The following is a 139,016-nucleotide window of genomic DNA, read 5'->3' as shown; positions in this document are numbered from 1 at the left end:
AAACTACAATTTCAATTTCTTTGACAGATATGGGGCCATGAGGCATATCTGTCTCCTTCAGCAAGCTTTGGTGGTTGGTTCATTTCATCTTAGTGGCTGAACATATTGGCATAAAGTTGTTTATTGTTCCCTTGTAAGCAGATAGGGTAGGGGGTCCCCAAAGGAAAAGAACTAGATAGAGCTTTTTGACATAAGAGAAGCCACTTTTGGCCTAAGCCTGGCCACAATGCTTGCCCCTGAACAGGTCTCAGTAATACATAATGGTCTTAAGGGAACAAAAGAGCAAACTGTAATCAGAGAATAGAAGTAGCAGTAGGAAAGATAGTGTACCAGTTGTAAAGACTCCCCATTCTGTTTCAATGGTGACGATTAGCCTGAAGCCGCAACCACCAGACCTACCGGAATCTAAGGGGTGAAGATGAGTGACCTTTTCTGACCCTCCTGACTTCAATCAAATAAACCCTGGACTCTGCGGGGAGACACTGCTTTGGAGAAGATCCCCGGTGTTCCCCTTACTTGCAGCAAGTAATAAATCCTTCCTTCTCCGGATTTTTGGCTTGGCTGTGTCTTTTGGCTCAACACTCACCAACAGGAAAACCCAGTTTTTCAGGTAATATCCTTATTATTATTTTCATTTTTGGAGGATCTCTTGTAATCACTGCTCATTCCTGATATTCCTGATAATTTGTATCTTCTCTCCTTTTCTGGATCAATCTTCCTAGATAGGATTTTATCCATTTTTTAAAAATCTTCTAAAAATATCAGCTTGGGTTTCATTGATTTTCTGTTTCGTATTTCATAGATTTCTGCTCTTTTTTTTTGTTCTTCTTTTCTTCTGCTTACTTTAAATTTAACATGTTTTTCTTTTTCTATGATTTTTAAAAATTGAAGTGTAGTTAATTTACAATGTTGTGTTAGTTTCAAGTGTACAGCAAAGTGATTCAGTTTTATATGTGTGTGTACATCTCTATTCTTTTTCAGGTTCTTTTCCATTATAGATTATTACAAGATATTGAGTATAGTTCTCTGTGCTATACAGTAGGTCCTTGTTGTTTATCTATTTTATACACAGTAGTGTGTATATGTTAATCCTCTTTTCCTCTTTCTTAAGGTGGTAAATGACTTGAGAAATGTCTTCTTTTCTAACACAATTTAAGCTAAATCCAACACATTTTTATATGTTGTATTTTCATTGTCATTCAGCTGAAAATGCTTTCTAATCCCCCTTTTGAGCTCTTTGACTCACATGTTATTTAATATGTGCTATTTAATTTCCTCGCTGTTCTGGTTTTGTTACAGCTGTACTACAACGTAGGGCTCAAAGCTCCACTCACACGTCATCACAGAGTTCTGCAGGTCAGGATCCCACACGGCAAGGAGCCAGTCCCCTGCCATCTCACCTGGGGCTGGGCCTCCTCCTCCAAGCTCATTGCTGTTGTGGCAGAGCTGGGTTCCTTCAGCTGTAGGCCTCAAGTCCACGTCTCCAGCTGGCTGCTGGCCTGGGGTCACCCTCAACTCCGCCACCTCTCTCCTGCCCCTCTGTGCCAGCAGGAGAAAACCCTCTGCTTTGAAATCACTCAGGTGATTAGCTTGGACCCATCCAGGTAATCTCCTTATCTTAGTAGCAAAATCCCTCAGTCCATGTAACATAACAGGCACCAGAGGGCAAAGGTTCTGGAACCCTGCTGGCCACATGCCTCTATTTGGAGGTTTTCCACATACTGTTCTCTATATAACTGACAATTTAATTCCACTGTGGCCTGACTTTGTATGATCTGAATCCTTTTAAATTTCAGGAGAAATTTAAGGCCCCCAAAATGGTCTACCTTGGTAAATACTTCATGTGTATTTGAAAAGAATGTGAATTCTGCTGTTTGTGGGTGGAGTGTTCTATACATGTCATTACGTTGATTTGATTGATAGTGGTGATCAAGTCTCTTATAGCCTTCCTGATTTCTGCTTACTCATTCTCCCAATCATTGATAGAGTTGTTGAAATCTCCTAATATATTTGTGGATTTGTCTATTTCTCCTTTCAGAGCTATTAATTTTTGCTTTACACATTTTAAAGCACTGGTATTAAGTGCATTAATATTTAACATTGTTATGTTCTCTTGATAAATTGACCCTCTTGTCATTATGAAATGACCCTTTTTATGCCTGGTAATATTGCTCAAAATGTACTTTGTACCAAGATAATATAAGCAGTTCTGTTTTCTTTTTTAAAAAATATTTATTTATTTATTTATTTGGCTGCATCTGGTCTTAGTTGCGGCATGTGGGATCTTTGTTGCGGCATGTGGGATCTTTCGTTGTGGCACGTGGGCTCTTTCTTCATTGCGGCGCATGGGGCTTCTCTCTAGTTGTGGCAGGTGGGTTCCAGAGCACATGGGCTTAGTTGCCCTGCGGCATGTGGGATCTTAGTTCCCCGACCAGGGATCAAACCTGCGTCCCCTGCACTGGAAGGTGGATTCTTAACCACTGGACCACCAGGGAAATCCCAGCTCTGTTTTCTTTTCTTTTCTTTTGTTTTAAAATTTAATTTAATTTATTTTTTTAAACAGCAGGGTCTTATTAGTTATCTACTTTATACATATTAGTGTAATATGTCAATCCCAATCTCCCAATTCGTCATGCCACCACCACCCCCCCACCATTTCTGTTTTCTTCTGATAACTGTTAACATGGTGTATACTTTCCCAGTCATTTACTTTTAAACTACTAGTGTCTTTATGTTTTAAACAAGTTTCTTATATGTAGTATATAATTGAGTCTTGCTTTTCTTTTTTTAATCCAATCTGACAATGTCTACCTTTTAATTAAGATTTTTAGGTCATTTACATTTAATGTGATTATTGATATGGTTGAATTTAAGTCTATCATCTTGTTATTGGTTTCCTATTTGTCCCATATGTTCTTTGTTCTTTTTTTGTCTTTTTTTTTTTTTTAAGTTGATTCCATTTTATTTCCTTCAATGATTTCTTAGTTATAACTCTTTGTTTTGTTATTTTGCTGGTGAATTCAGGACTTATAGTGCATATCTTTAACTTTTCTCTGTATACCTCCAAGTAATATTATGCTACTTCATGTAGAGTATAAGAGCTTCACAATAGTATACTTCTCCTTGCCCCTCCCAGGTTTAGTGCTACTGTTACACATTTTACTTAGATCACATTATAGACCTTACAATATATTGTTCCAGCTTTTGCTTTGAACAACCAATTCTCTTTTAAAGATAGTTTTCAATAGAATTTTTTCTTTTTTCTTTATCTCCATGTATATCATTTCTGGTACACGTCATTGCTTTGTGTAGATCCAGATTTCCATCTGGTGTTATATTCTTCCTGCCTGAAGGATGTCCTTTAAGAATTTCTTAATGTGCAGGTCTCTGCTTAGTAATCCTTTCAGCTCTTTGATGTCTGAAAATAATGTCTTTCCTTTGCCTTCATTTTAAAATAAATTCTTGCTGAATATAGAAATTCAGGTTTACAGCTTCTTTCAGAACTTGCTGTCGTGTTCTAAATTGAATTGTCTCTGATAATGTCTACTGTCATTCTTATTTTATTCCTCTATATGCAACATGTCATTTTTTTTTTTTAACAGATGCTTTAAAAAATTTCCCTCTATTACTGATTGCTGGCTTTAAGCAATTTAAGTATGATGTATCTTGGTGCAGTTTGTTTGTGTTTATTTTGCTTGGGGTTCATTAAAATGTTTGAATCTGTGGATTTATGAAATTTGGAAAAATTCCAGTCAGTATTTCTTCAAATAATCTTTTTGTCCTCTCTCCTTTGTGGATTCTGATTCTGTGCATGTTGTCCTGCTCAGAGTTTTCTCACAGCTCAGTGATGCTGTGTTCTTTTTTTATTTTTCAGTCTTTTCTCTCTCTGACTTTCATTTGTATATTTAGTTCACTGATCTGCCATTGATCCTATTCAGTGTGATTTTTGTCTTGGACACTGTAGCTTCATCTCTAGACATCTTTGGACCTTTTCCACATCTTCCCCATCTCTCTTTAATTTGTTTGTGCTTTCCTTTACCTTCTTGAACGTATGGAATACGATTATAATAGCTGTTTTACTCTCCTACCTACAAATTCTTCCATTTTGTCATTTACGAGTCTGTTTCTATGGATTGATTTTTCTCCTCACTATGGACAATAGTTTCCTGCTTATTTGCATTCTGGTCATTTCTGATTGGATGCCAGGCATTGTGACTCTTACCTTGTTGAGCGACGGATACTTTGTATTCCTACAAGTATTTTTGAGCTTTGTTCTGGGAACCGGGTGTGTTTGATTCTCTTGGGTCTTAGTGGAAAGCCTTGTTAGGCAGAGCCAAAGCAGCATTTAGTCTAGAGCTAATTTTGCCCACTACTGAAGTAAGACCTCTCTGGGCACTACTTAATTCCCTTAATTCTTAATTCTTAATTCTGGGTACTACTGTGAATTATGAGGTGTTTCCACTCTGGCTGGGGTGAACACCAACTCTGCCTGGTATTGTGTGAGCTCTGAGGTTTGTTCCATTTCCTTTGGGTTGGTTCTTTCCCCATTTTAGGGTGGTTTCCCCAAATGCATGCACCGATCATAGCTAAAAACTTGAGAGAGATCCTTGCAGGCCTCTGGGGCTCTCCGCACGCTGCTCTCTCCTCTCTGGTACTTTGCTGTATGAACTTCAGCTGTTCTGACTCCCCTGACTCCACACGCATCTCCTCAGTGAGGTTGCCAGGCTCCACCCAGGTCCCACCACCACTGCAGCCTGGAAACTCTCTGCAGACGTTTGCCTGTTGCAACTCTTAGATCATCTGTCCGCCCCCATCAAGGACCCCAGCCCTGCACTGACAGATGTCCAACATCTGAAAAACTTTTGTTTCATATTTTTTTTCTATTTTTGTTCGTTTCAGATTGGAGGGTAATCTGGTGCCTGCTACTAATCGTGGCAGGAAGCAGTAGTCTCCCAGATGGGGGATTGTTCTGTTTCTCTTCCCATTCTTTTTATTTCCTTAGAAAGTTTTGAAGTTCAGGCCAGAACTGTTTCCAGAGCAGGGAAGCCAGTTTTTGCTTCGTTTTGTCTTGAGATCTAATTGAGATGAGAAATGGAATATTGCCTGCCATATCAGTAAACAAAGGATGTCACAGCCATCAGTGATTGCAGCCCTCCAACGTGAGCTGGTGAGCTCTGAGGAAACTCAGGATGTGAAAACACAGGATACTGGCCCCAGGTAGCTGAGGTACATATCAAAGGAATGATTTCAGTGGACCCAGACTCTTGCACCTTCCCGTACATAGAAAAGCTCTAAATTCCTTAACTTGGGATATCTGGTTTTCTTTAATTAACAATAACCTTTTGATGTTCAGACTACCTGCCCCTCATTGCAAAACTTCTATATAACCTACCCTCACCCCCACCCCATCACCTCCTTGGACCAGTTCTTTCAGGGTCACCTTGTTTTTTTTTTTTTTGGCCGCACTGCACGGCATGCAGGATCTTAGTTCCCCCACCAGGGATCAAACCTGTGCCCCCTGCAGTGGAAGTGCAGAGTCTTAACCACTGGACCGCTAAGTTAGTCCCTTTTCAGGGTTCCTTGAGATGCTGCCTCCTGGGCTTGAAGTCCTAAAAATTCTCGCTGAATAAAACATAACTCTCAACTTTTAGGTTGTGAATTATTTTTTAGTTGACAGAGATTTATAGCAAAACAACACAGAGAGATGAATTTTTATAGATTAAATAGAAGGAAAATGGTTCCAACAGATGGACATTGTGTTTCTGAGAAACAAGAGGAAGTTTGCCCGTGGCTTTCCTTGTGTTTGGAGAGGATTTCAACCTGGCAGTGCGCAGCCCCAGATGTAAATGCTGCCTCCTCAGGACCTCAGCTCACCTGACTTGTCCTGCATGGGTCTTCCCCCCCACACACACGCCAGGACACCCCTGAGCCTAGGGGAAGATGACAGTGGGGGAGTCACACCCTGCCTTTGAGCACTAGATCTGAACTAGTTTGAAAGCCCCAGAACCAGAGCAGGATTTCCAGGGCCCCTGGTACCTGCAGCAGCTTGGCTGGGCTGGGGCATCTGCTTCCAAGCCAGGTGGCCCGGAGATGTAGGCAACCTCACCTGGGTCAAAGGCCCAACCCCCCCACCCCCTGGCTGTGTCTGGAACATCGTTAAGTATGGACATAGGCTGAATGGAAAAATAGAGCAAGGGCATCAAACTCACCTGGCCTGCAGGTGCTGAGGACCCGCATTCCTCCCAGATCTCATAGGGATCTGGGGGAAGTGATGGAACAAACAGCCCCTGGCGGGAGCGGTCAGACTCTGGATCTATTTTGTGTGTTTTGAGTGAGATCTGCTGATGGGCTAGGAGTGGGTCTGAGGGGAGGAAGGGTCAAGGTATGGTGGCCTGCACACCTGAAATAGCGGGGCTTCCATTTGCTGAGCTGGGAGATCTGGGGGTAGAGGGAGGAAAGGTTTGGTGGTTGGGGGCACATTGGGCTTGGACGGGGACATCCGAGGGGAGGTGTTGAGCAGAGAACTGGATCCGTGGGCCCAGTTCAGGAAAGAGGTCTGAGCTGGACTTCAAAATTTGGGAGCTGGTGTATTCGTGGAATTTGAATTAGCTCCCTGCGGACTGAGGGTTGTTGACTTAAAAAATATGCACAACCTAAAAGTTGAGAGTTATATTTTATTAGGCAGGAATTTTTAGGACTTCAAGTCCGGGAGGCAGCATCTCAAGTAACCCTGAGAGAACTGCTCCCAGGAAGTGAGGGGGGGCGGAGCTAGGTTATACAGAAGTTTTGCAACTAAGGGCAGGTAGTTGGAATGTCAAAAGATTACTGTTTATTAAAGAAAACCAGATATCCGAAGTTAAGGAATGTAGGGCTTCTCTATGTATGGGAAGATACAAGAGTCTGGGCTCACTGATATCATTCCTTTGATCTGCACCTCAGCTCCCTGGGGCCAGTGTCCTGGGCTTTCTCATCCTGAGTCCCCTCAGGGTGCCCCGTGGGGAGCGGCTGCAGTCTGATGGCTGCTAGATGGCAGGTATTCTTTCTGTCCTGAGTTCCCTCAGGGCTCACTGGCTCAGACATCCTTTGTTTACTGATATGGCAGGAAATATTCCATGTCTCAGGGTGCCCAGAGCAAAGGTGGAGGCTGAGTTAAGGTGGAACTTCAAAGCAGGGGAGATGGAGTGTTGGACGGTACCATTATTTCACAGTTTGCGGGGGCCGGGGGCAGGAATGAGGGTGTATCTCACCCCCCCCAAATTAAATTCCAGACGGATCCATGATTTAACAATAAAAAGTGGAAATGTTACCAAGTCCAAGCTCGCTTTGCTCGCCACATGACAGGCCAATCAATCAGGAAACGAGGTGCTGAGGCAAGGAGTACGACATTATTTAGAAAGCTGGCAGACCGAGATGATGGCAGACTAATGTCCTAGAGACCATCTTACCGGGGTCTGGTTGCTAGTTTCTTTTATAGAACAGAGAGGAGGTGGAGGTGAGGAAGTAAAGTAAAAAGGCCATCAGTCTTGCAAAACATCTGGTTTGGCCAGCATCGGGGAGGGGATGCATTGCTTTCTTCCTTCTTGCAGCCATCCACAAGTGGGCAGGGTCAGGGTGTTTCCCTGTGAGCTGAACAAAGGCACTTTAGTTTAACATTCAGGCAGAGGGGCAGGGTTCCCTGAGGCAGGCCATTATGGATGATTATAGCTATAGACAGCTACTAACAAAGGCAAAGGAGAAAGAAGGCTAAAGTCAAAGAAACAGTTCCAACATGGGGTCAGCTTGTGTTCTTCCCTGTTACAGAACTATAGAAGCATACAGCAGATGATGGGTGACAGCGGAACAGAGTGGATGAGAGGCTCTGAAGCCAAACGGTCCAGGTGCCCATCCTGGCTCACACAGGTGTGACCTCTGTGACCTTGTGAAGGTCACTTAGCCTCCGGCCCTCCCGTTCCTCATCTATAAGGTGGAATAATGGCAGAGCCACCTTGTAGAATAAATGAGCTAATAGGTGTTAAGCCCTTACAATGGCCCAGCACTTATGACTCACTAGATGGGAGTGAGCTGTCATTATTATCATTATTGTCTTTTGTTATTGTTGTTTTAGCATCTTAGAGTGGGGAAGGCCTTTCTAAGCATGACACTAAACCCAGAGGCCAAAACCCTGAAAGACGGATGAATTTGGTTACCTACATTAAAAAAAAAAATTTTTTTTAATTAGTTAAAAAAATTTTTAATTAGTTAAAAAATTTTTGGAATGTTTAATTAGGTAAAACGCTAATAGGCAAAGTCAAAAGTCCTCTGACAAACTCTGAATAAGTAACAATCACAGAGAAAGACTCATTTCTTTAATGTATGAGGAGCTCCTGTAAATAATTAAAAAAAAGAACACAATAGAAGCACAGGCAACTGAGAGAAGGAGAAATTCAGAGGAAAGGAAGTACAGTTGACCCTTGAACAATGAGGGGGTTGGGGTGCTGACCCCCGTGCAGTGGAAAATCCATGCATCATATTTTATTCCCCTAATTAGTAGAATTAACTACTAATAGCCTACTGTTGACTGGAAGCCTTACTGATAACATGGTCAGTCCCATACGGCAGGGATGGGATAAAGAGTTTTCACTGTGTGCCCTTTTTAATTTACACCCATGTGAACATATTACTTAGTCAAAAACAATAAATTAAAATCTAAGTAAGTTTCAAGAAACTCCATGAACAGCTACTACGGAAAACAGTATGGAGATTTCTCAAAAAATTAAAAATAGAGCTACTGTATAATCCAGCAATTCCACTCCTGGGTATTTATCTGAAGAAAATGAAAACACTCATTTGAAAAGGCTTATGCACCCCTAAGTTCACTGCAGCATTATTTAGAATAACTAAAATATGGAAGCAACCTAAGTGTCCATTGATAGATGAATGGATGAAGATGTGGCATGCATATATATATACACACACATACGCATACACAATAGAATACTATTCAGCCATACAAAGAATGAAATCTTGCCGTTTTCAACAACATGGATGGACCTGGAGGGCATTATGCTAAGTTAAATAAGTCAGACAGAAAAAGACAAATACTGTATGATTGCACTTATATGTGTGTTACCAAGTCCAAGCTCCCTCTGCTTGCCCCACGACAGGGCAATGAATCGGGAGACGAGGTGTTGAGACAAGGAATACGCCTTTATTCGGAAATCCGGCAGACCGAGAAGACAGTGGACTAAAGTCTCCAAATAACCATCTTATCGGGGTCTGGATGCCAGTTTCTTTTACAGAACAGAGAGGGGGAGGAGGTGAGGAAGTAAAGTAAAAAGGCCATTAGGGGGCTTCCCTGGTGGCGCAGTGGTTGAGAATCTGCCTGCCAATGCAGGGGACACGGGTTCAAGCCCTGGTCTGGGAAGATCCCACATGCCGCGGAGCAGCTGGGCCCGTGAGCCACAACTACCGAGCCTGCGCGTCTGGAGCCTGTGCTCCGCAACAAGAGAGGCCACGACAGTGAGAAGCCCGCGCACCGCGATGAAGGGTGGCCCCCGCTCGCCGCAACTGGAGAAAGCCCTCGCACAGAAACGAAGACCCAACACAGCCAAAAATTTAAAAATAAATAAATAAATAAATAAATTAGGGGGGAAAAAACAGCACGTAGGGAGGAATATTAATTCAATAACTCAGTTGACAAGGCTGTGGACCATAGGTTAAAAAGCAGTAGCACTGGCCTACGTCTAAACATTGACACATTTCTGACCTTTCTTCGTTCACCAAGGATGCAGATGAATAAATATATACAGCTTTAAAAAAAAAAAAAAAGGCCATTAGTTTTGCAAAATATCTCCTGGTTTGGCCCCCACTGGGGAGGGGATGCGTTAATATCTTCTTTCTTGCAGCCATCCGCAGGTGGGCAGGGTCAGATTGTCTCCCTGTGAGCTGAACAGAGGCAGTTTAGTTTAACATTCAGGCAGAGGGGCAGGGTTCCCCGAGGCAGGCCATTACGGATGATTGTAATAATAAAAGCAACGAAAAGCAAAGGTTAAAGTAAAAGGAAGAGATCCAACAAGAAGTCAGATTTTGCTCTTCCCTGTTACATGTGGGATCTAAAAAACAAGACAAACGAACAAACATAAAACAGAAACAGAGTCATAGATACAGAGAACAAACAGGTGGTTGCCAGAGGGGGGTGGGGCGGGGGCAGGAGAGAAATAGGTGGGAGATTGAAAGGCACGAAATTTCATTTACAAAATAGGTGAGTCACGGGGAGGGCTTTGTCCCACCAGACAGCAAATTTACCCTGAAACTGGAAAGGTAGATACCATGTAACAGGTATCTTTTATTTTTATTCAAAGCACACACCATGCACAGCTGGTTATCTTAATACCTGCTGGTTCTATTTGCTGTCTCCCCGACTAGAATGGAGACAGCATTTTGTTTGGGTTTATTCACTGCTGAATCCCAGAGCCTCAGGAGGTCACCTAGAAGATGCTACCACGTATCACCTTGAATGAAGCATCCTCCCAAACTCCATCTCATATATGACCTTACTTTTTAATAGCGCTTCTAATACGTCATCCTTACACTCTTGGTTTAAACCTGAGTTGGTCAGGAAATCTTGTCACATGTTTTAGGATGTGATTTGCTAACATGTTTAGTTAGGATTTTTGCATTCAAATAGGATTGGCCTGTAATTTCTTTTTCTCGACTGTCATCTGATTTTGGTATTGAAGTTACACTAGTCTCATAAAATAAACTTTAAAACCAACTTACTTTCATAGTCACATGTGTGCAAGGTTGGAACAGTTTGGTCTTTTATTCCCCACCTCTCACCTCCTTAGGGTTACGTTGTAACTTCTGATTTAACTGCTTCAGTGCTGTCAAGACAGGTTTTCTTTTTCTTCTTGAGTCAGATTTGAGGCAGGAGATAGAAGGGCCCCAGGCTGGGCAGCTGGAATCTGTCCCCTGTGGACAGATAATGCAAGATGAAAAGGAGGAGGAGCTGAGTCCTGCCCAGAGAGGAGATAAAAGACCACATATTCCTCATTCTCAAGGTCAAGGAGAACTTCCCGACTACACATGCGCAGAGAGGTCAAAAAGAGAGTGATGTCAACCTACCCACAGGCCTCTGCGCTAGAATCCGTCTTGGCTAAGAGATGTGCCCGGACCCCTGGGAGGACCCTGAGATAAACCAAATACGGACTCAGAACCAGACAAAGCAAGATGATTGGCCAGAGGAAACCCGGAAGAAATGGCCCATAAGCGTGATTCAAACCACCACAAGGGTGCGACTGTCTCTCTCTGAGCCCGCCCTTGTGTCTACCCACATGCAATCTTTCTTTCTTTCTTTCTTTCTTTCTTTATTTATGGCTGTGTTGGGTCCTCGTTTCTGTGCGAGGGCTTTCTCTAGTTGTGGCAAGCGGGGGCCACTCTGCATCGCGGTGCGCGGGCCTCTCACTATCGCGGCTTCACTTGTTGCGGACCACAGGCTCCAGACGCGCAGGCTCAGTAGTTGTGGCTCACGGGCCCAGTTGCTCCGTGGCATGTGGGATACTCCCAGACCAGGGCTCGAACCCGTGTCCCCTGCATTGGCAGGCAGACTCTCAACCACTGTGCCACCAGGGAAGCCCACATGCACTCTTTTTAATCCTAATAAACACTTTACTTGTTTCGCAACTTTCCGTCTCTCTGTGGAAATTCATTTCTACACAGCTGATGGGCCAGGGCTTGTCACTGGCCACTGGTCCCTGGTGGTCTAGTGGCCAGGATTCAGCAGTCTCACTGCCGTGGCCTGACTTCAGTCTCTGGCCGGGAAACTGAAACCCTGCTTCAAGCCGCTGCACGCTGAGGCCGCCAGAGATCAGTTTGACATGATCTTTTCCTATGAATTTGATCATTTCAAATACAGTTTCAAATGACTTGGCATGCAGTTGTTCATAGCATTCTCATATTATTTCTAAAAACTTTGGATGCATTTGTATTTGGTATTGTAGATTTCACTACTGGTATTGTAGATTTATTCTCCCTCTCTTTCTGTCTTCCTCTCTCTGATCTTGTGAGCACTTCTAACACATCTTTGTTTTCAATTTCATTAATTTCTACGGTATTTTTAAAATTTCTTTTCCTTCAAATTTAGGGGAGGGTCACCATGCTCTTCTTCCTAACTTCATAAATTAGATGATGACCTCCCTGATTTCAGTCTCGGTTCCTTTCCAATTTAGAGCTTTTGGTTTTCTTACAAGCACTGCTTTAGCAGCAATGACATCCTCAAACCCTGGCCTATAGTGTTTTCTGTTTTCATCATTGTTTAGTTCCAAATTCTATCTAATTTCCATTATGACTTATTCTCAGGCCTCCAGGTATTTTAGAATGTCTTTTATCTTTTAGGCTTAAAAATGCATGTTAGGTTATCTTGCTGTTGTGGTTTTTAACTTACTTGCAGTATGGTCAGAGAGCGGGGTCAGTATGACACACATTCATCCTTTATGGACTTAAACGCAGTCAGTTGTCACAGACGTGAGCCTGAGGAAAAGGGTGAGTCTCTAAATATCAGATACAGGGAACTACATCATTCTGTTACATCAGACTTCCTAACCTGTCATTAAATCATCTATAGTTTGGGTTTCAGAAATTGCACGTAGCTCTCTGCAGAAAGCAATGATAATTCTGGGCAAAATATTTTAAAAAACTCTGTGGAGGGACTTGGGAACAGTCGCAAGCAGGCAGAAGCGTGGTGGGGTTCAAGGTATGGGCAGACACAGCAGCGGGGGGCTTGGTCCTGCGGATCCTCCAGTCAGTGCCGAGCAGGGAAGCTGGGGTGCAAGGAGAAAGTGCAAATCCTGGTGGATTCAGGTGTCAGAGGCTGGTTTGGGGGTGAAGGGGGAGACCCCAGACAGGAGGGAGCCCCAGAGGGGGACCCCAAAATTCACACAAAACTCACCCCAAACTCACCCCGACCCCTAAACCAATCATGTGCAGGAGAAAATCCAGGTGACTGGTTGAAGCTGGAAGGTGAGAGTTGAGCAGAGCTTTCAAAGGTTGATCCCAAAGAGACGGCGGAGCTTAGACTTTGAATCTCACTGCAGGAGAGAAGCTTGGATACCCCGTGGGGCTTCCATCAAAACCCCAGAAGGACCATGGCTTCAGAGCAGACTGTGTCCCCAGAATAGGGATTTGCCCTAAGATTGAGGCTCGGGATGAAATGAACAGTTCTAACAGTGTGAGGTGAGCCTCTGCAAGTTCAAGGTGACCACCTAGCAATGAAAGGCCTTGCTAGTAGGAAAGTCAATGCTGGGTACGAAGAACACCTTTACACCATAAATCTGACAAATTGAAAGAAGTGGACCAGGGCTTCCCTGGTGGTGCATTGGTTAAGAATCCTCCTGCCAATGCAGGGGACACGGGTTCGAGCCCTGGTCTGGGAAGATCCCACGTGCCACGGAGCAACTAAGCCCGTGAGCCACAACTACTGAGCCTGCGCTCTAGAGCTCGCGTGCCACAACTACTAAGCCCACGTGCCACAGCTACTGAAGCCCTCGCGCCTAGAGCCTGTGCTCCGCAACAAGAGAAGCCACCGCAACGAGAAGCCCGCGCACCGCAACAAAGAGTAGCCCCTGCTCGCCGCAACTAGAGAAAGCCCGCGTGCAGCAACGAAGACCCAACACAGCCAAAAATAAAAATAAATAAATAAATACATTTATTAAAAAATAAAAACAAAACGGAAAGAAGTGGACCAGCGCCTAAAAGCTAACTCAAACTCAACTGAGATGACACAGATCATCTGAAAACCCCCGTAACTATTAAAGAAAATGAATTTGCAATTTAAAAGCTCCCAACAAAGAAACCTCCATGCCAAAAGGATTAGCCTCAATTTTACATAATCTCTTCCACAATATTGAAGAGGGCGGGACAGTTCCCACTCATTTTGTGAAGCCAGCCCGTCCCGATATAAAAACCAAGGACAGTGCAAGTAAGTCCCCAAACGCTCCAAAGATTTGTCTCACAGAGTATATCATCTGAACCCAAGGGAAATTAGAAATCAACTTTTAAAAGATATCCAGAGAAGCCCCCAAAATATTTGGCAAAAAAAAAAAAAAAGAAAGAAAAGAAAAGAAACCACAAGGGAAATTTGAAAACATTTGATCTGAATAAAGATGAAAACTCAGCACACCAAAAATCTGTGGAAGGCAGTAAATGCTGTGCTCAGAAGGAGATGTGCAGCTTCAAATGATTATATTAATAAAGAAGAGCGACTTCCCTGGTGGTCCAGTGGTTAGGACTCCGTGCTTTCGCTGCCGAGGGCCCAGGTTCGATCCCTAGTCGGGGAACTAAGATCCCGCAAGCTGCACGGCCAAAACGAAAAAAAAGAAAAAAAAAAAAAGAGAAAGATTTAATATTAGGTATTTAGGTTTCCACCTAACGAAGTTGAAAAAAAGAACCAATGAAGCTAACTTTAGTAGAAGAACTAAAACTAAGAGGGGAAATTGATAAAATAAAAGGCAGAAAAATAAGAGGGAGTAATTAAGAAATGGATAAAACTCCTAGCTAAATTAATCAAGAAAAGAAAGAGAGAGTACACGTTACCAAGAGCTGGGATCTGGGATGGGGTGTTGAGAGACCACCCTACATGGGTCTTCCCTCCTTTTTTTTTTTTTTTTCCTTTTTCTTCTTCTTATTTTTTGGCTGTACCGTGAGAGCATGGAGTCCTGACCACTGGACCACCAGGGAATTCCCACAGGCCCTCCCTCCTTGGCACACTTGGTTCCAGACCGTCTTTCTAAGAGCATTTGTAAAGCGAACAGCCTTGGAAGACAGTGCCTCCCTGTGGGGCAGAAGGCAGGTGGTCCAGAATGACACAGATAATGTCTCCCTGGCCACAGCGGGGTGGGCTTGCTAGCAGCCCCGTATAAAACACTGGGGTTTCCTAAGCTTAGGGGCCTCAGCTGGGACACAGACCCCCTGGGTGTATGAAACAGTGGCAGGCAGGAAGGTGAAATCTGCTGAAGGAAATTAAAAATCTAAATAAGTGGAGACAGAGAGACCATCCATCATGTTCAGTAACTAAAAGTGTTGGTGTTGTTCAGATGTCAGTTCTCTTCAGGTTCATCTACAGATTTAAGACAACTCCAATAAAAATATCAACAGGATTCCAAAACATGTGGAGAAAAACAGGAGCTAGAAGAGCCAAAATCATTTTGGAAAAGATCAGAGTCGGAGTCGTCTTACCACCCGGCACCCAGACTCGCTCTGGGGCCCCAGTGATTGAGGCCACATGGAGTTAGTTGGTGGACACACCGGCTCCAAGGTCAGTGGGTGGGGAGGGCACGTCCAGAACAGACCTGCTCGGAGATGGTCGATTGAGTTCTGACAAAGACACAGTAAAGTCAGTGGAGAAAGGATCGTCTTTTCAACCAATGGTGCTGGAAACACCAGACATCACCTTCTTATTTTTTGGCCACATGGCTTTCGGGATCTTAGTTCCCTGACCAGGGAACAAACCCGGGCCCCCTGAAGTGAAAGCGTGGAGTCCTAACCACTGGACCACCAGGGACGTCCGTCCCCAGACATCACCTTCAATCAAAGCAAATCAACAGCCTGGAGCTGTACCTCAACTTACACAACAATTAACTCAAAGTGATCATGGACCGAAATGTAAAACATGGCAAATGAAACTTTTCAAAGACAGCACAGGATGGAGACCCGCGTGAACTGGAGTTAGGCAGAGCTCTTAGATCTGAGAGTCAAAGCGTACTTTGTAAATGAAAGAATGGTTGTGTTGGACGTCAGTACGATGAAAACTTTGCTCTTCAAAAGACAGGGTTAAGAAAAAGAACCAACCAGCTGTGGACTTGGAGAAACTTTGCAGATCACGTGTCCGACAGTGGATTTGTATCCAGAGTCCCCGAAATCGCTCACGACTTAATAAGAAAAAAACCCTGCTTCACCAAAGATACACGGGCCCGAGGATTCTCAACACCATTCCTGTCCTGAAGACCCAAGTTAAACCCCAGTGAGTTACCCCTGCACACCTGTGAGAGCAGGCGGAATAAAGCAATTAAAAAACAGACAATGCCAAGTGCACTGGGGGCTCTCACACGTTGCCAACAAGCCTGGACACTCTGAGGCATCTGGAGTGAGACGAAAGCTCAGGTTCACACAACGACCTGGACGGGAATGTTTACAGCAGCATTTGTCATGTCATTGCCACAAAATACTGTAAACCACCCAGATGTCCTTCAACATGTGAACGGATACTGAGATAAGCCCACAATGGGACCATCCACGGCTATACATGGAACCAGCTAGCGATCCGTGGATGAACCTCGGATGCATCGGGCTGGGTGAGCAAAGCCAGATGCAAAAGCCTACATGTGCCGCGCGATTCCATTAATAGAACATTCTGGAAGTGACAAACTCAGTGGTTGCCAGGGGTTAGGGGTGGAGGGTTGATGACACACAGGGCGCTGGCAAGAGAATTGTTCTGTCTCTTGATTTTGGTGGTGGTTATATAACTCTTGGCAAAACTCACAGAACTGTACACAAAAAAGTGCAATTGGCTGTCTGTAAAATTTAAAATGCATTAAAATATAATATGTGTTCTTTACAATGTTTCCTGTTTGTTAGTCAATCTCTCAACAGCCTTAAACCCCAATCTCTCTCTCCTACATGATGTGTTATCATCAGCAAATATTCTATTTGTACTTTATTCATTTATCCCTACAGATTAGTTATTTATTATTTTGAGATTTGCTTAGTTTTACCCCAATGTTTACCAGTTAATTCACTCACCGTTTCTTCTTGCATTTCCTCATTCCCGTGGAACACATTTCCTGTGTATTTTCCTTACATTTCCTTAGCCCGTGTGTCTCCACTGTGATGTCCTCATCACTGCGTCCATCTCACGTGGACATCTGTCTCATTCCTGATCTGGGACTGTTATGAACACTGCCTCGACAGCGATTCACGAACTCAGGTGGCGTGATGCATGTTTACGTGAGTCACCCAGGCCCTTGTACTCAGGAGTGGAATTGCTAGATGGCCACAAGAAACATATAAGTTCACTTTTCCCAGATAACGTCGAACTGGTTCTCAGGTGTCATACTAGTTTCCATGGGAACAGCACAGCAGGAGGGCTCTGATCTGCACCCCCGACAAAGCTCGGTTCAGTCAGGCATCTAAATGCTTGCCTCTCTGGGATGCTGTAAGGGCAAGTCAGTGTGATTTTCTAACACAACTTTATCGAGGTATAATCCACATACCATACAATGTGCACTTCAGTGGTGCTTAATATATTGACAGAGTTGGGTGACTGTCACGGCTAGGTACGTCCGGAATGTTGTCATCCCCCAAATCCCTTAGCTGTGACCCCCGTACCCCATCCTGCAGTCCCTGCCAACCACTAATTTTGGACGCTATACATTGACCTATTCTGGACATTTCACATGAATGGAATCACACAAGACAAAGTCCTTGGTGACTGGTTCCTTTCACTGAGCGTGATGTTTCCAAGGTACATCCACGTTGTTGTGTGTGGCAGTACTTAGTTATTTTGGTTACCATTGTCGGGATACGACACATCTTGTTTATACATTCATCAGTTGGTGGACACTTAGGTTGTTTTCACCCTGTGGTTATTATGAGTTACACCTGCTATGAACACTCGTGTGCACTTTTTGTGTGTGGACGCACATTTTCATGTTTTGGGAATAGACCTAGGAGTAGAGTTACTGGGTCATAAGGTCATTCTATGCTTAACCTTTTGAGGAATATTCCCACCAGCAGCCCACGAAGATCCCAATTTCTTCACAGCCTCGCTAACACTTGTTATTGTTTGACTTTTTGATTCTAGGCATCCCGTAGGTGTGATGTCATATCTCCCTGTGGTTTTGGTTTGTGTTTGCCTGATGGCGATGGGGTTGAGCATCTTTTCATGTGCTTGTTGGCCATGTGTACGTCTTTTCTGGAGAACTGTCTACCCATCCCTTCAGTTTTAACTTGCATTCCTTGGTTATATACCAGGTAGAATATCTTTTTCATGCGTTTACTGGCCATTTGAATGTCCACGCTGGTGAAACGGCTGTTTAAATATTTCGCCAATTTTTCTGTTGCATTGTCTGTTTTATTTTCTCAGTGATTTGCAGGCATGGATCATTTATTCTGTATACAACACCTTTGTATTTTATATGTCTTCCAAACGTATTCTCCCAGTTTGTGACTTTTCTTGAACTTTTTATGGTGTCTTTTGATGAACAGAACTTAGAGAGTTAACTATTGAACACATTTAAATGTAGTCAAATATGTTGATTCTATTTTCCTTTCAGATATGGTTTAAGACGTCTTTTCCTACCTTAGGTCATGAGAATATTCTCCTAGTGTTTCTTCTAAATGTCTTAGGATTGGTCCACATAACTAACGTTGTGTGTTTCTTTTCATCCACACGGGTGCCCTGTTGCTCCAGCATCGAATTCTAAGGGACTGTCCTTTGGTGCCAGCATTGCCACGTGCCAGTGGTCCAGACCCATCCGGATTGCTCCCTGGGGTTTGCATTCCATTCTATTCTTATTAGTTATCACTTAGCACACGTGTGAATACCATCCTCTCTCAATTGTTACAGTTCTGTGCTGCCCTGATCGCTGGTTGGGGAGCTCTCCTGACTTCTTATTCTTCCAGAGTGTCTTACTCTTCTTGGCCCTTTGCATTTTTGTCACAAATGTTAGTGTCAGTTTATCAATTTCCACAAAACACCAGTGAGAATTTTGATCAAGATTGCATTTAATCTATAGACCATTTGGGGGATGATGGATATCTTTAGAATATTAAGGATGTAAAACAAATAGATGTACCTTCATTCAATCATTCATTTATTATTGTGAAATATGCAGAAGAATGCATAAAGCACACATGTACAGTTTAATAAATTACTGTAAAGCAAACATCCACGTAACCCCTATGCAGGTCAAGAAACAGAATATTATTCCCTCTCCAGAGAGCTCTCACGTGTCCCTACTCAATCATAATCTCTCCTGCTCACCTAGGAACCACTAGCTATTGATGTGTATCAGTTTTGATGTCATTCCAACACTGTATTTGCCAAAATCTTGGTAAACATCCAAGTATCCCTCAATAGTAAAATGGATAAATAAATGTGGATATTCGTACGATGAATACAACATGGCAATGAAAATGAATGGATTACAGATGCAGACAGCATTATGGAGGATGTAAACAGGCATACGTGGGCGCAGGGTGTGTGATTTGTGTAGATGATATATGTACATGCACACACGTATGCATATGTGCACACATGACATGTGCACGTGCATGCACATGGTTATCTATTCATTGTAACATGGATCCAGATGTTCATGTGCACATATAGGCATTCATGTATTTTGTACGCATGCATGTGCATGTACACACGGGTATATGTGTGTATACCTGTGCACGCAGAGGTACATGTGTCTTGTGTGCCTCCACGCACATGTATGAATGTGTGCACGTACACATGTGCATCCATGTGTGTACATGTGTGTATGGATATGTGTGTATGTGTGCATGTGCACTGCATTGTGTGTGTATCTCGATCGATAGACACGTATGTTTGTGTGAATGTACATGCATGTATACATGTATGTATGCATTTGTGTGCCTAATGTATGTCTATGCATGCATAGTGTATAGTGTATGCATGTGTGTATGTGTAGTATACATGTATGTACACACACATAAATGCACGTATATATGAAATAATCAATATTTGACAAAATCTGATGTACACAGATGGTAATTTTTAAAAAAAAATTATTTGCCCTCAGCCTCCACCTTCTGTGATTCCAATTACACATATTTTTAAAAAAAATATTTATTTATTTATTTTGGCTGCGCCGGCTCTTAGTTTTGGCATGTGGGATCTAGTTCCCCGACCAGGGATCGAAGTCGGGCCCCCTGCATTGGGAGCGTGGAGTCTTACCCAATGGACCGCCAGGGAAGTCCCCCCACAGATGGTAATTTAACAATGCCACCCAGCTTTCCCAAGTGGATGCACAAATTAACACACTTCCAGCCACGTGTGAGCATTTCTGAGGTTCCACATCCTTCCCAACACGTGGCATTTTCAGACTTAAGTGATTGCCAATCTGATGAGTGTGTAATAATTTATTATTGTAGTTGACATTTGCGTTTCCCCCACTGTCAATGAGCACCTTTTCATGTGTTTTTTGGGAATCTGGGTGTGCTATTTTGTGAAGTACCTGTCCCGGATTTATGCCAATTTCCAGTAGAATTATCTGTCACTTCCTCGTTGATTTTCAACAGTCTTTTTCAGTTACACGTGTGGAAAATATCTTCTCCAGCTCCATGCATTCTTTTTTCACTGTTTATGGGAGATTATTGTATCAACTTTATTGAGATAGAATTAAAGACAATAAAATGAGCACATTTTAAGTGTACAGTACAATTAGTTTTAGAAATGTATACACTCGTTGAACTCTGACTGCATCAGGACATAAAACATGCCCATTTCTCTGTAAAATTCTTTATCTGTTCATCTGTTGATGGACACCAAGGTTGCTTCTACGTCTTGGCTATTGTGCTTAATGCTGCTGTCAACATGGGGTGCAGACGGCTTTTTTTTTTTTTTTTTAATTTTATAGCTACTTTTATTTTTATTTATTTATTTATTTTTGGCTGTGCTGGGTCTTCGGTTCGTGCGAGGGCTTTCTCTAGTTGCGGCAAGTGGGGGCCACTCTTCGTCGCGGTGCGGGGACCGCTCTTCATCGCGGTGCGGGGACCGCTCTTCATCGCGGTGCGCGGGCCTTTCACTATCGCGGCCCCTCCCGTTGCGGGGCACAGGCTCCAGACGCGCAGGCTCAGTAGTTGTGGCTCACGGGCCCAGCCGCTCCGTGGCATGTGGGATCCTCCCAGACCAGGGCTCGAACCCGCGTCCCCTGCATTAGCAGGCAGACCCTCAACCACTGCGCCACCAGGGAAGCCCAAGACGGCTTTTTGATATCCCATTTTCATTTCCTTTGGATATATACTCAGAAGCGGACTTGCTGGGTCATATGGCAGTTTTATTTTTAGTTTTTGGAGGAACATCCATACTGTTTTTCCTAGTGGCTGCATCAAATTACATTCCCATATAAATTGGGAATGTATAAAGCTCTTATGTTCCTTTCTTTTAAATATTTTATCTTCCATTTTACTAATTCTCTTTTAAGCTGTGCCTAATGTATATCGCGTCCATCTAACTACCACTGAGGTCTTTGTATTTCTAATTCTAGAATTTCCGTTCCATGCTTTTTTGCAATTTTTCTGCCAAATTCCTCTATCTGGTTGTTTAATTTCTTAAAAATCATAATCAAGTTTCTATTAAAGAGATGCCTGACAATTCCAGCATCTGAATCTTCTGTTGGTCTGTCCCTCTTGTTTATTTTTCCCCCTGTTTTGGTTCTCATGTTTTTCTATGCTTGCTTGTTTCTGATTTAGGACCAGACCTGTTATATAAAAATCCCAGGAGATGATCAGAAGCTCTGGACGATGTTATCACCCTCCAGAGAGGGTTTCCTTCATAATCTATCAGGTGATGGGGGTAAGAGGATGGTTGTAATTCACTCTAGAATAGAGTTGACCTAAAGTGGGTTTCAGTCTTTACGAGGCAGGTGGCTTTCGGCTCCCCTTTCCCCATGGGTGTGGCGCTCCGGGGTCCCAGCTCGGACCCTCGTGGTGCACTCAATCCCTCCAGCCCTGGGAGACACAAAACTCCCCTCAGTTCCTCCAACTTTCAGCTGCTGAAATTGCTTTAGGAACGTGCAATCTCCCGAAGATTCTGCTCCCAGCACTCTTATCTTCTCTCTGAATCTTAGACAAATAAATCCCGGCAGCCCTGTTAAACCCCCATTGTCTTCAAAAACTCTTTTTTGTTCTTTTGATGTTTTCTCTGGTTGTTCTGATCAGGAGAGGTCAAACAGTTTAATCCGTCATTCCCAGAAGCCGGATTCCTCCTCCCTTTTTTATTATCTGGGAACTACCATTATTTTCTAGAAAGCTCAGCACACTGTTTTAAAGGCTCATTGTTGAGCACGTCTGGCTGCTTTTATGGGGGAGATAGTGAAGCTTTCTATTCTCCATGTTGCTGTAAATTAGGTCGCCGCTTACTTTCTTAATTGCTTCCTGGAAGAATGTAGAAAAGATGTTTACACAGTGCCAGATCCTTTCAGGAAAAGAGCAATCACGGAGACGTGCTGTCTTGAGGGGTGTGGGTCTGTCTCGGGGAAGGACGGCATGTGTGCCAGGTGCCCCTGGGGCCACTAAAATTCTCCCTTTTCACGTTGACCAGACTGAGTCTGAACACAGCCCCGCCCTCTGCATTGGGTCTCCGAGGACTCGTGTCCCCCACCTGGGGACCTTCTCCAGCCTGGAAACTGGGGGACACGAGCCCGCCGGCTGTGAGTGGCACCGGAGTAGGAGGGGCAGGGGTGCCGCTTGCGGAGCGAGGAGTCCTCACAGCTGAGCCCAGGGTCCTGCAGACCCTGTGATGCTGAAGGGTCAGCTAAGTGCAAACACACGACGTGGAGCTCGTGGGAAGCATCAGCGGGGACTCACAAGGCAGGTTCCCGGGACCGAGGAGCGAGGCCGTGCTGTGCTGCCTGCAGCCCAGAGCCACGTGCCTTCGGAGCAACAGCTCCTGCACGTCCCTGGGCCCCGCCCGCCATTCCTGCCCACGACGAGCTCAGTTCTGTGCATAGTAACTTGGAGATGGTACTCCGAGACCAAGCCCAAGCAGGACCAAGGTGCACACATACGGTACGTGACCAGCTAGTCCGGAACCCCGAGTCCCCGGCCACAGCGGGGGACTGTGGCTGGGGACTCCCCCAGCCACGCCTATGGCCACAGGAGGATCCCTTGGGACCAGGTGAGGGGAAGGAAGAAGCCTGTGCTTAGTGTCCCGACAGGCTGCCCCACACGCAGGTGCGAGTCAAGAAGGACGGTGGCTGTATTGCGCCCAGTCTCAGGTGGCCTTGAAAGACGTTGGAGAAGGAAAGTCACCCCGATGGGTGGGGCTGAGAGCCACGCACCTGAGTGCCCACCTGTGTGGAAGGGGAAGTGGCCCAAGCTGAGAAAATACCGACTTCCGGGCAGGGGCCGGTGGCGGGGCTCTCTGGTCAGGGGCCTGAGGGAAAAGCACTGAAGGTGGGAGGTGGGGAGTGTCATGTGGCAGAGCATCCAGCCGGGGGACCCCGGGGAGGATGCGGGGCAGGGCCCGTGAGCACGGGGTCCACTGGCCGTGTCACACACCACGCCGCGTGCAGCATGAGGATGGTCCTCTAGCGGCATCACGGGAGCACCACTTGGAGACAACGTGACGGAGGAAAGGGGGGACATCCTTCGGCATTAATTACGTGCCCCCAGTCCATCTCTACACTGCTCCCCCCGAAGAAGGACGCTTGGGTCCAGGAGAAAGGGTGGGAGTGTGGCTTAGTCAGGGGCCTCTAGAGAAACAGAGTCAATCGGCTATAGGGAGACCCGAGGAGATTTATTATAGGCATCGACTCAGGCCACCGTGGTGCCCCACGTGCAGGCTGGGGAGCTGGGGGAGCTGGTGCTGTCGTTCGGTCCACGTCCGAAGGCCTGAGAAGGAGGGGGGCCAGTGTCCCAGGGCAGAAGAAGACGGATGCTCCCACTTAAGCAAGGAGCACGTTCCCTTGTCCTATTCAGGCTCTCCGTGGGTTGGATGATGCCCTCCTGCATCGAGAAGGGCGTGTACTTTCCTGAGGCCCCCCGTCAAACGCTAATCCCTTCCGGGAACACCCTCACAGACACCCGGAAACTGTGTGTCACCAGCCATCTGGGCCTCCCTTGGCCAGTCGAGCTGACATGTGAAGTTGACCGTCACCGAGCAGGGGTAGCCACTGGCCATCGCTCCCCAGGACACCCTGGGGGACCGGGTGCTTCCTGGCCCCACTGCCCTGGGTCAGCACAGATGGAGGTTCTGGTCCCCAAAGGAGGCACACTCTTTCCCGGGCACATCATTTGACCTTGGTGTATGACCTTCCCGTGATGCCTGCCACGCCCAGCCCCGCCTCCCACCCTCTGCAGCTGATGCGGTAAGGTGACTGAGTTCTGGCCAGTGGTTGCAAGCCCGTGTCCAGCAGCTTCCGGAACCTTCCCTGAGAGACAGCAGTTGTTTGGCTTTTGCCCTCTTCTTCATTCCTCCATTCACCTGATGCTCCCTTCATCTGGAGCATGGCAACGGGCATCCTTGCCCACGATGTGAGGGCCACGGGCTGGGCACGATGGAGTGGTGAGCTGGGCGGATGCTGCCGTGTCTTAAGGAGAAACTCGCTCCTAGTGCCAGCGGAGAGCTGCCCACCCGCACCTGACCCTAACCTGTACCTGTGCCCTGGACTCAGATGGGTGCCAAAGCCTGCCAGAGGCCCAGTGACAGCAGCCAGTGGAGCCCGTATCCTGCCTAAATGCTTTCACGCGTGCGTCAGTGAACTCAGGTGGCCAGAACAAAGTCCCACAGCCTGAAGCTTTAACCACATTCATTGTCACCCAGTCCTGGAGCAAAACTTCCTCTTCTTACAAGGACCCCAGTCACACTAGGTTAGGACCCCACCCTAGTGACCTCATTTTACCTTAATAACCTCTTTAAAGGCCCGGCTCCAAATAGTCACATTCTGGGATGCTGGGGGTCAGGACCGCAGCGTATGACTCTGGGGGACACAGACCAGCCCATCACGTGGCTGCACAGCACCTATGCAGGGGCTGCAGAGGTGAGGGATTCCGGCGTCCTCTACGGCCCAGGGCACATGCGGAAGGACGCAGTGGGAAAGCTCGGCCAGGCCGGCCTACCGGAGGGCTGCAGGCGGCAGGAGGACGTCAGGGAGTGGTCTGGGTCTAAGCCTCGGGGCAGACCCCCCCGCCCCTGTCCACCCCCCGGCACCGGCCCGGCTGCAGGAAGAGGAGACCACAAAGCAAAAAGGTGCTGGTGTTGAGTGCTGAGTGGAACCAGGGAGGCGTGGAGGTGGCCCCCAGGTGGCAACCATGCGACGTGGCCGGGGGAGCCTCTGGGCGCCTGCACTAGCCCCCCGCCCCAGCTTCTGGGGACAGAGACCTCCTTTCCCTGCAAGAAACAACCCCTCCTCCTCCGCTGGAGCCATCTCGGTGGGCCTGCGAAGCTCCCCCTACACGGGTCTTGAAGGAAGGATGGCAGGAAGGCCCCGGAGGGAGCGTCCACTTGTCCCCCAGCCAGGAATCTGGGTCCCCCGTCCAGCCTGGGCCTGGTCCTTTGGCTCCTTCTTGGGTTCTGCCCGCTGCCCCTCCTCCTCCCCTGAAGACTCCTTTCCTTTTTTTCGGCTCGCGGTGGCCGGGGACCGTCTGTTATTTGTTACTGGAGAGCCTCACCCGATGCCCGGGTCCTGCGATGATTACGCTGGAATTTCCTGAGGGCAGTGGGGCAGACAGGCGCTGACGCCTGGGACTGCGGGCCAGTGGCCAGGCTGGGAGGCGTGGGCGCAGGTGGCCTGGGCCTCAGCGAGCCCTGTCACCTCCTGGCCGGCCAGCGCTTGGGGCAGCCCAGGACAGCCTTACCTCGTCGTGGGCGGTGCGGTGCCGGGTCCCAGGAGAGAGGTCCAAACCCCACCGCGTGCGCTGCCTTCGCCGGGAAGGGCCCTGCAGTCCGCAGCAGGGTCTCCATCCGCGAGCGGATCCGGAGTGTGTGCCATCCGGGCGCACTGAGGACCCGGGGCCTTCCAGAGGATACGCCATCATCTGAAACGGCTGAGCTGCCGGAGCCGTGAGCGCGTTACTCCGTTATCCCTGACCTTTGTGTCACGCGGGCTTCGTCCCCCTGGGTGGGGACCGGCCGCTGATCTCCGGGTCCGGGCACCGAAAGGGAGCAGCCGCAGAGCCGCGTGGGTGCTTCCAGGACAGAGCCGCCCAGACGGGAGCTTCAGGCGGCAGCGGAGGACACCCCCAAACTGCCCGGACACGTACAAGGTGGCGTGTGTTAGCCCACGCTCGACGCACTCCCCGTGGGAGCAGGAAACTGGAGGTGCCCCACGGGTCCCCAAGTGGGGTCTGGTGGGACAAACCTTGGGGTGGCCGCTGGATGGTACGGGGTCCTGCGCAGGGGAGGAGGGGGCCCACAGGGCGAGGCTGGTCTCCAGGGCCGGAGTCGGGGGAAATGCGGGGGCAGACGGGGTGAGGACCGGGGGTCGATTTTTTCAGAAAGGGTCTGGACGTGAGTAAAGACATTTTAAACAGGTGGGAGAGTAAATCAAAGCTAACAAAAAAGGTAACCCAAGGGCACAGAGGAGACCGTCCTGCAGAGCCTCCCGTGCGCTACAGCTGGGACTTCAAAATCCCAGAAATGAGCAATGGAGTGTGAAACCCAATGGGGTCAAAATGAAGAAACCAGCCCCAAAGGGGAGAAGATGAAAACAGAGAACTGGCTGCACACGGAGTCGGTGACTTAACCACTCGGAAGGACTTTATTTCAATCCACTTTAAAGCACAGTAATTTGAAGACAACTGTCAGATGTGGTGGATTGTGTGTGTGTGTGTTTACATTTATATGCTGTGTGTGTGTGTGTGTGTATGTGTGTTATTGTGTAAAATGCCATTAGGAAACAAATTTTCAAGTTGGCAGATATAAATATACAATTGAAGGAGTCAAGAAAAAGACTTGAAATTCTGCACTGGAATTGGAAATATCGGTCAGGATATTCTTTATTTTTTAAAATTCCTATTTCCTAAGTCAGACACAGAAGGACAAATCCTGCACAATTTCACTTGAATAAGGTTCCTGGTGTAGTTCAATCCATAGAGACAGACAGTAACAGACAGTAGGATGGTGGGGCCTGGAGCTGGGGAGGGGGATGGGGGTGAGTGTTTAATGGGGGACAGAGTGTCAGTTTGGGAAATGGAAAGTTCTGGAAGTGGATGGTGTGATGGTTGCACAACAGTGGGAATGCACTTAATGCCACTGAACTGCATACTTAAGGATGGCTAAGACTCTGAATTTTCTATGTATTTTATTACAATAAAAATAATTGAAAAAATATGAATGTCCTAATTCTGTCCACTGAAAAGGCCTGGAGGCAATGACCACACCAGCCGCAATGAGCACCCCAGAACCCAAAGTGGGTCCCTGAATACCCACTAAAGTCCCTCCAGGAAGGAGCCCAGGGTTCCTGGAGGAAAGGCTGGCACGGGGGCTTATATAAGGTGAATGGAGAACCTCGGGTCCTGCCTGAATGCATGGAAACTATCAAATCCTGCCACATCGTTGCAAAATGACACACTGGCGAACTTGGTCCAAGACTTGACCCCTTGGTCACTGGTCGGGATGATTAAATACGATGAGGTGAAATGCATCTCAGCCCCCCCACCTGGTGTGACCCCCATGAGTCCCGCCGTGACACAACCAACTCCCTCCCCTCCATGTGGGTGGGGGTCTGTGACTAGCTTCTGACCTGCAGGCGAGGGCAAAGGTGCAGGGTTTTCAGAGGTGAAGGTCCTTTGAGTTAGTCAAGGGACGCTCCTCCTGGTGGGCCTGACCTGATCAGGAAGGCCCTTTCTAAGAAGGTTGGGGCCTTCCCTGGAGTTAGAGGCTCAAGGACGCAGACGTGGGAGTGAACCCTGCCACGACCTGAGAGGGGCCTTCTCCAGCCTAGCCTCTGGATGAGAGCACCGCCCAGCATGCACCTTGGCCCGGTGAGGCCCCGGGCAGAGGACCTGGCCCAGTCACGAGTTACGCCAGGACTGCTGACCCACCGAAATGCGAGATCATGACGGCGTGTGATTTTAAACCTTTAAGCTTGTGGTGATCGTCACTTAGCAATAAAAACTGCTACATGCATGAAATACATTTAAATATGTTCAAATTCATGAGTTCGTAAGATATATATGCATGTATGTATATATATATATATATGTGTATGTATATATATAATAATCAGTATCTCTGGACCTTTTCTGCCTTCCTTGTTTCAAATATGTGATGTGGGGAAATGTATCTTTATAGAAGATTTCTTACAAATAAATGCTGAAGAAACGCTAGGTTTAGAAAACTGCCATTTCGCAGCCCCTGATGAAATAATGGATCCAGGCCTTCGATACTCAGGCTGGGGTGATTTTATCCCTCAGAGCACAGTTGGCAGTGCCTGGAGACATTTTTGATCGAGATGGAGGGGGTACCACTGGCATTTGGGGGGGCGGGGGTACTGACGGACGTCAAGGGAACGGCAATGATGTGTCGGTGGTGGGCTGACCCTTCCTGCCCCTGCCCCCTGTTGTTCACGCCTTCATGCAACCCCACCGCCTCACCTGAAGGGGACCCGCGCCTCCTTCTTACAGAGAGTGGCTAAGGGGCGGGGTGTTACTCCTGGGACCGGGCCTCACCACTGGAGATGCTGGGGTCACTCCCTCCTGCTGGCCTTGCAGAAGCACCATGTGGGAACAGCCTGTGGGGGGGCCCATGTGACGGACACCCTGGGTGCCCAGAGGAGGTGAGGACCTCCTTCTGTAACCACGGAGACGTGAACTCTGCTCGCCTGAGCGAGCTTGGAAGTGGACCCTCCCCAGTCGAATCTTCAGATGAGAGTGTGGAACCCACAGCCAGGTCGAGCTGAACCACAGCACCCGTGAGAGAATAACAACTGTGTGTTCTTTTAAGTCTGTGGTGATTTGTTTCGGCACAGAAGATGCACACACTGGCCCCAGATGCCAACATTGCCAAGGCTGAGTGACTGATCTCAGGCAATTATTTTTTTCTGTAAAGGGCCAGGTAGTCAATATTTTTGGCTTTTCTATCATCACACAACAAATGACTACGGACTTAGCAGCCGAAACAATACCCATCGACCAGCTCGCGGTTCTGAAGGACTGAGGTCCCGTTGGGTTCTGCCAGGTTCTCTGCTTAGGGCCTCATAGGCTGAGATCAAGGAGGGCTCCTTCCTGCGGGCTGTGGGGGCGAATCCACCTCAGGGCCCATCCCAGTGGTTGGCAGAGTTGTTCCTTGTGGCTGCAGGACTGAGGTCCCGTTTTCTGACCGAGTGTCAGCCAGGGGCCCTTTCATCTCCTTCCACGGGACCCCCGCTGTCTCAGCCGTGGAGAAACCTCCTTCCTGTCAACCTCTCGCTTTGACTTTCTCCCAATTCCCCTCTGATACCAGCTGACACACACGGGATTAAATTAGGCCCACCTGGGTCATCTCTCTATTTTAAAGTCAAATGATAAGCACCCTTAATTACATCCTCAAAAATCCTTTTTGCTAGTAACATGACACAAGCACAAGAGGGATCCCTTATGTTATTCACAGTTCCGGGAATTAGGGCAGAAAATCTGACCAGGAGTGGGATTTCTTAGAATCTAGCCCACCATAGCCAACGTAACGTGAAAGAAGCCATGGGTAGTCTGTGAACAAAGGGTCGCGGCTGTGTTTCAGTAAAACTTTATTTACAAAAACAGATGGCAGATTGGATTTCACCTGTGGCTACTGTTGTTTGCCAACCCTAGTCTAGCAAAGGTCACCAGTGGCTGCTAAGACCATGGGAACAGCTGATGGGGAGCTTGACGGAGCTCTGGCTGACCACACGTCGCCCACCGATCAGTTTCACAGAGGAAACACGCCGGCCACCGCACGCCTCCAGCCCTGGTGCAACAGGATGTGCCATTTCTACCTTCGAAGTGGCCTTGCCCAAAGATTTGACCTCAAACGGATCAGGGTTAACAAGAAATACAGAGCGTGGAAAAACACTACGGTGTGATCCATGAAATCCAGAATATTAGAAATTCCCTAAACAAATGGCCTTGCTCCTTCACAAATAACTGCCAGAATTAAGGAGGGGATACTTTTGGATAAAAGGGGGGCTTTGGAGACATGGCAATAATGCCTGTGTGAGTTCTGTGTGGATCTTGACTTGAAGAAATCACCTGTAAAATCCATTTATGAGACTATTGGGAAAATTTGGACTTGTCCACAGATTTGATGATATGAAAGAGTTATTGATGTATTTTTAAGTGTGATGACGGTATGGGGCCTTTTTTAAAAAAGAGTTCTTACCTTTCAGAGACATGAGAAGGGATAGGGGCCCACAGACATTGAAGAATGAAGTGTTTATGGATGAAATAATATGGTGTCTGAGGTTTGCTTAAAAGTGTCTGGAGAGTGAGGTAGGTGGGCGTCAAAGACACAGGACTGGCCCTTGGTGGTCATTGTCAGACCCGGGTAAGAGTTATAATGTTCTCTGTGCTTTCGTACGTGTGTGGAATTCTCCCAACAAAGGCTTCTGATTGCAGCACAAGGTTTCCTGAAGGACAGGCTGGTGGGTGGTGGGGAGCTCCTCGGAGCTGTGGGGGAGCCGGGACCCCTCTTGTCAAGGGACCCCAGGGGAAGGGTCCTTGCTGCGGGGGTCAAGGGACCCCAAGGACTTGCTGCAGGAGCCAGGAGCCAGGCGGCGGCCAGAGCTCCCCAGACACTTGCGGTGCGGCTGAGTGTTTATGAGTGTTTATGAGCATGTGTCTCGGGACCATCGGTAGCCATGAGATCCTTCCCCTCCGTGTGACCCCAAGGGGCACTGTCCATGTTCCCAGAGGCCCAGTGGGCCCTGAAGCTTGCCAGTTACCCCGGGACACGGGGGCTCAGAGCAGGGGTGAGAGCGAGACCCATGCCTACACCAGGGGCAGCTCGAGGGAATAAGAGCAGACCGGGCAAGCCAGGACAAGAATTGGTGACCAGTGCTTACCATGCGGGACTGTGGTCAGTGTCTACCTCCCTCACTGGCCTCCACCCGAGTGCCATGTAGCAGGAGCTGCCTCTGCTTCCTGGTGGGGTCAGAGGCGGGGTCGCCCACCGACCACATCCCGGGTTGCAGGTGGCTCCGGCATCCTCTGCTCTCCCAGGGGCTTGCCCGGACACTCAAGAGATCTTGTCACCTCCCAGCTGGGTCCCCTTTGGTGCAGAGCCCTCGCCCAGCTCAGGTTGAGAGCCTGGACTGTGGGCAGAGCTGCCGTGGCCCGTAGATGCCAAGCCCCACGTCCCCTGTCTCATGCTGTCCCCTCCAGGGACGGGGGCTTGGTATTTCCTCTACCTTGTCCCTTGCTGAGCAGGCCAGGGTCTCAGGCTGGTCAGTCGTGCTCCCAAACCTCCTGGCTGGACCCACATCCTGCATTCCCAGCCCTCCACACTCTCTGGAGGCTCTGCCTGCTCCAGCCTCAGTCCTCTAGAGGGTCTTGCTGAGTCCTGCAGCTGGCTAGGCTGACCTCCATGTGTCCCCAGTGTTGGACACCTTCAGCTGATGAGGCCCAGATATCTTTACCCAACAAAGTTGTGAGGGATCTGGGGCTTGAGGGGCCCCATTCCAGGTGTTGGAAGGCTTCTGGGAGAATTGCTTGTCAATGGTTACTTACATGTGGACACCCCCGCCCCAGACCATCAGAATCCTTGTGCACAAGCTCCCATGCCCCACCCCCAAGATGGACTCAGCAAGAAGGAAGGAGGGAGGGAAGGAGGAAAGGAGGAAAGTGAAGAATGGCAAAATGGATGGATGGATGGATGGATGGAGGATGGATGGATGGAGGATGGATGGAGGATGGATGGATGTGTGGATGATGGATGGATGGAGGAATGGGTGAATGCATGGATGGATGGGTGAATGGCGGGATGGGTCGGTGGATGGATGAATAGATGGGAAGGTGGTGGGTAGGTGTGTGGGTGGGCGGGTGGTTGGATGATGGATGGAGGGATAGATACACACATGCATACAGAGAGTGTGGGGTGGGTGACTGATGGTTAAGGGCCCACAGAGGATGGAGGAGATGACAGACATGAATGCATAAGCAGACACAGCCCAGGGGTGTGGTGAATACGCACCGATAGGAAGAGCCACTAAAGCTCCCACCACCATTCTCAGTTCTTCCCACGTGGTGACTTGTTTAATTCCCAGCAGCCCTCGTGGGGGGGGGGCACTGCTATTCTTCCCAGTTACAGAGGAGGAAAGCGGGATGTGGAATGGCTACCCAGCTAGCTCAGGGTCACAGGCTACGGGGTGAGGAACCCGTACCAAGTGTTTCCAGGCACCGAGCTGAGACCCACAGAAGCACAGGGGTTACGCAGGCCCCCAGAGGTCAGATGGAGCCACAGACACGGGGATGAGGTCAGCCTGGGAGAGACCCACAGTACACAGAAGTAGCCCAACACACATGGGAGCAGTGCGGGAGCCCAGGAGCCTGGCAGACCCACAGAGGGGCCCTCAAAGTCAGGGCCCCCGGTGGGGGGCCCACATATGCAGACCATAGACCCCAGGTAGGTCTGTTCCCAGGATCCCAGGGCAGTGACTGAGCGGGTCTGCAGAGGTGCTCAGTGGGGAACCTTTCCGGCCCCACGCCCCTTGCCGTCTAGCTCTGCCCACACCTAGGCCAGTGGGAGGTGGCCGAGAATGACCAGGGCTTCCGGCCCCCAAGAGCCGACTGAGCTGACCAGCATCAGGTAACAAGTCTCACCTGAAGAAACCTCTGAAGCTAGCAGCCCCCAGCCCCCACTCCCACCCTCCCAGGTCTGGGAGCCACAGCCCTGGGCCCCTGCAGGGCAGGCGGGGTCTGAGGTCGGCTCCAACCCCTCTCCAAGGGCCGGGCCTGAGCCCTCGGGGCGGGGTGGGGCTGGTGGGGGGTGGGGGGGGTGCGCCTGTGTTCCTGTATTTAGAGACCCTGTTTCCCAAACCTGCAGCCTCACCAGGAAGCATCCCTGCTTTAGCTAATGCTACACCACTCCGTCCTGGGGCCACAGCCCTGCTGGATTTGCACTTCCTGCCTCTGTGCTGAGCCTGTGAGGGTCCTTCTGCCTGGAATGCACACCCCCCTCCCTAGGATGCCCACCGACTCCACCCCCAACTCCTCTCCCCCTGGCACAGGGTAGGCCTTTCCTCCCTCCCGTGGGCAGTCGGCACCCCCAGCCCAGCGCCCCTGACCCCACCTCTATCTGCACCCCCAGGAGAGGACAGGCTGCCCTGTGGGGTGGGCCTGCTTAGATCCTGGGAGGCCCTTTCCCCAAGGTCAGGGTCAGTGTGGAGGCCCTTTTCCCTGTCTGGGTCCAGCCCAGGAGAGGGCAGGGAGGAGGGAGAGGCCCAAGGGGTGGGCATGGAAGGCTGCCCTGGAGGGGGCAGCACCCCTCCCCAGGCGGGGGGCGCTCCAGGCCCTCAGCCTTCAGTGCAGTGGGCACAGGCCCTGTGGTCAGAGGCAGAGAGCTGAGCCGCTGGGCCGGGTGGGGCTGGGCAGAGGGTGCCTGGAGGAACGTGCCCAGCCTCTCCCCCGGGCGGCTGGACAAGGCTGGCTCCAGACCACGTGCTGGCCGCGTCGGACCCCGTGTGCTGTGCTTGGGGCCAGGGCCGTGGCCCAGTGGTCGGTTAAGAGCAGAGAGGGAGGCAGCCAGCCCCCAGCCCCCAGCCTGAGCCCTGCAGGAAAATGCTGGGCAGCCCGGCCAGCGTCCACTCCACTCGTGCCCAGGGCCGGGGCAGCGCCTGCAGAGGACCCTGTGTGTGACTGCCCAGCAGGGCAGCGAGCGTGCTTGGGAGCTGGCGGCCACCGTGGAACCAAGGCTCCCTCCTCCCCTGGCAGGCGTGGCTGAGGCAGTGCGGGGGCAGAGGGACACGCTGCCCCAGGAGTGCGGGGCCCCCGGGGGTGCTGACGTGGCCTCCTGAGAGTCAGCTCCCGCCGAGAGGGAGCACGCGTGTGTGTGCATGCGTGTGTCACGTGCGTGCGCGTGTACGTGTGTACACGCATGTGTGTGTGCGCCGGCGCGTGCGCTCGCCCACGCCCGCAGGTGCGGGGAGTCACCCGCACAGCCTGGGAGGAAGCCGCAGGCTCCGAGGCCCCCGGTCGGGTGCGCCGCAGCAGCTTCGTGACCGGGGGAAGGGGGGCCGTCCGCCCCCTCCAGGCCCGGTCCACAGGCGGCCCAAGGCCCGCGCTCCCCTCCCAGCCGGCCCCCCAGTTGCCCACGCACCCACCTCTCTGCCTTCGCCCCCACCCTGCACCTTTGTCCTCGCAGCTCCTCCAGCCCCACCCATTGCTCCAGCTCGGCCCCAGCCCCGCGTCCCCAGGGCTGTGGGCTGACGGCCTTTGTACCCTGTTGGATGGTCCTGGCTGGTCCCCAGCCTGTCCTGGGGTCCAGGTGCCGGGGCATGTCCCTGTGCATCCCCGGGTCCCTTCTCCTCTGTCCCAGCCACACAGTGACTCCACTGGTGGCCTTTGATGCCTTGATGTGACCCTCTGAGTGAGCGTCTGGGGGACGATCTGAGATCAGGGAGCTAAAGCTCTTTCCCAGGTGATTGTGGGTCTCCCGGGGTCCCGGCAAGCCCTGGCCAGAGCTTGTCTGGGGAGGCGGGTGTCCCAGGGTGGAGGGCTGCTCACAACGGGCCTCAGTTCGGGGGCTTCTGCGCAGACCAGGACCCCAGGGTGGGGGGCCTTTTATCCAGGAAGAGGGTCGCATCCCGGCGATTCTGTGGGGAGGGGCCCAGGATGGAGAGCCTTGAACAGTCGGGGTCCCAGGGCTGGCCTCTGGGAGAAGGGGGGTCAGACCTTGGGCCGCGCGTGGAGGGGGCCCAACACGAGGCCTGTGTACGGAAGGGGGCGCCCAAACGCCTGTCAGGGTGGCTGGCAAGGGGCTGGGCAGGAGGGAGGCGGGTGGAGCCAGGCCGGCCGGCGGGAGGGAGCCCGGGGTCGGTGGGAGCAGGAGGTCAGGCCTCCTCCAGGAGCGGCCAGCGGACAGCAGGGGGAGCTTGGAACCCGGCTGATCTTGGCTCTGCCCGGACCACCCGGCCACCTCGGCCCGGGCCTGCCACTCTGGCCTCCCAGGCAAAGTCGCTGATGGGCTGTTCGGTCCTCTCGGGCCACTCGTGGCCCTGGGGGTGACCGCCTAGATGGCCGAGAAAGGCCCACGAGAGGGCACCTGCAGGAACGGATCAAAGATGGTCCAGTGCTTAACCCAGTCACCTGTAGACAGAGCAGGGGGCCTGGTCAGGGCCCTGCAGAGACCAGCTGCCCTCGGGAAGAGAGGCCAGGGACCTCACAGCAGCCTCACGGGCCCCGCAAACCCAAGTGGGGACGGGAGGGGCGTGCGGCAGGCTTCCGGGTGGCCGCGAGCCCCCAGACCCGGATCGGATGCCCTCTCTGGAGCTGCGGGGGGACTGGGATGGGAGCAGGGGACCGGTGGGCGGCCCAGCTGTGCCCTAATTCTCTGTTGTGAGTCATCATGACATAGTGGGGTCCCCACAAACAGAGAGATGTCCAGTCACCGCAGGCTCGGGGTCCCCTAGCCGCTGTGCCCATGTGGCAGGTGTCTCCCAGCAGCCCAGGGACCTGAGAGGTGACCAAGAAGAGGGCCACCGGCTACAGAGCTGTCCCTGGAAGTGACGCACCCGCACACCCTCCTGGGCCCCATCTGCACTCACAGACCACGGCCCGGGCCCTGGTGTCCGGGCCTGTGGTGCCCACCAGGCCGGGTTCAGTGTGGCCCACCCGGCAGCCAACATGCAGGGAAGCCTCGGATGCCCCCACCAACCCCCCAGGCCTTCCTTGCATCTTGCCAGGAAGCCCGGCGGGCCCCCGGCAGCCCTGGGGAGCCTGGGAAGGGGCGGGGCTGGAGGGCCGGCAGCCAGTCCCTGAGCTGCGACTGAGGAGCCCCACGGAGAGCAGGACTGGCCTGGACGGCAGTGGTCGGGGCAGCCAGGGGCCCTTCGACCCGGGGGGGCAGCCGGACCTCTGGATCCTGAGAGAGGGGACCCTGCCCGGCAGGCCCGCCCAGAGACTACACCAGCCCCCCACCCGGAGAGCCCGGACAGCCCCCCTCACAGGCGGAGAGCCTGCACAGCCCTCCATCCCACCCTCGAGAGCCTGCACTGGGCCCCTCGCACGGGGCCCTAGAGGGTGAGGCTCGGGTCCTGGCACCCACAGGGACTTCTGGGAAGCTGGGACGCTCCCTGACCCCCAGGAACCCCCTGGGCAAGAAGTGGTCACATTCGCACACCCTCACATCCTGATACGAGGTGGGGGACGGTGGAGCCAGCCCCAAGCAGAGTCTGATGGGGAAGGGGTGCCGGAGCCGGGGGCCCTTCTCCCGGGGGCTTCCATGGAACCGAGATGGGGAGGTAGCCAGCCAGCCCCTGGCCAGGGTCACGGCAGGGGGACAGGGGTCTGCAGCCACCAGAGGTGGCATCCCCTCCGCCAGCCTCTGCTCCCCACTCTGGCCTGGGGCCCTGGGGCCCTGGGGCCCTGCCCCGAGCCGATGTGGACTGTCTCGCAGCCAGGATGCCCCCAGCCTTCCTGGCCAGGCGGCCGGCGGGTGGGCTTCAGGGCAGCCTGGGCAGGATCCGTCAGGCGCAGCGGAGGGGGGTCTGGAACGCGCGCTCAGCCGCCGGCAGCCCGTCCAGGACACGCACCATGCAGGGAAGGCTTTGATCGCCTGCTCCCAAACCGAGGGTCCCCAGGCTCCCCTCTGCATCTGCGACCCCGCCCCGGGTCACCCCCCGGCCCTGCCCCCACTCGCCGCTAGTGCCAGCAACCCCGGGGTTTGCGTTGGCTTTCAGCCAGACCCCGGAATGTGCCTGCTGGCTGCACGGCAGCTGCTCCTGGAACTGGGGTGACAAAGCACAGACTGTCTTGGAGACGTGGGCCGACAGGGTTCAGGCTGCCCAGAGCCACGCATGAAGAGGGCACAGAGACGCCGGGCCAAGGATGAATGGGCTCACAGAGGCCCAGACACCCGTGAATGGGCACCCGGCGTCCAAAGACGCAGTGGAACTTGGAACTGGCCACGGGGGGCGCGAGACCTGGGACGTGGGCCTATGTGAGGTGTGGGATGTAAACCACTAAGGGTCCCTACCGCTAAAATCCCTAATGAATGGAGAACAGAGTACCCCAAAACTCAGACTCAAGGGCACACGTGACTCAGGCACTCAGGAGTGGGGTGCAGGCTGCAGGGCCCAGAAAACCAGGTGAGCACTGGACACTCACAGTCAAAGGGCATCCCGGGGACTTGGAAGCGGGGGGGTAGGCGGCATCGGCTATTCATCGTCACAGGGTGTGCAAGGACCCAGAGCCTTCCATGAACGGGGTTCACACCCCTCAGATGCTCCATGGATCGTGGAGACTTCAGACCCCCAAGGAAGGGGTACAGGACCCTTGGACGCTTGGATGGCAAGGAGCAGCCTGCCTGGAGTCACACGTGAGCCCAGTGGAGACGCCGGGGCGAGGATGGATAGACTCACAGAGGCCCAGACACCCATGAATGGGCACCGGGCGTCCAAAGATGCAGTGGAACTTGGAATCAGCCACCAGGGGCCCGAGACCTGGGATGTGGGCCTGCGTGAGAGGCAGGCGGTGGGGTTTAGGCTGCTCAAGACCCTGATGAATGGGATTCAGGCAACTAGAGAAGAGAAGGCGGGAACTGGAGGGTGCCCATTGCCCAACGCTCTGAAGGGTGGGGTACGCCGACGCCTGGAGGATGGGGGGTGGACCGCACAGAGGCCCTGGAAACTGGGGGTCAGGGTACCCGTCAGGTTCACAGCTGGAGTCCTTGTTACCGTGGTGATCAGAGGAGTGGGGTACAGGCTGCCCAGATACTCAGAAAACCGTGGGCCAGGACCTTACAATGGAGCCATGGGTTCCTGGGGCCTGAGGTTTCACGGGGAAAGGGTACAGACTGCAGCTAGACCCAGAGGGTGGGGGGCGAGCGGCCTGGACTCAGAACAGAGGAAAGCGGGGAATCCAGAACTGAGGGTGATGGGTGCCTGGCCCCATCTATTCAGATGAATGAGGTTAGATTCGTCGGCCTCAGGTGAGCTGGGTGCAGAGACAGGGAGTTACCAGACCCCCTGAGGATTTGCATACACAGAATTGGGGGGGTGGGGTGTGAGCGGCACCAGCTGAGATTCTGAGACTGGGCACCCAGCCCCTCAGATGGAGGAGTGGGAGTCAGCTCGTCTCACGGGGCTGGGCTGTCTCGGCCAGAGTTCCGGTGCCTGGGACCCCTGGCACCCAGAAACTCAGATGCTGTGTCCACGTTGCCCTGATGCCCGGACAAGTGGGGGGCCAGGTCCCCAGTTTCTCAGTCAGATGGGCATAGATCATCAGGGTGACAGAAGGCAGAGAAGACTGGATGATGAGGAAGCCACCCTCATTCTCCAGGGAATGGGGTACACGCCCCAGGGCCCCACGAACAGAGCCTGCAAGGACTCAGTCACTGAGGTGCCCCTAGGCATCTTAATGGGATGTGGACTGGGCAGTTCAACTCCCGAGCAGAGTGGGGTACGGGGCCTCAGACACTCCACTAGTGGGTTAGAGGACCCAGACGCTCCAAATATTGGGGTCCAGGATCCAGACATTCACACTAATGGGTACAGAACCCAGACACTCCGACTATTGGGGTACAGGATCCAGACACTCCAACTGTTGGGGTACTGGACCCAGGCACTTAGACTAATGGGGGTACAGGACACAGACAGTCCAATTATTGGGGTACAGGACCCAGACACTCAAACTACTGGGGTATAGGACCCAGACACTCCACTAGTGGAGTACAGGACCCACACACCCAGACTCATGGGGTAGGACCCAGACATGTCTTGGGTGGGGGTCCAGCTCTTGGGAAGCATAGGTACAGCCCCAGACACCTGGCCGTAGGGCAGGCAGGCACCCAGCTTAGGAATGAATAGCACATAGAGCCAGAGACAAGGATGAATGGGACACACAACGGGGGGCGGGGGGGCTGGGGGGCAGGGAGGGGTGGATGGGGCACAGGACATCCAAAACCACAGGAGCGAGGCCGCGGGCCCTGACCTGGCACTCAGGCCTATGTGAGACGTGTCAGGGGGCATTCAGCACCCAGGGGCCCCACAAATGGGTACAGACTTTCCAGGAACCAGGTGACCACAGAACAGAGTCCTGGTGTCCAGACTAGTGGGGAGCATGCCCCCGGCACCTTGGGTACGAGGCGAGAGGCTGCCGGAAGTTCAGATGGTCAGGTGTGCCTCCAGGCATCCGCAGGAGTGGGGAAAAGATGCTCTGACAGCAGGGGTGCCCCGATGAACAGATACCCCAAGAGAAGGTGAATGGGGCCCCAAAGATGCAGAGGAACCAGGTCCCGGCCAGTGGGGTCCCAGAGGCCCTTGGGAGATGCAGTCAGTGCGGGGAGGGTGCAAGCGGCCCCAGGAGGGAGGGACCCTGATGCCTGGGTCACGGAGAACCCCAGGTCTCTGACGTGAGTGCTGGTGAGTGGATTACACACTACACGTGCAGTCAGACGATGGGGTATTGTTCCCTCAATCTCCAGGCGAATGGGGTATAATTCACGCAGATACTCCAAGAAGCGGGATTTGCATCCCATGGAGATCCAGACTCACAGCCACCAGGCAGACCTTCGGAAGATGGAGAGAAGCTCAAGGAGCCAGCAGCACGATGCCGACACTCGGGGGGGGGGGGGTGCTCGCTCGGGTGACAGGGCGCAGGCCCCTCAGAAGCTCACATGACGTGTACAGGTCCCCTAACACTCCAGTGGCGGGGCGCAGGCACTCGGACGAAGAGGGCGCGGTTAGCCTGAATCAAGGATGGCTGGGGCACACACAGGCTGGGACCCAGTGAATGGGCGTGGGGGACCCCAATCCTCGGAGACTGTGGCGAGCCGAGCGCCCGCTCCCATCCTCAGCCCGGGCCCCGCTACGTAGGGCGCCCCAGCTGAGCGGGATGTGGCGGCCGGGTCAGCGCGGGCAGGGTGCATGCGTGTCGTCCCAGCACGTCTCACGGTGCCTTGCCAGCAGCTCCCGGCTCCCCCAAGCCGGCGACTGCCATGAGTTCCAACCTCAAACATTCCCCAAGCAACCTCAAAGGAAGCATCCCCGTCCAGGAGCCCCGCCAGGGTCTCCATGTGGCTCTTGGCTGCCAAGCCGCCGTCTCGGGGGCCGCAGGGCTGGCCTGGGGCTGCCAGCTCTGTTTGGTTTTCCCCTTCCTGCCCTGGAACCTCAGACGCCCGTCTCGCCACGGAGGCGCCCAGATCCGGGGAAAGGCACAAAGGCCCTACACAGTCAGGCTGGGGAGAGTCGCATGCAGGGCAAATGCGCTGCGGGCTGGATCCCGCCGCCCGTGCGCCCCCATCACGCCCACCCACGCACCTCGCTCCCGCAGCGCGGGAGCCTGCATGCCCGCTGCCCTGCAACAGGCCTCCTCTGCGCCCCAGAACTGTTTAGCTGCCTCTTCTAAACCCCCATCTCTGGGTGGGATGAGCAGAGGGGCCCAGGCCTTTTTTAGGGGAACACGTGCCCAAAGAGACACGCACGCCCCCACATGCCACGTGCCCCTAGAGCCACGCGTGACCAGCAGGGGCACCCATGTGTGCATGCATGCGCACACGTCCCACCTGTCATGTCCCCAGAGCAGCCTCAGCCTGGGCTGAGTCTCCCGGAAGTCCTGCCCGGAGAGTCCTGCGGGCTGGCTCAGCACTAACCCGCTCCACGTCTGGCCGCCCGTTGATCACGGGTTTGGAGAGACACCCTGACCCGGGTGGGCCACTCAGAGCGGGGCCCAGGGGAGAGACCAGACCTGGAGTGACTGGACCAGATAAACTGGCCAGAGCAGAACAGAGCTCAGATTACAGGCCCTGCTGGACCTGCTGAAGCAAGACGTGCCGAGGGTGGGCCAGAGCAGGACTTCCACCCACTGGCTCCACCAGCGGGGCAAAGACGTGGACAGAATGACGTCCAGAAGGCTCTGTGGGCTCCAGAAGTCTGCGGCAGCAGGGCCACGCAGGCCTGGGGAGCTGCCCAGCGAGAGCGAGCGCCCAGCCCCGCACGCCACAGCTCTCCCTCCCGAGGGCCAGTCCTCCTTGGGCTTGGCTCCAGTGGCCCCAGAAAGCTGCTCCCCTCCAAACCCAGACGTCCCTGTGGCTCGGAACACCCCCCTCGGGGTGTAGAACCTTCACTAACCGAGTCCAGCCCGACCTCCCTCCCGCTGCTTCACCCAAAGCTCAGCTCAGATGGGCCAGCACCTCCTCTGCTAAGGCCTCTAGGAGGGCTCGAGGTGCCCCAGTCCCAGGGGACCCCTGCAGGGGGGGCCCCGGGCCGAGATGCCGGGTGCCTCAGTCTCGGGAGGGGCCCTCCTCCCAAGGGAGTTCCCCGACTCCTGAGGGCCAGCAGTTCCGGCCCTGGGGTGGGGCTCCCCGAAGCCCTGCCCCCCCCCCCACCAAGGAGAGTTTCCCTGGTCACTAGAGGCCAAGCAAAGCCACAGGCTCCTAGCATGGGATCCAGTGCCCAGGGTCCGAGAGGAAGTCCTGGACGCCGGGGCGGGGGCACAGGAATTGCAGGCATCAGGTGAGAGTGTGTGACACCTGCAGCAGGGGCTGCCACCCCAACACTTGAGGGAATCTTGCTCTTTCAGAGGGAGGCCTGCAGAAACTTGGTCCCATCAAAGCATAAAAAATTCCAGTTAGACCAAAGGGGGAAGGGGTCAGTCAGCACAGCTTTGATAGGTGCCCAGCTGACAGGGAAGGCCCTCCCCCTGGGAGAGCTGGCATTCCTGACTCGGGGAGGGTGCAGGGTGGAATCCAGCATAACTCCGGCAGGTCCGAGGGCCAGGGCCGGGAGTGACCAGGGAGGGCTTCCTGGAGAGGTGGAGCTCACTCAGGTCTCCAAGGCCAAGTAGGATGGGCAGGGGGAGGGGGTGGGCAGGTCCTGGAGCAGCCGGAGCAAAGCCTGGCAGCTGGGGTGGGAGTTGGGTGAGGAGGAGGCCGCCCTGCCCGGAAGCAGAGAGCAGAGCAGCTGGGAGGGAGCCCCGGCGGAGGTGGCTGGGGGCTGGGACTCCATTTAGGAAGGATGCTTGTCCCCCCTTTCCTGGGAAAAACAGCCCTAGCACCTGGAGGTTTTCCCCCAGCTGGGCCACAGAAAGCAGACCCCAGGAGGGACTTCCTGCCTTCTGAGGGGTGGGCACGGGAGGTCCCGCCCAGGGGTGGCCCAGGCCAGGAGGGCTTCCAGAGGCATGGCACGGGGACAGGGAGAACCGGGCCGCGCTCACAGGACCTGGAGGGCTTCCTCTGGGGCTCCTGCCTGCCGGAGGTGGGGCTCCTGCAAGTTTCCCCCAGGAGCCGGGGCCTGGAGGCTGGACGGTGGCGTAGCTGGGGCCAGTGGAGCAGACGGCGCCACCTGGTGGCTGTGCGCCAGCCGGAACCCTCACCACCACGGGGACCGGGCAGTCCTGAGGGACCCCCTACCTCCCCAGGCTACAGGGCCCCCCATTGCTTGTGGCTGGTGTGCCCGGGGATCCAGGGTCCTCTCGGGTCAGCTCCCAGGCACCCCCTGTGTTTCTGGGACTCAACCTTCACCCGGCTGGCCTGAGAATCCTGCCAAGGCAGCAGCACCAAATTCCTGTGACTCCATGCCCACCGCACCCCAGCCAAGCCAAGAACAGGACACTAACCGAGCAGGGGTGCGGGGAGAGGCACACACATGCCCACACACGTATACACACACACACACACGCAGAGGCATGCACACGCAGCCACACACAGGTACAGGTGTGCACACGTGCATGCACGCACAGATGGAAATTCTGTGATGACAAATGACAACTGACCCCCACATTCTCAACCGTAAGGATCTCGATTGAAGCTATTTTAATTCCAGAGCACACCTTGACTCTGACATTTCAACAAATGAAGATGGGCTTTAAATCCCACAAGGGCAGCCGGGCCTCTCTGCCTTGACCACTGGGCTGCTCCAGGGACCCCTGCGGACCGTCGGCTCTCAGGCCAGCCCACGCCACCAGCCGCCACCAGGGGCGCTCTACCAGCTGACCTGGGAGTGTCCTTGGGAGGAGGGCGGGCAGTGGCCAGAGGGGCGCCGAGACCTGTGAGTCCCCGAGTGCACCCCACTGCGCCACAGGGGCCTCGCCCGGGGGCCCCCCAGCCACAACCCGCTCCATAATTTGTGGGGCCCAGGCAGGAAACGTACAGCCTCTAGTTCCAAAGGGTTAGAACTTTAAGTCGGCTGCAGCAGGCAGTAAAGCAAGCCGGGCCCTCCTTCTGAGCCGGGGCCGGTACACAGGCCGCCTCGACGTCCCTTCCTTGCGTGTGTGGACCACCCCCGGCCTGGCCTCTGCCCTGCTGCGAGCCTCAGATGGCTTATCCTCCAAAGACCTCACGGGGACAAGACACGCGCGTTTGCGGGGGAAGGGGAGGCCGAGCTGGGGCCTGGGCACCCCGCTTTGAGCTGTGGCCCCTCCTGCAAACAGGTTGGCTTGGTGCTGGCAGTGGGGCATTTATGCCGTGTGCGTGGGGGGTTGGGGGGGTCTCTGAGATCACGGTGGGGCTGCTTCGGTCCCTCCCCAGGCTGGCACGCGGCTGGGCAGGGAGCGCGGAGGGGCAGGGATCCGGCTCCGATGCCTGGTTATTCCTGGAGTGGGGCCTGGGCTTGGTCCTTGGGACTTGGCTGCCACTGGCCCTGGGAGGAAGGGCAGCCGGGAGAGGCTGAGCCAGAGAGACTAGCCGTGGGCCTGGGGTCCCAGCGTGCGGGCTGAGCCGGTCCTTGCCAGGCGCGCTCCTCCTCGGGCCCCAGGCGCCCAACCGAGCCGGGCCCACCCTCCTTCCCACCCCCGAGCAAGCAGGCGGAGCTCTGAAGGGCGGCAGGGCAGGTAGTAGTCAGGAATGTTCTAGCTGCTCGCAGCTACACTCGCCCCTGCCTGCCCCCACCTCACCCTCCTCCCCAGGCGCCAGGAATGCACCTTCAGCCCAGACTTGCTCACACGGAGCTCCCGCAGGCAGCCGACCCCCACTCCTCGCCCCTCCCGTCCCCCATGACCCTAGCAGAGCCCCTACCCCTCAGGGCCTCCATCCCCAGGCTCCCAGTTGCTCCAGGGCCGGGGACCCACACGTAAACGCGCTCCACCTATGTCAGTGGCAAACCATGGTGGGCCCGAGGTCGGGGTGCGGGGGCCAGGATGGGACCCCAGCAGCGACCTCCAGGAGGGCCCAGGGCCCAGGGAGAGAGGTCAGGTGGGAGGGGGCTTCCTGGAGGGAGAGGCCCTGTGGTGAGGAGAGGGAGGGCTCCTCGGCGAGGACCAGTGAGGCCAGGGCCCGGGCTGCGCAGGCCTGGCCCGCTTGGCTGGGCTGGGGGCTGGGGGAGGTGGTAGGAGGCCAGGCCTGTGGCAGCTAAGCCCACACCTCGGCCAAGGCCCAGCGCCCCGCTCCCGTCGGTGCCATTCGGAACCCTCGCCCCGGCCGCCCCGGGCTGCCTCCTTGCCCAGGCAGACTGAGCTGGCTGCTGCTGGGCAGATGGGACGGGAGGCAGGGCCCCAGGGGGCCACCGTCACAAGTGACCTGGCTGCCCCGGCCGTTTGCTCCAGGCCAGCAGGGTGAGGAGACGGGGCGCCCCCAGGCCCCCACAGCGCCCGGGCCCCGGCGGGCTCCACGGCTGTACCCGGGCTCATTCCGGACCTGGTCGCCCAGATCCCCTGTGAGTTTCGGGACCTCTGGGAGGGGCGTGGGGATGGCCCGGCCGGGCGGGTGGCAGCCGCTGTCCGTGGATACCTCTCAGGCCCATCTCTGTGCTCCCCCCGCCCCGCCCCCAGGGCTCCGCTGGGCGCTCACAGCCACTGCGGTCGTGGCTGGGTCGTGGCTGGCGTCCTCGTTGTTTCCTGCCTGCTCTGTGCCATCGGCTGCTGCCGCGGCCGCCACAGGAAAAAGCCCAGAGACGAGGAGGCCGTGGGCCTGGGCAGCGCCTGCAGCACCATCAACACCCACCTGGTGAGAAGCGGGCACCCAGCTGGGTCAGTGCCGGGAGGCAGCTCAAGGTCCAGGCTCGGGGACGAGCTCAGCCCCCAGCATGGTCTGGTCTGCCCAGAGCAGAGGCACGGGGGGCCGCCTGGCCGGCGAGGCGATGAACAAGGTGAGCGAGGGCGTGGGCTGCAGGAGCCACAGCAGTTCTGGAGGAGGGCAGTGGCTGAGAGGTGGACTTGGGGCAGTTACGGCCGGTCCCGCGGAGCTGAGCTGGGGTGTGAGCCCTTTTGGTGGCCTGGCCTGGAGGTTTGACCCATCATGGACCCGCTGCCTGGAACGCCGGGGCTCTGATGGGGGCACGGTCCCAGCAGCACCTGTCGCCAGCCCCTGTGATACCACCCAGGTGCAGCCAGATGTGGATAACGTGGAGCCTGGCCCTGGGGGGCCCCAGCAGTGGGAGCGCCTGCAGCCGTCCGTGGAGTACGACGTTGGAAGCCAGGCGGTGCGGGGCCCCGGGGACGTGCGGGATTTTGGAGGGGCGATGGGGGAAGGGTGGGCACTGGGTGCTGGGTGGTGAAGGGCTGACCAGGAAGGGGGCCCTGGCTGAAACACCCCCTGGCTCCTAGATCAAGGTGGGCCTCAAGCAGGCTGCACGGCGGACCCCTACGCCCGCGTCAGCCTCTCCCCTGAGGCCAGGTGCAGGCACGAGACGAAGGTGCACCGTGGTACCCTCTGCCCCACGTTTGAGGAGACCCGCTCCTTCCACGTGAGTCGGGGCTGGATGGCCAGGGGCCTGGGCCGGGCGGCGGGGGACGCTCACACCCCTCCCCACAGGTCCCCCCCGTGGAGCTGCCCCGGACCACCCCGCGGGTGCAGGTGCCCCTCCCAGCACGAGCCTCTGGGCGTGCTCAGCCTGCCGCTGGGCACCGTGGATCTGCAGCCCACGAGCCCTGGAGCTCTGGCACCCTCTGGGCCCGCCCAGCGCTGCCGAGGTGTGCCTGCTGACCACTGGGCTCCAGTCCCGCCCTGCCCGGTGTGCCCGGCGGGGAAGCTGAGGCCCTTCTTGCTGCCCGCAGCCCGAGCAGTTGGGGGAGGTGTGCTTCTCGCTCTAGTACGTGCCCTGCTCGGGCCGGCTGACCGTGGTCGTGCTGGAGGCCCGAGGCCTGAGCCCGGTTCTGGCAGGTGAGAGCAGGACCTGCCCCTCCACGTGGACGGAGGGAGCCCTGTGCTCAGCCCTCAGACCTGGGACGCCCTATGATCCCTTTCACTTGCCCAGAGCCCTACGTGAAGGTCCAGCTTGTGCTGAACCAGAGGAAGTGGAAGAAGAGGAAGACATCTGCCAGGAAGGGCACGGCCACCCCTTACTTCAACGAGGCCTTCACCTTCCTTGTGCCTTTCAGCCAGATCCAGGTGGGCTGCCTGGAGGAGGGGGCTGATGCAACCTCGCTCAGGGCCAAACTGACAGCTGTCTTTCTCCCCCTTCCACCGCACCTCGGCCTGCCTCTACCCAGAGTGTGGCTCTGGTGCTGGCCGTCTGGGCCCGGGGTCCACAGTTCCGGGCCAAGCCCGTGAGCAAGGTTCTGCTGGGCGCCCGGGCCTCTGGTCAACCCCTACAGCACTGGGCAGACATGCTGGCCCATGCCCGGCGGCCCATCGCCCAGTGGCACCGCCTGCAGCCGGCCAGGGAGGTGGACAGGGCCCTGGCCTTGCAGCCCCACCTGCGCCTGCCCTTGCCTGGCTCCTGAAAGCAGCCCCGGCCCTCGGTCTCCCTGGGCTGGGCCACGGGCCCCGTGCAGGCTGGCCTGGGGACCCACCATAATAAACGCCTTCTCCCCCATGGCTGTGCGTCCTTCCTGAGCCCCATGGACACAGCAGGGCCAGGGGCTCCACCGACATCGCCACGGCCCCCTCCCAAGGACAAGGAGAGGGTCTCCTCTCCGGGCTCAGCCAGCCCTGAGGGCTCTGACCCATGCCTGACCCCTGAGTGAGGATGAAGGGGCCCTTCCAGGCCCAAGGGGGATGATACTGGGAGATGGGAAGCCCTCCCCGTCGGTAGCAGCTGGAGAGTCAGGGCCCCTGGGGACACAGTGGGCAAGTGGGAGATATTTGGGGGATGGTGACAGTGGACAGAGGGGAACCCAATCCCAGGGACCGCCCCAGCCCCCGAGGGGCCCCCAAACCCTCCGGATGGTGACTGCGGGGCGTCCCCTTCACGAGCAGCAGGGGGCAGTAGATGCCTTCGGAAGCCGCCCCGGGCCTTTGGGGGCTCAGCCTGGCCCGGAAAGCAGCTCTAATCCCCGCACATCTGGACGGCTTTAGCTCTCCCTGACCCTCCCCATGGCCCGAGAAGCCGGCAGGGCTGGGGCCATGCACCCCCACCTCAGAGGGTGCCAAGTCATGGTTATCCGGATGCCTCTGCTGGGTGGGGGCCCGGGCGGGGGGCGCAGGCCTGGACCGGGGTGAGAAGGGCAGTGCCGGGCCTGCCCGGGGCAGCCAGGCGGGCCCCAGGCCCCCTCGGGTCAGGGAGAGGTTCCCAGGTGGGTGGCTCCGAAATCCTGGGTTTGAAGGATGTGTTCCGAGCTGTGCAGGGAGCCGGCCCGTGGGCAGGGCGGTCCAGGCAAGGCTGCACGTCCGTCCAGGCGCCCCCCCATCCTGCTCCTGGGTGGGAAGCTGGGATCACGCCCGTGGAGGGCAGCCCTGCCCCAGAGACCCTGGCTACTGCCGCAGGCCCCAGAGGCCGTGTTTGGGGGTCCGGCCTTGCCCCAGGCCAGCTTGGGGATGGGAGGACGTGGCCAGCTCATGCCCGAGACGCCCGCTGGGTTGGAGGGGGCAATAAGAAGCAGAGTGCGAGGCAGCTGCTGTTCCCCAGGGGGCCCGGAGCCCTGGGGAAGCCGAGGAAAGCAGTGTGGACCCTGACTCAGAACAAGTGGGGTCGGGTCGGAGTGACCCCTTGGCTGACCCCTAAGCTGTGCGCCACGGCTGCTGAGGCCGTCGTCCTGTCCTCAGGCTCCTTGTAAGATACAAGGGAGGCATCTTAAGTCGTCACTGAGCCCTAAATAGACCAACCCAACCTCAGCACCACTCCCCCCCACCCCCCACAACCAAGACTTCTTGGCCTGGATGGCAGCACGAGGCTGGGCCGGGCCAGGCAGCCTGGGCAGGTGGGGAGGTCCCTGTGCCCCCATTGGTCTGAGGAGGGCTCCATGCCCTTTCTGAGCAGGGGCCCAGCCTGGGGGAGGCCATTTATACCCCTCCCCCTGGGCCCACCAGCCCAACTCGCCGCTGCCGGCCTGACCCCGCTTCCCAGCGCTGCTGCCCAGACGTGAGGTGAGGCCGGCCCGGAGGCCGGGACAGGCCCTGCTCGAGCTCGCTTGCAGGAAGACTTCCCGGGGCGGGGGCCTGGGGGCCAGGGCCGCCGCCAGCAGCCTCTCTGGGGGTCTTCCACGGAGCAGGGGGCGAGAGGGAGATGCATCCGGAGGCAGGCTGGGGTGGCGAAGGGGCCCCGAGCAGCACCCCGACGGCCAGGCCTCACCACTGGGACACAGGAAGGGGGTTTTACGGATTGAGGGACCCCAGGCCCAACTGGCGGGCCGTTTCTTATATGCACTTGGGGCAGAAGCTCAAAGAGCAGAGCTAAAAATAACTGGTCGCTCCGGCGGCACCTGCGATGGCCGGACCCCCCCCCTCCCTCGGGGACAGCTGCAGCGACTCCAGACCCGCCTGGGACATTTTGGGAACACTTTCTCCTCTTACTCCTCCCCTCCCCCGGGGAATTCCAAGAAGTGTCCCCCAAGGAGGTGGGGGGTTGGGCGGGGCTGCGGAAGGTTAGTGTGTGAGGTGAGGTGCTGCACCCCCAGAGCTGGGGTCCTGGGCCGTGGCCCTAACACCCCTCCCCTTTCCCTCCTACAGGCTCTAAGCCCAGGACTTCAAGATGGGCGAGTAAGTGTAGCCCCGCAAGCCCGGTGTCCCTACTGCCCACCCCACTCCCCACTGGGCGAGGGTCTCCCCATCTCCCCGCCAGGCCACCTCCCGCCCGCCCCAGCACACAGCCCCGTGGCAGGGCCCTAACCTCTCTTCTCTCTCCCCAACCCCCCCCCCCGCCGCCACCTGCCCCCCTGGGACAGTAAGGAGGTGAGTACCTGCTTGGGGGTGAAACACGGAGGGGGTGGGACCCCCAACTCAGGAGAGGTCAGAGGTCGGAGTCCCAAGGCCCAGGGAGGCCGCCCAGCCCTCCCCCCTCTGTGAAAATGCCTCACCCGCACCCCCCCCCCCCCACGGAGACACTGACAAACAGAGGAAGTGGCTGCCCGGTGCCCCCGCGCTCCCGGAGCAGGGGAAGTGCGGCTGTGGCCTGCTCACTGGGGACTCGCTTCTTCTTTCTGACGGCTGCATGCCCCCCCCCCGCCTCCTGGGCCCCGCCAGCATCCCCCTGCCTCAGAAGCACAGCCTCTTCCCCCGACCCCAGTCCTCCCAACCCGAAGGGCCACCCGGGCAGAGGGTCACCGTGCAGTGCCGTGTCCTGGGCCCAGCCTCCCCCACCAGGCCCAGGCCCAGCCGCCCCTCGGGCAGGACCCCCTGGCTGGGCGGGCGAGCCCCGCCGACCCTGACTCTCCCTCCTGCACCTTCTCCCTGCCCTGCAGAAGCACGACAGGGCCATCACGGCCCGCAGACAGCACCTGAAGGTAGGTGCGGGCCTGGGGAGGGCCGCCCGGCGTCTGCAGGCCGGCGTGCTGCAGCCCCTCACCACCGCCCACCCCCCGCCCCCCCCAACCCCCCAGAGCATCATGCTTCAGATCGCAGCCACGGAGCTGCAGAAGGAGGAGAGCCGCCGGGAGACGGAGAAGGAGAGCTACCTGGCCGAGCACTGCCCGCCGCTGCACATTCCCAGCTCCATGGCCGAGGTGCAGGTACCCAGGCCCGCCCGCCCGCCCACGCAGCCCCTGCCCACCGCCCCGTCTCCCCCTCGGTCCAGAGGGCAAGCAGGGTGGTCAGGGCGGGTGGAGGCCGAGTGTGGGGATGGCCGCCCACCCACGGCCCCCGCCCCCAGGAGCTCTGCCATCAGCTGCACACCAAGATCAACGCGGCCGAGGAGGAGAAGTACGACATGGAGGTGAAGGTCCAGAAGAGCTCCAAGGAGGTGAGGGGAGGGGGAGGGGGAGGGGGACACGGTGGGGGGGGGGCGTCCCGACTGTGAGGCCCTGGCCCCCGCCACCTCCTGCCCAGCCTTGCTGCCCACCCCGCAGCTGGAGGACCTGAGCCAGAAGCTGTTCGACCTGAGAGGCAAGTTCAAGAGGCCCCCACTGAGAAGGGTGCGCATGTCGGCCGATGCCATGCTCAAGGCGCTGCTGGGCTCCAAGCACAAGGTGTGCATGGACCTGAGGAGCAACCTCAAGCAGGTCAAGAAGGAGGACACCGAGAAGGTAGGGTCCCCACCTCTCGCACCCCTCCTGCCGGGCCGGCTCAGACGCCGGACGGGTCAGCCGGGATGGGATTTGGAGGGGAAGCGAGGCTGGAGGTGGTGGGCCTGAGCCCTCTCCCGGCCCGCCCGCAGGAGCGGGACCTGCGCGACGTGGGTGACTGGAGGAAGAACATCGAGGAGAAGTCGGGCATGGAGGGCCGCAAGAAGATGTTCGAGTCCGAGTCCTAGGCCGCCCGCCGCCCGTTCCCGCCCGAGGCCCTCCGAGTCCTGCTCAGCTCCCGTCAATAAAGGATTCCAATCCCCATGACTGCTCTGCTCTGCTCTGGTCCGGCCCTGCCCCAGCCTCTCTGCCCACAGGCCGCCGTGAGAAGGCCTCTGAGACCGGGGACCCCGGGCTGGGGGTGGAGGAGCCACACAGGGGCTTCGGGGGACTTCGGCTGGGCTGGGACCCCACCCACCCGCCTGCCGCCTGGGGCTGCTTGGTGATGTTGGTGTCAGACCCTGTAGGCTTGGACACAGGTGCCCGGGCCATGTCAGAGCCACTTCCCTAGATGACCATTGGTCCATTGTCACTGTCACCATGAAGGTCCCCACAGGGCCCAGAGACCTTGTCCCTGTGGCACAAGTCCAGGCAGGGGCCTCGTGGGCCTGTGTCCCGTGCCCTGTGGGCAGCCCCTTCCTCCCAGGCTGCTCCTCCCCACACCACCCCCCACCCCCCGCCACCAGGGGGCCCGCGGGGCAGTCCTGGATCAGCTGGCCCTCCGGGGAGTCTTTAGCGCGTGGGGCAGGGGCACGCCGGGCTGGGGTCCGTGCTCCCACTGGAGGCTGATGACAGGCCCAGCTGGCCTGACACCGGGCCCGGTGAGAGGGCTAGCTTCTCCTTTCTGCACAGCCCCCGGCCCTGGCCCACGCCACACATCAAGGGACGATGTCCCCGACGGGCCCCGACACAAATGTCACGGCAAGGCCGCTGCCAGCCTCCTCTGTGAGGGGTGACGCCGCGGTCCGCCAAGGTCCTGCGCTCAGATCTTTGGTGCGGAGCCCGGGGAGGCCAGGCTGCGGCCCCTGGTGCCCTGATGGAGCGGCTGCCCGCCCTGCCCTTGCCCTCCGGAGGCCCCTGCGATTGATGTGCCGGGGCCGGAGCCTTGAGCCTCAAGGGACAGACGTCAGCCTGCCCCGCCGGCCTTGGCCAGTACTGCTCCCCGCCCCCGCGGCAGCCCAGGGATCAGCTCCCTCCTGCGAGCAGCTCCCCACAGGCCCTGGCTGGTCTCGTCAGGCCCTCCGGCCCAGGCCCGGGCCTGGTGCCTGGGCTGCCTTTCCTGCTCACGGATGCAGGGTAGAGGGGACCCCTCGACGTCCCTGTCTGAGGCTCAGCCCGTGCGGAGTCCAGAGCAGGCAGGGCAGGCAGTGAATTCAAGGAGTGAGTGGGTTTTGGCAGTGAGAGCTGCCAGTGATAGAGGCAGTATCTGCCTCGGACCCTGCAAAGTGAACCGGGCAGCTGTGCAGGGGCCGTGCCCGCCGGCAAAGGGAGCGCGAATCTATGCCCAGGGCCACGGCGGGTGCAGGGACCCCAAGGATGTGGTTCCCATAGGCAGGACCCAACTCCGTCAGATGTGGAAAATGGTCTTCTTTTCAAAAGGCAAGGAAATGTCAAACACAGAATTCCAGACAGTGATTCCCCGGGGCGGGGGGCCAAGCCGGGGACAGGTGGGGTGGAAACACGGAAGCAGAAGCAGGTTTGGGGGATGATGACGTAATTCTTGGGCAGATCAGTGGATTTATGGGTGCTTGTTACATTTTCCAATGAATGAGTGAATTGAAAGAGAACCACGCAAACCAAACCAAGCCAGCAAACATCTGGCCAGCGCCACTCGGCCTGGCTCCATGCCCCTCTGTGACCCTCTGCCACTGCCCTTGCTGGGTGACCTCAGTGTCCCTGCAGCCCTGTGGACGTGGGGCTGAATGGGGCAATTCTGGGGAAGTGCATAGTCCAGCACCTTCGAGAAAGATCTCTGCAGGGTGGAGAACGGTGGAGGCTGGAGGTGGGAGAGGGGAGAGGGGCCACTGTCATCTCCTGGGGTGGAGGGCGGTGGTGGATGGAGAGAGATTCAAGAGGCGGGGCCCCCACGACTTGGTGGACGAGGGAGAAGGGGCACCCAGGCCTGTGCTGAGAGGGAGAGGGCGGAGGGGTGTTCTCCAGGGCAGGAGCCTGGGGCAGGTGAGGGGCTGGCTTTGGGCTGAGATTTGGGGGGCTGGGGAACGTGGCAGTTCCCAGGCACAGACAGCTGGGTGCAGGGGTCCGGGCTGGAGATGGGGTCTGGGCGTCCTCAGACGTGAGTACTGGGCGATGTCCCTGACAACGGACGGAGCGAGACAGCAACCCCTGGAGGGCCCGAGCTGGACGCAGGGCAGCAGGAGGAGGGCGGCAAAGGTGCAGGGGACATGGCCCCTCCGTGGGTGATGCTGGAGGTCAGGGAGGGAACGCAGCCGCAGGAAGCCCCGGGGGACGCGGCTCGGCTGGACCGCGGTGGCAGGCGAGGCTGGCGGGCATGCTCCTGCGCGGTGCAGGGCGTATGCGGGATTGTGCCCGCAGCTCTCTCCCCAGCCTGCCCCTGCGAGTGCGCCCGGGCCCCCGGGCCTTGGTCCCTACACTGTCCTCCAGGAAGGGACCAGGGCTCCGGGAGGAATGGCTGACCACAGGGACAGCCAGCACACAGAGAGCCTGGACCCTCTCGGTGAGCCAGAAAGGAAGTGGGTAGAACAAACAAAAAACAAAGTCACCGAGGGGAGCCGGTCACAAGGACACAGACTGGCCGGTGAGATGACCGTGGTGTTTCACGTCCGCTAGACTGAGGTTGGTGTCTGCACTGTGGTCAGGGGAGAGGGCGGCTCCAGTTTTAGGAAACAGGCCATGAGGGCCTTAGGAGTAGAGGAAGGGAGAGACAGAGAGGCAACGACAGCAGGTGACGGAGTTAAAGATGCTCTTTGTGTTAATCTTGAAACTTTTCTGTCAGTTTGAAATCATTTACCCCAATTAAACTTTCCTTTAAATGTCAAAACAAGAACACTCTTTTTTTTTTTTAAAATTAATTAATTAATTAATTAAATTTTGGCTGCATTGGGTCTTCATTGCTGCGCACGGGCTTTCTCCAGTTGTGGCGAGCGGGGGCTACTCTTCGTTGCGGTGCGCGGGCTTCTCATTGTGGTGGCTTCTCGTGTTGCAGAGCACGGGCTCTAGGCGCACGGGCTTCAGTGGTTGTGGCACACGGGCTCAGTAGTTGTGGCTCGCGGGCTCTAGAGCGCAGGCTCAGTAGTTGTGGCACACGGGCTTAGTTGCTCTGTGGCACGTGGGATCTTCCTAGACCAGGGCTCGAACCCATGTCCCCTGCATTGGCAGGCAGATTCTTAACCACTGCACCACCAGGGAAGCCCCTAAACAAGAACACTCTTAAGCAACCACAAAATAGATGAAGCAAAATCAACAAAGATGAATCGCCCAGACTTCTGAAGATGGAGATGTGGGCAGAAGAGCCCAGAGAGCTCGGGAGACAGGGCGGGAGACGGGGCGGGGCCAGCGGGCTGTTGACAGGGCGGGGGGCTTGATGGAGGTGGGGGACTCAGACAGGGGTCTCGGGAGGGCTCCAGATGCGCCCTTCTTCAGCGGGTTGGGTGAGTGCAGTGGGCCAGAGAGACGGGGCAGGGCGGGCGGTGCCAGCCTCGGGGGATGGGGCGGAGCCGGGGGTCCACTTGGAAGTGGGCGGAGGCGTGAGGACTAGTATGGGTTGCGGTCCCCCTGGGTTCCCTGCACCTGTGGGACAGGCCTCCCTTCCCCCTCCACCTGTACCCCCACCTGGCCAGGGGGAAGCCAGCGTGGCCCGGAGGACACAGAGCTTCTCCGTGAGCCTCCACCTGCAGGGCTTCACGGTGCCTCACCCTCTCTCCAGCTTCGCCCATGACCACCTGCCCACACCTGTCCCCTCTGGTCCCCAAGCACCAGCTCCATCCAGGCCCAGACCTGCTCCCCCTGCCCCTTAACCAACAAGCCACAGGCCTCCCTGTCACCCTCCTCCTCACAGTGGCTGGACCTCGGTTTACCCGACTACAAAATGGGTGTGCAGGTGAGTATACCCGGCTCACAGGATGGACAGGTGAGGAGGGAGCTCTGGCCCCTTCTGGGAGTCCTCCAGCTCCCCCCAACCTCTCTTCCATGCCACACTCACCTCAGCGCCAGGTCTGGAAGCGTCCCCTGGGCTCTCCCTTGGCTGCCCCCTCCCCACCTCCTCAAAGAAGCCTTCTGTGAGCCCTCAGCCCCGAGAGCCTGGCACATGGTCCAGGCCATGGTAACCCTGTGTAGAGGGCAGGAGTTTGCGTGCCCACTGTCCATGTTGGGCCCCCAGGGCTCCTCTCACATCTGACCCCACCTCCTGACCACCCCAATCACCAAAGTCCTTGCTGGACTTCCAGCTTTCATCTTCTGTCGTCCTTTGGGGGAGGGTGCCCGTAGGAAGACCCTCTGGACAGCTTCTCCCTGCTGTGCCCACGGGGGTCATCATGGACCCTCCACCTGGGCCCCCTCCTCATGGCTTCTGCTGCTTCCGGAGCCCACTCCCTGACTCCCTGGGGAATTTCTGGCAATTCCAGGCTCACTACAGCTGCCCCCTTCCAGGGAGACCTGGCCCATGTGGAGGGTGTCAGCCGCACCCCTCTGCCTGACCCCCAGACCCCATCAGGGGACACGTGTGTGCACAGACACCCTTATCTGCTCCCCTGTCCCTTCCGCTGTCCCCTGTCCCCCGGTGGCTCCTGTGAGCCACCTGCTGCCCCGGACTCTCACCTTACCTCGTCTCTCAGTGAATCTGCTCAGCATGGCCACGCCCTGTCTGCCTGTCATCGCCCTCCCTGGCCTCCCTCCGACCTGTCTGTCCCCCGCCCACCCCGCAGACTCCCTGCCCTGCCCCTGTCTGTCCCCAGGCACCTCCGGCTCCAGGACCCAGCTTGCCTGATGGGGAGCGTGGAGGGAGCTACACCAGCAAACCCTGCAGTTCCCCCCAGGGCAAAGCTGGACGGCATGTGTGCACACCCGCACTGGCGGAGTGATCGGCCTGGGAGGCCTGAGCTCAGGAATGAGGCTCAAGCCCCAGCGGGAGACCCTGGGCACCCCTCCAGCCTGCTGACCCGCTGACCATCTGCCTCCCCGCGTCTCTGCTCTCTGCTCACATCCACACGAACAGCCCTGGCCGCCTCTGCTTGGGTTTCCAGAGCACCTCAGCCCCGGGCGTCCACATCCAGATCCTCTCGTGCCCCTGACCTTCTTCTGCTTCGTACCTGTGCTTGCTGATGGCACCCCTGGACCCCTAGCACATCTGGGCGCCCCATCTTCTCGCTCCCTGGCCTCTGTACCTCGTGGTGGCAGGAGCTGGCTGGCTGCCCACCACACTGCCCACCTTTTCCTACTGGGCACACACCTTGAGGACAGGTGAGGCCATAGACCCACCCCCCCAGCCTCCCCCATGGTCTCCCCGCCCCTCCCCTGCCAGCTGGGACTCTGAGGTCCTCGGAGGGAGGAGCCTGGGGTCCCAGAACGAATGTGGACCCCCTTCCCGCCCACCGTGGCCTGGACTGGGCTGAGAATGAAGCTTTCTTGGTGCTAAAGCCCCCGAGGTGTAGGGTTGTTTGTTATAGCAGCTTCTTCCTTCCCTGACTAGTACATCCCTGTATCAGTGCCCGGGGCACCCATGAAAAAGCACCACAGCCGGGGCGGCTCAAACAGCAGCATTTACTGTCTCCAGTCCTGGAGGCTGGAATCCTAGATCCAGGTGTGGGCAGGGCTGTTTCCTCCTGAGGCCTCTCTCCTCGGCCTGTAGACGGCCGTCTTCTCCCTGTGTCCTCACGGGGTCGTCCCTCTGTGTGTGTCTTGTGTCCTGACCTCCTCTTCTTATAAGGACCCCAGTCCTATGGGATTAGGGCCCCACCCTGGTGACCTCATGTAACCTGATCATCTGCAAAGACCTTATTTTGTAATAAGCTCACAGGTCCTGGGGGTCAGGACCGGAACGTGTGAAATTTTAGGGGCCACAATTCAGCTCATAGACCTCCCAGGCCCCCCTCTCTCTCCAGCCGCACCCCCACCCCCAACCCCGTTGCCTTCAGAGCCTCAACCTTTCTCTCCTGGATCAAGACGCCCTCCTCCTCACCCATCCTGCTTCTCCCACTGTCCTCCCTCTAACCCACGGAGCCCCCAGTAGGCTCCTAAATTGCGCTCCTGTGCCCTCTGCCACCCCTCGGCCCTGGAAGGCCGCTTTCCCACCCTCGGCGACCTGCCCTCCCCCCACTGGCAGCCGGCCTCAGACCCGTGCTGGTCGACTCGTGCCCTCAGCGCTCCAGATAGACCAGACAGGCATCACTCTCTTCTGCCTTGACCTGCCCCTGTGCTGACCACTTCCCCGTTCTTGACCCCTCCTCCTTGCTCACTCCGCCCACTCTCTCCCCTCCCCTCCCCAGCATCTAGTCACCCGGTGTCGCTTTGTCACTTGAGCTTGTGGTCCTGACAGTGGTCTCCCTGGGGACTCGTCCCACCTGGGCCTTGGAGGCCACCTGGTCCATGGGCCCAGCCGCCCCTGGACGTTCCTCCTCGATGCCCCACAGGCAGGGCGGAGTCAGTGCGTCGCGTGTCTCTCTGCCCCCGTCTGCCTCGCCCAGACCTCCTCGGGGCCTGCACCCTTGGCTCTGCGTCTCCGGGGCCAGAAGCCTGCCTGGCGCCCACCCCGCCCTCCTGCAGAGTCTGTTGCATCCGGGCTTCGGACTGGCTCGTTGTTTGCCTCGGTCACTCACTGTGTCGCTGGACACTGCACCGGGTTTGGGAGTAAGAGGGGGGACGAGAAGTGGTCTCTGCCCTCCCAACAGCCCCTCTAGTTTGAGTGAACGATGCCAGTTGAACAGATGATGGCGTGTCTGCTTCTTGGGTGGACTCTTAGTTCTTCCGAGGAAGTCTGGCTCTGCTTAACCTGCCAGCAGGGCACAAAGGCCCTCAAACCTGGACACTGGGTCCCCAGGGATGCCTTTCACTGGCCTTGGAAGGAGGTGTGAGAAGGGCGGGTCCAGGGCGCTTTTGTTTGAAGATGTGAGAGCTTCTAGCACACACACCCACAGATGGGATCAGTGGGGGAGTAGAGGCTGGAGGGATGGGAGGGGGCCCTGGCATCTGGGGACAAGCTGAGTGCTGGGGAGGGCAGGGTCGCAGAGCAGGAGCTGGAGCTGGAGAGGGGAGGGGGACGGGGGCCAGATGGCAAGATAGGAGATGAGGACCCGGAGGGGAGGCCTGGGATGACCATGGAGGGCGCTGCATCTGGGCCCACAGCACCCTGTGGGCCCCCAGATCCCCGGAGCATTCCCGGGCACGGCCGCCATGCGCTCCCACCTCCCACGCGTGGAGAACGGGGCGTCTCCCGCTCTTCGGCCCCAGGAAGTGTCAGATGGGGCGGTTCCAACGTCTCCCAGTCTTGGAGGCCAGAAGTCCGAGGCCCAGGTATCACGGGGGCTCCTCCTGGGCTCTGAGGAAGAACCTGTTCTGGGCCCCTCCCCCAGCCTCTGGTGGTTTCCTGGGGACCTTTGGTTTGTAGACGCACCACCCCCATCTCGCTTTCGTCTTCACATGGCGTCTCCTGGCGGGCAAGTCTGCCTCCAAATTTCCCCTTTTTATAAGGACGCCAGTCATGCTGGATGAGGACCCACCCTAATGATCTCATCTTAACTGATTATATCTGCAATGACCCTATTTCCAAATAAAGTCCCATTCTGAGGTTCTGGCCATTAGGACTCCAACCTATGAATTTGGGGAACACAGTTCAGCCCTTAACAGGAGGGATCAGTCGTTTCCGGGCCTTTGAGGGTGGGGATGGGCAGAGGGGAGAGAGGGCATGCTTTGGAGGGCCCCGGGGTCTGGTGAACGCTTGGCGGGTGAGGGCCAGTTCCGAGCCCCCTGAGCACAGGAGGTGGCAGAGTCCAGGGGCAGCAGAGAGACTGGGGACCCCAATAGTTCAGGAAAGTAAAGAAAACTGTAAGGGAAGACGTGGGGCCTGCAGACAGGGCAGCTCGTGCCGGGCCCCAGAAATCGCCTGGAGAGCACAGACCAGTGAGGGGTGAGCCAGGCGATGGCCCGAGGCTCGGGGATTAGAGCGTCCGAGCTCTGGGCACGCATCCAGAACATCTCCCTCCAGAGAGGTCACCGTGCTTAACGTGGAGGCTCAGGGACCAGGACGGCGCCCTGTGCTCGGGGACACCAGCCACGCACAGGTGGGCTTCGAGGCCAGGGCTGCAGGGGCCCCAGGGGGAGCATGGGGGGCTCACGGGTGCCCCAGCCCCTGCACCCACCTCTGCCTCCACACGGTCCCTCTCTGCCCTCCAGGCCCCTGCAACTTGCTTAACGTTTCCTGATGGCTGTTTTTTTTTTTTTCTCTCTCCTCTTGCAGCAACAGATTAAAAAACAACACCCCAACCCAAGCCCCGATATGTTCCAAACCTCAACCTGCCTCCGGAAGGGGGAAGTGAAACCCGGCTGGGGGTGAGGGGAGGCTCAGGGCAGCCGCCCCAGGAAGCGCTGAGAGCTGCAGCACACACGCACAGCAGGGACCGGCCCCATGGCGGCAGCTCCCAGCCACCCCGGCTCTGAGGAGCACCAGGAACTGCTGGTGGAAGAAGGCACAGGGTAAGGCCCGGGGCCGGGCCGCGCGAGCGCTGTGGTCCCAAGAAACCTCTGCATTGACACATTGTCGGTGGGGGGGACGCTTAACTTGGAGGTCGGTGGCACCCTTGGGGCTCAGGGGAGGCACACAGCCTGCAGGGCACCTTCCTGGGACCCTGTCTCACCCCGGGCAGGTAGACGCCTCTTCTGTCTGCCTCTGCAGCTGGGCCTCACTGGGAGAGTCCGGGTTCCCCACCAGCTAGTGGGATGCTGACCCAGCACCGGGAAGCCTGGACGCCTGGTACGGGTCCAGGATGCGGCCTGGACACCTGGGGAAGAAGCCAGGCCGTGGGCAGGCAGTGCCGAAGCCGTGAGGGCAGGAGGTGGGGAGGGCCCCAGGCCAGGAAGCCTGGCCAAGAGGGGATGTTCTGCCTCGGGATCCTCAAAGCCTGTGCTTGAGGCCTGGCCGGGCCCCCTCCCCCAGGCCGCCCCCTCCCGGTGCTGATGGAGGCTGAGGTTGCCGCAGCTTCTGAGTGCCAGGCAGGCGCTGTTGGTTGGCGGTGGGATGTGAGGGGGCACAAGCCGAGGCTGTGAGGCTTGCCGGTGAAAAGGACCAGCCGTGTGGCCACAGCCAGAGCTGGGCAGAGAAACTGTGTGACCCAGGCTTCCTCAGGAGGCAGCTGTGCTCCATGGGGCGCTCCCCGCGCTGTCCCCACCCCGGCCTGTGCAGGGGCAGAGGAGGGGGGGGTCCCTGGCTGGGGGAGGGGCTGCCGAGGGCAGGCATCTAAGCTGAGCCACACCGTGGGGGTCCGACTGCCCCAGGGTGCAGGTGCCAGAGAGATGGGAGTGGTCAGGGCTTGGGGAGGGACACGTGTTCTGACAGTCAGGGGTGGGAGCTGTGTGGAGAGAGACCACCAGCCCAGGAGGAAGACAGCAGGGGTTGCCGGCTTCTGCCCAGGCGAGCGGAAGGGAAGGAGCAGGGGCTCCAGACTGGGGGAGGCGAGATGCTTGCAGCCACAGGACTGGGACGGAGCTGCCCAGGGCTGACTCCCACTTGCCCCAGAGCTGCTGCTGGGGGAGGGGGTGAAGGGAGAGGAGAGGAGGGGAAGGGGGCCCACTAGGACCCCCGCTGAGTCCCCGAAGGCAGGGCTCCCCACAGCCTCAGGGTTGACTTGCAAAGTGGATTCCAACCCCAGCTCTTCTGCTGGAGGCTGGTGGCAGCGGTATCTGATTCTGTGATGATGCTTCTATTGATAATGAGAGGAGGACAGAAATGTCTGCAGGGCGTGTGTGCGTGCGTGTGTGCGTGCGTGCGTGGGTGTGTGCGTGCGTGTGTGCATGAGTGTGCGAGTGTGTGCATGCACGCGCGTGTGCGTGTGTGCGTGCGTGTGCGAGTGTGTGGTGTGCGTGCGTGTGCGTGTGCGTGCGTGTGTGCGTGCGTGTGTGTATGTGTGTGAGGGAGGAGGAAGGTCGTCTTCTCCATGCCGTATCCCACGGGGACCTGGTGCGGGGGCTTCGGGGGGCCGAGCCCTCGGGGAGTGGGGAGGCTGGGCAGCTGGGATCTGGCCGGGGGCTGTTGTTGTGGGGGAAGGGCGTGCTGGATGGGACCCGTTGCTCGCTCGCCGCCAAGGAGGGGAGGGGGGCACGGCCCAGGCTCTGTGCCCTGAAGAGACAGCCCCGTCCTTCCAGGGAGGCAGGTCGCTCCACACACAGCAGGTGACTGGGGAACAGCTGTGTCCCCGCTCAGAAAGGGCTCCTCACGTCAGCGCTGTCCGGCCCTGGGCTCCTCCGGCCACCTCATGCCCATAGAAGGGCACGGCTTGAGTGGCCTGGCAGGGCCTGCCCGCTCCTTGGCCCCCTCCTTGACCCCCTTCCCAGCTGTCGTGCATGCCGAGGAGACGGAGGAGGCGGTGGAGGGCACGGCCGCCAGCCCAGGTCCAGGCGGCTCGCTGGTGCCTGTGCCCGGGCCTCGGGCTGCACCTGTGCGGGGTCCGTCGGGGGCTCGGTTGAAGAACCGGCTGGATGCACCCCCGGCCCCTGGAGCCTGGGCGCCCCGGCGACGTCACCCCCACGGGGGGTATGTGACGCTGACGTTTCAGAGTGAAACTGAGACCCAGGGTGGGTGGGGTTCTCGTTTCACAAGGTGACTAAGGGAAGCAGGGATTTTCCTGTCCAGGGTGAGGGAGAAAGTCCCTGACGCCTAGGCAGGGGACTGAGGCTGGGAAGCCCCGCCCAGGGGCCCCCAGGACAGCCAGGGTCTGCTGGGGTCGGAGCCGAGCAGGTGAGACCTGCCCCCCTGCCCCCCTGCCCCCCATGTGCTGCCCATGGGCGCTTTCAGGTCTGTGGATCCAGGGCAGGCCGTGCCCCTCCAACTGGCCAAGTTGGGCCAACCCCTCGGACTGCCCCAGACCCCTCGGAGGCCCCATGTGCACCCCAACCCTCCCCGAGGCCGGACGGAACCACGCTGGGCCCTTCCCCTGTCTGCACCCATGCAGGACTCCTGCTGCCATCTGGAGATAGGCTTGCCGGCCCCCAGCCCAGCCCCTCTCTGGTTGGCCAGGATGACAGGGTGGTCTCCAGACCCCTGCCCCTGCCACGTGCTCTTTCTCTGAAAAGCCATCAGGCCACGTCTTCCCATGCGTGGAAGCATTCACCATGGAGCAGTGAGAATCCGTGCCCCAGGGCGGCCACTGCAGCCTGCCCTGGCCACCCTGACCTCACTTCCCCCCGCCATCTGGCCTTCCCAGCTCTTCCCAGTTCTGGAAGGTGCCGGAATCATTGCAGACTTTGCACAGGCCCTTCCTCAACCTACCTGGCCGCCCCACCCCCTCTGCAGGCTTCCCTCCCCTCCCCCGGGGTGGTCGCTACCCCAGGCTCCCTTCGCATCTGCCACTGCCCCTGGTGGGGGCCGGCATGGAGCATGGTCTGTCCTCTCCAGCACCCGCCCCGGGTGGACTGGGCTGCTCTGGCCCTGGATGACCCTGACTGGGGTGGGGGAATGGGGTGAGCAGGTGTCTCCCTGCCCCCCCAGGCCTCTGATCACCACCGCCCGCCAGGCAGGCCGCCAGCCAGGGAGGGCGTGGCCCCCGTGCGCAGGGGACGCTGCCTCAATCACTCCTCCGTGTGCTGAGCTAAGGGGGCAGGCAGGGTGGGGACAACTTGCAGGGCCACCCTGGGCAGGATCCCTTTCCCGGCCATCAGTCCCTGCAGACCCTCTCGGCCTTGCCCTCTGGGCTGCAGGGTCTTCAGGAGAGAGGCCGCAGGTCCCCACGGGGCTGCGGGCAGCTGGCAGCTGGAGGGAGGGGCTGAGCCAGCTGGGAGGCCTTGGACGCCTCCGTCCCCCTGAGGGAGCCTGTGGCATGTGAGGGGCGGAAACCCACCGGTGGGAACCGCCCACTCAGCCAGGTACCTGGTGGCCCTCCCACCCGCTTGCCCTCTCAGCAGGACCGGCACCGCCTGGTACAGCCGGGCACACGGCCCTGGAGCAGCGGGCAGTGCCAAAGGCCACTCAGGAGGACAGGTGGAGCCGGGCGGCATGAGATCCCAGCCCCGGCAGCGGGCTGATGGGGTGGAGGGATTGGGGGCCGCACGCTAGGGCTCCTTCCCCAGACCTGCCCGGGGTCCAGACCCAGAGGTAACAGTCAGAGCTGGGTCAGGCCTTGGGACCCCCAGGTGGACCTCGTCTCCTCCTCCCCACGTCAGGGGTCTCGGGCGCCTGGAAATTTCCCAGGGGAGGGGGGAGGTCTAGCTCAGCCCAGATGATGGATGCCTTCCTCCCGTGCCTCCTCCCGCCTCCATCTGGACACTTCCCATTCCCTCCTTGGGTGGGGAAGAGGGAGAGGACCTTGACACACACTTGGGGAAGTCGCTGCACGACCCACCCTGCTGATTTGGGAAGCCGGAAACCCTTCCCTGCATGCCCGCCCCCTTCCTGGTCCCCATTTGTCTCCTCATAAACAACCCTGGAGCCACCGGGGCAGAGCCATGAGGGTCTCCGGGCCAGAACGGGCGGGCCCCCCGGGTGGCACTGTGGGTTTGTGCAGTGCTGCCCTCCCCCCACGACCCCCCCTCCCCCGCCTGCCTCTGCCTCAGCATCCCTCAGAGGGTGCCAGAGCGATGGGCCAGCCCTCAGTGGGGAAGAGGAAGGTCCTGGCAGCAGCAAGAGGCCCCTGGAGCTGGCAGGGGTGGGGCCGTGAGTGTTTCCTTTGCTCTCCTGGGCTCTGAGTTCCAGGTGCAGGGGGGAGGAGGCGGGTGGGCACAGAGCCCCAGGGCACACGGCACCGGCTGCTGCACCTGGCCTAGTACTTTCTGGAGCGACTGAGCCTTGCCCCTGAGGCCTCAGTTTCCCCATGTACACAGTCAGAGTTGTAGGTACTCAGCACTCACTCAGCCACGCCAGCCTCGCCAAGCTCTGCAAGCCAAGGTTCTCACTGAACAGCCAGTGAGGCAGGTGCTAGGGCCTCCCTTTCCAGGGGCAGAAGCTGAGGCTTAAGGGCTGAACCTGCTGCTAGAATGTGTTTCCTAACGCTGCTTCCCTGCAGGGGCTCTTTGGGGAGCCCAGGCCCCTTGCGACCCAGCTAGGACTCAGGGTGACCCAGGGGTGGGATTTGGGGGAAAGATGGGATTTAGGGAAGGGGTGGGATTTGGGGAAGCCCCTCACAGGCGCTCAATAACCCCACCACTGCTGCTCCCGAGGTTTCCATGAAGACGAGGGCCACCCCGAATAGGGCACAGCTCAGAAGACACCCCTAGGGACCTCCTCCAAAGCAGAAATGGGACTTGGCATGGCCATAATGAGCTGGTCCTCTCCAGAGCCACCTGGAAAGGAGCCCTCAGCTTCTCTCTCAGGCCCCAGCCCCCAGCCCTTTGCATCTGGGGATCCTCTTTCTAGGAGGGCCCTGGGCCATAAGACAACCAGTGAGGGGAGTTCCCAAAACTCCCCAAACCCTGAGTGCGGCCGAGGCAGACAGTCAGACCCTCTCTGCCGATGATGAATTGAGACTTAGAGGGGAAAGCACAGGCTGGGGGTGCAGGGCCAGGGGATGCTGGGCCAAATGGGAATCCAGGCCCATGGTTGGGAAGCCAGCCCAGCCCCTGCCCCTTCCCCCATACCCATGAGCCTGAAGGGAGGGGGCTGGGGCCTGTGCGGGTGTGGAGTTTATAGGAGATAAGAGGATTGAGGAAATCAGGCCTCCTAACACTGCCCAGCCAGCACAGCCCTGCAGTGCCAGACACAGACAGATAAGAGGTGTGGGGGGTGGGGGGGTGGTGTCGGTGGCGGGAGAGGAAAGCCCCGGCCCTTTCCTGGGGTCAGGCCAGCCTGTCCAAACTCCATCAGCTAACTGCCTCCAAGCTGGGAAGGTGGGAGTTGGGGGGATCGCGGGGGGAGCATTGTCTGGTCTCACTGGCTGGCAGGGAGGGGCTGTCTGGGAACCTAGGAACTGAGTCCACCTCACCCCGTAGCAGTGGGAGGGCCTCGGGGCTCTGGCCTCAGAGCCTGGAGCAGGGCCAGCTCTGGGGGTGGGCGTTTGCAGAGGTCAGCAGGGACAGCCGGCAGAGGGTGGGGGTGACAGTAACTGGGGGGTAGTAGTGGTGGGTACAGCCTCGGCTTCCCCACTATCCCATGAGCTGTTGGTGAGGACCGGCAGAGGGTCACTGCCCTGCTCTATGCCTGGCAGGTGGGATCTCAGAAGCTGCTCCTTCCTGCTCCCAGGGAAAAACACAAGCCCCTCACTCTGAAGGTGTCTGTACCCCTTCCTTCCTGGGGAGAGGAAACTGCTTTGTTGATGGTTTCCCTTCTGAGGTCCCAAGGCTGCCAGCTCACCCTCTCCTCCTCTCTCAGTTGCCTCCCTTCGAAAGATAAATGGGACTTGGGACAGATGCAGCTAGCTAGTTGATTCTAGAGGAATCTGGAAAGAAGTCTTCAGCCTTTCTCCTGGTCCCAGACCTTCCCCAAATCCCAGCTTCATCTCTATACCCACCACTGCACCACCCTGGCTCCTCTCCCTTTGCTGGACCCAGGCACATATAAGACAGATGAGTACTCGGAAACACTGCTCTACTTGGAGTCACCCAGGAGCCACTGAAACCAACAGCCCTGACCTCTCTTCTGCACCCCACTCCCCATGGGCTCTCACTGCTTAATGCACCTTTCGTTGGGATACAGCTCTATAAGCGTGGACTCGTGTGTGTGTGTGTGTGTTGAGAACATCTGAACAAGAGGGCAGATCCCTCCCTCTCCAGCCCCTATTTAAGTTCTATTGTGGTACTCAGCCTACTGCGGAGAGGGTATGCTCTCTTATGTTCTTCAGCCACAAGCTTATGAACCATGTCTTAGTCACAGAAGAAAGAAAAAAGGAAAACAAAAGGCTCAACAAGAGAGAAAAGTGTGAATGAAAGGAAAGGTAGATGAAGAAAGGTAGGAAGCAGGAACAACTGGATGATGGATGGATGAATGGATGGACAATAGGTGGATGGAGGGAGGGATGGATGGATGGGTGGATGGATGAGTGAGTAGATGGATGGATGATGGGTAGAGGGACAGATGGGTGGATGAATGGGTGGATGGATGGATGGGTGGATGGATGAATGGATGGTTGGCTAGACTAATAATGGCGGAATTGATGTGTGATTGGATAGATAAATTGTTAGTAGATGGATGGGTGGATGGATGAGTGGGTGGATGGATGAGTGAATGGATGGATAGATGGAAGAGTGAATAGATGCATGGAAAGATGAAGGGTAGAGGGATAGGTGGATGGACAGAGAGGTGGATGGGTGGATGAATGGATGAGTGGGTGGATGGAAGGATGAAGGGTGGATGAATGGGTGGATGGATAGGTAGATGGATGGATGGAGGGATTGATGGATGAGTGAATGGGTGAGTGAATGGATGGGTAGATGGATGGATGAATGAATGGCGGGAAGATGGATGCATGGGTGGGTGGGTGGATGGGTGAATGGATGAGTGGATGGATGGATAGGTGGATGGATGAGTGGATGGATGGACAGAGGGATGAGTGAATGGATGGATGGATGGGTGGATGGGTGATTGGACAGATGAGTGGTGGGTAGAGGGATGGGTGGATGAATGGATATAGGTTGGTGGAGGGATGGATGGATGATGGACGGATGGATAGGTAGATGGGTGGATGGATGAGTGTTAATGGATGGAAGGATGAGGGGTGGATGAATAGATGGATGATGGGTAGATGGTTGGATGAATGAATGGATGGATGGAAGGATGGACAGATGGATGGATGGATGGATGAGTGAATGAACGGGTGAATGGATGGGTGGGTGGATGAGTGGATAGATGAATGGATAGATGAATGTTGGGTAGAATAATGGGTACAGAATGAAGGGATGGTTGGATGGATAGATGATGGGTGGATGGATGGGTAGATAGGTGGATGGATGGATGAATGAATGGGTGGATGGATAGATGAGTGGATGAATGGATGGATGGATGGGTGGATGGTTGGGTGAATGGATGAGTGGATGAATGGATGAATGGTGGGTAGATGAATGGGTACAGAATGGTGGGATGGTTGGATGGGTGGATGGTTAGGTGAATAGATGGGTGGATGAATGGATGAATGGTGGGTAGATGAATGGGTACAGAATGGTGGGATGGTTGGATGGATGGGTGGGTGAATGGATAGATGGAGGGATGAGTGAATAGATGGATTGATGAATGATGGGTGGATGAATGAGTGGATGGATGACTGTATGGGTGGGTGGATGAATGAATGAGTGAATAAAGGAATGAATGGATGGATGGATGGATTATGGATGAATGGATGTGTGGATGGATGGGTGAATATATGGGTGATGGATGGATGGATGGATGATGGGTGGATGAGTGGATGGCTGGATGGGTGGATGAATGGATGAGTGAATGGTTGGATGGATGGATGGGTGGATGGATGGGTGGATGGGTAGGTGGATGGATGGGTGGATGGATGGATGTGTGGATGGATGGGTGGATGGATGGATGTGTGGATGGGTGGATGGATGGTTGGGTGGATGGAAGGGTGATTGGATAGATGAATTTTGGGTAAATGGATGGGTGGATGGATAGGTGAATGGATGAATGGATGGATAATGGGCAGATGGATGGATAGATGGATGGGTGATGTATGTGTGTACGTATGTATGGATGAGTGAATGAATGGATTGATAAATGTATGAATGGAGAGATGTTTGGATGGATAATGTGTGAATTGATTGGTGGATGAGTGGATGGATGGATGGTTAATGGGTGGATGGATGGGTAGATGGATGGATGGATGTGTAATGGATGGATGGATGGATGGATGGGTGGATGAATGAAGGGATGGAGAATGGGTGGATGGAGAATTATGGGTGGATGGATGGGTGGATGAGTGGATAGATGGATGGACGAGTGCATGGTTGGATGTGTGGATGGATGGATAGATGGAGGGATGAGTGAATAGATGGACTGATGAATGATGGGTGGATGAATGGGTGGATCGATGAATGGATGGATGACTGTATGGGTAGGTGGATGAATGAATGAGTGAATGAAGGAATGAATGGATGGATGGATGGATGGATGAATGGATGTGTGGATGGATGGGTGAATATATGGATGATGGGTGGATGAGTGGATGGCTGGATGGGTGGATGGATGGATGTGTGGATGGATGGGTGGATGGATGGATGTGTGGATGGGTGGATGGATGGTTGGGTGGATGGAAGGGTGATTGGATAGATGAATTTTGGGTAAATGGATGGGTGGATGGATAGGTGAATGGATGAATGGATGGATAATGGGCAGATGGATGGATAGATGGATGGGTGATGTGTGTACGTATGTATGGACGAGTGAATGAATGGATTGATAAATGTATGAATGGAGAGATGTTTGGATGGATAATGTGTGAATTGATTGGTGGATAGGTGGATGGATGGATGATGGATTAGTGGTTGGATGGATGGATGGATGAGTGAATGGATGGATGGATGGATGGCTAATGGGTGGATAGATGGGTGGATGGGTGATTGGATGGGTGGATATGTAATGGGTGGATGGATGGATGGGTGGATGGATGGATGAATGAATAGTTGGATAGATGGAGGTTGAGTGAATGAACAGGTGGATGATGGGTGGATAAATGGGTGGATATATGGGTATAGTGAATGGATGGATAGATGGATGGATAGATGAATGATGGGTGGATGAATAGGTGGATGGATGCATGAATGAATGAATGGGTAGATGGATAGATGGATGATGGATGGATGGATGAATTGGTGTATGGACACACGGAGTGGAATTATGAATTGGTGGATGGGTAGATAATGGAATGTTATAGATAAACGACTGGACAGATGAATATAGATGTAATTGGGTAATGGGTAGAGTTTTAGATGAACAGATGGGCAAATATAGAAAGAGACAGAAGAATAGGAAGACAGATACTGAGTAAATAGATGTATGACTTGGTGCTGGATGAACTATTGAAGAGATAAATTGGTGAAGAGTCAGACCTAAATCAGGGATTTTTCACTCACTGTTCTCTTTTCCTAGAACACCTTCTTCCATCGATGTATGGAGCTATTGTACCCAAGTCTCTTTACAAAAAAGGAAAGGCTTATTCCTCCCCATGAGGTTTTCTTTGACTCTCATATATAAAATATCAACCCCTTCCATAACTCCATATCCTCTTACCCTGAATTCCATCTTCTATAGCATTTACCATCATCTGATATATTGCAATATATATTTCCTTGTTTATTTTTTTTATTCCCACTAAATGTCATTTTGTGAGAACAGGAACTTTGCTAATTCTAAACTCCAGCACCTAAAAAGTGAATACAGTCAGCATTCAATAAGTTTGTTTAAAAATATATGGATAAGTGGAAAAATATATAAAGATAAATTTAGAGATGAATGAATAGGTGGTTGTTTGGATGAGATATGGATGAATGAATAGATGAATGAAAATAACAGTAACTAACATTTATTGACAATTTACTGTTCCAACAACTGTTTTAAGTATTAACTCATTTGGATGGCCTTATGGGCAAAATAATGGACAACTATGTATATGGCAGGACAAACATATATATATTTGTGCACAATTGGATGTCTGACTTGCTAGGTGGGAAGATGGTTAGACATATGGATGGATGAATAGGCAGATATATGAATGGATCTATGAATGGGAAGGATAAATAGTAAAATATTTAGATGAATGTGAGGACAGTAGAATATTTGGAGAGATAGAAGAATGTATTAAAGAATGAACAAATAGTTCACCAGTTGTATATATGGGCAAATAGATATACAAATTGATGAATACATAGATAATAGTAATTAACATATTGAGTAGATATTATGCTCAGGATAGGTGGATGACTAGCTAAATGCTTCTTTTAAGTGTTTTACATGTATTAAGGCATTTAAATAAATGGATGGATGGATGGGTATGTACATGGATGGATGAATGGAGGGATAGATGAGTGGGTGGGTGGGTGGACACTTGCTCAATGAAGAAATGTAAAGAGATAGGGATGGACATGGGTATATACGTATTGAATGGATTGAATGAATTGACGGAAGAATATATTGTTTACATGGACAATTGAGTGGATAGATATATTGAGAAATTGATGGATTCATAGATGATACATGGAAAATCAGATAGCTGTATAGAGAGGACAGATGGAGTGCATGGATGGATGGAGGATGGATGGATGGATGGAGGGATAGATGAGTGGGTGGGTGGGTGGACGCTTGCTCAATGAAGAAATGTAAAGAGATAGGGATGGACATGGGTATATACATATTGAATGGATTGAATGAATTGATGGAAGAATATATTGTTTACATGGACAATTGAGTGGATAGATATATTGAGAAATTGATGGATTCATAGATGATACATGGAAAAACAGATAGCTGTATAGAGAGGACAGATGGAGTGCATGGATGGATGGAGGATGGATGGATGGAGGATGGATGGATGGGAGGATGGATGGATGGAGGATGGATGGATGGGTGGATGGATGGATGGATGGATGGACTTATGGAGTATGGATGGATGGATGACGGATGGATGGATAGAGGATGGATCAATAGATGATGGGTGGAGGATGGATGGATGGAGGATGGATGGAGGATGGGTGAATGGTGGGTAAATGGATGGATGGATGGACAAATAATGGTACAGTTGACATCAAATACTCTGCCCTATTGTTCCTGTCGGGACATGCCCTAATTGCAAAACTGAATCCTGACCACTGCATTTAAAGATCTATTCTTGCTACCTCCCACCCATCAGTCTGATAAATAATCGTGCAACTCTATTTAAGTTCTAGTGACAGGAAACTCCTGCCACCCCAAGGCAGCCCTCTACCCTGTGGAAATATTTTTCCTTCTTTTGAACCAGAATATACTTTGGCACATTTCGTGCCTGGCTGTCTGTGACTGGGATTCCGGAACCAAGAGCAGCAGGCAAGGAGGAGATGGGCAGGTTGAGATGGAAATGAAACACAAGCTTACTTTCCCTGGGCGATCTGGCTCAGCTTGAGGCCTGGCCCCGTCGCCCTCCCTCCTCCCTCCTCCTCCTCCCACCAGAATCCTGAGGTCTCCGCAGCTCTGGCTGGAGGCTGGGGACGGGCAGTGGGCACAGCTGTTCTCGGCGGCACACCCCACATTCTCTGGCTCCTCTGGGTTGTGCGGGGGGAGGGGCAGGCTGTGGGCCACGGGACACAGCCTGTTACGTGGGGGGGGCGTCTGAGCCGGACGTCCCGACCCCCACAAAGTCTTCACCAGCCAGCCACCACCGGAGTCACTGGGACCTCTGGGCCACGTGGAATTTTTCTGACGCTGCTGCCCCCTCCAACACACAGGGATTCACCCACGTGTCCACCTGCTTGCTGGTCTGAGCCTAACCTGACCCTTTGTCCACTCACACATCCGCAGGTGCTCACTGGCCCTGACCGCCTGGCACAGCCAGAGGTCGGACTAGCTGGGGAAGCAAGAGGGCCATTCCTCTGCGGCCGTGGGATGGAGGGAGGTGGCCGGGCCAGTGCCGTGGTGGCCAGCTGTCGGCAGCTGGGCTTGGTCCCGGCTGTGCTGGGCCCCTGCTCTCCGACCTCGGGTACTAGTCTGAGCCTCGGTTTCCCCGTCTGGGACACAGGTACGGTGGCGTCTGCCTCTCAGGGTGGTTGTGGGCGTTGGCGAGCCCCGTGAGCTCCTGGACGTGAGAAAGCTCGGCAAGGAGCTGGCCCTCGGCGAGTGTCAGCGAGCGAGCCCGAGTCTGGTCCCTCCCTGGTCCGGCCACTCGCCTCGCGTGTTCTCCAGTGAGTCACGGCGACTCAGCCCAACCGGAGAAACAGTGGGCTGGGCTGCTCCTCCTGGGGCCTTGGCCAGAGCCCGGGGGCAAGGGGGGCCGCTGGCCAGGCCACCGCACCGACCTCGTGCCACTGGCCACTTCTGGGGAGCATGGCTCTCCCATCCCGACGGGAGAGGCTGTGTTGGCCTCTGCCTTGCGGGGTGTCGCTGCTCCGACCTTCCAGTGCCGTCTGGCAGGGGACGGGGGAGGGCAGCAGCCGCCCCACTGGGGAGCAGACAGGATTCCTGGGGTGCCCCGGCCTCCCCCGTGAGGTGATAACAGGAGCAGAGGGCTGGAAAGAAACAAAGGGAAAATGGAGAACGGGAGGGAGGGGAGAGGAGGGAGGGGGAGGAGGGAGAAGAGGAAGGGAGGGGAGAGGAAGGGAGGGGGAGGGAAGGAGGGAGACAGAGATAGAGACAGAGAGACACCAGAGGGGAAAAGAGAGGAGAGAGGGGCCGAGTGTGGGACCAGGGAGGCCGAGGGGCAACGGAGGAAGGAGCAAGGGCCCCGGGCCGGGCTGGGCAGGGCAGGGGAGAGGGCCAGAGAGCCGCTGGGCCAGGGCTGGGCAAGGGGAGAGGCGGGCAGGGATGGGGACGCAGATGTGGGGGACCAGGCACCAGTGAGCGGATGGAGATGGGATGCAGGAGGGAGGAGCGTGTAAGGCAGGGAGCGGCCGCCAAGGTGGCCAGGGCAGGGGAGGGGGGAGGCGGCAGGGGAGGGGGGAGGGAGGCTGCCGCCTGCCCATCACAGGCCTCTGAGGTCCTGCTAAGCCCCCAGGCTGCTGGGCTGCGAGGGTTTTCTCTCTGACATTTTTACTAGTCTCAGAAGGAGGGGGAGGTGGAGGTGGAGGAGACCGAGGGGGGCGGAGAAGGGGGCTGGGGGGAACCAACGGGAAGCAGCTGCTAGGCGTCCTGGAGCAGGAGAGGGGCCGAGAGACCCAGAGTCCGCGAGGCCGCAGAGGCAGGGACAGAGGGGCACTCGGACAGCCCGGGGGCAGCCAGTGGGGAGCTGGCCCAGGAGACCCCCAGGGGCCAGAGGGGCCAGGACAGACAGACGGAGGGTCACAGACCAGCAGACAGAGAGAGGAGACAGGGGAGGGGGTGTCAGAGCCAGAGACCGGCCAGCCAGCCAGAGGGAGAGACAGAGCAAGAAGGAGGGAAAGGGGGAAGGAGAGAAAGCGGAGGGGAGAGGGTCCCAGTGGCAGGAGGAGCGGAGGGAACAGGGCAGCCGCAGAGGGCCGCAGGCAGGAGCCTTTGAAGAAGCAGCCGCAGCGTCCCGTCCCCAGGGCTGGGGTCAGGCCAGGTCGCCGGCCAGGCGGGCGGCCGCCAGCGTCATGAGCAGCTCTGCGCTCCTGAGAAGGAATTCTAGCAAACAGGGCCTGGAGAGCCTCCTGAGGTAGGTCCCTCCGCCCAGGCTGGGGCGCGGAGGGCAGGGCAGGGTGCCCGCGCTGCTGCCACCCACGGAGGACTGGCACCGCGGAGCCTGGGCTGCCTGGGCGTGGGCCTCCCCAGCCTCCCCCAGGAGCCTGGCCCCAGCCCGGCAGCTCTGCGGCCCCCGTGCCGCGGGCAGGGTGTGGGGCGCACCAGGCTGTGGGCCTGGCGTGTGCACGTGCGTGTGGGCGCGTGCACGAGGGCCCGTCCCTTCCTCTGCGCCCCCAAGATCGCGTCCTCCTCTCCCACCTGCACCGCCGGGCCTCAGGCAGTGGCCACTCTCTGCTCGAAGACCCTTCCCCGGGCCCTGGGTCTCTGCCCAGGCTCAGCGCTCCCCGGGTGAAGAGCGTGGCCCCACCACGGCTTCCGAGGCCTCCTCTGGTCCAGCAGGCCCTCGGGGACTGTCCAGTCACCCCTTACTTTACAGATGATGAAACTGGACTTAGTACCACATTCACCACCCCGGCCCTGAGGGCACCAGCCCAGCGTGGAAGGGGCCGCGGGCCACGTGAGTGCTTGGGCCTCAGAGCCGGATCTTCCCGAGCTGGAATCCTGGCTCCTGCATCCTTGGGCCACGGGCCAGTGCCCGGTGCTCTCTGGGCCTGTTCCCTCCTCTGTAAAGTCGGGGTGTGGTGGCACCTGCCTCACAGAGTCCTGGAAAGAGAGCAGAAGCAAAGTGCCACAGGCGGGCTCAGAGCCACTGTGCACTGTGGGCGTCTCCCCGCCTCCCTCTGAGCCACCTGCAATGCCCTTCCTCCTCCTCCACCCTTCCAGGCATCTAAGGCCCAGCGGAAACGCTGCCTCCTGCATGCAGCCCGCCTCGGCTTCTCCTGAGCTTGGAGGACTGCCCTCTTCTGCCAGGCCTGCGGGCCTGCTCCCTGCCCCCTTGGACGGCATGGCACATGCTGGGCGGACGGCATGGCACGTGCTGGACGGACGGCATGGCACGTGCTGGGCAGACTGCCAGCTCCTGGAGGGGGACGGGCGTCCCTCAGCATCCCCACTCCACCCTAGCTCTGACTCTGGGGGGAGGGGGGGCAAGGTGTGCAGGTGGGCTTAGCAGCCTCTGAGGAGAGCTGAGAGCCGCCCCGGGCCCCTTCAGCAGGGTCTCTGCAGTCACGGAGGGACGGCTCTCTCCCTGCCCCACCCTGGCCTGGCCTTAGGGCTGCGACCCCACGGTGGGGACCAGAGAGAGGGTTTGAGGGGGCCCTGCTGGGCGTGCTCCCTTGGGGCCCTGCTCTGCCCGTGGAGAAGGCAGACTCCCCTGGGTCTCCTGGGCTTCACACCTGCCCAATCCACGTGTCTCAGGTGGGACCTCTCGTTCCTGTCAGCTGGGATGTGCCTTCCCAGGAGTCACCGCTGTCCCCCTGTCCCCAGCCTGTGGTCCAGGAACAGAGGAATGCCTGCTGGGTCAGTCCCCGGGGCTCCCCAGCGCCACGTAACAAATGGGGAAACTGAAGCCATGGGGGCGCGTTGCCCAGCCCACTGGAGGGTGGTGCAGGGAGAGCCCCAGGGCCTGGCTGTGTGCACAAGCATCCGTTGTCACAAGCATCCGTCCAGTTATGGCTTTGGCTCAGTTCCCAGACCTGGTGCCAGGTTGCTGACTTGGGTGAGCCTGGGGCGAGCTGGAGGCGCCAGCGGGGCTCAGAGGGTGCAGCTGGACTGAGGGTGGGGGCAGGCTCGGGCGCAAGCCCCGAGGACCTGGACAGGGGCAGGTGGGCCTGCAGGTGGCCGGCCGGGGCAGGGACAGGAGGCAGCCTCCCTCTGAACTCCCTGGGAACTCCCGCTGCGGAGGGCGGGGCGGGGCGGGGCGAGGAGGGGCGGGGCGGGGCGAGGCGGGGCGGGGCGGGGCGCACGCGAGGGTCCCTCGTGAAGAGTCGCGGAGCGCGTCGGGCCGTCCGGCCACGCTGAGCAAAGCCCCCTGCACGTGCTGATGCTTCCGACGACGCGCACGGACCCGCACGCGCTCCAGGCCCCTGACCCAGCGGCCGGCGGGGCTACACGCTCACGTACCACACACAGACGCGACTTCCTGCCACCCTCTCTCCCGAATCTAATGGGTCTGCCGGCCGACGGGCCCCTTGTCCCCGGTTGGCAACAGAAAACAAGACTCAGAGAGGCTATGAGTCGCCCCAGGTCCCCTTGGGATTGGGGAACCCGCCCCCCCCCCCCCCGCCCCCTGCCTCACCCCGGTCCCTCACCTCGGATGCCTGGGTGCAGGGGAAGGGGGACGGCAGAGGGGGCGCCGTCCCCTCCGTGACAAGCGCCGCAAGGGTTTGCTGGCACCAGCAGTGGCTGGGGTGTAGACTGAATCCAGTTTAAGCAGATTAAAAGCGACCCTATGGGCCAGTAGGGAACTCGTCCTCCCGCCCCGCCCGTATCCCTCATCTAAGTCTGGTTCACTCTGGGCTGCGGCCGTGCAGCCACCTGGACGCCCAGCAGGAGGCTTTAGGCTGGCAGGGCCGGACCCCAGGGCTGACCCCCTCCCCAGCCAACATGCCCCCGTGCCAACCTCTGACCCTTCCCAGGTGGCTGGGAGTTACTCCCGGACCCCTCCAGCCACCCTGGGGGATTCAAGCCTCTCCCCAGGCCCCCCTTGGGCCCGGCCAGTGTTAGGGGCCGCCGGAGGGCAGTGAGGGGACCCTGGGTCCATCCGCTTCCAGAGGGCGCTGGGCTCGGGGCCACCTGCCAGGGTCACACAGTCCTCAAGGGCCTGGCTTTGTAAGGTAGGGGCTGAGCTGGCACAGTGCAAGGGGCTCCCGGTCCCCCAGGGGAAGCTCTAGGGGCCAGAGGAGCCCCCCGCCCCCTGCTCCCAGCACACATCCACCTCGGACACATTGGTGATCTCCATGCCTGGCCCTCCCACCCTGGCCAGCCTGTCCCAGGAGGCCTCTAGGGAGCCCGGAGTGGCAAGAGGGCAAGGGATGGGGCCGGCTGTGTGCTGGGCTGGCCCAAGGGGACTGGGGGAAGCCAGGCCTGAAACTACAGTGTCGGAGGGGCGTGGCTGCTTTGGGCCCACCCAAGGGCCCGCATCCGGGGGTGGGGTGGCCCCTGCCCTGGCAAGGCTAGGCGCCTGGTGGGCGGTGCTGCCACGGGTCCGGCTGGTCTGTCGTTCAGAGCGGGTACTGCCCTGGGAGCCCGGGTGAGCCAGCAGCAGGGGGTACAGGGACCAAGTGGCCCAGCCCCTTGGGCAGGGTGTCAGGGCCGGAGCCCAGAGCGCTGAGGTTCAGGCCAGGCTCCAGTCCCGGCCCGCAAACCAGAGTGGGACAGAGCAGCAAGCGAGCGGCGGCCAGCGTGCACCGGGCACCTGGGGGTTGGCGCCCCTGTCCCCGCCAGAGCCTCGAGAGGGTGCCCCATGGCTCCTGGGCCCTGAGGGATGGCTGGACAGGGTGTGGGCCCCAGGAACACCTCACTGGGCTCAGAGCGGCTCAGCACAGGTTGGTGGCCAGGGGCTGACCCACTGCAGATGGGCGCTGGGTGGCACCAGACCCCGGCCCACCCCGGATGGCGAGGGTGCCGGGGCCGTGAGGGACGGTTGCTGCCCATGACGGGCAGGGAGGTCCTAAGGCTTGTGGAGGTGAGGCTGCGGCTGGGGTGTGCCCTGTGGACCCTGAGGCTCTCCCGCCGGGCTGTGTCCTTCCCGGTGGTGGGTGGAGGAAGTGGGGGGAAGACAGGGTGGAGAGGGCAAGGGGCAGCGGGGCCCCTGTGAAGACAGAAAGGGGACGTGTGGGGACAGGACGGGATGAGGGCAGGGGACAGGACAGTGGTCCAAAGGGGGGAGAGGCAGCAAAGGAGGGGCTGGACGAGGCAGGAGGTGGGGATGCTCAAGGGGTCCTGGGAACCCCAGGCTGCAGATGAAGGAAGGGGCCCCCGGGGGCCGCGTGGAGTGGGCACCAAGTACGGGGGGTGAGGGCAGCACTGGCGACTGCCTGCGGCGATCCTCCCGGGAAGGTGCAGGAGGGCAGGCAGGTAAGAGAAGGGAAGAAGGGGAGAAAAGGGAAGAGAAGGAGAGGAAAACCCAGTGAGGAGACGGAAGGAGGCAGGGGGGCCCCGAGGCGGCATCCCATTCCTGGGCTGGGCCCTCCTGGATGGTGACCCAGGGGCTGCGGGGTTGGGACGCTGGCTGTGCCTCCTTGGGGTGGGGGGCCCCCAATGAGACGCTGCGTCTCTGAGCCTCAGTTTCCTTGCCTGTTGAGGGGTCACTTTGTCCCTTTAATGGGGTCGTTCCGGCCGAGCCCCTAGCTCTTGGCCAAGACTTTGGGGACAGAGGACCAGGGTCTGGTGGGACATCCAGAAGCATAGCGCCCCACAGAACCGCTGAGGCTGACTCCATGCCCCCATCTGTGTGGGCAGGGAGGCTGAGACTCGGGGAGGGTGGGGTGTTGCCCCCGCCCTGGGGGACAGGCAACAGGGTCTGCAGAATCAGAAGACACACAGCCAGGGGTGGCATGACAAAGAGTGAATTAGGGCCGGTCCAACGGCAAAGCCCCTGCACCCCCAGAATGATCAATCCCAAGGGGTCAGGGATGAAGGAGCACCTCGAAGGGGGGGCTGGGGGCTGGGTGTTGGGGGCTCCGGTGGCAGAAACGGTGTGGAGGCCTCAGGGGGAGGGTCCCGCTGCTCTGTGCACCTGGGGGCCCAGGGATCTCTGGGAGGGCGGAGCCACGAGCAGACGGACAGGTGGTCAGGTGCCAGGCTGCACCTCATGCCCAGGTGGGCAGACAGGTCTGGACGATGTGCAGACCCCGGGACTCGGCTGAGGAGGAGACCCCCTTGGGTGCCGACCGCGGGGAGAGCCATGTGTGGGGCCTTGGGGAGTGGGAGGTGGACCTGGGGCTCCGCACAGGAGGAGGGGGCGGGGGTGGCAGAGGCTCCAGCCGGTGCCAGCCACCGGTCGCGTGTCCTGGAGCGTGCCAGGGCCTGGCCTCGTGAGCGCTCCGAGGGCTGTGCCAGGCAGTCCCAGCTGGGCTCGGCAGCGTCCGGCTCTCCTGCAGGGCCGTCCGGCGCCAGGAGGAGACTGGGCCGGGCCCGGGGATGCGGCTGGAGCTGGTGCTGTGCGGTCAGCCCCCGGGTCCCGTCCCCCGGAGGTCGGCCCGGGTGATGCAGTGTGTAGGCGTAGGGGTGGGCAGGGCGACTCACTGGTGTGAAGGATGGGGCGGGGGCGCCTAGGGAGGTCTCCTGGGCTGCCGCGGCATTTGGCCCAGGCCCCTGCGGCGCTGCGGTCAGTGACTCGGAGGGGAAAGGAAAGACCCGTGTGCGCGGGGCACAGGGCAGAGGGAGGAGCGGCGAGCGCAGGGCCAGCGCCGGCCACAGGCATGCGGCCACCCCAAGCCCAGATGGGCAGGCTGGTCTGAGCAAATGGGGGCAGAGATGTAGAAGAGCCAAGGCAAGGAGGCCGACCCTGGAGCCCATCACAAGAGGTAGGCCATCCAGCCAGAGGGAGGTGACAGGCCGGGCAGCGGGACGTTCAGCTCCGCTCTGGACCCCACTCTGGGGACCCAGTCTTGAGGACCCAGGGGAAGCCTGAGGTAGAGGGGTTCAGGGGCCACATGCCCACTTTCCCGGCTCGGCGGGGTCTTCGGGGCCCAAGGCGTGAGGCTCTGTAGGGCCGAGCAGTGAGAGGGCTAAAGCCCCACGAAGAGGGTCACAGACTCCTTAGGCAGGGCCGTTTGCCAGTGCGTGGGCGCCTGGGTGGCAGTGAACTCCGGCTGGGCACCTTTCCCGTCTGGCTGTTTGGGGGGGTGCGGGGGGGTCCACCCGACCAGCCTGGACGGCTTTGGGGCCAGTGGTGTGACGGGCAGGCCTGCCCTGCTGTCGCCCCCACCAGCATCAGAGCCTGGTCCCCCGGGGGCTGCGTGGGTCCCGAGGTGGCCGCTGCGTCCCAGGTCTGGGGAGAAGGACGCAGCAAGAACCCAAGGGTCAGGCACTGCACGGTGGGCAGCAGCTACTGAAGGAGGGATGGGGTCCCATCCAGAGGGCAGGGTGGGGTCTTGCACGGGGTGTGCAGCGGGCGGGCAGCACCGGGGAATGGGGAAGCCGCTCCAGATGAGGGAGTTGGAACAGGTCTGGGACTGGGCAGGTCTGGAGCAGGATGTGGGGCCGGAATCCATGGGAACAGAGGCCCCTCCCACACCACTCTCTCCTGCAGGTGGGGAGGCAGGAGACGGGTGCACCTGTCTGGGAGGTACCGGGACGGTGGGTCACACAGTAGAGGGTGGGCTTCACCTCTGGACCCCGGGGGAGGATGGGGAGAGAGAGGCGGGGCTGTGGCGGGGGTCCCGGCTCTGTCTGCTGTGCCCCGTCCGTCTCCGCCCCCCTTGGCCACGATCCCCCTCATCGTGTCTTCTAGTGGCCACCTTCCTCTCTCCGAGGACCTCCTCCCACCATGGCCCCTTGTCCCTCCAGGCTGGGTGCAGGCACAGGCGCCCCTCACCTGAGAGGACCTCTTGCCAGTGGCTCCCCCCAAAATAAAGCTTGGAATAGGGGTCCTCTTCTGGGGCCCTCGAGCCACACTGTGGGGTCAGCACTGGTTTTCCTGGCAGCCTCTAAGATCTGTAAGGGCAGAGGAAATGTCACCCACCTCTGGGTCCCTAGCACCTGGCAAAACAAAGTGCTGGCAAAGAAAGGGAGGGGGAGGGAAGGGGGGGAGAGGGAAGGGCATGGGGAGCCAGAGGCCCTGGGGATGGAGGAACGGGAGGACAGAGGTCATCCCAGGCAGGCTGAGGGGAGCTGGCTGGGCTGGCTGGGGGGCTGTGGAGCAGGTGGCAGATGTCGGGGTGTCGTCCGGGGTAGCCCGGCCCGGGGAGGGAGGCCGGAGCGGTGACGGGGTGGCTGTGGTCCCCCGTCTGCCCTTCCCAGGGGAGACCCCAGGCCCTGCAGCATCACCTCCCGCCTTCTCGTCAGCTCTAAAGTGGGGTGCTGAGCCGGCCGAGAACCGGGCGGTGGAACCGCCCCAGCTGAGCGGGGTCTGGAGCCGGCAGACGTGGCCCCCAGGGGTCAGTGGGGTGAAGGCCCAGAGGAGACGGGGACGGGGACTTGGCCCGAGGGTCCCTGGTGGCTGGAGGGCTGAGTCAGAGGCAGCCTCCCCAGTTTGCCCCGGGGCTGGCTGGAAGGTCGTGCAGGAGGGAGTCGTTGCCTTTGGGGGCTCTGGGCAGGGCAGCTAGGGGTTCCCCCGAACGAGAGGCCCCCCCAAGAACTGCCCCACTGGGAGAAGACGAAGGGGTGTTGGGCACGGAGGCCAGGGGCAGGAGGCAGTGCCCGCGGGCTGGGGTCTGGGCTGACGCACTGTTGATGAACAGGCCCCACCCACAGGCTGCTCTGGCCTCGGCCCCGGGCCGCCCGCCGGCCCAGGTCCCAGAGCCCTCCCCTCCCTCGGGGCTGGGGAGCAGCTGCAGTCCTGGCGCGGGCGGGATGCTCTGCCCTTCATCTCTGGGCCGCCCTAGGGTGCTGCAGCCTCGGGGCGCACGAACCCCTGCAGGGCTGGCCTCTCCCGTGCTGGCTTCGGGCTCCCAGAGGCTGTGGCTGCGCCCCTCCCCCCAGCTCCGGGCCCGCTGCCCTGGAGACACAGCCGCCCTGGCCCGCGCCCTTTGGGGTGCCGTCCTCTCTGCGGTTGTGGGGAAAGCCAGCTTTGCAGGTAGCTGTCCCCTCATCCAGGGAGGCTTCCCGCATATGACCTGCTCACAGGGCCAAGAGGGACACGGGGCGGGGTGTGGGCCAGGCCTGCCCCTGCTGGGACTGCGGCCTCCTTCTTGGAGACACAGGTCTGCGGGCAGTGCCAGTCGTGGGGAAGCGGGAGCTGGGCCCGCCTCGGGGGTGGTCTCAGTTCTCACCCTGCCCAGTGGGTCAGCACCCCTTTTAACGGCTGGGGAGCTTGAGGCTGGGCCTGAGGTCTCACTCTGGGGAGGAGGGTCAGGGAGACAGGGCAGAGCCACAGCCTGGCACGCCTGGCCTCTCCTCCCTGGAGTGCCTGGACTGCTTCCCAGGCCCAGCAGCTGCCCCTCCCCGGGCAGCCTGGGCCCTCCCTCCTGCCGGGGTGACTGACAGCCATCCCTCCCGCCCCTCCACGCCCGGTCCCTGCGGGCCTCATCGGCTCACCCCGAGGATGGCAACGGGCTCCCCACCTCAGGTCCCCTCCAATCACCCTCCTCCTCCCTGCTCGGAACCTTCGGTCTCCCCCAGACCCGCAGCTTAGCCTCTGCACCCAATCTTCCCGGGTCCTTCTCTGCCCCTGAGTCCTGCCCCACAGTGCTGGGGGTGACAGCTGTGGGAAGGGTTGGGAAGAGCTGGCACTCCCGCACCCCCAGAAGAGGGGGACCCCGAGGCCCCCAGCGGAGGCTGACCCTGCAGGCTGGGCCTCAGCCATAAACCCTGTGCCCCCTCCCCTGGACGGCAGGCCCTGGAGGCGCCCTGCAGGCCGGGGAGGGGCCGGAGGGAGGGAAACCGGCCTAGTCTCTGGCCTAGAGCCCCTGGGGGCTCGGTGCCCCCCAGCCTTTCCCTCTCGGGGTCCCCATGGCTCCCTTAGAGGTTATTCATCCCCAGGTGAGCCGGGGCCCCTCCCCACCTGCCATTCCTTCCTACTGACTATCTCCCCGAGGTCCCCACGCACCCCGCACCTCCAAGCTCAACTCAGTGACCACCCCCCACACCCCCCAGGCTGACCCCTCCCAGGTTCCTACCTCTCCCCTCCTGGGGAGTTCTGGAGGCCTGTCCCTTTGCCCCTGCAGCACCCAGGCTGCAGCTTCCCCCTCCTAACTGCGCCCCCACCCAGCTGGCATCTCCCCCTTCTCCATGTCCCAGCTGGGCCTCCTTCCCAAATGCTGATCTGACAGCACCTGTGCTGGCATGGGCTCGCCCGGGGACACCCCACAGGGGAGGCGGGGCACCACCCCAGAGCCACCGCTCCCTGGCCCCGGCCACTCGGAGCTTTCCCGCCCGCTGGCCCCGCCTCTGCTCTTGCCCGCAGCCTCTGGGGTCTGACCCACAGACCCCTGCTCATCTTTCAGACACAAGTTCAAGTTCGATTCCTGAGCTTCCCTGGACAGTGGGGTGGGGCTTGCCCTGTGGGGTGTCTCCCTGGCATAGGACACCCAGTGGGGTACAGACACACCCAGGAAGGCACTGCTGAAGGGGGGTGGGCCGGGAGGGGGGCTGGACCAGTGCCAGGGCAGTCGGGAGGGCAGGGGGGTGGTGGCCAGGTTCCCAGCAGCTGCGGCTCCCGTGCCCACACCCTCTGCCACCCCACCCACCTCCCACCTGCTCGCTCGGGGCTATCTCTGTGCCTGGCTCGCCCCTCACAGCTGCCTCACTGCACGGATGAGTGAGAGCCAGCATCCTGGTGCCCGCCGTGGACCCTCCCCCGGGCTGCCTGGGCGGGACCCACGTTGCACACCAGTGAGGGGCACCCCTTGAGTTGTGGGGTGCGGGTGCTGCCCAGGCACCGCCGCCCTCTCCCGAGCTCCCGGCTGGGCCCGCCGCCCTCTCCCGAGCTCCCGGCGGGGCCCGCCGCCCTCTCCCGAGCTCCCGGCGGGGGCCCGCCGCCCTCTCCCGAGCTCCCGGCGGGGCCCGCCGCCCTCTCCCGAGCTCCCGGCGGGGCCCGCCGCCCTCTCCCGAGCTCCCGGCGGGGCCCGCCGCCCTCTCCCGAGCTCCCGGCGGGGCCCGCCGCCCTCTCCCGAGCTCCCGGCGGGGCCCGCCGCCCTCTCCCGAGCTCCCGGCGGGGCCCGCCGCCCTCTCCCGAGCTCCCGGCGGGGCCCGCCGCCCTCTCCCGAGCTCCCGGCGGGGCCCGCCGCCCTCTCCCGAGCTCCCGGCGGGGCCCGCCGCCCTCTCCCGAGCTCCCGGCGGGGCCCGCCGCCCTCTCCCGAGCTCCCGGCGGGGCCCGCCGCCCTCTCCCGAGCTCCCGGCGGGGCCCAGTGTCTGCGCTCGGGGGCTGCTCTAAGGCGAGGTGGCTGGGGGTGCGTGCTGTCCCCCAGCCCCGGAAGCCAGGCCGAGTGGCCTCTCTGGGGCTCGGGTCCCCCCACACTCTGTCCCTTCACTCGTGGGCTCTGCGGTCACTTGAGGCGCCGGTTGCTCTGCAGATGTCCACCTTGGCGTACGAGACCCCAGGGCGTGGGGCACGGGAGGGGACTGGACACCTTGATGGTCACAGGGAGACAGGGGCCCCCTGCTCCGGCTGGGTGACCGGCCCAGCTCCCCAGGCCTCCCAGCCAGCTCCTGCCCGTGGTGTCCAGGGGACAATGGCCAGGAGGTTGCCCTGCAGGTCTAAAGGGGAAGTTCCCCACTTCTGGCCTGGCCCGGCCTGGCCGTCCTCCCTTGGGCCCTGGCCCCTCAGCCTGAGCCCCGAAGCTCTTTCCAGAACTCTGAAAAGCTTTAGGCGCCGAGAAGCAGGTGGGGCGGCCGTGAGCTGCCTGCAGGGGGCAGAGTTGAGACGGGACCGAGGCTTGATGCCCCTCTGGAGCCACCGCAGGGCAGGGGAGGAAGGAGGTTGGGACAGCGGGGAGGGCCAGACCAGGCCCAGGACTGGCACCATGGAAGCCGTGGTGGAGACTGGGGGGCTGCGGAGGAAGGAGGGGAGGGGCCCGGTAGGCGGTGGACGTGGCCAGCAGCGGTAGCCCCTGAACTTGGGGAGCCCCACTGAGGACAGGGAGCCATAGCCGGCCCGTTGGGGTCTGTGCACACTCGTGTACCTGGTGGGGCGAGGCGCCACGCTGGAGCGTGACACAGGGAGGGGGGGTGCAGAGCCCTTTCAGCAGCCCCTGGGGCTGAACCCTGGGCGCGCCCGGAGCCAGAGCAGACGCAGGAAAGAGATAATTGCATTTGTGCAGGAACACCAAATCCCTCGCAGCTGCGCACGGGCTGAGCCAGGGCCACGGGCGGGCCGGCCAGCCGACGCCAGCATCCTGACAGCTCCGCCGAGCGTGCCAAGGGGTCTGGGCCGCCGGCCGGGGGCGCCTTTCCCAGGCCAGAGGCCCCCACCCCACCCCAGGAGAGCCGCCCCCCTCTCAGTTCCCAGAACGAAACCCAGCTGTGGAACAGTGAGGGGGTGAGGTCATGGGAGGGGCCAGGAGGGGCCGCATTACTCACATCCTGGGGCAGGCGGGCGGGAAGGGAGGAGGCCCGGAGGAAAGGGGCTGAGCCGGCTCCGTCCTTGGGCCGCTGGGTCAGGGGCTGGGGGCCAGCGCGGCCTCTCCCAGTGTGGGGCTTTGGCGAGACCGCTGGGGACCCCTACCCTGCTACCCGGCTCTGCCCCCCCCCCCCCGAGCTCCCTGCCCCTGAGGGCTCGGGGGTCACATGCAGATGGCAGGGAGCAGGGGTGACCCTTGGAGGGGCCAGCTCCTCAGGAGTAATGTTCTCAGAAAACATGCCTTGGCCTCTGGCCAGGCGCGTTGTCGGGACGACGGCAGGAAAACACTAAACAGTGTGCTGGGGCCCCCTGGACGGGCCTGGGGGCCTGGGCCTGCCACCTTGCCCTCACCTTGTTCCCTTGCCCGAGTCTGTCAGCACATGGACGTCCGTGTGCACACGTGTGTGCACGAGTGTGCCTGGTGGGGGGCGCTGGGACCCATGCGTGGAGTGTGGGTGTGTGCGCCCACGTGGGCCTGAGTGTTGGGCTCAGGAGAAAGTGTGTACGTACACGTGTGCATTCCTGCCACGTGTGCGTGTGTGTGTGTGTTGGGGTGTGTGTGTGTGTGTGTGTGTGCCAGGGAGGCCCGCTGTGCATTGCGCGGTTGAGTGCAGGCCTGCGTGGGGCTTTGCTGGCCGGGACACATCGCCCTACCGGTGGGCTGACCAGACCGTGTGGCCTCTGCACTCAGCTGTGCCAATGAAGGGTCCCCGGGGCTTGGGGGAGGGGTCTGGGGAGCAGGAGCTATCGTCCTGAGAGAGGCCCCACCTGGCCCACCCACACATCCCACCGGGGCCCATGCACACACACCCAGCACCACACATTGGCCAAAAAATCCCAAACGCCCAACACACCCATAGGCGTGTGCAGCTTGGACGTGGCAGTGAAAGAGATGCAGTGCCGGTCTCACCCCTCGGAGGAATCCCCCCGGGCGCCCCCAGGCTGCCCCAGGAGAGGGCTGTGGACACCTTCTCTCCCCCCACTGCCCTGCTAGGCTTCTGCCCTCCATCTGAAGGGGCTGTTGGTGCTCATGGCGGGGAGGAGCCCCGGTCCCTAGGTCCCCAACATCCCCGAGATCACCCCAGGCTCTTCCTCCCCAGACAGGACGTGGCCCCCAGCCCCCAGCCGAGGGCCTGGAGCAGGAGGCTGATGGGAGCCAGGTGTGGGGGATTAAGTGGCTCCCTGGGGCCCGGGTGGGGAGGGGGTGGGAGTCAAAGTCGCTTCTGAGGAGCGGCACGGGGGTGGGGGGCGGACTGGGGGTGCCGAGGGCTGAGCAGGCGGCTTGGTTTGCGTGGCTGGGGTCCCGTGTGGCTGCCGCGGGGGGGCGGGCCTCGAGCTGGGGCGATGGAGGGGCCTGGCTTTTGTCTGGGAGGCTCCGCGGAGACCTAGGAGAGATTAGATCATGTGCTGGCACGGCTGCCGAGACCACAGAGCCGGCCCACCCTGGCCAGGGGACGGGGGCCCTGAAGGAGCGGGCTGCGGGGTCAGGCGGGGGACACGGCAGGAAGGGGCTGAGACCCCGGCTCGGAACAGTGAGCGCTGTAGAACGGAGACCCAGGACCCCTCTCTCGGGCTCTGGGGGAGCTGGGGCAGGCAGACCGTGCCAGCTGGCCGAGGCCTGCGGTGCCCACCGGATGCCAACAGCCTGAGATCGGCTGGACCAGGGCCAGGGTGGTCCGGCCCCGGACCCCTGGTCTCAGGCCGACCTTGTGTAGACCCGAGGGAGGAACCCCAGGAAGGGTGGGAGTGAGGTCCCCCGCACCCGGCTCTGCGTGGGCCTCAGTTTCCCCATTGACGGCACAGCCCGGAGAGACTCCGCATGGGGGCCGGGGACGGGCGGGCGTGGTGTTGGGTGAGCTGAGAGGTCAGGTCCCGGCTGAAGGCAGGCCCTTTTCGGGTCCTCTAGCGGGGCCGCAGTCTGCTCCTATGGGGCAGGAAGGATCGCCCCTGCTGGGATGGTCGCGTTAGGGGCGTGGCTGCCTAGCTGGGCCGCCTCTGGCCTGACCTCAGCCCAGGCCACCAGCGCCCGAGTGGCCGAGGCTACAGTCACTTGACTCAGGTAGAACGAACGAGTGGCCCCAGCTGCCCCGCGGCCACAGCCAGCTCTCTGCACCTCAGCCGGCTATTCCCGTACCCTCCGGGCCCTGCCTGGGGCCAAAGCTACACTAGCCAGTGTCCTGGCTCCCAGGAGGTCCAGGGATCCAGCCTGCTGGAAGAGGATGCAGGGTCTGGTCCCATCCTTGGGGTTTCCCCAAGCCTGTCTGACACTGGGGCCCCCACATCACCAGGAGGCACGTGGACGTCCAGAGACCACCAGAGCCCTGGGTCCTCCTCCAACCCGGGGACACCTTCCCGACCACCTCTCAAGATCTCTGCTGTAAAGATGGGGAAACTGAGGCCTAGGGAGGCCTTGCTGGGGCCTGCTTGGACGGGGGAAGTGGGGTACAGGCCCCGGTGTTGACTCTTTCTCCGTGTCCCTCAGGCTCGCCACTCAGTGGAGCGTGGAAGAGGAGGAGGATGGCGCCCGGGGGCGGCGCCAGCAGGAGAGGGGCTGGCAGCTTCCGGCCCAGGATGAGGACGAAGGAGGCCAGTCCCTGGTGCAGCTGGAGCAGGAGAAGCTGTGAGCCGACGCTGCCAGCTCGCTTGTCCTGCACCCCTGGGCAGAGGGGTCCTCTGGGGGTCAGGCCCTGGGCTGGAGGCCCCAGAGCAGATGAGACGAGGAGGGAGGGGCCCAGCCCTGGAACCCGGGCGGGGTGGGGTGGGGGTGTCCTTAGGGTGAGGGTCGTTGCAGCCCCAGGTGCCAGCGGAGTCTGCCGGACACCTGGCCCTGAGACGTGTGGAGCTACCCCCTACCGGCCAGCCTCCCGGGGTCCTGTCTCAGGCCCTGGTCACCCTGCACGGTCCCCCTTGCTTGGACTGACTCTGAGCGCAGCTGTGGGGCCCTGGCCCCCGAGCCCCTTGCCCTAGTCCTTGCTGTCTGTGACTCACTGAGGCCACATCCAACTTGGCGGGCCGAGGGCCGGCTTGTTCCCTGCCGGGGCCCAGGAGGCCGCTGTAGCTGGGCTGGGCTGTTTTTCCAATAATGCTTCCCCTCCTCCCGGCCCTGTTTTGTTCCATTTTCTCCGAGTCAGCAGCTCTGGGTGGAGTGGGGTGCTGCAGCGGTCAAGGCCCCTCGGGCCAGGTCCCTAGCCTAGCAGGCAGGGGCTGGGGGCAGGCAGGGACCACTGGACCACAGGCCTGCCGTGGGGGACAGGGTTCAGCGCTCAGCCGGGAGGGAGGGCAGAGGGAAACTCGGCACCCACCCGCGGGGACCGTAGGTAGCGGGGGAGAGACATAGCCCAGCATTTGGGGAGCCCCAGGCTGAGCGGGGAGACATAGCCCTGTTCTTGGGGAGCCCTGGCTTAATAGGGTGTGGCCCAATCTTGGCCTCAGGTAGCTCCAGTCTGTGGGGGAGACACAATCCTGCCCTCAGGGATTCTCTGACAATGGGGGGGGGGCCTAGGCCCAGCCATGGGGTGCTGCCCCTGGGGCAGATGGGGTCTCCCGCACTTGGAACCCAGGGTCTGAGAGAGGGAGGCGGCGTGGAAGGGGATGTCAGCCCCCTGCCCCGCATCTGGCCCGGCCCTAAGAACGTGCCTGCTCTTTCAGCCTCAGCCCGAAGCCCTCGGAGGCCCCTGAACTGGACGAGGATGAGGGTTTCGGCGACTGGTCCCAGAAGCCAGAGCAGCGGCGGCAGCATTGGGGGGCTGGGGAGACCACGGACGGTGGGGCCCCCCCTCGGGGTGCGAGCCCGGAGGGGGAGCAGGAGGAGGACAGGCAAGTGGGGGTCAAAGTGTGGCGGTGGGGGGCTCTGTCCAAGCCCCCTAACCTGTGTCCGAGCCACTCCCTCTGCTCCCGCCCCCCCCAGCAGCCCCCCAAAATGCCCCCGTGGCCGTAGCGGGAGAAGGAGGAAGAGAACGAGACAGGAGGGCGGCGGCGGGGGTGCTGGTGCTGCGGGTGGGACAGGAGGAATCTCGTTCCTGGGCTCCCCAGGGCCCCCGGGCCCCATCCAGACCAGCTGCGGCCGGCCGGGCTGCTGCTCCATCAGCACATCTGCAGCTCACTGACGTCAGGGAGGCCCTGCGCCCCCGCCGCCGCCCCTTCCTCCCCCGGGGCAGCGAGCTCCATTCCCACGGAGGGGAGCAGGTATTTCCAGATGTGCGGCCGCCAGTCGGCCTGGGGGGACAAGCTTTCCAGATGTGCAGCCGCTCTGAACCAGGGCAGGCAGGGGGAGGGGCCCTGGGCTGGGGTCTGCTCCGGACCCTCACCCGCCCCCACCCCGGGGGTCTGAGCTGCTCTCAGCACCCCACAGGCCGGGGGCAGGGGCCCAGCTCTGCTCGGGAGCTCCAGGCTCGGGGCCCTGTGGCCTCGAGGGTCTCCGGAACCCCTCTGGGCCACCTCCCGTCCCCTCCAAGGCCCCTGAAGCAGCCCCGAGCTCTCGCTAAGACCCCTCCCGTCACTCCACCACCCCTTCCCATCCACGCCCAGAGCCAGCTGCCTGGCCGGGGCCCTGCTCCTGGCGTGGCCCCCTGCCCACGGCCGCCCTCCAGGCCTCGGTTTCCCTCATCTGTGTCTGGGGGCCAGAGCACACTCTGCGTTTCTGAGCTGGGGGCGGGGGCAGCAGGGTGGCCCGTCCACTGGTGCTGGGGCGGCTGCAGCCCTGCCGGCCCTGTTCGCTTTGTCCCCGACTGGCCGCCCAACAGCAGGGGGCACTATAGCTCTTCTGTGGACCCTCCTGCTCTCGCCAGGCCGCCCTGCCCCCCGCACCTGCCTGGCCTCCTGTAGCCCAGCTGAATGGGCCCTCTGTGAGCCTGCCGCTGGCTCGGACCCCGGCCCACCTTGGGTGGTGGTCTGGGTCTTGGCTGGCACGAACACCAAGGGGCCTGAAATCATGGAAAATGCGAGAATTTCCCATCTTCTTCTCCAGGTTCAGTCCCGCTCCAATGCAGAGTCGCGCAGGCTGCCAGCGGCTGGCCTCCCCGCCGCCCCCCACAGCCAGCCTGGTCAGCCCTGCTCCTCAGGGCTGCGGTCCTCGCTGTGACCCCAGCCCTTGCCTCGTCCCTCAGTTGACCAGCCCCCAAACAACCCTCAGACCCCACCTAGCTCCCACCTGCCACCCAGGCCCGCTCGCCCCAATGCGGAGCAGGGCAGGAGCAGGGGGCCCAGGCAGCCCCAGCCCCAGGAGGCCAGCCCGCAGGCTGGACACCAACAAGCAAGACATGGGCCGGGGCTGGTCCTGAGGGCCTGGAGCCCGGGGCTAGCTTCAGCGCGCAGGGATGGGACAGTGGGCACTGGTCACATGGCCCCGGGGACAGAGGGCAGGCTCTGAGGTCCTTGGGCTTACTTCTCCAAAGAGGCTGGGGTCTCGAGATTCCTGGGCGCTTAACTGGTCTGACTGCCCATCTTACAGATGGGGAAACTGAGGCTTGGAAACGGGAAGGGACTCGAAGTGATCAAAAGACCTTCGATCTATTGGATTGCCTCCTCCTCCCCTCCACAGGCCCCTCCAGTACACCTTTGGGAGCCAGGGTGGCGACGAGCTGACCCCAGCTGGGGTCTGTCTGGAGGAGCTGCATCTGAGCCCTGACTCAGAGCCCCAGGAGGGGCCAGGAACAGAGGACACAGAGCCCAAAGGCCCCGAGGGACCCGCCCAGGGCAGCCCAGGGCTGGCAGAGACCAAGGAGGCAGATGAACAGGTGCCGGCGTCTCCCCAGAGGGTCTGGGCACACCCCGGCCCCCAGGCTGCGTCTGTCTCTGCTACCTGCTCGCTCTGCGGGCCTCGTGGGACGGGCCCAGAGGGAGCGAGCACCCACCCCCGCAGTCTCAGAGGGTGGTGGGGTTGGTCACCCTGCCTGATGGAACAACGCTTTCCCGGACTCACCAGCTCCTGCTGTAGAGAATTCCAGAACCAGAGAATGGCAGGGTGGGAAAGGACCTGAGGCCCAGGGAGGGGAAAGTGTTTCCTTCAACCAGTCACGGGTGGGGCAGGAGGGGTGCAAAGGGGGCGATCATTCAGACCCCGTAACCTCAGACGTTCTGTTCCCAGCACCAGAGATGCCAGCAGCGCAGGGCACCCAGCCCCTTGGTCTTGGAGGAGACGGAACCGGGCTCGCCTCCCCTGAGCCCCAGCACCAAAGTAGGTTAAGCCCCAAAGCCTAGCCCTCTGTCCCGGACTCATGACCAATGACAGTCCCAGAGAGGCGGCCACGGGGCAGCTCCAGGACAGGAGCACAGCCTGCTCTTTCTCTGCCGGGCTGGCTCTCAGCAGAGCCTTGTGAAACGCATACACTGGGCAATGGGACTGGTGGGTGGGAGCAGCTGGGAGGGGTGGGCTGGGGGCCTTGCTCTGGCTTCGGAGGCTCAGTCTCCGCCCGCCCTCCACAGCTCAGCGACAGAACCGAGTCCCTGAACCGCTCCATTCAGAAGAGGTATGTCTGGTTGCTTCCCAGGCAGGACTCGGGGTTCTCCAAGGGAGGGTTGAAGAGGGGACCCTGTAGGTGGAGATGTGGGGGCCCGAGAAAGCTCTGGTAGGAGCTCAGGGTGGGCATAGAAGCTGAGTGAGGGGGCCTGGGCCATGACCCTTCTCCTCTCCTCCAGTAACAGTGTGAAGAGGTCCCAGCCAGCCCTGCCCGTCTCCACGATTGACGAGCGGCTGGAGCAGTACACCCAGGCCATCGAGGTGTGTACGGGTCCCCTCCACGTCTGCAGGGTCCCTCCTCCATTCATGCACCCATTCCTCCATCCAACCAATGTCTCTCCATCCAACCAACTCCTGTCCTTTCACCTACACTCTTCCATCCAACCAACACCCCTTTATCCAACCAACCCACTCCATCCAACCAAGGTCCCTCCATTGATCCTACACACACCCCCATCCAACTAACTAACACCCTTTAATTCAACTAACACTCTTCCATCCAATCTACACCCCTCCATCCAATCAACGCTACTCCATCCAACCAACACTTTTCCATCCAACCCACATCCCTCTATCCAACCAACACCCCTCCATCCTATCAATGTCTTTCCATTCAGCCAATGTCCTTTCATCCAACCGATATTTTTTGTTTGACCAATGTTCCTCTACACAACCAACAACACTCCCTCCAACCAACACCCCTCCATCCAACCAATGCCCTTTCATCCCATTAACTCCCCTCCATCCAACCATCATTCCATCCAACCAACACTCTTCCATTCAACCCCTCCTCCTCCAAGCCTGTGCCAGGAGCAGCATGAGGACAGCCCCACATTTGTCTCGCATCTCACCCATCACCTGTGCTCTGCAGAGCAAGGGGGGTGTTTCACAAGTACACTGAGGGGAGGAAGGCACGTTTTTCCAGAGTGCCTTCTGCCAGCCCTGCGTTGGAAAAGCAGTCCTGGGGGAATGCAACCACACAGGACGTCAGCTGTGTGCTGAAGCGGCTCACACAGGCCTCTCTGATGTGTTCCACGTGGCTGTCCAGTAAAGCGGTCCTGGGCTCTGTCTCCCCTGCAGACCTCTGGCCGGACCCCGAAGCTAGCCCGCCAGCCATCCATCGAGCTGCCCAGCATGGCCGTGGCAAGCACCAAGAGCCGCTGGGAGACGGGAGAGGTGCAGGCTCAGTCCTCCGCCAAGTCCCCTTCCTGCAAGGTGGGCTCCCATCCTGGGGCCCGGCTGGGCTCCCTCTGGAAGGCTAGTGTGAGACCGTCCAGGCTGAAGTGTGGGCGGGGGGCACTGTGGTGCATGGGGGACGGGGTCGCCAGGCTGGCCCCTGTGGAGGGCTGGGCGGGAAGGCTGCTGGGCCAGGTGAGGATGGACGGTGTCACCTTCCCTTCCCGGCCTCTTCCCCTGGGCTCTCACCCAAGGAGGCAGGTGTGCGGGCCCCGGGGCCCTGGCCCTGCGAGGCCAGGCAGGAGAAGTGACCAGGGCTCCAAGCCCCCAAGTCAGGGCTCTGCCCCTGAGACGTGGCTGCCTTCTTCCCTCAGGATATTGTAGCTGGAGACATGAGTAAGAGGAGCCTCTGGGAGCAGAAGGGAGGCCCCAAGGCTTCGGCGGCGCTTAAGGTAGAGTCGGAATGTGATTGATGCCGGGGTGGGGGGGGGCGGGTCCAGTGGGTGAGAGGGAAGGGGAGCTGCCCTCAGCGCACCTGGGGGGCTTCCAGGAGGCAGCGCCATCTCCCTCTGCGTCTCTCACCTTTGGTCTCCACCTCCTTCCCCGACAGAGCACCCCGTCTGCGAAGAGGTACAAGTTTGTGGCCACTGGACACGGGAAGTACGAGAAAGTGCTCGTGGACGAGGGCTCAGCGCCCTAGGCCGTCCTTCTTGGTGAGTCGGGGGCAGCGGCCAGAGCGTGGTGTGTCGTGGGTGAAATTTGCCGCTCTGGGTGTGTGGTGGCAGGGACTGCAAGGTGACGTGTGAGGGCCGAATGCCCGGCCTCAGAGCTGGCCAGAGCCCGCCTCTGCGGGTCCTCAGCCCACAGACGTGAGCCCCCTCCCACCCCCGCCCTTCCCCGGTTCCTGCCCTGCTCCTGTTCCCCACAGGGTAGCTCAGGCTCCCTCCCGGGAGGAGGCCGGATGCCCCAGCTGGGCTCCTCGGGCAGGTGAGCCCGTCCCGGCCACCGCGGGGCGAGCGTGGCAGGAGGAAAATGACCGGATCCCCGGGAGCGCAGGTCCCCGCCCGGCACTGGGCCGAGGGTTTCCAAGGAGCCAGAACCTTGCCCTTGCCCTCGCCCTCCTGCCGCAGTGGGGAGTCGCTCCCGTTTCCCCCGCCCACCCCGTCACCTGGTGAAGAGTCAGAAGGGTGACCCGCTGCCATGGTCACGCACACTTTTATTAGTGGCCTGGGTCCCAGGATCCATTTACAGCATCCATCACGTCCCCCTACTGACGGCTTCCTCCCCTTCTGAGTCCTGCTCCCGGGGCTGCGGCTGGAGCTTCCCCCCCAGCACCTCCGCGTCCCTCCCGCATCATGGCTGCCCCGTCTGAGCCCCAGTGCTTGTCCCGAGTCAGACCCCAGCTGAGTGCAGACTGGGGGTCCCCAAAGCTGCCTGAGGCCTGGGGTCCCTGTCGCTGACCCCTCCGGGCCACAGCCCCCCCTCACCCACTTGGCCAGGCTGACTTCCGACCTCCCTCCTCATCCAGCATCTAGGCTGAGACCCCACCCCTCTGTCCCCCATCAGCGAGTCCCCCTCGAGCTCTGCACCCAGGCGGGGGAAGCAGAGGTGGCAGTGAAGGGGCAGGGGTGTGGGGCCAGCCCCTACCCGGGCCTGCACCGGGCTCCCAGCACCTGTCAGGCCTCCGTCCTTGGGAGGCATGGCTGTCAAGCCGCCCATGCAGCTCTCGGAGCCCACGGTGCCCACGACTGAGTCATCCCGACCGCTCCCACTCCGCACGGCAATATAACTCATCCCCCCAACCTTTCTCGGCAGAAGGGCGGGGGCCCCAGAACACTGCTCACCCCGTCAAGCGTCAGGGCTCGTCACCCAGAGCATCTGGGGCTCAGCTGGGCCCTGATCCCCGCCTGCAGCTTCCCTGGACCCAGGCAGGCCCTCCCAGGTCTCGCTGGTGAGCACCTCCTGCACGCCCTGCCCCAAGCCCCGTGCGGACACTCAGGCTGGCCCTGCCCTGCAGGCTCACGCATGCAGCACCAGCCTCAGAGCAGACTCGTGTACGGTCTGTCTCCCCAAAAGCTCACCCCAGAAGTCCCCACACTCTACCCCGATGCAGACCCCTCCCTTCCCCTCCGCACCGTCCAAACCCACCACCTCCTTAATCCCAGCCGCTCCCGGCCGCGTCCCACCGCCCACCACGGTCCTTTGTGCTCCCGTCCACCCCACCTCCCCTCCTGATCCCCAGCCCCTCCACGCTCCCCTCTTCAGTGGCTGCGGCTTCCCAGCTGGACCCTCAGCCCCTCTTCTGTCCACCCCATGGTCCTGGGGTCCCCCCAGCCATTCACTGGAGCCTCCAGCCAGCTGCCGAACGATTGAAGTTCTTGGGCTGGGGGCTCAGGACCAGGACGGGGTGGCTCACGGGAGGGGGCCGGGCGGCCACCTCCTGCAGCTTCCGGGCGTTGAAGCGAGGCCAGCAAAGGAAGGGCAGGCGGCTGAAGCCGGGCAGGGTGTGCACCCCATCCCGGGGCCCCACCTGGCCGCCACGGGCCTCGGCCACTGACATGCGGTGCAGCACTGCGTCCCACATCCTGGAGGACCGGGAGGCGGGGGCCGGCCGGGGCGCCGAGACAGTGGGGGCTGTCCCTCCCTGCTCCGCGTGCCCCGGGCTCGGCTCTGGCCCCGGGAAGGGGGCCTCTTCCAGCAGCTGCTTCTTGAGGCGCGTCCAGCCGCTGAGCCGGGGCTTGGGTGCGACTTTGGGGACACGGCACGGGTGGGGGCCTGACGGTGGTGCAGGGGATGAGGCCTTGCGGGGGCTGGAGACCTGCTGAGCCTCAGTGGCAGGGCCGGCCGGGGGGGGCTCCTCCCGGTGCCCAGCTTTGGGGGCCACAGAGGCCAGCGTGTAAGGCGAGGGTCCTGGTGAGTGGTAGGTGGGGGCAATGGACAGCACCACCTGGCCTCTGGCCTCTCTGGGCACCGAGGCGCTTAACGCCGAGGGCTCGTCGTGCTGAGGGCCGGCAGCCCGGGCCCTGGCGGGCAGTGAGTGGGTGTGGACCGCAGGGATCGGGGGCTGAGCGCCAGGAGGGCAGATGGCTGTGTCCTGGTCCTGGTCGCCAGGCCCACCATCCGGGGCCGTCGGGGAGGGCTCAGGGGTCCCGGTCTGCGGGGATGGTGCCCGCCGGAAGTGCACCTGGCTGATGGGGGTGCCCCTCACTGTGGGGTCCGAGACCTGGGCAAGGCCGCAGGGGGACTGGACAGGTTCTGGGGCCGGGGCTGCGAGCCGGGGCCCCGTGGGCTTGAAGTGTGAAGCCAGGCTCCTGTGCTGGGTGAGGCTGAAGGAGAACGTGGACCTCTGCAGGGGGGACGCCACGTGGTGGGTGACGCGGGTGTGGGGGGAGTAGGGCAGGGTGGCCACCGCCTGTGGCGCCTCCGCGGGGCTCGGGGCCAGGGTCTCCTGGTCGTGGCTGGCCTCGCTCACGGGGGATAAGGAGGTGCGGAAAGCCCCGGGCGGGGCAGGTGGCCCGCCGCTGCCTGTCCTCTTCCGGGCTGCCTGCCTCAGGAGCTTCTGCAGACGCACGTTGTCCTTCCCGGGCTTGGGCAGCAGTGGTGGTGGGGGTCCCGGGGGCCCCGGGGGGCACCGGCCAGCCGGCTCAGGGGCCAGGGAGGCGGCCGAGGTGAGCATCGCTGCACCCTAGGGCGGGCGGGGGGGACAGCCGTGAGGCCAGCTCTCCTCCGCACAGGCCGCCTCCCTGGGGGAGGGCACACGGCCCCCAGTCACGCAGCAGGACCCAGGCCCAGAGGGCCCGCAGCCTGACCATCAGAAGCTCTGCTCCCTGAGTGCGAGGCCCCTGCCAGCCCAGGCGCGCTCTCGGCATGAACGTTTGCATCGGGTGACTCTATGGGGCGGCCCCACCATCATCCCGGTTTAGAAACGAGCCCACGGAGGCCCGAGGTGCACCGTGGGTGATGGAGGAGGGGTGGGACCTGGCTCCGGGTGCCGCCCGTGTGCACAGCGGGGGCCGGGAGACCCACAGGCGGGCGCCAAGCGGGAGGCACGTGCTGGGCCGGCCGCCTGCGAGGGCGGGAAGAGTGCCCGCCCGCAAGCGTGAGGGCCGCCTTGCTGTCGCCGGCCTGACCACAGGCGCGTCCGCTGCGAGCCAGCGGAGAGGTGGCGGCCAGAGGCTCGGGAAAGCTGCGGCTGCATCATCAGAGGTAGACGGGGTGGGAGGTGGGAGCAGTTTTTGCTGAGCTACGCTAAATGGGATGTTCCCGCAGACGTCCCGGCGGGGTGGTCCCGGCCAAGCCGCCCGCCCTGGTTTCTGGGCACCACGTGCTCCCGAGGACGTTGACAAATGGCGGCTGGGCCGAGCCAGGGCCGCCGGCCTGGGGGAGGAGGGAGGCCTGGGGGCTGCTGCCACGAGGCCGGCTCTGTCAGGCAGGAGTGCGTCGTCTGCTGGGGAGGGGCCCGAGGGGTCTGCTGGGGCTCACTCTGGGCTGCTGCCCACCTCGGTGAGGGGGGGCCGGGACCCCAGGTTTAGCCTGGGGGGCTGTCAGGCCAGCTGGCAGAAAGGCAGTAGGCAGCGTCCCTCCACCCTGAATCCCGAGCAGGGCCCAGGGCACCAGAGCGCAGTGTCAGGAAGCAAGCTTCCAGGCCGGAGGTGGATGCAGGGTTTCAGGGGCTGCCGCAGGGAGGCTGCTCCTGGGGTGGGGGGAGCGGGGTGGGATGGCCGGGGACAGGCCGGGGGCCACCCGAGAGAGGCTGCAGGCCTGGACGGGCAGAGCCACGGCCCCTCCTCGGGCTGCAGCCTGATGCTTCCCCGACCTGTGTTTCAGCTTTCCCAAGACTGCAGCACCCGCCGGCGGCACCTCCTGGCTCCCGACCCATGTGCCCGGGGGAGAGGCCGGCCAGATGAACGCCCCCCCGTCCCCCACTGGCCCTGCCGAAGAAGCTGCTTCTCATGGTCTGCCTGGCCCGCATGCACCCCCGACTTCCGCCACCTCTTGCTCCTGGACCCTCCAACCTCTCCCTCTGACCCCCAGCTCTGCCCCTCACAGTTCCTGGAGGAAAGGAACTCTGGCTGTTGGTTGGCAAAAGGACCACCTCCAGAGAAGCCGCAAGCTCCCAGGGAAGGCGCAGCCGGTGCAGAGAGAGGCCACGTGCCGGGGCCTCCGTGTCAAGAGCCACCAACACCCGCAATGGCACTGGCTCCCCCCAACTCCCCCCCTCCCCGCCCCGCTTGCAGCCCTCCACTTTGTGCAGTAAACTCCCTCTGGTGTCTCCACGTGCTGGCTCTCTGGGGCTCACTGACGGGGGAGGGGCAGGGAGCAGGGCCCGTCGGAAAGGCCATCCGCCCTGCACAGTGGCAGGGCCCAGCCTCTGGCCTTCAGATTTGGACACTCTGTCCTGTCCAGTGGCCTTCTGTGTGTTAGGCTCTGGGGTCTCTGAGGGTAGTCAGGGTGAATGTGATGGGTGGGGGCTCAGTCGTCCTCTTCCACTGTGGTACTTGCCCCTTGACTGGCCCCTTATAAACTCTACAGCCCCTGAAACAGTGTGCACTTCTGGTCTGTGCCCCTAGACTGTGCACCCTTTGAGTACAAGACCCACCTTGGGGTCATCCCATCCCAGCACCCAGGAGGTCCTCAGTGAAGATTTGGTGGATGGATGGATGAGTGGATGATGGATGATGGATGGATGCAGGGATGGAGGGAAGGATGGATAGGTAGGTGATTGGATGGATGGATGGATGGGTAGATGGTTAGGTGGTTGGATGGATGGATGGAAAGATGGATGGATGAATGGATGGAGGGTTGGATGGATGGATGGATGGATGGATGGATGGATGGGTGGATGGTTAGGTGGTTGGATGGATGGATGGAAAGATGGATGGATGAATGGATGGAGGGATGGATGGATGGATGGATGGGTGGATGGGTGGATGGAGGGATGGGTGGAAGGATGGATTGGTGTATAAATAGAAAGAGAGGTGTTGAATCCTTGGGTGATGGGTGGATAGAGAAAGAACAGGTGGATGGGTGGGTCTGCGGAAGGGATGAGAGGTCAATGGGCAGAAAAGTAGTTGTGCAGAGAGTAGACAGGAGAAGAGATGGAGAGGCAATCAGATCAGTGCCTGCCTCACCGAATGGTGGGTGGACGGCTGGTGGGTGGGTGGACACATGGGTGGGTGGACGGCTGGTGGGTGGGTGGACACATGGGTGGGTGGACGGCTGGTGGGTGGGTGGACACATGGGTGGGTGGGTGGATGGGCGATGGAAGGGGGGAAGGCAGGAGGGAAGGAGGGAGGGAGGGAAACAGACAGTGATAGTGAGGATGTACCTGTGAAAATGGATGTGCAGTGGGCGGATGGACACGCGTGTGGAGGCGGGGAGAGGGTGGGGCTGTCCTCCCGAGCCCACCCCCCACCCCCGGCCTGTGCACACGTCTAACATGAGGCCCTGCTGCCCTCGGAGTCAGAGGAGCCCCTTCGAAGAGCAGGCCCCCTAGACCTTTGACATTTGAGGCCTGGGTCTGCTCAGAACCTGTTTTCCAAAGTCTTCGTGGTCAAAATCTTGCTGCCTCCCAAGGGGAGCGTGAACACGGGCAGCTCGGAGGTGCTAGAAATCAGCTATGTCACACCTTTGTCGCCCGTGGCCCACTTCTGAGGGTGCATCAGGGCTGTGCTCTGCCAGCTGGGGAGCGTCTCCCAGGGGACGCGCCACTCCTGTCCACCTGGGCGGGACGTTAGCCGAGGGCAGCAGGCAGAGGCAGCCACACGGCCCACTGGACGGCCAGAGGGGACCAGAGTGGACGGCGCTGAGGGGCAAGTGGCGGGTAGGGTGGGCAGTGCCAGGAAAGCAGCCCTGACCCAGCCCAGCCCCTCTCGGGCTCCTTAGCACTTGGCCCGGCCTCGGGGACAAGGACCCAGGGTCTGTCTCCTCTGCTGTGGTGACAACCAGCCCCTGCCTTGCAGAACCTGGGGGTCAGGGCCTGCCCACCGCAGAGGTGGAGAGGCTCAGAGGAGCCATTGCCTGGGTGCTGGCCCTCTGCCATCCGTCCTGACTGCCTGAGAGGCCCCACCCGTCACCCTCCTGCTCCCCTGCTCCGGGCACTGAACGCCAGCCCCGCACAGAGCAAACCTATTACAGATCCCGCAGAAGCCCCCAGGGCGTGTGGGGCGGCAGCTACGCAAGTTGGGAAAGGCTCATCCCCGAAGTGCTGTGCCAGCAGCTTCTATCTGGGGCATGGCAGAGCCCGAGCCCGTGGGCTGGGCTGACCGGGAGCTCGGCTGGCACTGGCGCAGGCACCCAGGGCAGCTCAGGGCTACCAGGCGAGGTTCGAGGTTCAAGGTCCCTGGGCCTCGCCACCCTCAACCGTGCACACTGAGGGCCAGGACCAAGATTGAGGGACCCCTGCCCTTCCCCACCACCCTGAGGGTCACCCCTGCAGAAACCTAGAGCCAAATCTTTGGGGGGACTGGGCCCCCACGGCCTCCTCACTGCTCCCTGGCTCAGCTCAGCTTTGCAGACTTGAGAAGCCCACCCCTGCTCCTATTGTCCCCGGGTGGAGGCCCTGCCCCATCAGCCCTCAAGTTCTTCCTGGGGTTGAGATCAGTCCCCCACCCAACCCGGGCTGGGCCACCCCATCCCGTGCCTCCACCCCAGGTCTCCAGCCCCCCTCCAGCCCCCAGGGGGGGCGCTGCCCTGCCCTGCCCCCCTCTCCTCCCACCCCAGCCCGGCCTGGCCAGGTGGACCAGGGTGTGGATTACCTGTCTCAGGCCCTCGGCGGCCGGCAGCCCATCCAGCAGTGTCTGCTCAATGCCGTCCTGCTGCACCGCGGGCCTGGCACCCCGAGGGGCAGGTTGCCGATACCCAAAATAAAACCTGCCCCATCCCACTGACCTCAGCGCCCTCTCTCTGGCTCAGCCCGCTCACGGGAGAGCACCTGCCAGAGCCCGAGGCTCCTGGGCAGGCAGCCACCTTCCTCTGCTGGCCGAGCGGGGCCAATGCAGGCTCGTGGAGCGCCCACCTGTGGGTGCAGCCCCCAAGAACACCCCGGGCCTGTGCGAGGTGTGGCTGGCAGTTCCCAGGAGCAAGACACCCACAGTCGGTGGGGCTGGGTGCACACGGGGCTTCCCAGACTCAGGGCTCCCTGCTGTGCTTTCCCCACGTGTGCACCTGCGACTGCGGGGGCGGGGGGTGGTGTGGGCCTCTAAGCAGAGTGAGAGGACCCAGCCTGAGAAGGGTTGTCAGCTCCCACCGCGAGGAGCAGCTGGGCCAGGCCGGCCCCAGCAGTCGCTCAGGGGCCTTTTTCGGAAGTGGCTCTACAGCTGACCCCACCGGACAGAAAGTTGGTCAGAGTTATCCAAGGGTCGGGCACGCGCGTGGCCCGTCAAACACTCTCCCATCCGAGGACCTGGACGGGAGGAGGAATTCAGAGTTCTGACAAGGGAGGCGGGAACGGCCCCAGCAGCTCTGGCCTTGGGGGGCTTCCCGCCCCCAGGAGCTCTGGGGAGGGGCTCTGTCCTGCCCACTGCGGGCCCAGGGCTCTGGCTCCCCTTGCTGTGGACGGTGGGCCCACCCTGCCTATCTCGGGTCCCCGTAGCCTTGTCTCCAACGTGTAGAAATTGGATCAGGTGCTGAGAGAAACCTTCCAGAAGGCTCTGGGGACCCAGAGTGGGGCGCAGAGCCAGGGGAAGCCAGGGCTGGGATGTGTGAGCCGGTCGTCCTGACGCCCCTATGGCTCCAGAGGGCAGGGGCTTCATCTGAGTCTCCTTGGGACCAACCCCTGTCCTGCGCTCCAGCCCAAGAGCCATTGGTCTGGATCAGGCCAGCATCCATGGCGAACCCACGGAGGATCCTCGGCCCCCGCCATCTGTGATCGACCAGCCCCTCGCCTGGAGCCTTCCACGTCTGGAAGGAGGCCTGGGGCTGCTCTTTCCTACTCTGTGTCTCGGTTTCCCTGATTCGAGGGGCGGGGCCGTAGGAGCTCGTGGCCTCACTGGCCAGCGTGGGGACCATGGAAAGCCCCGGGTGAGGTGTCTGCCGGTTGGATGGTGCCACCTGGAGTCCCGAGCAAAGAAAGACGGGGCTCCACGGGCGAACGGTGGAGCCCGCTGAGGGCAGCACACTGAGCCTGGCCCGTGGCGAGAGAGAGGCCTGCGGGGTCAGGACCCCCAGATGGGGAGCTCCCGGGCAGACCTCAGAGGTGTGGCCCCTGGCGTTGGGAGGCACCAGCCACTGGGGAGATGCCAGACCCCCCAGTCAGACTTTGGTTAGTATTTCTCTTGCCCATTTATGCTGTATGTCCTAATGCCATCACGCAGAGAACCACTCAGTGGGGCTCGGACCTGCTGAGGGCCTGGCCGAAGACTCACAGGGTCTTCCATTCCTTGGGGGTCTCAGGGACCTCGGGCCGCTGCCTCTGATGGGGAGGCGGGGCGGCCCTGGGGGCCTGCGTAATGCAGCCTGGCCGGGCAGACCCCTTTCCTGGGCAGACACCTCGGAGGGAGGACAGCTCCCCTGGGGAAGATGGGGCCCCAGCTCTGGGGACCCCACACCAGCCTGGCCCAAGGAGAGCCCTCAGCTTCCTCCCTAGGGCCACCCAATGCCCTCCTTCACCCTCCTCCGCCCATGAAGAATGTGCCCACTGTCAGGAGAGTAAAAATAGAAGCTGACACTTCCTGGGGGAGGAGGGCGGCCCTCGTCTTCTTTCCCCCCATCCTCGCCTCCTTGGGCGCCCCGCTCTGTTCTTCCTATACTTGGTAAGGGGCCTCAAGGCACAGCCCCTTCCCGCCCGTCCCACGCACCCGGCCACCCAGCCCCTGGCCAATGGGCTGCCGGGAAAGATCGAATGTCACTATAACATGAGAGCGTGCGGCCGAGCGGGCAGTGCCTGAGCTGGTCCTGTCCACAGGGAGCTCCTGCCCATCTCTCCAGACCCAGCCGCAGGTCAGTACATCTGAGAGCAGCCCCGGGACCGGGCCGGCCTGCTGTGTGCTGGCGAGCCTGGGTGTGTCCTGGGGTCCCGGGTGCAGGAGGCTGTGCCTCCCAGCCTTTTGCCACTTTAAGCATGGCGTCCTGGAGACCCAGGAAGCCACCGCAGGGTCCCAACGGTCTGGGGTGCCGGCATCGCGGGGTGACGTTCTCTGAACATCAGATGCAGAGGAAGCCCTTCCAGACCAGAGTACAGGGGCAGGGGAGGCCCAAGAAGGAGGAAGGAGGGGGTTCCCTGGAAGGCCCGGGGGTGAGTGGGGTGGTCCCAAGGCAGATGACTAGAGAACGGTGACGATCTGAGATGAAGAAGCCGGGAAGGGGCGCTGCCCAGGGCTTCGAGGCTACCTGCTGCGGTGCGGCCGCCCTCCCCCCTGGCCTTTCCACGGGGCTCGGCTAAGCTGAGGGGCGCCTCGGCCAGCTTCTCCCAGGAGGCTGGGGCCCTCGGCCGAGCGGCCACCGTCTCTAACGCTGCCGTTTGTAAAGACGACAACTACGAGGTGGCTGGTGGGATTCACCACAGGAGTGGGTCTGTGGGGAGGGGTGGCGGGGACCCCAGCAGCCCGGGGGCAGTGTCCAGAGGCCAGGGCCTGGAGTGGACAGGGCCTGGGCTGGGGCAGGGCAGAGGGAGGAGTGGGGAGCTGGGCGTCTGTCCTGTCTGCCCAAGGAAGACGTGTCCCACCTCAGCCTGGACGGGAGGAGCACGAGCTCCCAGGAGGCCCCGCCTGAGCTCCTGGCCCCCACGCCCCTCCTGCCCTTCCTGTGCCCCCTCGAACCAGGGCTCAGCTGACCCTCCTGACGTCACGGGACGGGGCGCCTTCACCGGGCAGCAACCTCCCTGGTGCCCTCAATCATTCTGGGAGGAGACGGGTGAGGAGCCACTGCCAGATGGGATGGTGGGGGCCCGAGGGTCAGGGAACAGGGTCAGGGCCCACAGCAAGTGAGCGGCAGGGCCTCCTGCCTCCCCGCCCCCATCTTGTCACTTGGGAAGGAAGGAAGGAGAGGGTGTCCCCAAGGAGCGGTGACCTCAGAGGCTGTTTTCACAATGGCCCCTCTGAGGGCAGGACATTAAACGGACAACTGGTTTCCTTCTCAGCTGTCGAAATGCCACCCTGCCCCCAAGCACACCCCACCCTGGGCCCCTCTCAGGGGGAGGGCGGGTGGGACAGAGCAGCCCGTGATATCACCCCCAGGGCTTTGCTGGGAAGAGGAACAGGAGCCCAGAGGGGCCTCAGTTTCCCTCTTTAGAGGGTATGGCACCCTGCCTGGGTATGTGGGAGCCCGCCTGCATGCCCCCTGGGACTCTGGCCCAGAAGACAAGAGGGCCGACCCCGGAGCCCGGCTGGGGGTCAGTGGGGGAGGGGATTCAGGCCAAGACCTGAGCCGGGGCTGCCTTCCCAGTCCCCCTCCCATCGTCTTGGGTTTCTGGGCAGAGGTGTCTTGGCTAATTTGGGTGCCTATTTCTGGACGTCTCAGCTGCCACTGGCTCCTTAAAAATAACCCACTCCTGGACTCAGGCCATGACCACCCCTTTTCAAGGCGGCTGACAGGTGTCTGGCCCTTCCAGGGGGAGAGGTGGGCACAGCAGGGCGAGGGCAGTGGTCTGGGTGGGGCGGGGGCCCGACACCCAGGGGCAGGGCCCACCAGGAGGGTTTGGGCCAAGGGACCGTGAGACCCCAGCTATAGACAAAGCAGGAGGCTGTAACTTGAGGGGGCAGCAGAGCCCCGGGAAGAGACTTCAGGATGCGAAAAAGCTGCTCAGCTTCCTGGAGGGGTTAGCAGAGACCCATCCGTTGGTTAATTTTGCATGGAGCTTAAATTGCTCTGGGAAAATTAACATTCTTGACAGAGGCTTTGGAAAACTGTTCCCACCTTAGCAATGCGATGTAAACGCATTTTTAGATGATGAACTTGTGTTTTTCTTATACAAACCTCCCGGGGCGGGGGGCCATAACTATTGTCTTCAAGTAAGCTGTAGCAAGTTGTCATGAACTCTGTTTTTCGAAACCCGGGGCCAACATTCTGATGCAGCTGCTCTGAGCGTTCCCAGGCCCGGCTGCCTCAGGTCTGTGCGGTGGCCAGCTCACGGATCGACGGTCCCCGCGTGCGCTGGCCCGGTGCCGGCCACACCTGGACACATGCAGCCAGGCCCGGGTGCAGGCTTCCCCGCAGACGTTGACACATTCAAGGGCATCCACAGGGCCTGGGAAAGCAGGCTGAGGGAGGGACGGGCCGTCCACTCAGTTCTTGGAGGACATGTGCGCCTGGCATGGGCACCAGGCTGGGGGGCCCACACAGAGAAACAGCCCAGACCCCGTCCTCACGAGCCGGGGTTCAGTCTGCTGTCTGCTGGGGCAAGGCGGACACGGGGGGGTGAGGGGGAACAGAATGTCTCGTGCACTCTTGTGATTCTGGAAGAGGGCTCTGCAGAGGGCCATGGGAGAGCCCAGGGGACCCCTGGGCACCCTCATAAGAGGACACGGGGTCCTCACGGGAAACCATCAGTCAGAGAAGGGAGTCTGGGCTCACACCTGAGGAGGGGGCCTCGTGGGGATGGCGGGCGGAAAGGCTAGAGAAGGTCCAAGGTTACCATCTGGAGGTACCAAGCTCTGTAATTTGGGGGGTCCCTGGGAGCCCCCCCATCTGGGCCCAAGAGCAGAGACCACCAAGAGGGAGGTTTTGAGGCAAAATCAGCAGCACCTCTCCACGGTCCAGAGCAGCCTGCATGCCCCCACCCCCCGCCCCCCGCCGGCCTGGACGAGCCGCGTGCATTCTGGATGACCCTCCTCGGGGAATGCTATAGAGAGGATGTCTGCCCTGCCACGACCTTCCAGCATCCCGTCCAGCTCCCGGAGTCCAAGCTCCAGGCTGGAGCCAGGGCAGGAAGGGGGGCGGAATGGGATCAGATCAGGGGCGAAGAGGGCTGGGGGGCCTGGAGCCTTGGAGGAAGCAAGGCGGCCTGCTGAGGAGGCCCCAAGCGCAGGAGCCGGCCCGCCCAAGGCCGGAGAGTTGGCCCAAGACCCCTGTTGATGGACGTCCCCCTGCAGCCCCACTCCAAGGGCCCATCCCCCAGCCATTCCAGCCCCTCTAGGTCAAGGCAATTCCTAACCCTCGCCCTGGCCTCCCTCCACCCCTGCAGAAACCACCCACCCACCATGTCGGACGAGGAAGTGTGAGTACCCGCCCTGCCTCGGGACCCCTGGACCTTGGCTGTGCTCAGAGGCCAGAGGACCCCCCGCCGAGAGCTCCCACCCCCCTCACCCCCCTCCCCCTCTCTCCCCCACAGTGAACACGTCGTCGAGGGTAAGTGTGGAAGCCAGGCTGTGTCTGCATTGGCCTCTAGACAGAAAGTCCAGGTGGGGAGGGCCTCGCCAGCCGCTGCCAGCGCCTCTCCCGGGGAGCCCCCACTGGAAGCCGCATCCGATCGCCCCCTCTGTGCACGGGCTCCCACTCCTGCCCCGGCACCTCTTCTCAAAGGCCAGCGCCCTGGGCCCAGTCCCTGACCCACCCGGCCTGCGCTGCAGGGTCGTCTGGGCAGCGGGGCCACCCCCCCAGGATAGGACCCGGGCCTCTGCGGCCCAGACGCCTCCCCGAGAGCCGCAGTCACCGCCAGCACCTCTTCCTCCTCCCAGTCCCCTCTCTGGCCAGCGGGAACAGCGTGACAGTGGGCGATGGGGCAGGCGGGCGCTGCCCTCCTCCCCTCCCAGGCTGGCCCCCAGCGCGCCCTCTAGCTGGCCCCTCTCCTTTGTTGTACCCCTGGAAGAGGAGTAGAGAGGGAAGGTAACCGAGGCAGCCCCGGAAGTGCCCTCGCCGCCCCCGCCCCGGCATCCCCCCTGCTCCTGCTCCACATGCCCACTCTCATCCCCAGGGGGCCTCCAGCCCCCCCACAGACTCACCAAGTAACCGTCCACCTTCCTCATCCTTAATCCCCACTTGCCATCACCCCTAACTGCCCACCTCTTTACTCGATTAATAGAAAGCACTCATTGATCGCTCATTAATACTTTTTGCATTATTATGTATTATTTATACATAACCTCATCCACGGTGTCCATGGTGTGTGGAGTTACCTGGGATTTGGTTGTGAAGACACTCACCTCATTAATAGCAAGTCTGGGTGTGTGGGCCCTGCCTGTCTCTCCACAGCTCTGTCTCTGTCTGTCTCTGTCTGTCTCTCTGTCTCTGTGTCTCCGTCTGTCTCTCTGTCTCTGTGTCTCCATCTGTCTCTCTGTCTCTCCCTCTGTCTCTGCCTCTCTGTCTCTCTCTGTCTCTCCCGGCATCCTCCCCCTCCCCCTCCCTCTGGGAGCAGGAACCTCCAGGCAGATCTGGAGACCCCTCCCTAGCCCGAGTCTGTGGGAGCCTCCCGGTGGGCCGTGCCCAGGCAGGCGTGGGAGCGGAGCCACGGCCCCTGGGAAGGGTGCGCACGGGTGGTTCTCAGGCCCGACGGGCGCTCGTGCGCGGCCGCTGGCACCCGCTCAACCGCGGGAAGGCTTTCCCGAACTCCACCAGGCAGGCTTCTCCTGTGGGGCGTTCTGGGCGCTAGGTTTTGAAAATATTTTGAAAACACTTGGCTACCCTAACAACATGAGCAAAACATTTCTTTTTCTGCTGAAAAGGTAGAAAGACTCCTTTCTGAGAAGGAACCACGGTCCCGGGAGCCACCCTTCCCCAGGGAAGGCGACAGGCCGGGGGGACAGGTCCCCCGAGCTGGGTCCTCTAAGACCTGCCTTGGCTGCCCGCCTTCTGGCCCACGTCTCCTGGGCTTGTCCCATAACACCTGTCTCACCTCCGGCACCTTCAGAGTCAGACTTAGCGAGACCCTCTGGTGCATAGGCCCCGCAGTCCAGAGCAGGCTGGAGACCCGCGGATGGGGAAGGGGCTCGGAGACCCCCAGGGCCGGAAGGAGGTCCCGCTGCAGAGGCGAGGCCGAGGCCCGAGCTCTCTGAGGTCCTGCAGGCCCTCGAAGCAGGACCAGCCTCCCCTGGTCCCTGGAGCGCCTGCTGCCCACCCCCCACCCCCGCACCCGGGACTGCCTCCCTTCCCTGCCCCCCGCCACGTGGCCCCTAACAGCTGTCCTGTTCCCTCTCTCCTTCCTGTGCCCTCTGGCTCCCTCCTCAGAAGAGGCCCAGGAGGAAGGTAAGTGGGGTCCAGGACCCCAGCCCCCCGACCACCCTCCAGCCCTCTGCCCCCCGACCTCAGTGACCCTGCGTGGCCCCACCCCTCTGACGACGTGCAGTGTGCTCCTGGCCTAACCTCTCCTCTCTCCTCCTGTCACCGCACACCCAGCGCCCCCCCCGCCTGCAGAAGTCCATGAGGTCCACGAGGAAGGTATGAGGACACAGGACTTCTGGCCCCATGTGGTGCCCGGGGCTGGCTGGGGCACGCAGCGGGGCCGGGGGGCAGCCAGGCGCCAGCCAGCCAAGGGGCCCCCACATGTGGTCCCCAGCGTAACCCACTAACCACGGCCAGTGCTTGACCAGATAGGGGGCCCCGAGGGCCCGCACCCTCTAACGTGGGCAGGGTGGCAGACGGGGTCCTCCATCCCCCGGCCCAGGGAGGGCTGGTCAGTGGGGCTGTTGGACCAGATGTAGACCTAGCTGCCCCGGAGACAGCCCTGAAGCCAGCCTTCCACCCCAGGGTGGGTATCTCAGAGCCCCGCAGCGCCCTACCCCTCGGCAGGGCCAGGGACCCAGGCTGGACCTCGGTGCGCACAGGGAGATGGCGGAACAGGCCCCGCGGTCAGCGCCCTGAGCTGGGCCCATCAGCCCCCCGCCGGAGCCCTTGTCACTCCCCAGCCCCCCTCCAGCCCGCCCCAGTGGGCTCCCTCCTCGGGGTCAGGTCGGGGTGGAGGATGGAAGGGTGGGGAACCCCGTGCTTGGATCCTTGGTCAGAGAAGCTGAGGGCTGGCACCTGCTGTCCCAGAGCCCTGGCAGGCTCAGAAAGAAAAGGCAGCGCGTCCCCCACTCTCGGGCTGGTAGGAAGCTTCCTGGGCTACAGGCCCCCAGCCCCTGGTGCCATCCCGCCAGGTCACAGCCCTGCCCCTGCATGGAAGTCCTTCTGGGGTGCCTGAAGAGGGCGGGAAGAGGGGAGGCGGCAGAGGCAGGCAGGACCCCGACAGCCCCGTGACCAGCAGCGAAGTCACGACAGGAGCAAGAGCCGGGCTGGAAACTCCGCGGGGCAGGGACAGGACCTGGGGGGACGCTGCCCTGGGCCAACACTGACCTTGTCTCGCTCACTCCCCGCACCCTCCCCACCCCTCGGCCTCCTCCACTGACCCTCCTGTGGCGACCGGCTGTTTCCATTAACCTTGGATCCTTTCTCCTTTGACCTCTGACCCACGCATTGCCTCTTGTTCCATGGCCCTCCTTAGTCCATGAAGTTCATGAACCAGGTATGTGCCATGACTTCAGTCCCGTATGGGCGCATGTGCACACGTGGCCGTGTGTGGGTGCGAGCTGCCTCCTGGCCGCGAAGGAACAAGAGGGGCCGCGTAACCCACTTACTGTGTGTTTCTGCTCGCCCACTGCTGCCCTCCCCGCAGCCTCTGCCCCAAGATTCACAGCTGGTTCTCTCTCTTCCCCCTCTTTCCCCCCACGGTGCCACTTTTGCAGAGGAAGTCCAGGAAGGTAGGCTCGTCCCCCATCCCCCACCCCAGTCCCCGTCCCTGGACCTGAGCCCCCACCACTTCTTCCTCCTTCCCTGAATGACTCTTGCCGCCATGCCTGCGGGCTGGGGACAGGCTGGGGACAGTTAGGCCTGGGGCGCTGGCTCAGGCGGGACTGGCTTACGGGAAGCAGGCAGAGGGCAATCAGGGCTGGGGGGACAAGGCCATTCCCGGGTCACCAGCAGGCAGATGGAGGCGGTCAGCCTCGAGGTCAAGAGCAGAGCCGAGTGTAGGGCCTGAGAAGGGTGTGGGCCTTGGGAGGATTGTGCTGGGGTCCACTGGGACCCTCGGGATCCACCAGGGTTGGGTGGGGGAGAGCAGAGGAGGAGAGGCAGGACAGGTGGCCTCCGCCCTGCCCCAGATAGCAAGGCAGAGAGGGGAAGTAAGGCGGGGGCTAAAGGAAGGGTGGAGAGGCAAGTGGGGTGAAACAGAAAGTCAGGCTGAGGCTGAGGTGGGGATGTCGGGGACCCGGAACAGCTGGGGGCCTTGCGTGCAAACGAGCAATCAGTCAGGTCCCGGCATCCCACCCATCGCCTGGGCCGGAGCCAGACACACCCAGGCACGAGGAGGCCCCCTGGGTGGGCCTGCCCTACCCGCAGCGGGGCTGGAGGTGACGGAGGTGCAGGCTCAAGCCAGGGCCCTAGTCGGGGAGCCCCTGCCTTCACACAATGTCTCGAGGGGCCACAGGGGGCCTCCCGGTTGGGCCAGAACCCAGAGCACAGCTCCCAAAGCGAGGCCACCTGTAAGAGAAAGGGACGTGCCGGCCCTGAGGGTCGGGCAGTGAATGCTGAGCCTTGCAGGAACCAGGGTCCAGGCAAGGGCTGTGGTGGTCACAAGGTCACCAGGTCACCCTGGCACCAGCCCTGAGGCCAACAGACAGACAGGCAGGGGTGGGAATGCCAGGCTGCTGCCCGCTTGCCTGCTGCCTGGGGAGCTTTGCTGCATGGCACTTGGCCTCCCCCCATACCCTCCCCTGGCATCTGCTCCCAAGGTGCCGTCTCCCTCAGTCTCCCCACGCTCACAGCCCCCCACCAGGTGCGGGGGGGCAGTGACATCAGGCCCACCTGAAAACAGTAGTGCCAGAGGGCTGGGGGCGCTATCTGTGGGAGTGGGGTTGGTTGCTAAGGAACCAAGTGATCTGTGAGCTGAGGGGGATGTGAGGGGAGATCCTGCCAAGAGCCCTCCCACCCCCAACAGGCCTGGGGCCAGGCCAAGTGCAGGGGGGCGTTGGCGGTTGAGACAGGCTGACGGCCAGGCGTCATTGCCACCAAAGGGCCCAGAGCAGGGACTGAAGGATGGGGCTAGGGTGCTGCCAGGCCCCCTGCAGATCCCGGGCTGCATCCAGGCCGGCCAGGACCTCCTCAGGGCCCGGGGAGGCAGAGAGGATCAAATGAAGCAGCCCCCCACGTGAGGGAGGCTGGGTTAGCCCAGGCAGGTGGGGTCTCAGGTCTGAAGGCTGCAGCCTGGACAGGCCACCTGTCATAAGGCCAGTCCTGTGAGATGGCCCAGCCAGGCTCCGGAAGAAAAGCCGCTTAAGGGGCTGGGACAGGCTCCCTTGGGAGTCAGGAGCCCCCACCTTGGGGCTGAGCTGAACCTGGGCCCCTCGGGGCTCTGCCTGAGCTCCCTCGTCCCCTTGGGCTGGGACTGGAATCAGCCAGGCTTCTGCAGGTCTGAGGCCCCAAGAAGATTTATTAACCGAGGTGTTCCAGACCCCCTCAGGTTTCAGCCCAACAAAACCCAGGTGTTCGGTCCCCAGAACCTCTCACCCCCAGTGGGCAGACTCAAAGAAGCCAGCAGCCAGCACCCACAGGCCCTCAGTGGCCTCTCCAGCCACGGCCAGCCTCCCGGGGTGGGGGCCGGGTCTCTCCCTGGGCATCCTGGCCGCACATCTCCTCCAGCCCCTCCCCAGACGCAAGTCCTCTGGCCTTCAGCTGGGGTCACAAACGGGGTCCAGGCCAACGCACACCCAGGGGAAGAGGGATCGAGGTGTGCCCCCTGGCGGGCGTCTGCCCTGGGCCCTCACCCGTGCCCCTGCTCGCACCCCGACTCACCCCTGCAGCCCTGCCGCTTTCTCTTGCACGTGCGCTTTCCTGAAGATGCCAAGGAGGAGGAGTGGGAGGGCGAGGCAGGTAACGGCCAGCCCCTGGCCGCACGCAGCTCGTCTGCACAGACCCGCAGACGCGCCTGTGCGCCTGTCTGTCCTCTTCTCCCGGCATCGGGGCCTCCAAGGGCCAGGCCTTGCTGCTTCGCTCCGCGTCCGCCTCGGGACTTAGCACTGCCTGACGCCATGATGGGGCGGTCAGTGGGGAACGGCCAGCAGACCGGAGCTTGGGCAGGGGGCTGCTCCCCCAGCCCCCGGTCTTTGCCCGCCACCCCCCCCCCCCCGCCCCCGCCATCTCTGGTCTTTCTCTCCTGCCTCTGACCCCTGAGGATGCTCTATGTCTCGGCTCTGCTTTCCCTTCTCCTTCCCTCCCTTCTCCCTCCCTCCCTTCTCCCTCCCTCCCTTCTCCCGCCGTGTCCTGGGCCCCGCACCCGAGCTCCCCTCCTCAGACCCCACAGGGACCTCCGTGAGCCCAGAGTGGGGGCAAGACCCCCTTGCCCCTGGTGGGTGGGGAGGGCGGGGGGGTAGGCTCAGCTGGAGGGGCAGGCGGCCCCCAGCCTGAGACCCCCAGGGACCCGTTGGCCGGAGTGCGTTGTCCATCTCACTTGGTCTCTCTCCCCTCTCCCCTCTCCCCACGCTGGTGCCCTGCTGACCAGAGGAGAAGCCAAGACTCAAGTGAGTGTGGGGTGGGCAGGGATGGACGCCGGGCGGGTGGGGCGGGCGGGGTGAGGCCTGGAGCCCATGCTTGGAGGAGAAGCCCGGGTGGGCAGGCTGGACGGGGCCCGAGGCCACCTGGGGAACCAGGTGCCCCAGGGCTGGGCTCCGGGCCCCCTGAGGAAGGCAGCAAAGTGCATTAGGCTCTGGAGACCCAGACCCCTGAGAACAGCAGCCATTTCTTTGCTCCTTGGTTTGGTGTTGAAGGTTCCAGATTTCTGATGAGGCATATCATGGGAATGGGGTCACTGGGGACAGCCCTCCCCCCGACAGGTGGGGGTCAGACCTCCCAGAGACGGGCAGAGACGGACTCTGCAAGTCCAGTCGGGCGTGGTTCTGCCCCGGATCATCCAGTGTTCGCAAGGAGGGCTTCCTGCAGGAGGAGACAATGGGTGGAGGGAGGAAGGGGTGCAGGAAGTTGGGGAAGACAGGGCAGAGAGAGGGAGGCCCCACGCAGCTCCCTGTGCCCTCTCCGGCCCCCCTGTACCGGCCTGCTGCCCCCCATCTCCCAGGGCCCTAGATGTGAAATAGGCGTGAAAGTGGGGCGGTGGGAAGGAGGGTCTCACCCCTGAAACCCACTTGGGAACAAAACCTTGACCGGAGACACGATCCCTCCCTTCACGGCGGCCTCAACCCTCTCTGGGGAACCATCTTCCTTGTTCGAAGGGACTTTCTTTCCCTCGTTTTGCCCACATGTCAGTGAGTGGTTCAGAGATGTTTTGTTTTAATCCGACTTTCCTGACTTTTCTGTTTCTGATAAGTACGTACAAACCCACGGCACTTTGCACATGCTTCATCCCCCTTATCCTTCAGAGGATTCATGCCTGCCTTTGCTCTGCACGGGATGGAATGTCAGCGCGTATGAGCACACGCCAAGTGTTCGCTCCCACTTAGGGGAGCCTTACGGACTCTCCAAAGAAGACTGGAAATATGCGAACGTATAGCCAGCACATTTCCGTCCGTTACACTTTATTTTTCAGCAGTTTTAAAGAAAGCTGCCGGGTCACAAGATATTTTCTAGTTTAAAAAAAATGTTTGTGTTTTCATTATGAAAATAAAACACCTCATTAAAGAAAATTTGGAAAATACGTAAAAGTCCAATGAAAAAAAATCATCTATAACTCTCCCACCCCGCCTGCCAGACTGCGGAAAAGAGTAGAAAGGAATAAAAAGGCTTATTTCTTCCTACTCTTTTTCCATGCATAGGGCTCGGAAAAAAAGACTGAAACTCTGAGCTGTTTTTCAAACATCGTCCTGTCTATACAGCCTTGAATTCTGCTTTTTTAAAATGCAGCGCTGTTTCTAAGTATTTTTCCATGTTTTTACATAGTCTTCTTAAATATTTTGAATGGCCACATAATATTCCATCAATTGAACAAACCATAATTTTCCTAACCATTCCTCTATTGCAGGATATTAAGGCTTTCCCCAATATTTTACTATCATAAATAACGCTGGGTGGAAAGCATTTTCTGTCTTTTGGGTTATTTCCCTAGGCCTCATTCCCAGAATGGAATTACTGGGTCAAAGAGTAGGAACGTTCTTAAGGCTTTTGATATCGTCTGCCAAACGGCTTCCACGAGGGCCGCCAGCGCGGTCTCCACGCCGCATGCCCGGGGACCGCGACGTGCCTGCACACGGAGCCTCTGACGGATGGATGAGAAACGGCCTCTCTGGGTTGTTTTCCTTCGCATTCCTTTGATGGCCTTTCCCTCGTGTGTTGACTGGTGGTCTTTCTTCTTGGGGAGCTGCTAGCTTACGCTCTCTGCCCATTTATCTAACGGCGGGGGTGTCTCTGTGTTTTCTTAATCATCAGTTTGCATAAGGATATAAGTCTTCTCTGTATTTGCTGAAAAGATTTTTCTAGTCTGGTTTTTCTTTCCCCCCTTTTGCGTTGTGCCTTTTTCCATGTCCATAAGTTTTTCATTTGCATGGAGTTCCTGAGCAGGACCTTCCGAGCTTAGAAAATCCTTTCCTGCGCCAGCATCCTGGTCCATATTCAGTTCCACTTTCTTCTTTTTTGAAGAAATTGTTGTTGTTGTTGATTTAACTCTTTGCTCCATCTGAAACGTATTCAGGGGAGGGTGGAGACCATGGCTCTTACAGCTGGCCGGATTCAGGGAGAGGTCTCATTTCTTCTTCGCACTGTTTTCTGCCCAGCCCCCCTTCCTCTGGGTCCCCAGAAAGAAAGATCAAAGAGGGGCCAGAGAAAAGCAAAGGGTCATCCGAGACGGCCGTTCCTGACCACAGAGGCCAAAGGCCCTGGGAGGGTGTGCAGTGACCACCCTGCCTTCTGGTCTGACCTCGCCACATTTGTTTATTTGTTTGAGAAAGAAAGCAAGGCTACCCTTCCTGGACTGAGGGGGGTGAAACAGCTCTTGCAAGGTCCAGAAGTTGGCAAAACAGAGGGATGCTTGAAACCTCCTCGAAGGGTCAAGCCATTCTGGGGACAGTGGGTTATACATCTGATAAGAGCAAAGGTCAGGCAGTGTGCCCTCAGCCAGGTGCCAGGGCGAAGGGCGGAGGGCCAGGCCAGGTTGGGTCAGGCCAGCTGTCCTGGTGGGGGTCCCCACTCGTCCCCACTCATGAGCCTCTCTCTCTTCTTCAGACTCACTGCTCCTAAGATCCCGGAAGGGGAGAAAGTAGACTTCGATGTAAGTTTCCGGGACCCAGATCAACACACTCTCCCCCCAGCCCCCAGACTTCAGGCTCCAGGCTAAGCCGGAGGAGGTCACCTCCTCTAGAGCAGCCAGAGCTAAGGCTTCCTGGTTCCATGAGATTCTGCTTTAATTCATTCCTGGACCAGAAGAAACTCCTCCAGTAATGGACACTTTTCTTCCCTCCTCCCCCACCCATCCATCCATCTGTGCATCCATCCATCTGTCCTTTCCTCCATCCATCTGTATCCTTCATCCCTCCATTCATCAATCCATCCATCCATTCACTCATCCATCCATTTATGCACCCATCATCCATCCACTCATGCAGATGCTCACCCACTGATCTACACATCCATGCTTTCCTCCACCCACCCACCCGCCCACCTATCCATCCATCCATCCATCCTCCACCCACCCAACCATCTATCCATCCATCCATCCGTCTGTGCATCCACCCATCTGTCCTTTCCTCCATCCGTCTATATCCTTCATCCATCCATTCATCTATCCGTCCATCCATTTATCTACCCATCATCCATCCACTCATCTACCCACTCAGCCAGGTACCCACCCACCCACCCATCCATTCACCCACCCATCCATCTGTGTATCCAACAGACTACCTCACTCCCCAATTTCCTCTCTGCCCGATCCACGCAGGGCACCTCTGGGCACGACAACGGGGCCACGTCAGGGCCAGTCCATCCCAGGGGGGCTGACTGACCTCAGGGCCGCGCCCGGCCTGGACTCACCCGCGGGGAGGGCACCGCTCCTACCCTGTGGCTAAGGGAGCAGGCAGCCGCCGGCCCCCAGGAGGGCCAGGGAGCCCGAAGTTCCAGAGGAGGGGTGGGGGTGACGGGCCTGTCCCCCACAGGACATCCAGAAGAAGCGCCAGAACAAAGACCTCATGGAGCTGCAGGCCCTCATCGACAACCACTTCGAGGCTCGGAAGAAAGAGGAAGAGGAGTTGGTCGCGCTCAAGGAGAGGATCGTGAGTCCCGGCAGCTGCAGGCGGAGGTGGGGCTGGTGGACGTGGCGGTGGGGCCGGAGGGGGGTCGGCCAGGCCGGAGTGACCCGCCCCTCCTCCGGCTGCAGGAGAAGCGCCGTGCGGAGAGAGCCGAGCAGCAGAGGACCCGGGCCGAGAGGGAGAGAGAGCGCCAGAACAGACTGGCGGTGAGGCGCCCCTGCCACCCCAGCCCCCGGCCCGAGAAATACCAGGCTCCCAGACCTCCCTTCTCCTGACGTTTCCCTTGACCTTGGCCAAGGACCCGGGCTGGTGGCTAAGGTCCCCACGCCCTGCAGGACCCCCACGAGAGGGCAGACCCGACCAGGACCTGGACCTTCCAGAAGGTTCCAAGCCCAGGCAGTCCTCGATGCCTGCCCTGAGGTCTTGGGGTGGGGTCTCCGCAGGAGGAGAAAGCCCGGCGGGAGGAGGAGGAGGCCAAGAGGAAGGCCGAGGAAGACTTGAAGAAGAAGAAAGCTCTGTCCTCCATTGGTGTCAACTACAGCAGCTACCTGACCAAGGTGGGCACGGGGCCTGGGGCCCGGGGGTCCCCGCCACGCCCTCGGGCCGGCGGTGCCACGTCCCTGCTGCCGTGTCCCCTCAGGCTGACCAGAAGAGAGGCAAGAAGCAGACGGCCCGGGAGATGAAGAAGAAAGTCCTGGCTGAGCGGCAGAAGCCCCTCAATATCGACCACCTCAGCCAGGAGAAGCTCATGTGAGGACGCCCCTCGGGGTGGGGGGTGCCCGGCCCCAGCCGCCCGGGGCTGATCTGCCAACCCTCCCTCTCTGCTGCTCCCTCCCCAGGGACAAGGCCAAGGAGCTCTGGGAAACCCTGCACCAGCTGGAGACCAGCAAGTTTGAGTACACGGAGAAGCTGAAGCGCCAGAAATACGATGTGAGTGAAGCACCTCCGCCCTCACCTGCCAGCAGGCACCCCTGAGCACTCCCGAGTCCCCTCGGACCCCGACTGAGGCCCCTGTCCTGCTGGGGACCCTGCCTGGGTGTCCTCCAGGCCAGCCTCCCCGCATCACTCTGGCTCCCAGGGCTGGCGGGAGAGAGCATTGGGACAGAGTGCCCTCGGGGGGCTGGGGGGAGACCGTGGAAAGCCAGCGGTGTCCCAAGCCCACCAGGTTGGCACTGAGCTCCTCTGTGGTGGGGTTCCTCCCCAGCCCCCTCCCAGGCCCCCAAGCTCAGAGCTGGGGAGGGGGCTGGGACAGTGCTCCTCCCCTGGGGGTTGGGAGTTGCCTGAGAGGGGCTCACGACTCAGGACGGCAGCCCTGGGTGGGCACCGTCCCTCGGAGTCTGGGCCTGGGGGTGGGGCTGGGGGCACCAGTCCTGGGGAAGGACCCGCTGCGTGAAGCATAGACCCTTCTGGCCTCCAGGGTCCCGGGGGAGGACCTTCCACTCTCAGGGCACCTCTCCCAGCTTCCCCTACTGGTCCCTGAGACAGAGGGTGTGGGAGACCAGTACTGACAGACAGGCGAGTCCTGGCTCCTTCTCAGGATCCCAGTGCCCTTGGGCGAGTTGCCTGGTCTTCCTGCGCCTCGATTTCCCCACCTCTAACTGGAGCAGAACCACGCCCCTCCCAGGCCGCCCCCAGGGGCATGTGTGTCGCTGCTGGCCGGCAGGCAGGGCCAGGCGCCGGGGACATCACTGCTCCCTCCTGATGCTCCCCTGGGAGGGCCGGCCTTGGAAATGGGCTTCAGAGAGAGCCCAGACTGGCCCTACTCATGTCCAGGAGGCTGAGCCAGGGGCGAACTGCTTCCTGACAGACTGTGCATGGCCCACGGTGGGTTCCCGGGGGCTAAAAGAACCACAAGAGCCCTGGCCCAGAATAGCCCAGCGCACAGTGGGTGCCGAAGCCTCAACTACCCACCCAGCCCCCTAACCGTCTCGGTCTTTCTAGATCGTGAACGTCCGGGCCAGAGTGGAGATGCTGGCCAAGTTGTAAGTAGCCGGAGTCCACGCTGGACCAGGCTCGTAGTGTTCATGCACGGTGGGCCTCTTGCATGGCGAAAACCTGGGTCGTTGCAGGTGTCGGCGGCAGGGGGCACGGAGGCCCCGGAGACCTTCCTCTTATCCTCCCGCCTTCCTCCTCTCCACTGCCAGCTACCTGGGGGCTGCTGAGGCTGCCCTGCTGTCTTGATGGCAGCGGGGGCCGGGCCTTGCCTTCCTCCAGCCTCCCCCGGGCAGTCGGCAGGAGAGAGCAGCTGGGCCGAGGAGTGAGAGGCCGCAGGGCTCTGAGCTCGGGCCCACCAGGTAGGGGCTCTGTTTGCAAGCCTCACCTCCGCCCCGTGCCCCCTGCCCCACATCCCGCAGAGGCTGGAAGGTAAGTGGCCAGCTCCTGGGCTGCTGCGTGTTATAGCCCAGGTCTCCAGCTCAGGCCACCAAGAGTAAGTCAGAGGCACAAGCCCAAGGGTCCTCCAACCAAAGGAGCCGGGACACAGTAAGAGTGCCAAGACCTGCCAGGGCCGCCAAGGGGCCCGCAGGGCAGGAGGTCACTAACCGGCCTGGCCCTGCTTGGACACGGCAGGTAAGTCACCTGTGTTGTTTGCAGATCACCAACCTCAGGAGCCGCATTGACCAGGCCCAGAAGCAGTGAGTAGCTCTGCCTGTCCCTAGCTCTGCACGGGGCACATGGCCCCACGGGTCAGCTGCCACTGCCGAGCCAGGGGCCTGGCGATTTTAGCCTGTGTCGGTGGCAGCCGGCCTTCAGCAGAGTAGTAACAGGACTAACCAGCTGGCCACTTGGGCCAGCATGTCGGAACCCTGCACCCCTGGACCCGCAGCCTCCTCTCACCCCTACCCCCGGAGCCCAGAAGGATGGCAGGTTGGGGGAGGGCCGGCAGGAGCCCCCTGGGCAGCTTCAGAGTGGCCTGGTGAAGTCAGACTGGGCTCCTGGATGTGCCAGCAGCGTGTCACTTCAAAGGTGACCTGGGACCAGGAATCAGGGGGCCTGGGCTTTGGCACCAGCTCCTCCGTGGCCCTGGGTGAAATCACTGGTTCCTCAGGATGGTGAACCCTCGGGGTCCATGGGACCCTTTACAATAACTGCCGGGTAAGGCCCAGAGGGGGGTTTTGTCCCGGAGCCTGGTGGCTGAGATGGGGCATGCCCCAAGGTGGGCAGCGGGGCTGGTGAAGGAGACACGCCCTCCTCCCTGCCTTTGTGCAGGGCAGGGGTTTTTGCAGGTCCCTTTGAGAGGGGGCCATTTGGCCAGGTGTGTGCATGAGCACGTGTGTGTGCGTGCATGTGCATGGCTGGGAGGGTTCTCAGGCTGTGGGCACAGCCCCAGCGCCAGGCCTTCTCCTGAAGCCTTGGGAGCTGCAGGGCCCATTCCAGCCCGAAATTGTCCAAAAAAGAGCTCTGATCACCAGCCAGTCCTAACTCGGCACCCAGCTCGCTCCTGGCTCACTGGCGTGCAGAGGGCTCAGACAGATGGGGCGGGCTCCTGAGGACCAACATCCCTTGGGGTGGGACCTCCCGGCCCCAGGGTCCAGTTCTAACTAGTGGCTGAGGGGCCGAGACTCTGCAACAAGACAGAGCCCTCCCTGCTGCCACATCCATCAGGCTGGGACTGCTGGCCTGCAGCGAAGGACCAGAAGAGCCCACCTGCCCCAGGAGGCTGTGACTCAGGGGCAGAGACTCTTTTCAGGACAAAGTAACTGGGAAGGTGGCAGCTTCCCATGCGGGCTTGGGTCTGCTTGACGTAGGGCCCCAGAGTCTCCCTGCCCCCTGTGCCTCGAGCCCCTCAGATGGGGAAGGGAGGGAGGGGAGGGGGACCAGGCTCTCGCCAGCCCCCACTTAGCCTCCCTGACTCCCTCTGCACAAAGCCACCCAAGCCTGGCTGGGCAGGTACAGGTGAGTCACTGCTGCTGGACTGGAGCTGGGGGATGCGCTGGGGCTTCCAGAGCCTGTCTGGGCAAAGCTGCCAGGGCCTGGGGTCTGCCAGGGGTCAGGGAAGGGGTTGGCCAGGGTCCCGGATACCCTCATGCTCAAGACCACCTTGCTTCCCATTTGTAGCAAGAAGGCTGGGACCCCGGCCAAGGGCAAAGTCGGCGGGCGCTGGAAGTAAAGCAGCCGAAGAGGTTCCCCGAGGCAGAGACCCTCAGCCTGTGGGGCCCACATGGAGGCATCTGGCTCCCAGGCACCTCCTGTGTCTCTGTCCTCGCTGCCTCCAACCTCTGGGGTCTATAAATAAAGCTAGCAGACTCCCCTCCGACAGGTGTGCCCTGGCTCATGGATGGGGCCCTGGTGGGGGGTGGCGGGGTGGCCATTCTGCAGCTAGGGGGCCCGCAGGACCCTGGGCGCTCATCTTAGGGGTCAGCTCAGCAGACCGTGGGGCCATGGCTCTACTGTGCCGTGAGTGCTATGCCCCGGATGCCCACCGGCTCTGCCAGTGGCTTCCACTTCTGTCAACGGGCTTTCACCCCCTAGAACCTTCTGTCTCCACTCCAAGAGCCCACACACTGCTCAGTTCTCCACCTCAGCGCCCAGCCCCCCGGGTCAGCTCTGAAGCTGGTTTGGGGCAGTAGAGCTTGGCCTTTGCAGGGCGCCTGGGAGGCAGGCCCAGGGCACAGTGGGACACTTCACAAACGGCCCCCAGAGATGGGGCAGAAGGAGAGTCCAGAGCACGAGAGGTGCACACAGCCCCAGGAAAGGAGTGGAAAAGCACATTTCAGGGAGCAGACACAGCAAACACAGACCGTTCTTTCTATATTATCTGAGAATACAGTGCTCACTGTGTAATAAGTCTGAAAGTCCTGACCAAATAGAATTACGGAAAATATAAATCACAAAAATTGGATCAAGACATAGAAGCTTGCACAGCCAAGTATCCACAGAGGAAGCTGCCGGAGTCTGGAACCGCCCCCTGGGAAGGCTCTGCAGAGCGGTGGAAAGTAGGGAGCAACCCCGATGGGTCTGCCACGGGGGTCGGGATCCCGACAACGAGGTTGCCCGCCCAGATGGCACATGCACGCACATGGCACGCACCCCAACACACACATCCATGCCCCCTCATGTACCCTCCCCCGCAATATACATCCATAAATATGCGAGCACCGTGCCCCTCCCCCCCCCCCCATGACAGGGCTATTTGCAGTCGGTGTAAATACCCTGAGCACAGCCAATGTGCTTTCCTGCAGTGATTCGAAGATGAACACCTTCATGTAGTAAACGGTGGGGTCCATTGACCCCCTAGCACCGTCCCTCCGCTCGCACAGAACTAACGGGGCTAAAGCTCCCTGGGGAGAGGCGGTCAGCACACGTGAGAAGCAGAGTCAGCTCACCGAGATTGTACAGGTTCAGAACAATGTGAGCTGAGTCACACATGGTGGAAACCCAGGGAATGAACAAGTCCGGGATCTGAGTGGGAGATTTTCAAGCACATCTCATAGTCACAGAGAGGTCAGGAGGATCTGAGTTGAGGGGGCAGGCATGTGAGGTTCAAACAAAACAATTAGGCTCGACTGATGGACGTTGATGGACCACTGTTCCTCCAATCTAGAGTGGCGTGTGAAACATTTCAGAAGCAGATTATAGAGGAGGATTCAGAACAAGTCTCAAGCTCTAATGGGAATGTCCCAGCCAACGATCTGCAGCCCAGTCAGAACCAAGGGCAGGTAGCTTATTAGCGGATGTTTAGAAATGCACAAACACACTGAATAGTTGAGGGATCACAGAGGAAATTGGGATGGGACTTGGGAAGCACCTTGGAGCTGAGCGATAATGCAGGACCAGAGCAGAACTTGGTGCTGCTGACTCCAGACCTACAGGGAAATGTCAGGGCCTGAATGCTTACATTAGAAAAGGTTGGGGTCGGTGGAGGGGGAGACCCATATTTTTAATAAGTTACACATCAAGTTCAAGAAGTTAGAAAATGAACAAAAAACTAAAACTGAGTAAAAGAGAAGCATGGAAATGAGTAAGGAAAAGAGAAGAAGACAGTAAAATGAAGAAACAAAATTGGCAGGGAAGGTCAACAGAGAAAAAAATTGGCTCTTCAAAGGGACTGATAAAACAGTCCAACATCTGGCATGAAAATCAGGTAGGAAGGGGAGAAGGCATAAACCACACTGAAATGAAGAGAGAGCATGTGACAAAGATGGCAGAGACTAAATTAGCAGTAAGAGCAGAGCATAGACAACTCTGTGACAGTATATTTGAAAACTAGATAAAATGGCCAGTTTCCGGGGGAAATAGACTTACTGCATTGAAGCATGAAACTTGAATAGACTGACTTCATTTTAAAGATGTTGAACCAACAATTAAACAACTCCTCACCAAAAAATACTAAGATTTTGAAAATTACATCATGACCAAGGGGGTCCTCTCTAATGCAAAAATAGTTTTATATTAGAAAACTGAGTAATATGATGATTTATGACACATAAACAGTTTAAAGGCTGGGGGGAAAAATTGGATGACACAGAACACAGTTTACGAATTCTTAGTCAATTAGGAATAAAAGGCAATTTCCTCAACCTGAGGAAGACATCTTCCAAAATCCTACAGCAAATCATCTTAATAGTAAAAGGTTAGAAGGTTTTCTTGCCTGCTAGTTCCTTAAAAGAAACTACCATTATTCACAATCAAATAACTGTCTATAAGGAAGTCCAGGAAAATCTGCAATTTCTAAGTTTTTAGAATTAAGGAGAGTGAGGACGTGTGCATGTGAGCACAAGAAAGAAAAATTGAAAGGTAGGAGGCAATGTTCAAAGATGCCATTTCCAGCAGAAATGTAAAAAACATAGGATAAGAATAAATCTAACAAAAGATGTGCAAGATAATTAGAGTGATAATAAAATCCCTTTATTGAAAAGTATTACAGAAGAGCTACATCACTGGAGATGTCACCATGTTCCACAAGATCTTTAAAATGTTTGTTCTCCCTAAATTAATCTGTGAATTCAGGGCAACTCACCCACATTCCAATATGGATTCACATGTAAATTGACACTGATTCTAAAATTCCTGTGGAAAGAAATGGGGTCTGAATATCAGAAGACTGAGGTTGGGGAATCTGTCCTACCGGCCACCCTCCCATGTGAAGCTGGGTTCCTTAAGCCGCTGGAATGTCTGCTCCCAGATGCACACAGAAAACAGAGTGAAGCCCACCACACAGGGGAACTTGACTGGGGAGGGGGGGTGGGGCAGACATGGTGCCAGGAATAACAGGGGAAAGGATGGGATATGTTGACTGAAATAAAAACCCACAATGGGAGAGCTGTGAGTTTCAGTTTCATTTGGGGTCTTACTAAAGACTATAGCCTGGGAAACGTCATCGCAGTAGCTCTGAGGAACTGTTCCAAAGAGGTAGGAGAGGGCTATCAGTATATATGTGATTTTGGCAAAGGTGTACGTGCCATCAAGAGCACATCTTGGTAGAAGGTTGCTGCTGGTCACGAGGAACAGGTGTCTCCGTTAATGATTTTAGTGTTTTTCTAAGTATGAGAAGATGCAAGAGTCTGGGTTCATGAATTTTCTCCTGAAAATATCTAACTACCTGAGGGCCCGTTCTGCCTGTTTTCCCAGAGCACAGAGTGTCTCATTCCTGATCTTTGCCTTGAATTCCTTTCAGGGTGTGTTGTAGGTGGAACTGGGTGGTGGGCAACATTCTTTTACAGCTGAAACAGCTGCATATCCACTGAGAACAAAATAAAATAACAGTGCTGTCCTCCCTCATACCATCCACCAAAAATCCATTCCTGGTCATTGAAAGACCTAAGTCTGAAAAAGAAAACATTCAAAATTTTAGGAAAAAACTATAGGAGAGTAATCAGAAAGCTCTCCTATCAGGGAAAATTTCTTAAATAAGGCATAAACCCCACAAATCATAAAACGAAAGATTGATAAATTCAACAAGAATAAAGTTTAAGAAATAAACTTCTCTGCATCAGAAGACACCACAAGTGAAAACTCAAGGCATCTCTTGGGAGGAGATATTTGTAACACATGTCAGTGATGAAGAATTAGTATTCAATGTATACAGTAGGCCCTCTGCATCCGTGGATTCAACCAACCTCGGATTGAAAATGCTCAGAAAGGAAAATTCCAGGAAGTTCTGAAAAGCAAAACTTGCATTTGCCGCATACCAGCAACTATTTATGTAGTATTTACAACTAGTTACATAGCATTTATATTGTATTAGATATTATAGATAATGTAGAGATGGTTTGAAGTACACAGGAGCATGTGCTTAGGTTGCAAACACATCAGTGTTTTATATAAGGGACTTAACCATCCCTGGATTTTTGTATCTGTGGAGTCCTGGAACCAATCCCCCTCAGACACGGAGGATGGATGTATAAGGAACTTTAGGATACCATTAGAAAGGCGAGCAATTGAACAGAAAAATGGGTCAAGTTGGGAGTAATCAGCTCACAGAAAAGAGAACCTGAGTGATCATAGCAAATGGGAAATCAAATGTAAACTACCACTGATGCCAGTTCAGACCAACTAGATGAACAGAACACAGATGTCAGTGAGGGGAAGGAAAGAATGCAGCTAATAAATGCAGAGGGAGGGATAGAACGAGAAAAGCTTCATTAATGTGATGCTTGACTGAGGCAAGGGTCATCACTGACATGACTGGATGAAAAATTAGTGGAGTACAGAATATTCAGTCTCCAAGTAACACCCCTCTGATGACTTATGTTGACAGAAATACTCAAACAGTCTACAATAGGAATAGAAAAGAATTTTATTTGAGCCAAACTGAGGTCTATAACCCAGAAGATAGCCTCTCAGATAACACTGAGGGACTGCTCCCAAGAAGCATGGTTTTCAGCACCGTTTTATGTCTTTTTGGAACAAAGAACATCAAACAAGTCAGGGGTACATTCCTTCAAGTTTTCGAGAAAAAGCGATCAGCACGTACACAGTGAGTCAGCATGGCCTGGGCTCCTGGGAAGGGAGTCTTATCATCAAAGGAGGGCTAGCATTGGCATCTCAGGAAGGGAGGCATTTATCTTTATTTTTAACGTGGACATTCTTTACTTCTGGTCAATACGCTCCTTTCTTTAATGATTAAAGCGGATGTACAATGCATGTGTGCTAGGCCACAAACAGGCTGTTTCTCTTAGCATAAAATTCAAGTTAAATCATGTATAAGCCAGAATGATTTCCCCAAACCTGAATATGTGAAAATTTCATTATTTCTCCCCTTTGATCATAGAGTCTCAATAGAAAGCACTGATGATCAACATATTTGTCCCTTGATGCCAGGGTGGTTGCTATCCGCCCTGGGTCCATCATGCCCCTTGGTGTGAGGCCTCCTCTGTTTGTTTATATGTGTATAGAGATTTGCCTAGTTATCCACGTTGGGGGGGAACTAATCAGACATAGTAAACAAGCACAGAAGTACGCTAATGGGGAAACGTTTTATAGGCTATACATTTGATCAATTATGCTGAATGGTCACACAAACATTGTACATGTGCTTTTAGCAGTAGACTTAAAGCAGGCTGTGATACATGTCACAAGTAGGTTGATAGTTAGGAAAAGAGTGATAAATACATGTTATGAAAATAATAATCATCTGTAAAGCAGAGTGAAAAAATTACTAATGCCTGAAGAGAGCAACAAAACAGCTCATTTAAAGCATCAGTTTTTCTTACATCTTGTAACCAACTTGCCTTTTGGGAAATTCTTCCTAGACAAGTCTCAACTTCTCCAGAGGTAAACACAACAAGTAGTGTGAGCAATAGCACAAATACCTCCTTGTTTAGCCAGCGGAACATCTAAGGCAACCCTGTTATCTAATACGACTTGGGCTAAGGAGTTTAGGGATGTCTGTTGTGCTTCAGTGATTTTTGCAGTCTCCTCAGCTATTTGACCAACAGTGGCTGATAGATTTCTGATCACCTCTCTGTTTACATACATTCCTGCATTAGGAATTAGGTTTTCTAAGAGAATTTGCCACCAGGTTTCTTGGTATCCTGCTAACATGGATCTGTTGACTCTGTAATGGGGAGAGAAAGGAGGTTCATTTAGTTCCTTGTGTATTGACAGTGGGGTAACCTAATGACCCAATAAGCATAAATCTATTTGCCAGCTGTTAAGACATTTATATGCCCATCCTTGGGAAGGTGGATCAGTTCCAATATCACACATGAAGACAAAACCTGGGGGAGTGAAAGTGATCCTCCCAGAGAGCTCTCATTGATAGCCTCATTAATTGGAAGTTTTGTTAACATGGTATTAAACCATGGGTCATTTCTCTTGCACTCTTTCCAAAAGCCATCTGTACGGTATTTGACATAAGGGAGTTGCTGGCATAATTTACTTGTGTTTTTCTCTTTACGACATTTGTTAATTAAGTAAGGGACAGAGTGGGGGTGGGGGTGTCCTAGCGTAAGTTGTGCTTGGTCTCTAAGGACAGAGGGTAGTACCAGACAAGAGACGGACACATTCATATGTTGAAGAATTTGAACCTGAAAGGTTAGGTTTGGTGTAGGTAAGTGGTTACATTAGGACATCTGAGAAGTCAGTGACAGGTATTCTGAGGGGCCTATATCAGTCTTGTATTGACTGAGGAATTTGATGACAGATCTAACAATTGGTTAGATTGCTGCTGGTAGCTATACCTTTTGTGACAACTTTACCAAAGAATTTTTTTCCACCCTAAACAATGGGGAAAAAGTATAGCCAAAACAGTAACTTTCTATTTTGATAGGGAGACAAACATTTGAATAACAGTTCAATTGAACTAGAAGGATGGGTCTTACAGGCCTGGCCTGGATTCTTGGGTCAGCTGTGTCTCCACAGTTGTAATCGTTTTCCTGTTCTGTCTTGATGGTTGTTTTAAGGTGACTTTGAGGTCAGCAGTCTTCTCTATAGACGAGTCTGAGGCAGAGGCCTTTTTTAAGTGGAAATATGAATTCCAGAGTCAATTCCCTTCAGTTTCACTGTGCATGAGCTAGTTAAGAGTACCTGATAAGGGTCCTTCCATCTAGGTTGGAGATAGTCCTTTAAATGATGTCTTTTCCAGTCTGCACAGTCTCCTGGGTACAGGTCATGGAGCATCTGATCTTCACCCAAAGATAAAATACTGTGATCAGCTTCAGAAACAAGCTTAGAATATCCTCTTAATAATTCAATTAAACTCTACAATACTGTAACACAGTAACAAGGAGTCATCTAAGAAGTGAGTTTTAGGCAGAAAATACCAAACCTCAAAGACAATAGCACTAGAACTTAATATCCACAAAGGTATATTGTCTGAAACATAATTTTTCTCTCTAAAATTATCCTTATTTGCATCAAATATAGCCAAATTGCAAACAGTCTTGTTTGCAAAAATAAGTCTAGTTTCAATAAATTTGTCCTGATTATTTACATAAGTGTAATTGAACATATAGGCTCTTTTATTTATTTTATTGAGGTGTAGTTGATTTACAATATTATATTAGTTTCAGCTATATAACATAGTGATTCATCATTTTTATAGATTATACTCCATTTACAGTTATTACAAAATAGTGGCTGTATTTCCCTGTGCTGTGCAATATACCCTCGCTGCTCGTCTACTTTATACATAGTAGTTTGTACTTCTTAATCCCGTGCCCCTATCTTGCCCCTCTCCCTTCTTTCTCCCCGCTGGTAACCACTAGTTTGTTCTCTAGCTGTCTAAGTCTGTTTTTGTTTTGTTATATACAGTCATTTGTTTTATTGTTTAGCTTCCACATTATAAATGATAACATAGAATATTTGTCTTTCTCTGCCTGACTTATTTCACTAACCGTAATATTCTCTAGGTTCATCCACATGTTGCAAATGGCAGAATTTCATTTTTTTATGGCTGTAATATAATGGAGTAGTAGCCCATTGTATATATATACACCACATCTTCTTTATCCATTCATCCATTGTTGAACACTTGGGTAGTTCCCATGTTGTGGCTTTTGTAAATCATGCTGCTATGAACGTTGGGGTGCATGTATCTTTTCAAATTAGTGTTTTCATTTTCTTTGGCTATATACCCAGAAGTGGGATTGCTGGATCATATAGTAGTTCTATTTTTAGTTTTTTGAGGAACCTCCATACTGTTCTCCATAGCGGCGGCACCAATTTACATTCCCACCAACAGTGTAGGAAGGTTCCCTTTTCTCCACATCCTTGCCAACATTTGTTATTTGTGGTCTTTTTGATGGTAACCATTGTGATGGGAGTGAGGTGATATCTCACTGTGGGTTTGATTTGCATTTCTCTGATGATTAACGATGTAGAGCATCTTTTCATGTGCCTGTTGGCCATCAGTATGTCTTCTTCGGAGTTACAGGCTCTTCTAAATTTGGCTGTGTTGTAACTATTCATAAAGAATCTCAAATTGGACTTTTAAAAGTCCTCTCATGGCCAGGAAAGCTATGCCAAGGACTTGCCATCAGATTCTGCCAGCAATGCCTAGAGACTTAGGTGGATTCCTCCCTTCGCAAGGTCCAAAGTATCTTGAGGTTCCTGCACCTGCCAGGAAGTGGCCTTCCTTATTCACCTGGAAAGGCTGCTGGGAACGTAAGAGTTTCCAAATTCTGGAGGGATCAGGTAGAGAGAAAAGATAAATGCTTCGATTCTGTTTACAAAGGTGTAATTTACTAAATTGCTATAAGTCATAATAAGCTTAAGGGGAAAGGTTCCCTTACATCTGAAAAACAAAGATTAAAAGCTGGTAATATGTCAGACAAAAAGTCATAAAAATTAAAATCATACTTATCAGTTCATTCAATGCCATATTATTAATTTTTGTTCTGTTTAAGTCCAGGTTTTCCATTAGTTTTGTTGACCTTGCCTGATGATAGAGGATGTTAGTGACAGTGATAATTCCAAGAAGTTTGTGAGGTTTTTTTGTTAAGACTCATGTGATTTGCCCAGTGAAGTGGGTGCGTTGATTATTGGAGATTGTGGAAGGTATATTCCAAGTGGAAAACACACTTTTTAACCATTTCTTTGTCACCATGAGGGCATAAGCCTTGCAGCAAGGGAAGGCTTTGATCCATCAAATTAAAAATGTGGTTTGCCAGGGAGATGGGAAGAACCAAGTGGCCTTCTCGGGTTTCCCACAGCCCTGACTGTTCATTTAATTTACAGCCATTGTTTACCCATCTTAATTTTTCCCACAGCCCTGACTGTTCATTTAATTTACAGCCATTGTTTACCCTTCTTAATTTCTCTGATTCAGGACCAGACTGTTGCCATGTTACTAGGACATCAGGATGGGAAAAGTCTGACACTGAGGGATTAATTTTGTAGCAGCACAATGGACTTTATCTACATGTGCCATAAACTTTACAGATTCTGTTGTTGTTCCCTTTGCAGGAAAGGGCATTTCCCTAATACTCGGGCTCAGCCTTTAGCGTGAGGCTCAGTTTTGATGTCAGCTAACACTTTATGTCAGGACATATAAGACTTCCAGGAATTCCATATAATTTCTGGAACACATAATATATATTTATATAGACATAACATAAAGAAGGCTTAATGTTATCTTTTATTTGATAACGCTTCCCATGTAACTTAATGTACCAGATAAGCCTAATTAGTTTAATATCTCTCTTTAAAATGCTTCACTTCCTTTTCCCGTAACAAAATGTATTTCCATTTTTCATACCTTTTTTTTTACTGAAAACATACATATTATTTTCCTTCTTACTTTCATTGTATACTGAAATGTTTCCCTTTTTTAAGTCTCTTTAATTACATATATACTATAATTTTTAACCCTTAAAAAAACCTGAATCTCTAGCAAAAACCGAGAAGCAAGCAGCTCTGAACTGTTTGTCATACCAGCATTTCCTGATTGGCAAGCTTATGAACATATTCTATAACCTCTAGAAACATACATTTTCTCACAGCATTATTTCCTCCCTCAGTGTGGTACAAGACATGTCACCAATAAACCCAAACATCTTTAGTTTTTCTCTAATAAGAAGACAAAGTAGGTAAACTTAGACTTGCTTAGCAATTAATGTCTTAGTATTTTTACCTTAATTGGAAATGATCTGGATATTCAATGGGTTCCCATCATTTAACTTAATTTAGCAAAAGTAAAGTTTCAAGTTACCAAAATCTGGAGAAACTGTTTTTAAGTAGACATACCATAAAACATAATTATTCTTTTTTTTCAATTTAAAAAATTGAAGTAGAGTTGATTTACAGTGTTGTGCCATTCTTTGCTGTACAGCAAAGTGACTCAGTTATACACATATAGACATTCTTTTTTTTATATTCTTTTCTATTATGGCTAATGACAGGATACTGAATATAGTTCCCTGTGCTATGCAGTAGGACCTTGTTGTTTATCCATCCTAAATATAATGTATAATCTGCTAATCCCAAATTCCAAGTCCATCCCTCCCTCCCCCTCCTCCCCCTTGGCAATCACAAGTCTGTTCTCTATGTCTGTGAGTGTTTCTGTTTTATAGATAAGTTCATTTGTGTCATATTTTAGATTCCACATATAAGTGATATCATATGGTATTCATCTTTCTCTTTCTGACTTACTTCCCTTAGTATGATCATCTCTAGGTCCATCCATGTTGCTGCAAATGCCATTATTTCACTCTTTTTTATGGCTGAGTAGTATTCCATTGTATATAAAAACATAATTATTCTTGAAGAGTTTGCCTAAAAACATTTATCCCATTGATCTCTATTTCATTACTTATGAAAATATCATACCAAGTTAGATTTCTTGTTGACAAATTCTGTAACTGAGATTAAAAAAATGTGTACCATGAGCTGATTGGCTTGTAGTAAACCTGGATACAACAAAAGTATTATACTTAGTGTTGATGGCTCTAAAGACATGTCTGTGTTAATCAAACCAACGATTTAAGCTTATTTTCATTTATTAAAGATTAATCCTAGATCACGATTCCTTTTTTAAAAATTAGGTTAGTTTTTTGCTGTATTTAGAAATAGTTGATTTGTAAGCACTTACATGTAAGTCAACTAAATAGAGCTCTTTTACAAATTAATTTTGATAATATTATCCACAGGTAGAGACAGATCATATTTATAAATACACAAAGACGTACATACATCCAGATAGACACAGACAGAGATCTCATAGTTTTCCTGCTTGAGTTGTAAAAGTTTCCCCTTTATTTTTTTCAGTTTTAGTTTCTACTAATTGAGCCCAGGCTGTTGTCTCAGGCAATGTGTGTTGTGCTTGCGTTTCAAGGACATGATAAGTGTCATAACATCAAGCGTTCTCCTAGGAGTACTTTTGTTCTCTCAGGGTCTGAAGTTTGAAAAGATGCTTTACCAAGCTAGCTTTCTTTAACTGAATGTGCAAAAAATCAGCTTTGGAATGTCAAAAGAGTCCCATCCAGGCCATTTTAGGGCTAGATACATACTTGCAAGTACTGGGTCCATACCAGTTATAGAAGCCAGCCAGGGTTCCAGTGGGTAGCTGCCCATCTGGGAGCTGATAGGCTTTAGAAGCACAATTTCTCACTTTTTAAAATATTTATTTATTTATTTCATTTATTTATTTTTGGCTGCATTGGGTCTCCGTTGCCGTGTGCTGGCTTTCTCTAGGTGCGGCAAGTGGGGGCTACTCTTCCTTGCGGTGCGTGGGCTTCTCGTTGCGGTGGCTTCTCTTGTTACGGGGCAAGGGCTCTAGGTGCGCAGGCTTCAGTAGTTGTGGCGTGCAGGCTCAGTAGTTGTGGCGCGCGGGCTTGGTTGCTCCGTGGCATGTGGGATCTTCCCAGACCAGGGCTTGAACCAGTGTCCCCTGCATTGGCAGGTGGATTCTTAACCACTATGCCACCAGGGAAGTTCCTCCCATTTTTTAAAAGTTTCATTTTACTATAAAGTACAAATCTTTCTAATTTTAAGCCACATTTTAAAAAATGGTCAGTCAGCCCCATTCACTCCAAAGTCCCTCCTAGGCCTTTCCTGCCTATTAATTCCCCCCTAGGTCCCTTTGACCTAGGAAATGTACTGGTACCCCCTTAAGACTCCACGTCTTAAGATAATAGCTAAAATAAAAGTCGTGGACAATCACCTAGTACAAGGACATCCGGATGTGAGGAAGAGCTCACCAGAGCATCTGGGGGGTGCTGGGAAGCTGGGGAGGGGGCTGGGGGGTGGCGTTCAAGGGACCTGTGCTTGGTCCCGAGCACTGGTCCAAAGTAGATTCCAGGTGACCTCAGGTGGGTTTTTCTAATATCCTGCCAACTACACCAAGCAATGAGAACAGAAATAATCAGTAAACAATCTATAATAGGGATAGAGAAGCGTTTTAGTTGAGCCAAACTGAGGACTATAGCCCGGAAGCCCGTTTCCCAGATGTCTCTGAGAAACTGCTCCAGAGAAGCAGGGTTTTCAGCACAGGTTTATATCTTGTCAGAACAAAGACCATCAAGCAAGTCAGGGAGACATTCCTTCAAGGTTTCAGGAAAAAAAACAACAACAACAAAAAAACAGATCAGCACATACATAGCGAGTCAGTACAGCCTTGGCCCCTGGGAAGGGAGTCTTATCAAAGGAGCACCAGCATTGACCTCCCAGGAAGGGAGGCATTTCATCTTTTATTTTAACATGGACATTCTTGACTTCTGGTCAGTGCACCCTTTTCTTTAATGATTAAAACAGATGTACAATGTATGTCTGATAGGTCATCAACAGTCTGTTTTACTTAGCATAAAATTCAAGTTAAATCAGAGTTCCCCACATTTCTTCCACTATTTCCCAAGTTAAAAGGGTACCATGAAAACAGAGAAAACTGGTGGGTCCCACCTTAACCTGGTGATCAATCTTAGTGTCACCAACAGAGAGACAAACAGGCACTAGGCACCTGGCAGTGAGTAGCACTGAGGACCCAGCACCACTGAAGCCATATTCTGGCCCAAAAGTTCAACCTGGGTCTAATCATCAAGAAACTGTCCAACAAATCTGATTGTGGGAACTTCTTCCAGACAACTGGCCTAGAATCCTTTTTTTAATTTTTTTTAAGTCTTTATTGAATTCGTTACAATACTGCTTCTGTTGTATGTTTTGGTTTTTTGGCCACAAGGCATGTGAGATCTTAGCTCCTTGACCAGGGATTGAACCCATACCCCCTGCAATGGAAGGTGAAGCCTTAACCACTGGACTGCCAGGGAAGTCCCTAGCCTAGACTCTTCAAAGCTGTCGCTGACCCTAAAAGCCAAAAAAAAAGAAAAAAAGTGGTGGCCTGTCCCAGATGAAGAGAGATGAAGGGGCAGGACAACTAAGTAGGATGTATTGCCCGGATTGTGTACCGGGCACTCAGAGACCCTGTATCATGGTGCGATCCTGGGGCGTGGTCCAGGAGGGACACTTGTTCTCAGAGGACTCCTGTGTGCATCTTCTTTGCAAAGCTCTGAGAGGGGGGACTCTGTCTGCAAGGATGGCTCTGAAGCGTGCTCATTTTCTCAGGAGAAGGCACACGGGGTTGGGGCTGGGAGAGCAATTGGGCCACATCTGGGCAGCTTGGAGAGGCCCATCAGTTTCTGCTGAGTGCAGATCCCTGTCGGTAAATGCTGAAAATTAGAGCAGCTCCGAACCTCCACCGAGAAGAGGCACATTGAGGTATATTTGTGTGTGGAATCGACACGGTTAAAACAATGACCTACAGCTACATGCATCCCTTGGCAAAGTTTCCCAGACACAGTGCTGGGAGTGGTGAGAAAGTCGCGAAAGGAAAAGCACAGGTTGATGTGACTTCCATAGCACGGTTCAGTATATGGAAATAAGTTACATACGCCTAGATGTGAGGAGCACACATCTCAGATGGGTGGTCCCCTCCAGTGGGGGAGGGCTTCTATTGTGAGGGGGCCCCCAGAGCCCTGGCACCCGTCCTCATGTCGTGTTTCTTAAGCCAAGTGGTGGGTGGGTAGATGCAGGTTCTTCCTATTTTTATTTATGTTTCTGGTGTGTCTTAAATAGTTCATGATTGTTAAACATTGGGGGAAGGACCTTTGCTGAAAGTCAATCCTTATTTCTGAGAACAAAACAAAAGCTCAATAAACTATAGAAAATTATAAATAAGCACTTCCTTTATCTACCCTGGATGGTGGAACACAGAGGCGTTTGCAGCCCAAGACAGGAACCAAAGAAGGATGCCTGCTTTTACCATTACTGTTCAGCCCTGGTCTATAAACTGAAGACAATGCAAAAGATGTTAAACGGAAATAAGATGTACAACTTCTGGAAAGGAGGAGACCAAAATACCACATTCCTAGGAGCCCCAAGAGAGTCAGCGGAAGAGCTTTCAGAATGAATGAGAGAATTCAGGAAAGTAGCCAGATGCAAAATACATATTTTAAATCAATATTTTTATTATTTTCTAGCAACCACCAGTTAGAAAATAAAGTAGAATTTTTAAAGATTTCATTCTCAAACAAAAGGGAAAAAAAAAACAAAAGAACATAAAAATACTTAGCAAAAACCCTCTTCAGAAATGTTCAGGGTCTGTAGGAAGAAAATGACAAACTTTAATGAGAAATATAAACATGAAATTTGAAAAAGAAAGAAAGAAAAAACACATCATGTTCTTGGGTAGGAAGTTTACAAACATCAGATCTTCCCAAATTCACGTACGGGTTCACCAGATTTTCAACCAAAATTCTGATAGGATTTATTTGGGGGTGAGGGGTGAGTCAGGGGTGGGGAGATAGTTGGCAAGATGAATCTAAAATTCATATACAAGAAAAAATAGGCAGGAATAGCCAAGAAAATTTTGAAAATTAAGAGCAGATTTCAAAAGTGAAGGCAACATATCTGACGCATGTGGAGAGCTCCCTGCAGACTAGCAGTCAGGCAAAGCTGCTTTGCCTTTGTCTCCTGAAATCTTCACAGTGGCCCCAGGAGGTAAATGCTCTCATCCCTTGCATTTTCCAGAGAGCAAATTGACGTTCAGAGTGGGTTAAGCAGAGTCCCAAGGTCACACAGCTACTAAGAAGTGGACCCAAATATAGACAATAAATCATAGCCCCACATCGTCCACTTTTATAGGTTGTACAAGTTATTTCAATTCTACAATGTTTATCATCTTGATACCATGAAAATGTAAGAATCTGGGATTAACTCCGTCAAAGGTGGCAGGATATTTAATCAGGAGTTTGAGAAAATCAGAAATGTATAGGGGAGGAGAAAAAGGCAATGAGATTTCAAAGCAAATACCAAAATACATGCCAGGAGAGTTAGAGAGGTCAGTATGTAAAAAAAAAAAAAAAAAAAAAAAATTGTTTACAATAAAACTAGAGAGAAATGTACGTGCGCATTTATCTGCTTTCATGCTAGGGAACAGTTTCCTAAGCTTACAAACAATTAAAGTATCATGGAAGAAAAGGAAAGGCTCAGTAAACTTCATTACTTAAAATGTTTAAGTTCCTGTGTATCAAAAAATGTTCATCAAAATTAAAAGGCAGACATTTGCTCTGGCCAAGATGCAGAAACAGGGACCAGATTTATCCTCCTGCCTTAAACAACCCCCAAAACAAAACAACAACAACAACCATAAAAGTACATGAAACAATGTATTTTTCAAAACAGTAGACATCAGGCAGTGAACAGCAGCGGTCCCTAGGAGACGAGAAACAATCAGCTTGAGGCTTATAATTGCTCAGCTTGCTTCCTCGAGAGAGGAAGGAGGAATTGAGGGGGAGCCAAACAGAATCCCTGAGCTGATGAGAAAGAGCTGAGGGTCTAGGCAGACCAAAGCAACAAAAGTTCATAGGACAGATTATCAGAAAGCAGAGCATGCACAGGGAGAGAGCCCTGGAGACCTGCAGAGGGGACCAGTCACGTATTCAGTCAAGTAAAGATCAGCACATGCCTGGGAGGAAATTATTCAAGGCTCAGAAGAGAAGCATTGGGAAGATTGGAGGGACCAATGCCCACTGCTCATGCAGGGCTAGGAATAGGGTCTGTTCCCACCAACCAGACGAGGAAAATGGACACTTCACGGGGTCTTGGGTACTCAGAAAGGTCCTGCCTCAGTACTGGGAACAGTTCACCCTGAATGGGGCACAGTGCCAGACGCCCTGTTACAAATCAGAAAAACAAGACTAGAAAGGATCAAACCATGACCAGGTAACTTAACTTCACCCCAGAACAAAGCTCCAGAATATTTGTAGAAATACAAAAATAGCCTGCACCAACGAAGGGAAAAACTCACAATGTCTGGCATCTGATCAAAAATTATCAAACAGGCAAAGAAGCAGGAAAAAGTGAGCCATAAGGAGGAGAAAAATCAATCAATCAAAACCAACCATGAAAAGTTAACACTGTAAACTAAAACCCCTAAAGAACACACCAAAAGAACAGCACAGAGTTATAGCTAAAGAGCCACAAAGAAGATAAAATGGAATACATAAAACTCTTGATTAATGCAGAGGAAGACAGAAGAAGAGGAAAAACGGAGAAAAAAAAAGACGGGACAAATAGAACGTGCGTGAGAGATAATGCACTCACACCTATGGGTGAGCACATTAAGTGTAAATGGTCTAAACACCCCAATAAGAGGCAGATATGGTCAGACTGGGTTAAAAAGGCAGAGTCCTCCTAGGTACTGCCTACAAGAAACACACTTTAAGTATAAAGACACACACAGGTTAAAAGGAATTACAGACCTTTGAAATATACATAAAGCCAAACATGACATAACTGAAAGGAGAAATAGACAAATCCACAATTACAGTCAGAGATTTCAGTATCCCTCTCTCAATAATTAGACAAGTAGGCAGAAAATCAGCAAGAAGGTAGGCAACTTGGGCATTACTGCCAACCAACTTGATTGACATTTATAGAACAAGGCACTCAAATACACATTCTTTCCAAGTGCACATGGAACATTTACCAATATAGACCATGTTCTGGGCCATAAAACAAGACTTAATAAGTTGAGAAGGATTCAAGTTACATAAATTATATTCTTTGACCATAATGGAATTAAATTTTAAATCAATAACACAAAAATCCTTGGGAAATTCTCAAATATTTGGAATTTAAATAACACACTTCCAAATAACCCTTGAGTCAAGGAAAAATCAAAAAGGAAATTAGGAAGCATTCTCAACAGAATGAAAATAAAAACACAACACATGGGAACTTATGCAAAACTGCTACAGCAGGACTCAGGGTGAAATTTCTACCATGAAATGCCTATATTGGACAACAAGAAAGCTCTCAAATCATTGACCTCAGCTCCCATCCTAAGAAAAACAGAAAAAGAAATGCAAATTAAACCTGAAGTAAGCATAAGAGAGGAAACAATAAAGATCAAGTAGAAGTTGATGAAATAGAAAACAGAAGAACAATAGAAAAAACAGGAAAATCAAACCAAAACTTTGTTCTTTGAGAATATCAATAAAAATTGATAACCCACGAACCAATCTGACCAGGAAAGGAGAGAGATAAAGAGATAGAACTGAAATTACCAATGTCAGGAATGAGGGAGGTGACATCACTACAGATTGTACAGCGATTAAAAGAATAATAAAGGAATATTATGAACAACTTTATGACAATAAATTTGACAGGTTAGATGAAGGTGTCTTTAAAAACACAAAATACCAAAGCCCATATCAAAGAAAAATAGATAACCTGAATAATCCTATATCCATTAAAGAACTGAAAGTGTAGTTTAAAACCTTCCCACAAAGAAAACTCCAGGCCCAGACAGTTTCACTGGTGGATTTTACCAAACAGTTAAAGAAAAAATAATGGCGATTATATACAAATTCTATTTAAAAATTGACTCGTTCTATGAGGCCAGCATTACCTTGATACCCAAACCAAAGATAATATAAGAAAAGAAAACCACAGACCACTATTCCTCATAAACATAGACACAAAAATCCTATACAAAATTTTGCAGATAGAACTCAACAATGTATAATATTGATAATACATCATGACCAAGTGTGTTTTATCCTGGGAATGTAGGGTTGGTACCACATTTAAAAATCAATCAGAGTAATTCACCATACTAACAAACTAAAAAAGAAGAGCCATATGATCATCTCCATAGGTGCAGAAAAAGCATTTGACAAAATTCAACACTCATTCCTGATTAAAAAAAAAATACAAAACTCTCAGCAAACTTAGGAGTAGAGGGAAACTTCGTCAGCCAACAAGGGGCATCTAAGACTGAATGTTTTCTCACTTAAATCAGGAACAAGACAAGAATGTCTGCTCTGACCACTTCCATCCAACATTGTACTGGAGGTACTTGCAATTTGCCAGGAAAATGTCATACAGATTGAAGAGAAGGAAGGAAAACTCCTTTATTCATAGACAACCTGGTCATCCAGAGGTGCAGGGGCAATTCAGTGCACAAATGATAGCATTTCCAATAAATCATGCTGGAACAAATTGGATATCCACAAGCAAAAAAAAAAAAAAGAGAGAGAGAAGGAGAGGAGGAACTTGGATTTATATCTCATACTACATCCAAAAATTAACTCAAAGTGGATCATAGATCTAAATGTAAAACTAGAACTATTAAAAACATAAGGGGAAATCTCTGTGAATTCGGACAAGGCAAAGATTTCCTACATTCAATATGGAAAGCATGGTCCTTAAAAAAACAAACTGGTGAGTTGAAATTCATCAAAACATTTAAAAAATTGCTCTCCAAAGACACTGTAAAGAGAATGAAAAGATAAGCCACTGAGAGGGAGAAAACTTTTGCAAAGCATATATTTCATAAAGGGCTGATCCAGAATATATAAAGAACTCTAAAACTCAATAATAAACCCAATTTTTGAAAATGGGTAAAGGATTCTTCATTTCACTAAACAGACACTTCACTAAACAAGATAAGTGGATGGCAAATCAGCACGTGAAAAGATGCACGACACCATTAGCTACTGGGGAAATGCAAAATAAAATTGCAGGATAGCACTCTATAAGAATAGCTAAAATTAAAAAGACTAACCATCCCAAATAGCCATAATGTGGAGAAGCCCCACATCTCTGTTGGAAATGTAAACTGATACCGTTTGGCAGTATCTTTTTTCTTTAAAATTTAAGCATAGATGTGACCTCATAAACCTACTTCTAGGCATTTCCCCACGAGAAAAGGAAATGTTTGTCCTTACAAAGACTTTCACATGAATGTAAATAGCAGCTTTATTTTTAATTGACAAAAACTGGAAACAACCCAAATGTCCATCAACAGATGAATGGATAAACAAATTTTTGTGTATCCATACTACGGCAATCAGAAGGAATGTTCCACTGATGCACAAAAAGGCACGGACGAATCTCAAAATAGTTATGTGGAAAGAAAGAGGTCAGACAAAAAAGAGTACATACTATATGCTTCCATTCATAGAAAACGCTAGAAAATGCAAACTAACCAATTCATTGGTTGCTTGAGAATTGCGGGGGGGGATGTATGGCATGAAGGGATGGGAGGAGGGATTGCAGGGGTCAGAGGACACTATTAGGGGTGATGGATGTGCTTACCATCTTGATGGTGGTGATAGTTTCATGGGTGTCTACACAGCTCAGAACTTGTCATATTGTGTGCTTAGTGTATTGTGTGTCAAGAATACATCAATAGAGCTGTTTTTAAAAAATTAAAAGGCAAATGACAAAAGTGGGAAAATATTTTGAGTCAAATATGACAAGGGGGTAACATAATTAATACATTATATGCACTTGGAAATCCATAAGGAAAACATTAACACCCTAATTAGTTTGCTAGGTGACCATAACAAAGGCCAACAGCCGGGGCAGCTTAAACAGCAGATATTCACTGTCTCCTGTCCTGGAGGCTGGAATCCCAGATCCAGGTGTGGGCAGGGCTGGTCTTCCTGAGGCCTCTCTCCTCAGCGTGTAGACGGTCATCTTCTCCCTGTGTCCTCACAGGGTCGTCCCTCCATGTGTGTCTGTGTCCTGATCTCCTCTTCTCATAAGGACACCAGTCCTATGGGATTAGGACCCACCCAAGTGACTTCATTTTACCTTAATCACCTCTTTAAAGGCTCAGCTCCAAACACAGCCACATTCTGAGGTGTTGGGGGTTAAGACTTCCACATATGAACGTTTGGAGGGACACAAGTCAGCCCATAACACAGCCTTATAGAAAAAAATGAGCAAAAGGCATAGAAAAGTTACAGAATCAGAAATGCAAATGACCAATAAATACATCAAAAAGGTGTGAAACTAAAGTATCAATGAAAACAAATGAGACGCCGTCTCCCCCTCCTCCACTTCTCCCTGCTCCAGTTTGCAAAGGTCTCCCCCAGTGCTGAGGACCCTTGGTTATTGTGTGCCAGACCCCAGCTAGAGGTGGGTCTCATGAAGATGCCAAGAACCCCTGGGGAAAGACCTGCAGGGCTCAGGGGACGTCCTCCAGACAGGCCACGGGGGGTGGGGGGGTGCATCCCACAGGGCTAGTTCTGAACATGGACGGCAAACAACTGATGAAAAGAAATTCAAATTCTAAGGCAGGACAAGAAAAATTTCAACATGAAATTTTTTCTCTGCCCTTTGGCCTCTCCCCTCCCCTCTGGTGGGCATTATGCATCT

General features: G+C 57.0%; 5 protein-coding genes across 11 annotated transcripts; 4 read left to right on the top strand and 1 right to left on the bottom strand.

Moving 5' to 3' along the window:
- Positions 1-44,340: 44,340 nt before the first annotated feature.
- Positions 44,341-46,271, top strand: SYT8 (synaptotagmin 8; the record flags this gene model as incomplete). Its single annotated transcript, XM_036861388.1, has 6 exons — positions 44,341-44,477; positions 44,593-44,767; positions 45,144-45,242; positions 45,367-45,506; positions 45,575-45,922; positions 46,017-46,271. Coding segments are annotated over 6 exons (1,059 nt in total), but the record flags the coding sequence as incomplete, so codon positions are not given.
- Positions 46,272-47,988: 1,717 nt separating this feature from the next.
- On the top strand, positions 47,989-50,463 carry TNNI2 (troponin I2, fast skeletal type). The gene is made up of 8 exons (XM_036862335.1): positions 47,989-48,067; positions 48,650-48,679; positions 48,865-48,871; positions 49,381-49,422; positions 49,519-49,647; positions 49,788-49,877; positions 49,984-50,160; positions 50,292-50,463. Exons 2-8 carry the CDS (start codon positions 48,672-48,674, stop codon positions 50,385-50,387), a joined length of 549 nt encoding a protein of 182 aa, XP_036718230.1. The 5' UTR covers positions 47,989-48,067; positions 48,650-48,671; the 3' UTR covers positions 50,388-50,463.
- An 8,298-nt stretch (positions 50,464-58,761) lies between these two features.
- Positions 58,762-96,658, top strand: LSP1 (lymphocyte specific protein 1). Of its 4 annotated transcripts, none has more exons than XM_036859837.1 (11): positions 58,762-58,863; positions 86,236-86,373; positions 87,402-87,569; positions 89,293-89,488; positions 89,839-89,928; positions 90,177-90,220; positions 90,390-90,471; positions 91,291-91,425; positions 91,761-91,838; positions 91,997-92,099; positions 96,214-96,658. In XM_036859837.1, exons 1-10 carry the CDS (start codon positions 58,796-58,798, stop codon positions 92,084-92,086), a joined length of 1,089 nt encoding a protein of 362 aa, XP_036715732.1. In that variant the 5' UTR covers positions 58,762-58,795; the 3' UTR covers positions 92,087-92,099; positions 96,214-96,658. The 4 variants fall into 4 exon arrangements, with proteins under 4 accessions (XP_036715732.1, XP_036715733.1, XP_036715734.1 ...); XM_036859838.1 differs by lacking the exon at positions 58,762-58,863 and adding an exon at positions 72,094-72,602; XM_036859839.1 differs by lacking the exon at positions 58,762-58,863 and adding an exon at positions 77,644-77,724.
- Positions 92,586-99,221, bottom strand: LOC118898954 (proline-rich protein 33-like). The gene is made up of 2 exons (XM_036859835.1): positions 99,144-99,221; positions 92,586-95,071 (listed from the first exon to the last, which is right to left on the bottom strand). Exon 2 carries the CDS (start codon positions 95,060-95,062, stop codon positions 93,725-93,727), a length of 1,338 nt encoding a protein of 445 aa, XP_036715730.1. The 5' UTR covers positions 95,063-95,071; positions 99,144-99,221; the 3' UTR covers positions 92,586-93,724.
- A 2,003-nt stretch (positions 99,222-101,224) lies between these two features.
- On the top strand, positions 101,225-118,728 carry TNNT3 (troponin T3, fast skeletal type). Of its 4 annotated transcripts, none has more exons than XM_036859842.1 (16): positions 101,226-101,325; positions 104,507-104,539; positions 104,654-104,670; positions 106,486-106,503; positions 106,654-106,695; positions 107,738-107,758; positions 107,979-107,993; positions 110,789-110,807; positions 113,455-113,500; positions 114,381-114,497; positions 114,602-114,679; positions 114,917-115,030; positions 115,114-115,223; positions 115,313-115,403; positions 117,066-117,106; positions 118,530-118,728. In XM_036859842.1, the coding sequence occupies exons 2-16, from the start codon at positions 104,523-104,525 to the stop codon at positions 118,579-118,581; spliced, it is 798 nt and encodes a 265-aa protein (XP_036715737.1). In that variant the 5' UTR covers positions 101,226-101,325; positions 104,507-104,522; the 3' UTR covers positions 118,582-118,728. The 4 variants fall into 4 exon arrangements, with proteins under 4 accessions (XP_036715739.1, XP_036715737.1, XP_036715738.1 ...); XM_036859841.1 differs by lacking the exon at positions 117,066-117,106 and adding an exon at positions 116,415-116,455 and having other exon boundaries at positions 101,229-101,325; XM_036859844.1 differs by lacking the exon at positions 107,979-107,993 and having other exon boundaries at positions 101,225-101,325.
- Positions 118,729-139,016: the final 20,288 nt, after the last annotated feature.

This window comes from Balaenoptera musculus, chromosome 8 (genome assembly GCF_009873245.2).
Source record: "Balaenoptera musculus isolate JJ_BM4_2016_0621 chromosome 8, mBalMus1.pri.v3, whole genome shotgun sequence".
NCBI lineage: Eukaryota > Metazoa > Chordata > Mammalia > Artiodactyla > Balaenopteridae > Balaenoptera > Balaenoptera musculus.
The sequence above is the reverse complement of the archived record's forward strand: the minus strand, read 5'-3'. Positions and strand labels throughout refer to the sequence as shown.

Bases quoted from the DNA above. Each gene is read 5' to 3' on its own strand.
- TNNI2 (XM_036862335.1), top strand. The intron at 49,648-49,787 runs GTACCCAGGCCC...CCCCGCCCCCAG, and splicing joins GCTCCATGGCCGAGGTGCAG to GAGCTCTGCCATCAGCTGCA. The intron at 50,161-50,291 runs GTAGGGTCCCCA...GCCCGCCCGCAG, and splicing joins AGAAGGAGGACACCGAGAAG to GAGCGGGACCTGCGCGACGT.
- LSP1 (XM_036859836.1), top strand. From the start codon at position 85,973: ATGCAGGGTCTGGTCCCATCCTTGGGGTTTCCCCAAGCCTGTCTGACA. The intron at 86,131-86,235 runs GTAAAGATGGGG...CGTGTCCCTCAG, and splicing joins CACCTCTCAAGATCTCTGCT to GCTCGCCACTCAGTGGAGCG. The intron at 86,374-87,401 runs GTGAGCCGACGC...CTGCTCTTTCAG, and splicing joins CAGCTGGAGCAGGAGAAGCT to CCTCAGCCCGAAGCCCTCGG.
- LOC118898954 (XM_036859835.1), bottom strand. From the start codon at position 95,062: ATGCTCACCTCGGCCGCCTCCCTGGCCCCTGAGCCGGCTGGCCGGTGC.
- TNNT3 (XM_036859842.1), top strand. The intron at 106,696-107,737 runs GTATGAGGACAC...GGCCCTCCTTAG, and splicing joins CCATGAGGTCCACGAGGAAG to TCCATGAAGTTCATGAACCA. The intron at 115,224-115,312 runs GTGAGGACGCCC...CTCCCTCCCCAG, and splicing joins CTCAGCCAGGAGAAGCTCAT to GGACAAGGCCAAGGAGCTCT.